At 45.3% G+C, this 133,251-nt stretch overlaps 1 protein-coding gene across 1 annotated transcript; it reads right to left on the reverse strand.

Annotated features, from left to right (window-relative positions):
• Nucleotides 1–27,378: 27,378 nt before the first annotated feature.
• On the reverse strand, nt 27,379–121,546 carry HIVEP3 (human immunodeficiency virus type I enhancer binding protein 3). The gene is made up of 6 exons (XM_024199798.2): nt 116,329–121,546; nt 111,751–111,896; nt 61,243–61,418; nt 51,185–51,283; nt 37,735–38,798; nt 27,379–32,259 (listed from the first exon to the last, which is right to left on the reverse strand). The coding sequence occupies exons 1-6, from the start codon at nt 121,438–121,440 to the stop codon at nt 31,363–31,365; spliced, it is 7,494 nt and encodes a 2,497-aa protein (XP_024055566.1). The 5' UTR covers nt 121,441–121,546; the 3' UTR covers nt 27,379–31,362.
• Nucleotides 121,547–133,251: the final 11,705 nt, after the last annotated feature.

The raw sequence follows: 133,251 nt of genomic DNA on the forward strand, positions 1-133,251 counted from the left end.
AAGCGGTAAGTGTCATGACCCTCCTTACAGATGGCAAAGAAGAGGAGCCATGAGATTAAAGGGCGAAGCCCTGGCCCTGTGGAAGCTAATGTGAGTGCAAGGCAAGGCAGTAGCAGAATCAGGACCAGGATCATCAGGAGAAATGTGGGGCCTTGGCACATCATGTCATTGGGGCCCCACCCACTCCCATTTATTTATTTGCCCAGACGTTATGGCAGGAGGGGGCTTGAGCTTGTAGCCCTGATATAATTGTCTCTCTTGTCAGCGCTGGTCAGGACTAGAATCCAGATCTCTGCACTCCCAAGCCTGTGCATCAACCGGTTCTCCATGCCTTCTCCCACATTGCCTTGTATCATATAGCTCCAGCATTGGCTCTGTTCAGGGTCCGACTGTGCTTACTGACCTGTACTGTGCACATGCCTTAGGTTTGCTGTGTCCACGGCTTTCCAATGGGAATGATAGCTGGCCCTTCCCCATTGCCTCCATATCCCTTCCAGGCCCACCAGCAGGCAGTGACCCGGGATGTGCAGTACCAATGGGATCGCCATATCATCACTGATCTTCAGCTCACTGAATCAGAGTAGGGGGGAATTCCTTTCAGGCTGATGAACAGAAGCAGCCCGAGCGTGACTCTGACTGGTGCTTGGGGTTGTGAGAAGCTGAGAACGGCAGCTGCAGCGAAGGAAGCGAAGGAAGATAAAGATCAGTCCCCAGGGGGACGTCTGGAGGGGGCAGGAGCCCAGTGGAGATTCAGAGCGCTGTGTCCATTTGATCCCTTAGAGCCATTTGCAGCACCCCTTTGGGAGCGGTTTCTGGAACACAGTCACATGTTGTTCCTCCAACAATGCGCCTTGTGGAGATACCGATCGGCACACTGTACACCCTGCTCGGGCCAGTCATGTGTGGACGTGTGAGCCACTGGGAAGGGCTGAAATGTGCGAGCTGCACCTGAAAACCAAAGTATTCCACCATTATCTGTGATGGGAAATTACTGGGAACAAGCCAAGGAGGGTAAAGTTCAACCCCAAGGCCCCTCCCAGCACTCCTTGGACTGGTTTCCAGCCTCACACCTTCTTTGGACATGTTTCAGCTCAGCCTTAAGCAACGCTTTGGCCTCCCCTCGCTCACCCCAGTTCTCCCCCTCAGTGGGTCAGCAGGAGAACTTTACTCAGCCATATGTTGGCTCACATTGAACTCAATCCCCAAGTAAGGCCATTAAGGTAAGTTACAGTGAGCACATGCCTACATCTGGAAATAAGGTGCCGTTTTTTTAACTGAGGGCTGTTAACCACCGCAACAGCCAACCAAGGGATATGGCAGATTCTCCGTCACTTGGAGTCTTTTCATCGAGAGTGGATGTCTTTCAGAAAGATACACTCTAGCTCAACCACAAGGCATTGGGCTAGCTGCAGGAATCACTGGGGGAAATTATGGGCTGGGGGAAAATTACTTTTCATGACCTGCCATGGTTCTCCTGCCTCACCAAGTTGGCATTGTACAGCCCCTTGTCGGCACTGCTCAGACTTCAACAGCACTTCTGGAGCCCCTTCTGTGTAGCGGTTTAAAGGGACAGACCTCAATTACCCCTGGGGGCTGCTTCACTGAAACTGGCTCATGGAGGTGTTAACAACAACTATAATAGGCCTCAATAAAGTCAGGGGAGTGCATCATTCAGAGATAGCTAGCACAGGGCTTCCCATCTCACAACTTACTCTGAGCCCAGGTCATGAAACCAATCCACATGTCTCTGGCAGAGGAAGGGCCCAAAAAGCGTCATTGCACGCCACATGTCTACAAATCTCCCTTCCACACTGCAAGAGCCAAAAGATTTAATCCAAGTCAAGGCTGCAACATCTTTGGAGGAAAGCTTGCGATCTATCTCGCCATCTGCCCCTCCTCATACACCCCCATCTCTTTTCATCTCTTGCTAAGGTACTTATGGGGCCTTCAACACCATAGTATCTGAGCACCTGACAGTCCTTACTGTATTTCCCCGCACACATCCCTGGGAAGCAGGACAGGGCTATCATCCCCACTGTACAGGTGCAGAACTGAAGCCCAGAGACACAGCTCCTAACTCCCATTTAAACCAAATAAGATGCCCAAGGTCACACCAGGAGTCTGTTGCCACCACTCCTCACTTCCTACCGCTTCATAGAATGCAGCCTTCCTAGCTGTAACTGTGCACGGCCGAAGCAAATATCCCCTTTGCTACCTTCCTGCCCCCATGAACCTATCACTGCCTCTGTCTGCAAAGCAGGGGTGAGGGAATCATAGAATCATAGAATCTCAGGGTTGGAAGGAACCTCAGGAGGTCATCTAGTCCCACCCCCTGCTCAAAGCAGGACCAATCCCCAACTAAATCATCCCAGCCAGGGCTTTGTCAAGCCTGACCTTAAAAACCTCTAAGGAAGGAGATTCCACCACCTCCCTAGGGAACCCATTCCAGTGCTTCACCACCCTCCTAGTGAAAAAGTTTTTCCTAATATCCAACCTAGACCTCCCCCACTGCAACTTGAGACCATTGCTCCTTGTTCTGCTTGTTGATGCTTCCCCTGGAGTCCCCCTCTCCTTGAAGCTGATCAGGGAAATGCCAGCATTGTTAAGGACTCTCTCTCTGGCCAATCCTCTGGGTCTTTCGTGTCTAGATCACCAGCTATAATTCTAGCCAGGTTACTAGGGACCAAAGGTCACTGCCATCTGGCTGCTGCTCCCTGATTGGCGGGTCTCATGCCAGTTGACCATGGGCAGCACAAATCCCACCACAACTATCACTAATTGGCCTCCTTTGTGCATCTTAGAAGCAAGGTCAAGGTCTGAACAGGCCATTGGAGACGGGACTCCCCCTCACCTGTTCAGAGGCTGTCTCTCCAGGTCAGGGTGAACTCCCTTTGGGAGGAGGGTGTGTGGGTTAAACTTGCACAGCCAATGAATGTGCCAGCTATGCAATGTACTCCTGTCTCTAGGGCTGTTGCTCAGGTGCCTTGCACCTACAACACACCAATTTAACAATATATGAATAAGTAAATAAATAAAAAATATTTATTCTGATATTGCAGGAAAACTACGTCCACACACAAGATGCCTGCAAAAGCCCAGGCTTTCTTATGAACCTGTTCCCACTTTTGACATGTGCATTGCTCTAATTGTTTAATTAACGGACAGATGGGTTCGGAGGGGGTCCACTTTTCATCAAACAAGGTGCAGGGTGGCCAGTTTTATTAGCATATGAAGCAGTGAAATCAAGGGCAACTGATGTTACCCCATGCCAAGTGCCTGCTCAGCATGAGTACTCTGGGTCGCAGGTATCAGGTGGAAGAGCAAACATGCCAGACTCTGATCTCGGTTACCCTGACGTAAATCTGGACTAATTCCATTGGCATCAATAGATTCACCCTCAGGAAACTGAGTTCAGACTCTAGCTCTAAGCATGTGCGACATTGGGTATTACAGGTGGCACTGGAGGCTCTGGTTTGGAGAAACTGACTCAGGTGGCAGCAAGCTGGCAGCTGGCCAAGGCAGCTTGCTTTTGGCATGTTTGTGGGAGGTGAAAATGAAGCGAATGGAAATGTTGAAGGTTTCCCCGTGCCAGTTATTAGTAATCTTATGTCTATATATAGCGCCTGCTTCATTTCCCCGCGGTGAGCAAATCGAGTGGCATGTGAATTATCGCTCCCGTCACGTTCACCTCTCTTTGAAATGCAATTTGTTTGCTTGCTCTATCACAGTGATGTAAGTCCCGCTGCGGGAGGGGCAGAACGCTGCCCAACTGAGCTCACTGTTCTGCAGCAGAGAGATGACCCTGACACGGGTGAAAAATCCTGGATATTGCAAGCAATTAGATGTCCCCCAAATCATTCCCAGCACAGCAGAGCTCCAAACAAGTCCTTGAGGGAGAGAAGATAGGTAGCCAACCTTCATCATTCATGTCAAGTTCTCTCTGGCTGGGTCTACACTACAGCGGGGTTCCGACCTAAGATACGCAACTTCAGCTACGTGAATACCGTAGCTGAAGTTGCGTATTTTAGGTCGGCTTACCTGGCGGTGAGGACGGGGGAAAGTCGACCGCTGCCGCCTCTTGCCGAGGTGGATTTCCGGAGTCGACGGCAGAGCGATCAGGGATCGATTTTACCGCGTCCTCACGAGACGCGGTAAGTCGATCCCCGATAGACCGATTGCTACCCGCCGGATCGGTGGGTAGTGAAGACATACCCTCTGTGTCTGTTTGTGTCTCGGGTGGGGTAACTGGCATGGTAAGAATTTAGGTTGGGCACAATGCATTGGATAAAATAACAACTGACCTGAACCTTTGTCCACACCTCAAATCAACCCCAAGCCTCTTACTGAAGTTCCCAGAGGTTTGGTTAAATTTTCCGGTTCTTTTCCATTGCGCTGCACTCTGCAGGCTGGGACCAGAAAAGGAAATACCAAAATACTACCACCAGCAGTTGGTCCAATAAACGATATCACCTCAGCCACCTTGTCTCGCTAATATCCTGGGACCAACAACACTGCACACAAAGTACTACACATGCTTATCACAACAGATGGTGTACCTCATCCAGTGCACTAAATGCCCCCAAATCAACGAGGTGGGTGAAACCAGACAATCACTGCACTCTCAAATGAACTCACCCAGGAAAAGGAAAAAGACAAAAACACCCCAGCACCTGTGGGTGAACACTTTTCACAAAGTGATCCCTCTATATTTCACCGCTCAGTTCTCAGCCTCAAAGGAAACCTGCACAACATTTATGGCTTATTACAACTATCTGTAACCCCAACTGCCTCTTTTTGTCCTATGACTGCAGAGGTGTTGCCACAGTCCTTTAGAATATGTGCTAGCTACGCATGCTAAACACTCCGTTCCATCTTGCATTTAGCTGTGATGCTCAGAGTACCTTTCTTGGATCTGAAGAAGAGCTCAGGGTAGCTCAAAAGCTTGTCTCGCTCACCAACAGAAGTTGGTCCACTAAACAATATTACCTCCCCCACCATGTTTCTCTAATCTCCAGGGACCCAACATGGCTACAGCTCCACTGCAGAATTCCCTTTGGCCAGCTGAAAAAGCTCCTTCCTGAACCAAGCAAGCCAGCGGGTCCATTTTCTCTTCTTTTCATTTAGTTCTGTGCTTTTTAGGGGCACGAAATGCAACAGAAGCTGGAACTTGAAGCAAGCGTATCGTGTGCAATAAATGCAGGTGAAGTCAAGACACACAGACACTCTGGGGCTGATGGCCCAGTCACTCACACCAGTGTCAGTTAAGAAGCATGCCACTGACGTGATTCCCCACTGCCTTGTGCTGTCATCTGCATCTGTGCAAAGGGCATGCCAAACACTCCCATGCGGCAGTGATGGCATTTTAAATCTCTTTTGCACTCACACAGTAAATTACAATGCAAGGGGAAAAGCAATGGGGTATAAAACAACTGTGAATGGCAAGTCAGACCCACTGATTTTAATACTCCCTCTTGGTAGATTTCATTTTCAGTCAAGGAGGTGGGGAGTGGGTTGGGGCCATTTCACACCCCGTTTTCCGTGGAGTGACTAGTCGTAGGAGAAGAGTCCCAGTGTGAAGGGGGATGCACATCATGTACATCCCTGTAGGGGCAAAGCAAACCAAGCCTTTGTTCTGATAACACCACATAGCAGCAGAACCAATCAGCACCCGAGTCATAGCCCTTAGCCTACAACCAATACCATGGCAAGGGAGTGCAACATGAGCAGAATGTGTGTGTGCGAGCGGGGGAGTCTGATTCAGATCCCTGGGTCTGGATCATTAACAGATTTGACTCTGGGCCTCTTTTGATTCCAGCTTGGCTGTGAGCAAAAATCTCTGAAGAACAGGCTGAAATACACTTCAGAAGAACAACATGCCAAGTGCTGGTACTGTCCAATCTGGACCTGCCCAGTAGCCTGATTCAGCCTCAAATCCGAATCCAACCTATCCCTAACCTCCATCTCTTCAGCCCAGCTAGCCTAGGGAGACAAGCATGGGCCATTTGAATGGCTAAGCCCCCTCCCCTCCCCATGGTGAGAGAGCCCCAGAGGCATTTCTCACCTCCGTGCCCCTGCTGCTGTCTTTGGCAGGGGTGACGATAGTTTACCCTAAATGCCTTTATTGGTGTGTTGGTGGCATCAGGCTCCCATGTCATGTCAAGTCTGTGTTTTAAGAGCAGGCACAATAATCCCAGGTGACAGCCTTTTAAGGCATGGTTGGCGAGACCAAAACAATGGCTGTGATTGGCTGGTGGTGAGTCACACCTGGAGTATGTGGCTAGCTTCTCCCTACCTGCACAAGTTAATGGTATCATTAACACCGGCTTCATTGAGAAGAGGAGCTCAGGTGGAATGAATTAGACTCTTAAAAGCACTGCTCCTTTCTTCCCGTAAAAGGGAACAGCCAGCAGGAGTTGCTTGTGCAAAGTTACAAGCTGGCCAAGAGAGTAAACACGTCAGCTGGACCCGCTGGGAGGATTTTCCAGAACCAAATCACCATCTAGGGATGCAATACAGCAAATGAGATCAAGATCAAAACTGGGCTAGATTTTTCAAGGCCCAGGTCATCCCTTTTGGGTGAGAATAATCCTTGCCCTCAAGCAGGAGCTGAACCCCAGACTGGGTCTGAGATGCCCTAAGGTTTGAAGGAAGTGTTTATTTTGTTCCTTTTTTTTTTTTAATTTGTGCTGCCCAGGGAGATTCTGGACAGAAGGCAAAATTGTGCAATGCAACGGGGGGGCAATTGCCATGGGACTCCCAGGCCAGCTGAAATCAGGAAGCATCAGAAAGCCCCTTTTTAGGAGATTATTAATCCCAGTTTGAACAATGAAAAGGTTCGCTGCCTCCAAAACTAAGCTATTTAGCTAGATGGACCCCAGGCCTTCACCCTTTGCAAAGAACTAACATTAAGAACCATTTCAAGACACAAGCTGCTGTTTAGGCTGACAGATATTGCCACACAGCCATACTACATGTCTGATGCTGCAAACACTACAGGGTGTATTTAGGGTTGTCAACCCTCCAGGATTGTCCTGGAGTCTCTAAGAATTAAAGTTTAATCTTTACTTAAAGATTGTGTTATGTGATGAAACCTCCAGGAATTCGTCCAACCAAAATTGGCAACCCTAGGTGTATTTATGATCGGGTGAGGTTCCACTGAGATGGCTTGGCGATGGGTATGGTAAGAAGACTAGGTAGATAGGATAGATCAAATCCTCAATGTTTTACTCAGACCTACCTTGGGCAAAATTCCTATTGATTTCAGTGGGTGTTGGTTTGTGTGAGGAATGAGTAAATTCTGAGTAAGGCCCCCTGGGATTTGGCAGGCTGACAGATTTCACTGGAGCGATAATGGGTAGCAGATGTTAAACCCCCTAGTATCTGAGGATTGAGCCCCAACTATAATTTTTTCCATTTTTTAATTAAATTTCCAAAACTTGGGTTCAACTCCATTTTTTAAATCCTTCTGCCAGACAGAAACTAGCATTATCACAAAACTCCCACTTTGGAGAGCTTCCGATGGCTTGTCAGCTAGCTCCACACCAAGGGCTCACTTTCAATACGCACAGAGCGACAGCTCTTTATCCAGCATATGTTAGTCACAGTGGCATCAACTCCTTTCACTTAAAAATAAAAGCCCTACCTCTAACATACCATCTTAATTTGCTAAAGTATCTCCCAACCAGAAAACTGTTCTATTGTGCTACTTGGGAGATAGTGTATGATTCGATTAAAGGCTGCATTGTAACAGATACACACAGGAGGTTGTGCATGCAATACTCGTGTGTTGTCAGGTTTGATTTATTAATGCTTTAAACACTTTGAGATCCTTTGATGAAAGGTATGATATCCCTTGAGTCAGCTCTCAATTTTCCCAATCAGTGACTCAACTGAACCAGCTGATAATCTGGCCTCTTCAATGCAAATTGTCATTGGTATCACTTTGCTTCATTATCTAAAGAGGATTTTATTCCAATTCAGTGAAAACAGATGTAGGTGTTCATGTCTTGAAAGGGGAATAATAGAGATTTGGCAGAGGTGGATTCATCTATCTGCATAGCTAAGTTGTTTAACTCCCGGGCTCTGGTTGGTGCTGATGGTGCATATAACTCAGGGAAAGGATGTGCCCTGCGGTCAGTAACATGGTATGTGTGTGACTGCATTCTCTCAGTTTGAGTCATTCTATAGATTGGGCCACCTGCAGTTTGCCTTGTAGAGACTAGTAAAGAAGAAATTTCAGTAGATTGACGAGAACACTACTTTGCAACTGCTTTCACACCTAAAGGTGCTGAGTTCCATTAGCTGTGACTTGTACCAAGTCTCATTTGTTAGTCACGAGGCTTTGGGCACCCAGGAAAACTCTCCCAAATCCAGAAAGCATCAGACATTTTAGCATGAATCATCTGAAAATTCATCCTGGAAAGTGCCTCACTCTCACAAGGTATTTGCCCATTGAAACACGTCAGCCAGGGAGCAGAAGCAATCCCTGGTGACTGAGGAGACCAGTCACACAACACCAACAGCAAACAGTCAAGCCATTTGTGAATGCCCCCAAGGCTAGAAATGACTGGATCAACTGAGCTCCTGACTGGAAGGATGTGCTACCTTCATGGGCCGCTAATGCTGGAAAGTCCCAGCACCGGTCCATCTTGAGGCCAGCTCACCTAAGGGATCCGATCTTGCGCTGGGAGGAGCATGCTGAAGAAAGGATCTCTCATTTGTGGTCACTCTCCAGCACTGCCCTCTAGCCAGTTGAAGGAACATCCCCTGACTATCCACCTTGGTCACCAGAGAGCAGCGAATCCAAGATGCAAATTTAGGTACAGGTTTGAAACCACCCCAGCAATGGGAAGTGTTGGGCTGTAGGTGGCTGGTTCAGAAAGATGGACACAATGAGCCATGGCCTAGGAAGGAGTGTGGGTGAGTGGCCAAGTCAGGGGGTGAGGCGTTTAAAGGAGGCCAGGGCAGGAATCGCTGTGAAACCCTGAAAATAACACTATTTGGCTTCCATGCTGATGAATGAAGGAGCTGAATGGAGAGGGCTCTCCCCCACCTTTCAACCTGTCTCCATGTTGGGATCCCCACAGGCTTGCTCTATCCATCTCTGACTCCCAGGTGCTTGATCACTTCCTTCCCCTGAAATATTCCAACCGTGCCTTTGCTAAGCAGATTCCATCAGCAACGTTCTCCCCACACTCAGGATGGGGACTCCCAGGAGAGCCTGGGAACACTACACTATAACAGCCACTGCCCTGGCTCTGAAAGGAACCACATTTCCAGGAAGGCAGCAGCACATCACCCCTGAGGACAGACGTCTGCTGTGCTGGTTGCACATGTCTCTTGGGCTTGATGCTGGCGAGGCTGAGAATGGGTGGAAGGAACTGAAACTTCCCATGGAATGAAGGACAGAGTCTTCCCTTTCCTTGGACTGGGAGTTCCACATGGAATGAGGGAACACACACAGTTACATCCATGTGTGCACACACACCAAGCATTCACACTCATTCAAGTGCACACATGCAGACACTCATACACACCCCCTCACATACGCTGACATAATCCTGTCTACACACACCCTCACACACAGCCATGCATTCCTGTGCACACCCATCCACCCACACACATTCACACACCATGTCTAAGCCTATATTCATAGGCATGTCAATAGTTCTCATCACCGTGGTATCTAAGCGCTGTAGTATATATTTGGTGTCTCTATAGCACCATTGACATGCATGGGCCTTTACAGACAAGTGAAGGGACAAGGTCCCTGCCCTCAGGTGCTCCCCGTCGGAATCAGACAGAGAAGCATCAGTGGATTATGCAAGGACAGAGTGGAAAGGGGTGTCTCGGAGATTACTGATTCAACAGCACTCACGTTATTTATTTTGTTCTCTCACTCTTACATACACAGCGTGCAGAGATGCACAAGGTATTGTGCCTGTTTAAAAACATACTGTACGTTGACTTTAGAGAAATCGGAACAGTAAAATAAATCACCACTAGATGGCGATCCATAGACACCCATCACTCTGAGCAGCATCAGGTGTTCCCACATCTTAGCAGTCCATCACATAGGAAGCAGGACAAGCCACAGGGAATTCAGGGCTCTAGTGTCATGGAGGGGAGCTGGTGATGGCGCACTCCCCAAGGGCAAAGGCCAGTTGTCAGCACTCTGCTCGGAAGTTTTGCTGTCACAGAACACCAAGTCTGGTCCCAGATAAATAAACTGGCGATTCACTCCCAGCTACTGCTGGCGATACCAACACTTTGCCCTTCTGTGGCACCTCCCCTCGCCACGGGTCATGTGGTGCTTTCGAACCATCCGAAGGAACAATCAACAGGTCAGTGGTATCATCACCTTCAATTAGCGCAGGGAAGCCAAGGCCCAGAGACCGGAAGTGAGGTGTCCAAGTGAGGCATTCAGGAAGAACAGGAGTAAAGACCAAGGAAGCCTGACTCCCACGTCACTGCCTTAACCATTGGCCCATCTGAATTATAAGGGCCATCTGGACTGGGCCGCTGAGACGGCAGAGATGTGGCCCATCTTGCCATGTGTTTAACATTATTGCACTAATCCAAAGACCGGGGTGAGCACAACCCCCTTGAATCCTTGGGAGACTAGTTAATTCGGAGGTGGCTGTCCTTTGGGAACTGCCTGGATCCCAGGGGCTAGACACACATGGACACAGGCTGTTTCAGGGAGGGGCCCTAGCAGAACCGGACTGGAGCTACAGGATCTCGCCTTCTCTCCCAACGCATCATGCGTCTCTCCATTCAAGGAACTCCTCCATCCACTGGCCTGTTCTCCCAGTATGACCTGCTGGTTCCCGGGCTGTCCATCATCAGGGGAGAGTGACTCGTGAGCAGGTCTGGCCAAGGCTGAGTCAGAGCTGGCATGGAGTGGTGGGAGGGTGGCATAGGAGGTTGGCACATATGGAAGGGGCTGCGGTTGCTCATGGGGAATGGAAGGACCAGGTGGGGGGAGTTTTGGCGGAGGGTTTTCAGGAGTAATATTGCTCGGTACCAGATGCAGCACAGTCACACTAAGGGGGGAGGAAGGAATTGATGCACCAGAAATGCCTGTCTCCTCATCAAACCCTGCGCATGGCTGGGTGAATGGATTTGAGCCAAATAAGAACCAGCCTAATTTTTCATCCCAAATCTTAACCAGACACTAGGACCTTTATGCAAACCCATCGCTGAACCCCTTGCGTGCCTTGCTCTCCAGTGGATCAGGAACGGGGGAACACCCCTTTTCATGACAGTCCTATGTCACCGGTGTGCCACTTCTGTGTTACTAGTGATCACAGCAGGGGACTGCAAATGAGGCCTCCTAGGATCTAGTGCCGTCTCTGGGAGGCAGTGGAACCTGGGGTTAAGGATTCCTGTGTTCTTTCCCAGCTCTGACATTGATGCACCATGACACTTTGGGCCCATCCCTGTGCCTCTCTCTGCCTCAGTTTCCCCATCTGCAATGCAGAGATGATGACAATCATGATGCTGACTGAGCTCACAAGTACCTGTGTGAAATGGTCGTTTGACCACACGGCAGCTTTGGTGGCAGGAGTGTAACTTCCATAGCTTGACTGAGAGCTTCCTGAGGAAATTCAATTAAAGAGACAAGAGTCCCAGAGAACTATCATTAATTTCTCTTAACACTAACTCACAGGGCGACGCATCTGCCTGCTGCCGCGCTGCGAGGAGCAGGGCCGCACTCCAGCGGGAACTGGCGCCACACTGTAGTGTTTAGATGTTGCTTGTAATTATTAGAACTGGGAGCACTGGCTGTTGGGAGTCTGAAAGGACGGGAAACAGGAAGGAGGGGGAGGAGTTGAGGAGGCAGAGTGAGAGTTACAGGCAGCAGCAGCTTGGTAAAGAGGTTTCCACTTTAAAAATAAAGTCCTGTTGAAGTTTGTTAGTACCTTGCCTGGTTGATACAACACACACCCACACACCCGCTAAGCCAATCTTTTCATGGTTCAGTCTTGCAAGCTCATGTTAATACCACCCATCAGCAAGCCGCTCCCCACTTCTCAGCGCTGTAATCCCGTCCGTGCATCAGGCAGGCAGCGACGGAAAAGCCAGAGCCACCTTCCGCAGGCAGCACACACAGTGCAGAGCAGTGCTGCGCGCGCCAGCAAGGAATCGTTCCGCGGGAGGGCGGGGCAGAGGTGAAAGTAAGCCGGTATCGTCTGCAAGAGCCAGTACGCCTTGCCGGACCAGACTGGCTTCCCCAGGCTGATGATTTAAAGGGCCCGGGGCTCCCTGCAGCGGCCGGAGCCCCGGGCCCTTTAAATCGACTCCCGAGCCCCGGTGTCGGAGCCCCGGCGTAGCGGCGGCAGGGCTCCGGCGGTGATTTAAAGGGCCAAGAGCTCTGCTGCGGTAGTGTGGCTGGAGCCCTGGGCCCTTTAAATCATCCCTGGGCCTTTAAATCTTGATTTAAAGGGCCCGGCTATTTAAAGGCCCCGCCTCTTCCGGTCGAAGCCATGCCCCCTGCTCAGGACAGTATGTCTGGCCAGGGAGCCGTCGAGGCCCAGGTGGTGGTAGCCACTCCCCTTTGACGGGAGGAGCAGGGGGGTGTAGGGGTCGAGACCTCAAGGTCACCTTTCAGCGCTAGGCCTCCCTTCCTTTAAGGGCTGACAAAGGAGCAGAGGGTGGAGGCTGGGTTGCCAGGGATCGGCGGAGAGTCAGGGACCAAGGGGGCAAGGTGGGCAGCTGAACTGGCGCCATGAGGAAACTCTCCTCATGGCTCCCCCAGCGAGTGGCGTCCCAGGCCAATCTCCAGCAAGATGGCAGCTGCTGCCAGCAGGAAGCTCGCAGACCTCAGCTGGAATGAGATGCAGAGTGAGCCGCCCGCCTGCGCTCTGGCAGGGAGCGTGCACCGCTGCACCGCTGCACACTGGGAACCACAGGAGTGACTGAACCCTGGGCTGGGAGGGGCATGCACCCAGCCAGTGGCTTATGGGAAACGAGGTGGCCAGTTCCAGTGGGCAGCGTCCATGTCAGCAAAATCCCACCCCAGCTAGCAACATTCTTGGCCCCCGCAGCGAGAGGCCAAGGACCAATGGTGGAAAGGAAGACGGATGTTCAGTAGCTCTGACATCAGCCTACACCAGGGGAGTCAAACCCCTGCTCTGCTACAAGCTTCCAGTGTGACCTTGGGCAAGTCACTTAGTGCTAGAGCCATGAGGGATTTCGATTTCTAAGGCCCGGATTTCCAAAGCTATTTCAGCGTTGCTGTGCTCACCTAACTGATTTAGGAGCCTAAATCTCATTTTCAACGAGATCTAAGCACTTCAGAATCTAAATACCATCACCTGTCCATGAGATTTTGGCTCCTCAGTGCCTAAATCCCTTTTGAAAATGAGATTTAGGCTCTTATATCAGTTAGGCATTAATGCTGAATGCAGCAATGCCAAAATGCCTTCAAAAATCTGGGGCAAAGTCCAAAATTTAGAGCCTCAAAGCTCCTGCTAGCCTGTCGCTTAACCCAGTAGGCACCTAAATTTCGACCTGTGGACATGAGCAAAGCAGACTGAGTCCAGACGTGCTCTGATCCTCAGACCAGTCATTCCTCTCCCTCTACTGGCTAATGCGATAGATGTGCTCTCAGCACACCAACTAGAGTGAGCCTCACGCCAAACTACGTCACAGCAGGCGTAGCCCCCCATTAGCTCTTTAGCTCACAGGTTAGAGCAGTCACCAGGGTGTGGGAGACTCCCCTTAAATACCCACTCTCCCTGATTTGAACTCAGAACTCTCCCCTCTCCAGCGAGTACCTTTAACTCCTGGGACATAGAATCAGTCTCATGTGCTGTTTCTGGCCCAGGGACAATGAATTGTGCAAAGTGGAGCAGCTCCAACAGGAGACTTGGAGAGAAACCTGAGCCAGGGCACGCCCCAGGAGATGGGAGACCCGGGTTCTAATCCCTGCTCCATATCAGGTAGAGTCGGGGCTTGAACCTGCATATTCCAGGGGAGTGTTCTAACTACAGAGCTATGGTTGGGGGGGGGGGCATCAGCTCCTGCTTAGCTTTCTGAACAAAAGGATTTAGGCACCTAACTCCAGGAGCAGGTTCACAGCTTTGAGTCCCGAGCAGAGGGGTGAGCTTAGGCCTGGCCATTCTCCTTGGCATCTCCCACTGGCTAACTTAGGTGGGTTGCTGCCTTTGTGAGTCCCATTCTTAGGTGCCTCTCTCTCTCTCTCTCCAGGCATTGTACTGGGTGCGAACTCGGGACTATGGATTTCACAACGTGGCAGGGCACCTGAAAGTTAGGCTATGCACTGCAACTGCGAAGTCCTCTTTGTGGATCTGGGCCTCAGTTTCCCTCATGTAAAATGTGGACAATAGCACTGCCCCCCTGGGGGGCTCCTGACTCGCTCAGAACCTACAGTAATGGGGGCCCATACAAGTATCTTAGATGGATTGACGTCCCCACGAGGTGCCTCCAGAACACAGTTGTGGCACAACAGGGGGCTGTTTATCTTGCCCTGCTACGGCCCCCCTGCTGTGTCCGTACAGGGGGCTTTGCTCTCTAGGTCTCTGGATGCTGTACTTCCAACCAGCCCTACACTCACTACTCCAACCCATGGGATGATACAGTAACACAAGGCTGGGCCCACTTGTCCCTCTCACCCACTGGACGTGACAACAAAACAAGCCCAAGAGAAGAAGGAACCCACACCAAATAAACCCTCCAGCATAACCCTCCTGGGGTTCCTTTCCCTCCTGGCTTTTTGGGGGGGGAAACGGTCAGCTCATGTGCTAGGATCAGGAAGTGGAATATGGGAGAGACGTGCCTCCCTCATACCACACGTGTCTCTGATTGTGTCATTCACTCTGTAACATACAGTGGCACGTGGCATGCTGATGATGTCATGGGCTCTCATTATACAGCATCATCACAGTGGTGGTACAGAAGAGCTCTGTACAAGCTTCCGAGCGTGTCTCTTTCACCGGCAGAAGTTGGTCCAGTAAAAGATCTTACCTCGCCCTCCTTGTCTCTAACATCATTTAAGTGAGACTGTTAAGTTGACGGGCAGTCCCACTCCGCCCCACTCATCTGCTCTGTGTGGGACAGAGGGATGAGTATTCGCCCCCCGGAGGAGAAACTCCATGTCACCATGTCTGTGGCCCCTTAGGTTGGAGTCAGCCTTGTGCTCAATCAAAAGATATGAGCGGAGATTTGAAGGAGGTGGCAAATGAGCAGGATCTTTAAGGCTACCCCTGGGCAAATGTCTTGGGGAAAACACTGCTGTTATTTATCAGCTGATTTCCCAGCAAACAGCTGTTACGGAGCTACAGTTCCCATGGACATTTAATTTGGTCAGCATGACTGCAGAGCTCCAGCAGGTGGCGCTCACTGACTGAGCTGAGCTGTCAGGATGGAGCTTTGCTGCATCTCAGTCATCAAGAGCCCACAGTTCCTATGTGCTAGCGAGATGTGTGGGCATGCCAGGCAGCGAGCGCTAACACAAACACTCCCTGCTGGTGTGTGGGGAGCAGGCTTGCCCTGCCTGTGCTCTACCTGCTCTGTCGATTAGCAGAGGGTGGCACCTGGGCACCTGGCCATAAGGCTGGACGTATTGAACTAGCTACCGACTGCTGAAAGGCAAATGAACCCTCCATCTGGTGAGGATACACCACCTGCCCCCGAACCAAGAGACACGTGCACATACCCACAGAGCTGTGTGTACACACACACACACACAACTGTGCACACCCAGCTGCACATGCACACGCAGGCACATCCATACTCATGCCTAAACGGAAGCATCTTCTCAGTTGTTACCAGTAACAGAACTTGTAACAGAACAAGGAGCAATGGTCTGAAGTTGCAGTGGGGGAGGTCTAGGTTGGCTATTAGGAAACACTATTTCACTAAGAGGGTGGTGAAGCACTGGAATGGGTTCCCTAGGGAGGTGGTGGAATCTCCTTCCTTAGAGGTTTTTAAGGCCTGGCTTGACAAAGCCCTGGCTGGGATGATTTTGTTGGTCCTGCTTTGAGCAGGGGGTGGGACTAGATGACCTCCTGAGGTCTTTTCCAACCCCGATCTTCTATGATTCTATGATTAAGCTGCATATTATGGATTCAAGCATGGTCAACGGCAGCAAGGAGTTAGCTAGAGCCCAACAGGCTCTACTGTGATCGGGCCAGTGAGAGTGGCTAACGGAAACACATTCTTCCGGCACCCCTGCAGGGGTCACAGAGTCTGTGAGAAACAAGCTGGATGGCCTCACATAGCCCTGCTTGAAACAGGGTCAACGTTGTTGCTGTGGTCACTGAGGATATCTAGATTGGAAAAAACCCACCGCAGCAGCGATTCTCAGAGCCTGGCTCAACTGGCTTGGCTTCGTGAGGCTCACGCTACGAAGCTGACAATATCAGCATAGATGTTCAGGCTCGAGCTGGAGCCCAAGCTCTGAGACCCCCCCTCCCACCGGGTTTCAGAGCCCTGGCTCCAGCCCGAGTATCTAGACTGCTACCTTTAGCCCCACAGCACAAGCCCTGTGAGCCCAAGTCAGGTGACCCCGGCTAAGAGACTCCCTGCCCTGGATCTTTTGGGTCTTTTCTCTTTGCAGTGGAGATGTTCCCTGAGATACTCAAACTTTCTTCTGCGTTTACCAGCAGTTGACACATGGGAGCGTCACAGACTGTAAAGCCAGAAAGGAGCATTTTAACACCTAGTCTGACCTGCATAGGAAAGGCCAGAATATTTCACCCTGTAGTTCCAGCATCGAGCCCAGATCTGCTCTAGCTCAGCCAGAAGTTCTTTTAGAGAGTGACATCCAACCGTCAAGACTCTGAGTGATGGAGAAGCCACTGCCGCCCTTGGCAAGTTGCTCCAAGGGTTAATTACTCTCACTGTTAAAAATTTGCACCTTCTTTTCAGGCTGAATTTCTCTATCTGCAACTTCCAGCCATTGGATCTCATTCTGCCTCAGTCTGCAAGATTGCAGAGCCCTGTACCATCAGAAATCTTCCCCGCATCGAGGTATAAACGAGGACAGGTGACAGGGCCAGGCAATACAGTTTAACATGACAGGGACCAGGATCCACTGACTCTGCTGGTTACGGTTACAAAACTGACGACGGTGGGAGCATCCAGTCATTCAAAGAAAAGAGGAACAATGGGGATGCATTAGAAGGCAAGGTGGTCTAATGGTTAGAGCAAGGCAATGCCAATGCTACTAATTCCTAACACACACGGCCCCTGGTCCTATTCCAGCCCTCATACATATTTCTGCGGCGGCAAGTCAGGATTGCCGGGCATCCCCCTGCTGTTCCAGTCCTGCATTTCCCCTGCCCACAACTCTGACAATGCCCCTCAGTCCTGATCTGCTATTCCAGTCCTGGACTCCCCCCACAGAACTCCGCTGAAGATCCTGACTGTTGGCCTGCAGCACCCCGTGGTGTTCCAGCCCTGGGTTCTCACGCTCAGAGCTCTGCTTCCATGTGCCAGTCCTGGTCCATTGCTGGCCTTGCCAGCAATGGGATTCTGGGGAGTGGAGAAGGACTTGACATGGGTGAGATGAGACTCAGCCAAACTGATTCCCGACTCTAGCCTTTGGAAGAGGTTTAGATGCAAGAGGAGCTCTCTCCTGCCCCCTGTTCTATACACAGGCTGCCTCCCCTGCGTGGGACTGGAGTTGCCCATGGAGAAGACACTTCCTTGTATGGTGATGCGGACAGAGGCTGCTTGCCCACTCTCAGCAGCAGCAGGATGGATTCAGGCACAGGGGCTGGTGCAAGCAGTAACAGAGTCATCTGGGGACTCTGCATACACCACGGTTAAGGAGGGGCTGAGAGCCACCATCAGCAGAGTTCACAGACAGAACTGAGCCCCTTGGTGTCCCACCAAGCCGTGATGTCCCACCAAGCCAGGTCCCTCTTGATGCCTGGCCCATTTTCTCCTGCCCCATTGCTAACACCAAAGCAGCTTGACACGTTTCTTGCTTAATAGCTCCCTTGTGGCATGAGGGGTGGGACTGGAAAAAGCAGGCCAAGCATTGGGCGGACCTGGCTTGGTGGGACATCACGAGTCTCAGCCATGCAAGTTTCTGGCAAGGCTGCTACCAGACACACACAGGCCTCTCTGCATATAACTCTGGGCTTTCTGCATGCTCTGCAAGGATCTCTTTCCTACAATTCTGTCTGCCTGCTGCGTCTCTCCGTGCTGATGAAACATGGATATCGTTTTCTGAGGAGATTCCAAGTCTGATTGATAAAAGTAACAGTGCTGAGGTAGTTAGAGTTCTGTAAGGCTTTCGACTTGGTACCACATGACGTTCTGATTAAAATAACTAGAGCAATACAATGTTAATATGGCAATACTAAATGCATATAAAAACTGGCTAACTGATAGGTCTCAAAATGTAACTGTGAACAGGGAATCATCATTGAGCAGGTGTGTTTCCATTGGGGTCCTGCAGGGATCAATTCTTGGCCTTACACTATTTAACATTTTATCAATGACCTGAAAGAAAACATAATTTTATCACTGATAAAGTTTGTGGACAACACAAAGAGTAGGGGAGGAGTAAATAATGAAGAGGACAGGTCCCTGATACAGAGTGATCTGGATTGCTTGGTAAGCTGGACACAAACTGTTTGAATATAGTTAAATGTAAATGTATACATCGAGGAACAAAGAATGTAGCCATACTTACCAGGTGGAGGGCTCTATCATGGGAAGCAATGTCTCTGGAAAAGATTTGGGAGTCATGGTGGATAATCAGCTGAACATGAGCTCCCAGTGCGACGCTGTGGTCAAAAGGGCTAATGTGATCCTTGGATGCATAAGCAGGGGAATATCAAGTAGGAGTAGAGAGGCTATTTTACCTCTGTATTTGGCACTGGTGTGACCGCTGCTAGAATCCCGTGTTCAGTTCTGGTGTCTACAACTCAAGAGGATGTTGATAAACTGGAGAGGGGTCAGAGAAGAGCCACGAGAATGATTAAAGGGTTAGAAAACCTGCCTTACAGTGATAGTCTCAAGGAGCTCAATCTAACTTAAGAAAGAGAAGGTTAAGGGGTGATTTGATTACTGTCTATAGGTACCTACAGGGGGAACAAATATTTGATAAAGGGCTATTCAATCCAGCATAGAAAGGTGTAACATGATCCAATGGCTGGAAGCTGAAGCTAGATAAATTCAGACGGGAAATAAGGCATACGTTTTAACAGTGAGAGAAATGAGTCATTTGAACAACTTACCGAGGGTGGTAGATTCTCCATCACTCCATCTTTAAATCCAGATTGGATGTTTTTCTCCAAGCTCTGCTCTAGGGGTTGTTTTGGGGCAGTTCTCTGGCCTGTGCTATACAGGAGATCAGACGAGATGATCAGAATGGTCCTTTGTGGCCTTGAAATCTGAGTCCTCTTCAGCCCCGATTGACATCTCTGTATACAAGCCTAGGAGATACTCCATCCCTTTCCTCTCATATCCTCACAAATTCCCTCCTTCATCTGCCTCAGATCTCAGCTTTGTCACCCATAGGGTCAATATCAGGGTCCAAGTCAGGTTTCAGAGTCTGGATCAGAAGGCGAAATCCAAACCAAGCCAAGGAGGAAGCCAGCCGTTCAAGAGCAGGAACGGCCATAACAATGACAGAAGATGCACACTACTTCCCAGACACTTCACGGAATGCCCTTGGGTTTATATAGGAAGGGGAGCCAATCAGGAGCCATGAGGCTGCTGCCCGTCAGACCCCTTGAGGTGGGACTTCCCATGGGCTGGGTCCACAGCTCCATTCTGATTATAAAGGTGCCTAGCAGCTGTCACTAAAACTCATTCATTTTCCCGATTGTAATATGGTCAGCTGGTGAGTCTCACGATATTTGGTGTTTTTTTTAAAGCCCCAGCTCCTGGAGTCAGGTGACTATGTGAGAATCTCAGCTTTTGTTAAAAAATAGTCAATGTCTAGCTCTTGTTGTTGTGGAAAAAAAACTGGAAAATGTCAGGACACTAAAGGCAAGTACAAAGAACCCCACACATTGTTAATCTCCTGGTTTTTAAGCCAATCTCATGATTTTGGGGGGTCTGACATGACTTAAAGGGTTTGAACTGGCAATACTGCATTGCAACATGTGACCTACTACTCCACACTGGACCCTATGTGGGATATAATTAAACAATTACAGACCTGGACACACCAACTCAAAGGGGCACCAGATGCTGCCAGAACAACAGATTCAAACCCTGCAGGCATATCTCCACTGCTATGATGACCAGTATTCCCCAGAACACACAAGACCCATGGGTCCTACATGTGTCTAGCACAACACAGTGCATCAAATAGCAACTGTGTGGGTGAAACGGGACAATCACTACGTTCTTGAGTGAACTCACATAGGAAAATAGTGAGAGACAAAAACTACCTGTGAGCAAACACTTTTCACAGAGCGATCACTCCACATCTGATCTTTCAATACTTGTCCTCAAATGAAACCTGCACAACACCTTCAAAAGGCAAGCCTGGGAACTTAAATTCATAACTCAACTAGACACCAAAGACCATGGACTCCACAGGGACATTGGTGTTTATGGCTCATTACAACACTTCGTAATACACGTACACTACACTGCCTGCTACCCTTAATTGCCCACTTCAACCCCCTTATGCATAAACCATCTAACCCTCACCTGTCCACCCACATCATGCATTACCTTTGTGGTTAACCATCTGCCCCAACTTCTATTTAGCTCAGACAATGCTTTCCTTCCGCACCTGAAGAAGAACTCTGTGTAGCTCGAAAGCTTGTAGACGCTGATCCAATAAAAGATATTACCTCACCTACCTTGTCTCTTGCTACATTTGTCATTCTCAATTTGTGCCTTGAAAATGTCCAGATGTGCAAGGAGATGGGTACTATTTCTTGAACATTGTAGTATGAAACCAGGCATGAAGGGGGCTAGGGGCAATGCTAGGCAGAACTATACGGTAAAGCAGACACACACATGGTTGATTTAGGGATTATACTCTTTTTCTTATTCTAATAAAATTCTTGGGAAGTCAGTGATAGAACAAGGCATGTAACCAAGAATTCCTAGGTCAGCACCTTAACCACAATATCTTCCTTCTTCTCCCCACTGCTTGTCTCCCGCACTGCTTGCACGGTGGAAGTGTTGCTAAGCAGACATGCTTACCTCAGGCACATACCCACCAAAGATGGGAAGAGTCTCCACGGACTAGCTGCATGGTCAACCTGAAGCATTCAAAAACCACGAGTCAGGCCCCTGCCCCAAAAAACCATGAGATTGGCTTAACGATCATGTGATGATGGGTTTCTTTTTAAATACGTTTTCCATTCTGTTGCTTGGCCTTCTGGTTCCTGAGCCTTTAGGATGCACTCAGGTCACGCTGCCAAGTTTTTCACTGCAACCAAGAGGATTAGCTCTACACACATTTCTTCAAGCACCTTCTTGCACTCCTTCATGTGTCGGGCAGCCCGCATTTTCACACTGAGCGAGCCATGAATGGTCTTTGCTAGCGGTAGCCAGTGGCACCAATCAGGGAGGCCAGGGAACGGGCGAGAAGGGGGGGGCGCGGAGGACAGGGGGCGAAATGCTCTCTCCAAGGTCTTTACACTTGCTCCAAGTCTCATAGGCCGTGGCACTGGTGAGGAGGGCAGCCTGGCCCAGACACTTTTAAGTGGGCGGGGATGTATGCAAGTACATCCCTACATGGCTGTCTGCTCGCCGAAGCCGAGCTTCCCTGTCCTGGAAAGACGCGGCAGCGGGGAGAGGCTCTGCCAGCTCCCCCTTGCTAGAGAAGGACTCTGGCAGCGGGACGCTGCAGAATCCTTTCCCTGCTGCCGCCCCAATGCCAGAGGCTTTCACTGACATGTGTAGCCACATGCCGCAGTGTGACCGCAGCCTACATGTCACTGCAGCGAGGCGCCACATGTTCATTACACGCCCCCGCCAGCGCTGTGTCGGGGAGACGTAGCCCCAGTGTCTCTCTCTGTCAGAGGCTCAGCTGCAGCCACTGCTGCTGGGTTATCCCCTTTCTTCGAGGTTGGGGTCTTTAGCAGTTCACAGTCTGTTTGAGCCTAGGCTCGGACCTGGGGAAAGTGACCCTGCCAGCCTGGCTGGGGCAAGGCAGATGAGCATTTCCCATTTAATAGCCCCCCTCCATTGCTCTCTTAAGGACCCTGTCATGCTGGGTATTTTCGCTGGAGGGACCTGATCGCTGTCGTCGTTTCATTTCCTGTTTGTTTCTCCCTTCTCGGAGCCTCCTTTGACGTAACTTACAACATACTATCAAGCAGGAAAACTGAGCGACATACAATATTCATAGAGAAGAATGTCGCCCACATTCCCCACACAGAGACTCAACGGGCGTCTCCTAGCAGCACCACGGAGCTGGGCCTTCAGCTAGGATGACGCTGAGAAGAGCTATTGAGGACAGTGCTCACTGAGGGTTTTATGATAAATAGCTTCCCTGCGGGGGGATGCGAGAGCAGGACGACGTATGGGACTTTAGAGCACTCCACCTTCAGGAGGTGCGTGATGCGAGAGAACAGTAGGTATGCCGGAAAGAAGAAAGCTCGAATGTTGCCCTGTCTTGGCTTTCGCTCCCTTTTCTTACGCTTGAACACTGGCTGGAGCGGCTCATTCAGTACTGTGGCCACAAAGCACGCCAGGTTTCAGGCCTCATTTCACCTACAGTTTGCTGAGGCTGTGTTTTGGTTGCAGTGTCTACGATACGGGAGCTCCTTGTTCTGCAGAATTGAGGGGTCAGCAGCTAGGTGGCTGTAGGAGGTACAGTAATCGTTAGGGGGAGAAAGCCACCAAGTCACCTTAATACTTGAGTGATTGAAAAGGCCCAAGGAAATGTTAGAGTCTCAGCGAGCAGCGTTGATTTAGAACTTCCTACGGTGTCATAACAGCCGTTCCTTCTCATGCTGATTGGTAACCAAGTTTCCCAAGAGGCCCTGGGCTGTAATATTAGCCAGGAGTCTTCATATTTTGATGGTACATTTGGCTTCACAGGGGAGGAAATGTCTAGTTTCTGTGTCTAGAAATTAAAGACTGAGGGGTCAGGCATGTTGTGGGACACCCGATTAATTTGAGCCACTCTGGAGATTCATGTAAACCAAATTGGTTCCAGGTTTGAGAGATTACCAGGATTTAGCTGCAGCTTTCTCCAGACAGCCCTGGCTGCCTTTAGCGTCTCTGTTTTTAAGCACTGGTGAAACTGAAGGGGAAAATGACTTCTCCATCCACTGAGCTGGCAGGGTAGCCAGACAAACTCTCCAACCTGCACTACCACAAAGGAAAATAACAGGTGTCAGTGGGCTAACGGAGGGTTCAATCCTCCTGCAATCCCGACTGACACATATAAACTTGGATCCTCAAAGATATTTAGGTGCCTAAGTCCCATTGGCAGTGATCTAGCTAAATACCTCTGAGGATCTGCACCATAGCCCTAGCTCTCCCCAGACTCCCTGGAGTCAGTGGGACTACATGGGGAAGGGGGGACCAGACTGAATCACTGGACCCACATGTACTGCCGGCTGTGGCATGGATCCTGCATGGGGCTGTGCAGGTGAGCTGGGCATGGGGAGAGCACAGCGAGCATCCAGATGCTGAAGCTGAGGTACGTTCCTGCGTAAGCCCCATAAACCCCAGGCTGTTGGAGCCCAGAAATGATTCCCAAACACACGTGAACCCTGCACTTACCTGCTGCCTCTGCGCTCATGAAGCCAAGCGTCTTCTCTGCAGTAATAATGATCCCTAGCTCTTACATGGCGCTTTTTGTCAGTAGAGCTCAAAGCACTTTACCAAGGAGGTCAGTATTATCCCTATTTTACAGCTGGGGAAACGGAACGACTTGTCCAAGGTCACCCAGCAAGCCCATGGCAGAGCCTGGAACATGGCTCCTGAGTCCCAGGACAGTGCGCTATCTACTAGGCAAAACTGCCTGCCTATAAATCGAACTCACAGGGCAGAATCTGCAGTAGAACCAACCTGTTCTCCCCCCCCACAAACAGGCCCAGTCATCACTCCGTGCCCCCAAAATACACAGCACGCGAGCCATCTGGGTTAATGCTGGAGTGCAGAACAGATGGGGAATACATGGAAGCAGGAGTACTTGCAGAGAAGTGGGGCAGGCTTCCAAGGAGAGGAGTGAGGCGTGAGAAACCCCCTTCCCTCCCCCTCCCAAATAAATTACTTGCATACAAGAATCCAACCCAAGAACAGCCAAGCCCTCCCACCCCATCCCTCAGCTCTTTTGTCCAGAGAAGCCAACATTAGGGCCAATGCATTCATGCATTCAGAAAGCAATGATCTGGGAAGCCAATCATTCCTGAAATGGACTCTTACAGTTAGATAAGCATCTGGCTTCCCTGGCGGATACCCCCTGGGTTGCATGGCCTTGGGCAAAAAAAGATCTAGATCTCTATAAACATACCATCCTGTCTCCTAGCTCCTCTTGCACTAACCTGCAAATTGGCCCCATCAGAATTTTCATGCATGACTGGGGGAGACCAAAGTGCAGCCTGATTCCTCTTATCTAGCCAGGCAGCCAGCCTCCCAGCAGGGCAGACAGACTAAAAATACCAGTGTGGCCCTGGCGCTGGGTGGTGGCTTGGGCGACTCCTCCCCCACTGGCAGTTTGACTAGACAGAGGGGTTGATGTTCAGGCCCCAAAGGCCTCTCTTAATCTCCCTGGCTGACAGCTGTGTCTGGCACTCCGCCTCGCAGGCCAATTACAGCTGGATCGAACCCTAAAGCTTTGTAACTTGGCTACCCTACAGCTAAGGGGGAGGGGCGGGCTCCGATACACGCCTTCAATAGCAGAAGGGCAGCAAAGCCCAGGAGGGGGAAAGCCTGTCTGGGGTGGTCTGAGGAGCGATGACTCCATGTGACATCATAAAAATGAGCAATGGGACATCAAGGAGGGTTTCTGAAGCAAACAGTCGATCTGACTGTGAAACAGTTTCCCACAGATGGGTTACACGGAGGCTTAAACAAAGCCTTTGGCAATGATCTGTGGGAATCGAGCCTGCCTTGGCCCTTGGCAAGGGGGAACTTGGTGATTTTCTGTGTGCCTGACTGTGTGCTGTGCACAGTCTCACCAGCAACATACTGGGGGGGGGGGGGGGCGGAAGCAGGCCTCCATACTCTGGTTGGGTGCTCTGTAGAGCCCTCAGCAACAGAGCCAACAAAGGGCCAAGCAGGCCATGGCCTTAGGGTGACCAGATGTCCTGATTTTATAGGGACAGTCCCGATTTTGGGGTCTTTTTCTTATATAGGCTCCTATTACCCCCCATCCCCTGTCCCGATTTTTCACACTTGCTGTCTGGTCACCCTACATGGCCTGCACATATATGTACATATGAAGTCAGTAGGACCAGGCATTGGGTTCTAGTAGATGCAGCCCCCTGCTTAAATTACCCCTAGTGGGAACAGACTTCACCTGAGGGCTGTGCACAGACAAGTTACAGGCTTTTTTTTTTGAAGAAGGAAATATTGGGTGGGTGGGTGGGTGAGAAACTTGTGGCTGATTAATGGGTTCCGAACAACGTGTATGTTTTTGGAAGGGAGAAATAATGTACTTAAGTTAAAAAAAAATCTGTTCTATTTCCAAAGGCCCCTAGAGCATTGGATGGACATATTTGAAAAATCAAAGCCAATAAATATTCATGCAGAGTTCATCCTGTTCAGACTACTGCTGCCACTGAAATAGGGTGGAATCCTGGCTCCATTGAATTTGCCATTAACTTCAATAGGGATTTCACCCTAGCATTTAACACACTGCAGCATGTTCACTTTGCTGCAGCATTTCCTACATTTTGAGTGGGAAATACTGAAAAAGACGACTGTGAAGTTGCTCTACTGCAGTGTGCTAGCTGCTGTGGGGTGTTTCAATGGCAATCTCTTTGTCCTGTGTGTATGTCTATGCAAGGCCCTTTATCCAGAATTTGGCTCAGTGATTCTGGAGCCCAAGTCTATGAATGTATAAAATAAGAGTAAAAAATTAAGAACTGCCAGTCACATAAGTAGTGATATGTTGGGACTTTAAAATTTATTCCAACATGCTATTTTTTTAAAAATATGCTCAGACTGAGCAGACAGTCTTGAGCTGTAGTAAAGGCAATATTATACTTGTAAAAACTTCTCATTCACAGTACAGATGTCATTTACAATAAGGGTCACAAACATCAAATACTGAGTATTTTTTTCCTTTTTTTTTTTTTCTTGTTTTTTTACATCAGACTCTGTGCTTTTTACCTGCATTTTTTTTTCCTTTTTTTTTTTTTTGCACTGATATAACCATACAGACATTGCAAGATGCAAATGTAGAAACTGGAGTTAAAATAAAATTACAGGCAAAACTACCAAATTACATTGTACACTGTACATATATTTACAGTACCTTTTTTGGAATGTATTGCCATTTTTAAGAACATATAGAAACTTTCTACAGACTATTCCACTTACAGAATACATACATCTTTTAGAAAAAAAGGCAAATATGTATCTTACATGAGACCATGTATATTAAATTTGCGTACACATTATTATTATTTTTTACATTACATTTACTAAAGTGATCTTAAGTGCCATCATAGTTCAGTAATGAAAACAAATTGGTTTTATGCCATCAGGACTGATTTGTGTGTGTGTGAATAATTTACAATGTTTTTATTTGTAAATACTGTGCGATAGATGGAATTCTTTTAAAAAAAGAAGACCCGCATGATGAAACCAAGTCAGGAAACGAGAAAGACTGGTGTAAGAACAAGTAAAAGGGCTAGATCAAATTGTACACACACCTTGAGTAAAAATAGTTATAATTACACAGTTTTGTGTGTCAATGTATTTTGTTTAGATGCTGTTTTTGAGGATTTAAAAGAAAAACAAATTAGAAGGGACAAAAGGAATTTAATTAAAACAGGGTTTTTTTGCGGCTTTTCAAGAAGGGGTCGAGGGAAATTAAATACAAAAATATGATTAAATTATAGAGTCTCGATGCCTAAAATTTGGCTCCTTTGGGAGGTCATTCAAAGGCAAGTAGGGCTCTGAGATGCTGAAATACCTTTGAGGCTCTGGGTCAAACTCTCATTGAATTAAATGGGAGTTAGGCCCCAAAATACCTTTGAGGATCAGGGCCTTTACTCCCATTAACTTTTACTGGGCGTTACGAGGCCGAACTGCTATTTGGGTCTGTGACAATCTTCCCCTACACCCAGATTTGGCACCGCAGTAAAGGTGGTCTGATTACTAGAGCTGCTGAGTACCTGCAACTCCTGTCGATTTCAGCAGGATTTGTGAGCACTTAGCATCGCTGAATAGCAGATCCCTTTTGTCTAGGTGTCTAACTATGGCTTTAGGAGCCTAACTTCAGAGACCTATGTCTGAAAACGTTGCCCTGTAAGAACAGGTGATGAACACACATCCCCCAGTTGTAAGCAATAAAGCCACAGCTACTGCATCACTAGGTTTAAGAGTTTCCTGTTGTATTTCTTGGGTATCTAGCAATAAACTGACCATTTATAAATAATTTGGGCTGACAATGATCTGCTGCGAGGTTGCAGGATGTGTCTGGGAGCAGACACCGATAGGGCTCAATCCTGAAAGATGTTGAGCACTCCAGCCCTGATCCAGGAAAGAAGTTCAATATGTGCTTTACCTTTAAGTACATTGAAGTAAATGTGACTATTTGCATGCTTAATGTTAAGCACATGCTTAAGTGCTTTGCTTTATTGGACCAAGGCAGAGTGCTCAACACATTGCATGACTGAGTCCATTGAGAGCAGGGAGAGTCAAATTATTTCATAAGATGGGTCTTTCACTGACAGATTCTCTCATGGACACAGCCAGACCCATTTGCCATTGAGTAGCACCCCAAGCAATGGCTTCCATGGAAAGGGAACATTAGGGGAACATTCAGCAGCTAGATAAAAGGATAACTGGAGCCACGTGAAAAGCCAGCTCTCTGTGGGTCAACATCCAGTACTCCACAGATCACTGGTGCTTCCTGGACCACAGCCAGGAACCTCGGGCATAGATGAAATTCAGGGACTTTAAAAAAAATACTTTTCCACCTGTTTTTTAATTTGTTATTTGTATTATTCATCTCGTTTGTAGCATGGGATACAAAGTGCTTGTGCACATATTAACTGATTCCTCCCCTCCAAAGGTAAATCAGGATTGATGCTCCTCTATTTACTGATGGAGGAATAGACACAAAGCCATAGTAAGAGTTCAAGCCTGCAAACACTTCCCAGCGAGCACAGCACTTACTCCTGGGAGTGCACAAGGTGGAGAGTACGATGCTCGGTAATTGGGACCTGATGTAAACAGGTGCAACTCCACTTAAATCAATGGTGTTGCACCTGTTTACACCTTCTCAGAATATGATCCAGAGGAGTTGAGTGTTTTGCTCAAGGTCACCCTATGATTTACTGGCAGAGCTGGGTTCAGAGTTTGGGTATTTCTGTCCTCTAAACCTGTGCTCAAACCAAGAGACCATCATGCTTTGGTGGGGGGCACTGTTTCCCTTGGAGTTTTGGAGCCAAACTAACATGAGCATTTTGCTCACACATATCGATGTTGTTTTTCTTTTTCTGATCCTAGGTGGCTAATTCTGACCTGCCATAGGCACCTGCTGCACCCAGTAGAGGGAGCATGAGGCAGAATTCCACCCCAATCCTAGCTTCTCCCCGAAAACTACAGGAGATGTGCCACACTGGGAATCCAGGGCAGGCCTGCGGTCTGGGAATTTCTGCCTGTACTCCCCTAGAATTTACAATGGTGCCTGTGTTCACAGATGTACATACATGCATAGAGAGTACAGATTACTCCTGCACACGACCAAAAGAAGAAAAACAACAAAAGCAACAAGCTAAGATATTGAGGGAATTGTGTTTTTCCCTCAGAAGTGACAGAAAAAAAAAAAACAAGCTCTTTCCAATGTGCTGACAGGTCAAGGGTTAAAATATGGTTAAAAAATAAAGCCAAGCAAATTTGATCTAGCCCAAAGTGAACGTCTCATGCACTCAATGTAACTAGATGCTGTGTACAACCACTGCATTATTTCTCTTTATGTACAATTTCAATTATAAAAAAAACAATTCAATACATAAAGCTACCTTGAAATAATGTTAAGAATGTGACAAGGGGAAAGAAAGGAGAGAAGCAGCCATAGCCAGGAAACTCAAAGCTGTATCATTGTGGAGGGAAGGGATGGGTTCAAATGATGCTCATGCACGGGCCCTGATGCCACAGTCCATCCCTGCTCATCACAGCATTTAAACATGTGCTTAATTCCCACTAAGATGAATGGGACGTAACCATGTTTTCCTGAACAGAGATGGTTTGCTGAGTCGGGCCACGGGCCACAATCCTGCAGTGAGATGTGCTTGGGTCTGACTGGAGGATTGGGGGTCAGAGTTATGCAGTGGGGCGGTCGGGGAAAAGGAAAATGAGGTAAAAGTGCTAGTCAGGAATGGAGGGGTCCAGTGAACACTGGTTTAGTTGGTGTCACAATCTTAATGTTATGTCCATGGGATCTTCTTTTGAACTTAATTCCCTTTACACCAAAAGAAAAAATATCACAGAAGTTTATTAAAAACACCTCATATTATTCACCCGTCAGTCGGGAGCAGATTATAGCTCATCAAGTCTGGCAAGGTAATATGTCCTCATTCAGGATTATATTTGATTTATTATTATTTTAAAAAGTGTATTATGTACCCGATAAACTGGACCAGCTCCGAAAGAAGAAAGAACTGGCCCATTGGTTAAATATTTCTATCTTTTTGTTTGTTTGTTTTCTTTAAAAAAAAGTGTTTGTACAGATTCCATTGACTGGAAAGCCCTCTGAAGCAGTAAAGAGCCTGCTGTCTATTAGGGGAAATATGCATTGAACGTTTGTATTTTAAAAAGTGTGTTAACACAACAGAGCAGAATGGCTCCATCACGTCTCTCCGTATTTGGTATCACATCTATTGGCAGTAGAGGCCATCGCTCTGCTAGAGATGGTCATATTTAAAAATATGCTATGAAAAAAGTCACTATGCATGCATAACAGGCCAATTTTCATACATTATCCACTCAGTCATCCGAACCTCTGTCTATGAAATACCAAAAAGGCCCCTCCACACAATGTAGGCTAGGTGTCTGCAACACTTCATTTAAATAAGTAAATAAAATAAAATACGCCCTGGAGCCAGCTGTGGGTTACAAAGCCATAGGTGTGCAAATAAAAGAGCACATGAGCTATTTATTGCATCCCTATAACTTTTTCCTTAAAAAGGGCTCATTGGAATTATTTGGGAAGGCAGGGGCTGTAGAAATATAAATAAAAGTATGGCCAGAAATTGTTTGCAAGGCTGAGATTTTATTTTCATTTTGAACCCAGGAGAGAATGGTGACAGAGGGCTTCTATACCCCAGAAAACGGGGCTTCAGGGTGACACGGGCATGACTCTCACTCCTGCAGTGCAAGCGGCACCACTACCAGACTGAGCCCCAGAAGAGCAGCCAGCCCCGGAATGTCACTATTAAAGCAAGCCTACGAATGGCCCTTTTAAAAACCATTCAACGCCATTCCCAGAACTGGTTCTACATTCGATACATCCTTGTTTTCTTGCAGTTAAATCTTCGAAGAACCCTTTTGTCGCTTTTTTAAAAAGTGCTTTTATGGGTCCTGCAGAAGGGAGGTGCGTTTGAGATTTTTTCTTCTTTTTGGAGTGACCTTTGCATTCATTGCTAATGGGCCTCCCATTCTAAAATAAGTGCTAGTTTCATTTACAATTCAGGGTAAACACATTTTCAAATGTAAAGCAGTCGCAACTGTTTAAAGCACAAAGATAGGCAACCAGAGTGATGCAAGAAAAAAAAAAGCACTTTGCCAAGAATTAAATAAAGCAGGTAATAAATATGAATCATAAACATCTGTACACAGGAGAAAGGGTTTGTTTTTTTAATCATTTAATCAATATTAAAAAAGATTTTTTGTTTTTGTTTTCAGTGCATCTTCTTCCCGCTTAAAATGCTTAACTTTTTCCTTTCTGCATCTCTCGAGGATATATGAACACACACCTAAATGGCAAAAAAGACAAGGTCTAACAAACCCCTTTCCAAAAAACTCTAAAAAAATATTCACAGCCTCAAACATTTTTGTACATTTCAAGCAACAAAAGGTATAGAAAAAGGCACAAGTAACTGCATACATGTGGAGATAATACCAGACTGGGACAAAGAAAACCAAGAATCTTCCATGGGTTTGGTCATACACTAGGAGTGCTTCTTATAGCGATGATTATACTAAAGGAAATAGTGTTGAAAATGTCTGTTGATTTACATAGGAAGCCTAGAGGTGGAAGAGATGAATGGAGGCTTAAGTACTTCCTGTATTCTCATCCACCTGCCTTTGAGTTTGACTGAACCGTGTGCGTTCTAAGTGTGGGCTGCTCTTCCTATGGGTTCCCCCTTGGTGACTTGGCTCTCCCGAGAGGTTCCTTCTCCTAATGGAGAACTGGTGGGAGTGTGAATGGCTCAATGAGGGCTCCGACAAGCAGCCGGTGCTGCTGCTTCTGTCCAACGTCTGTGCGGGGAAATCTGAGATGAAAGTGCAGGATGATTCAAAGTAAGTGCTTGAGCTGCCACATTGCTTCTTGCCCGGTTTTTTCAAGGGTTCTTCCCCGCTTGTTGAAGGCTTTGGAGAGTGCTCATAATTTGTGCTCGGACAGTCGGTGGGAGCTGAGCAGCCTTCTTGCTCTGAGGGGCTGGGCTCAGCGTACTTTTTTACCCTGTATTCCTCCTGTTCTGTCTTTTGCTGATGCTCACTAGTCCTCATTTTCTCTTCTAAGTAGCCGCTGCCTTTAAGCTGTGGGGACAGTGTGTATTTAGAAACCTTCGCAGCTGGGGATACGGATGAAGATTCTTGTGGGACCTGTGGTTCCTTGCCCCTTTCCTCAGCCTGGCTGAATTCTGTAAAGCTGCTGCTGCCATTGCCACCAGGTGAAAAATATCCTGCTTGCAGTGACACAACTGAATTGGGCATCAAACTGGGATGGGTACTTGGCCTGGCCTGGACCATCTGGATGCCCCCAATTGGAATCATAGGATATGGAGTCCTTGTTAGCTGCTGTGAATGCAACGGAAGATGGCTGAAGACATTCTCTTCCCCTCGGCTCGGAGCATGGACATGTAGTTCATGGGATGCTTGCAAGGGTCTGGAGCAGATAGGCTGTGTGATGCCAGGTGAACATGCTGGACTTCGAGGTTCTATCTTCTGCATTTGAGAGAGAAAAAGAGCTGAGTCAGTGAGGGTTATAGCTTCTAAGATCAGCAGTCTACAGTACGAGCAACAACTGACTGGCTTTATCACCGTTCTGTTGGAACGTAAAGGGAATAGAGATGGGCCTGAGCCATGAAATTTGGTTCTGGACTCAACCATTCACAAAGGCTGGTGGGGTACAGATCTAGGGTTTTGATTCAGGCCCATCTCTATGTCAGAACCTTTCCCAAAGCTCCCCCATGAGTTTGAAACAGATCAAAAACATCACAAGAATCATAGACTATCAGGGTTGGAAGGGACCTCAGGAGGTCATCTAGTCCAAACCCCTGCTCAAAGCAGGACCAATTTCCAACTAAATCAGCCCAGCCAGGACTTTGTCAAGCCGGGCCTTAAAAACCTCCAAGGAAGGAGATTCCAGCACCTCCCTAGGTAACGCATTCCAGTGCTTCACCACCCTCCTAGTGAAATAGTGTTTCCTAATATCCAACCTAGACCTCCCACACTGCAACTTGAGACCATTGCTCCTTGTTCTGTCATCTGCCACCACTGAGAACAGCCGAGCTCCATCCTCTTTGGAATCCCCCTTCAGGTAGTTGAAAGCAGCTATCAAATCCCCTCTCATTCTTCTCTTCTGGAGACTAAATAATCCCAGTTCCCTCAGCCTCTCCTCATAAGTCATGTGCTCCAGACCCCTAATCATTTTTGTTGCCCTCTGCTGGACTCTTTCCAATTTTTCCACATCCTTCTTGTAGTGTGGGGCCCAAAACTGGACACAGTACTCCAGATGAGGCCTCACCAATGTCGAATAAAGGGGAACGATCACGTTCCTCGATCTGCTGGCAATGCCCCTACTTATACAGACCAAAATGCCGTTAGCCTTCTTGGCAACAAGAGCACTCTGTTGACTCATATCCAGCTTCTCGTCCACTGTGATCCCTAGGTCCTTTTCTGCAGAACTGCTACCTAGCCATTCGGTCCCTAGTCTGTAGCAGTGCATAGGATTCTTCCGTCCTAAGTGCAGGACTCTGCACTTGTCCTTGTTGAACCTCATCAGGTTTTTTTTGGCCCAATCCTCTAATTTGTCTAGGTCCCTCTGTATCCGATCCCTACCCTCCAGTGTATCTACCACGCCTCCCAGTTTAGTGTCATCTGCAAACTTGCTGAGAGTGCAGTCCACACCATCCTCCAGATCATTAATAAAGATATTAAACAAAACCGGCCTCAGGACTGACCCTTGGGGCACTCCACTTGATACTGGCTGCCAACTAGATATGAAGCCATTGATCACTACCCGTTGAGCCTGACGATCTAGCCAGCTTTCTATCCACCTTACAGTCTATTCATCCAGCCCATACTTCTTTAACTTGGCGGCAAGAATACTGTGGGAGACCGTATCAAAAGCTTTGCTAAAGTCAAGGAATAACACATCCACTGCTTTCCCCTCATCCACAGAGCCAGTTATCTCATCATAGAAGGCAATTAGGTTAGTCAGGCACGACTTCCCCTTGGTGAATCCATGCTGACTGTTCCTGATCACTTTCCTCTCCTCTAAGTGTTTCATAATTGATTCCTTGAGGACCTGCTTCATGATTTTTCCTATATTCTAGTTCTTCAGCTTTTGCCTGGCACTGTGAAGAGCAGTAGAGTGACATTTTTTTAAAAAGAAACCTTAAACCCTAACAATTTCTAAGTACAAAGCAGTGTTTTGGACTGAGTTTGAGTTCTGAGTGATGGACAGGGTCAGGTCTTGTTTTATAGGAACTAATTTGCATGTCCCTAATAATCAATGGTTAAAGACCCTATCATGTTATTTTTTGCCTGCTCATCACTCCATCTCTAGGTTTCACATAGTTTTCTGACCTATGTCATGTCCAGAAATGGGCTACACACAAATGGATTACCAAGGGGATTATTACAGCTAACCACACAGGGCCTCCAAGAGGAAGTGGTGGAATGCTCAACAGATGAGCCTTAAAATTGGGCTGAACGCAGAATTTGAGAATTTACTGCAGGGCACACGCTCCCAGTTATGGTCTGTAGAGAACCAGCTGCTCTCATGATGCTGGTTCTCTGAGAAGAGATTGGAGGCAAAAGGGAAAGTGATAGCAAAAGCAGTCAGTGTAAATAGACAAAATATTTACCATACTGCAGGCAGTTAAACCCCAAACACTTGCCTGAGATCCCTTCTCCAATGTAAGCTATTGCCAGAGTTGCACGGGTCATTTGGGGCCTGTTTACACAACACAGGAAAAACAGAGACGGGCTCTGGCTGGGACTCTTGAAGGGTCCTAGAGCCCGGGCTCCAGGCCGAGCCAGAATGTCTACACAGCAGTGAAACAGCCCCGCAGCCCAAGCCCCATGAGCATGAGTCAGCTGGCATCGACCAGCCAAGAGTTTTTCTTTGCTTGTAGACAGGGCCGGCTCCAGGCACCAGCTTAACAAGCAGGTGTTGGGGCGGCCAAGGGAGAGGGGCGACACCTGCGGCAATTCGGGGGCGGCAGGTCCCTCACTCCCTCTAGGAGCGAAGGACCTGCCTCTGAACTGCCGCCGCCGATCGCAATCATGATCGCGGCTTTTTTTTTTTTTTTTTTTTTTGCATGGGGCGGCAGAAATGCTGGAGCCGGCCCTGTGTGTAGACGTACCTTAGGAGAACACAAAGAGAAGGAGGAGGTGGTCTGTGCAACAGCCAAAGAGGGGAAGTGGTTTTCCACACCACTTATGATTAAATTAAGCCCTATTTGAAGGGTTTAAGTGGTGTGTAGGACCTTGTACCAAGCCTTGCACTGGGGAGAATTTCACCCTGTTTAAATAGGCTGATCTAATCCTGCAGTGGCTAGTCTAAAATGGTTTTTAGATCACTTCCTATGATTCTACGAATCCTTCCTTCCTTCCTTCCTAAAGACTAGAGCACTCACTGAACCTTCACTTCCCATTATTTCTAAGTGTCAGTCACACCAGGGATCTCAGACTATAGGTGACCTGAGAGGGGCAGCTCACTACTGAGGTCACCGACCACCAGGGGGATGATGTTTTCCTAACAAAGGCACGTTGAAATCAGGCCATGCTATACTGTGCTTTATATTGTGACCCTACAGGCTGGGTCAATGTATCTCACTGATTGCTTCCCTATTTAATAGCTCTGCCTGGTCGAACTGTCTTTCTGCAGCACTCTGCTGCTGCATACTCCAAGGCATGACCGTCCAAAAATCCAGATGGTGCAGGAAAGAGCACATAGTGCTAGCTGTAGGCAATGGAGAAATGCTCTGCTCTGTGGCTTTGTGCAGCATCTGTTCCCTCAGATCTATGGATGCTCCTGCCCTACAGCCTCCACTCTCACTTGCTTATCCCTAAAAATAAACATACCAAAGCAAGAGTATGGATATCAGACACCGGCAGACGACAATTCCAAACCAGTTGCTTTAGTATCTTGGCCCAGTCTGTGCGGCAAAAGGACTTAAGTGGAAGGGCCTTTTGCTTCGTGTTTCTTTACATCCACTCCTCATATCTGAAGTCCTACATATGGGGAAACTCTTTGGATTTCAGAGAAGGTTGAATGACATTAGGCAGCAATTCCAGCCTCTGCCTGCCCAGCAAACAGCAGGGAACTCGTAATGGAAGCCTTTCAGGGCAGGGACCACGGCTTGGTATATGGTTGTTCAGAACCTAACACAATGGACACTGATTGTTTCCAGGGCCTCTAGGTTGGACTCTAATAAAAAATATTGTAATCATAACCCTGGGAGAAATGACACAATAGAGCTCCCTGGTTACTCTCTCTCCAGGACTCCAGATCAAACGCCATTCCTTTATAAGTCAAGAATCTGTTTTTCTAATTGATGTCCCTGCAAACACCACTTTGGGTTGGAAAATCCAGCTCTGATCTTTCTGCCTCCTGCATCATCATCAGGAATAAAGATTCTGCCGTGAAAACTCAGCTGACAATCTCAGTGATGACAGGTAAAGCAGAATAGGCTCCCGCTCAATCTCTCATAGCTGCTCTGGTGCTGTAAGTCCAGCGGGAGTGAAAACTTCTGTGTCAGTAAAGCGAGCAGAGGAGACTGGGGGCTGCCCAAAGAGCAGACAAATGGACTAAGAAGGGGTCACTTTTCTGATTATAACCACTCTTCAACGGGACTGGATTATTTACCTCCTTGTTTGCCCAAAGCATCATGAATGACATAGTCAGTTATGTCATTACAGTCTGGGAATCAGGTTTGTCAATTTGCTTAGGCTCTCTGCTGGCTGGAGAGCTACCTCTGCTGTCCTGGATTCTAAGATTTCCAAGGGTGAGACAGGGAGGTTTAGAATCCAGTGTCCCATTCGGGGTCTGTGTGTATAAGTTATATAATAATTGTATGTCTGCTTTCTGCAGCATGAGGATCCATCACAGGAGATTATTTCACAGGGGACTGAAATAGCTGTAAGGTAGGTGAAAATCAGGGCCTAACCCAGTGTTTGAAGTTATAAAGGAAAAGAATAAAACAAACAAACCCCGAGGGAAATCAGTGCCACATCCCTGATAGGGAAAAACCACCGACAAGGAAAAACACGCACTGGGCTATATGGTTTCTATGAGGAATCCCAGGAGAGTTACTATGGCAGAAGTTCTGTAAGGGCTCTCTATCCCCAGAACACTCTCCTCAGGCTCACATCAGTTTCACAGCAACGTAGCTGCACTGATTGACTTCAGTGGGGTTATGCCTGATTTACACCAGTATAACTTAGGTCTTGTTCACACAAGGGCTTTTTTTGGGGGGGAGGGATAGCTCAGTGGTTTTGAGCATTAGCCTGCTAAACCCAGAGTTGTGAGTTCAATCCTTAAGGGGACCATTTAGGGATCTGGAGCAAAAATTGGGGATTGGTCCTGCTTTGAACAGGGGATTGGACTAGATGACCTCCTGAGGTCCCTTCCAACCCTGATATTCTATGCATTCACATCATACAGTTTCAAACTAGGACATTTTTAGTCTGAGCCAGCAGGGTCTACATGGCCTGTTAGTGTGCAACACACTACTGCACACTACAATTTACCCCTCTGCAGTTCAGACTAACACACCACGTAGACAAGCCCTTAGAGGAGATCCAGGCACTTACAGACTTTCTGTGGAGAGATGGCAGTTGCAGTGGAGGTGGGAGATTTCTCTACAAACCGCATGACCTAATTAATCTATATGTATGGGAGAAACACACTAACATCCTTTACATGTAGGATGTGATGTGTCCAGCAGAGGAAGAATTAATTGTTTTTTTGACCCAATGGGGAAAATACCTAGTTGGTCTGAGAAATCGAGTGAGATGAAAAGCCCAAATAAATGTTTCTCAACAGTTAACGTAACGGAGCTGGCTGGAAGTCTAGATGGGATTAGTAACAGCGACAAGACCTTTCACCTTTACTTTTCATGAAAGAAAATCAAAGGATTTACAAAGATGAATAGAAAATATGAACACAGAAGAAGAATTGGAGCTTACCAACTTGGACTCATATAGCTCTGCACTTTTGCCAAGGAACCTGTGAGGTAGAGGCATTGAAGCTAATATTCCATGCTGGACTTTTAATGAGCTTTGAACTTGGTCATCTGCAGCTGATTTGCTACTACAAGGCAAGTCCTCTTTCCCTGGGGATGGATATCTAGAAAGTGACTCTGAACAGACTGGAGGCAACATTTTCTTCAGTGATAAATATCTGACTGACAACATCTCTTTGCTGGGAGACAAATGCCTCACAGGGGAGACCCCCCGCTCTGGTGGGAGGTACGTTCTTGGGGATAACTCTCTTCTTGGGGAAGGGTGCCTTCCGGGTGACAGCTCAAGCCTTGGTGACACACATCTCAGCGGAGATGCCTCCCTTCTTGGCGACATGCGCTGACACGGTGACATCCCTCTTCCTGGAGACAGGCACCGTAGCGAAGACATTTCTCCAGTTGGCGAGAAACGTTTAGGTGAAGTTTCATTTTTGGTTAACAAGTGCTTTCTAGCTAGCATTGGCCTGCTGCCGCCGCCACCACCACCAGAGTCCTTGCCTGGAGACCATTTCTTTCTTGGGGAGGTGTCTTTTGAGGTTGACAGGTCCATAGCTAAGAACATGTGCTGCTTTGTGACAGATTCCCTTTCAGCAGAAGCCAAATGTTCACTGGAGGTCAAAGCTGGCCTATGGAGACTCAAGAAGCTGTGGCAAACAGCAACTTCACTACTGTCTGCTGACCATTGTGTTTCCAGCCCTGAGGAGGTGGTTTGGTGGCCCCTGCCTACTTGCTGGCTGCTGGAGACAATATCTTGTGTTAAAGACAATGCTGCCCCGGTGCATTCCTCTGGAGCAGATGGAGAGCTGCCCGAAGAGTGCATTGGAAGGGAGGTATGTTTCGCTTCTGAAAACTTTAAAGGTGGCTCATCTTGGCTCTCCTCTTCCTCCTCATCTTCATCATCTTCATTGTCATCGTCATCATCAGATTCCTCTAAGTCTGAAAACTGGTGCTCCTCAATAGGCTCGGATCCCTCCCTCCCTTCGGAATCTTGGAATAGGTCTTCACTGGTTCCTGGAAAAAAACAAAATGGGAAAAAATCCATCAAGCATGCAAAATAGACACAAATATATTGAAATAATCAACTTCTGTGTTAAACTCTGAGTGCTCAAAGGAGCTCTGAGTGGACTAGATGAAAAAGGGATATTTTTGCTGTCCAAACCCTTATTATCTTGTGTCTGATGCTTGCAACCTCTTCCTCTCTGACCTTGATGTCTGCAGTCCTCACCCCCCGTCGTTCATTCAAAAGGCTGCTGCTCAAATCACCTTTCTGGCTCATTGCTTGGACCAGCCTCCCATCATTTGCATTCCTCTGCTGGCTGATCCCCACCACCTCAAACACAACCCATTCGCTTTAAGGCCCCTTCACAATTTAGCCCCTCCATAGCTCAGTGACCTATTATTTTGGCATAACACTGACCCCAGCCTCTGCTCGGCCAGCAGCCATCACGTCTGCTGCTCCCTCAAACACCTCCAGGCATTCTCCCGTGCCTCCCATTAGGAATGGGAAAAGCTCGCTGATAAGAGCCACAAAGCCATGACTTTCTCTTCCTTTAAGTCCCTCTTCAAGACTTTTCTCTGCCATGATGCCTACAAAGTTCTAGCAGCTGGCAGTGGCTAGGCAGGTGGAAATCGGACACATCTCTACCAAATGCTGATCTCACTCATCTCCTCACTCCCAGCATTTGCCTGTGGACATAACTAGAGCTGGGTGGATTTTTTGTTTTTAATTCTGTCAACATTTCAAACATCCGAATTGCCCCTTCCCAAACAAACAAAAACCAGGGGAAAAACTGTAAAAAAAAGTCTGTGAATTTTCCCCTCCCCGTTTTTTGCCCAGTTCTAGTCATAACTTAGACGGTGAGCTGTCTGGCGGAGGCCGTTTCTACATCTCTGTCGAATGCCTAGCAGCATAAGGCTCTGGTCCTTAACCTGACACCTAGATGCTGCTGCCAATACCAATAAAATAACTACATGAATAGCACTGAGCCTGTGAGAGGTGCTGGATAAAGCGCACGTTCTAACTGCCATGGGGCTACGGTCACAAAGGAACTTAGACACCTAGAAAATCACCAGGATTCACAAAGCCTGAGTTAGGTGCTGAGGCTTCCTATACAAGGAAGGGAGGCAGATAGGTGCCTAAGACTAGGATCCACCAAAGCCAGCATGCTAGGCAGGGAGCCACCTAAGGGGGGAGGGATGGCTCAGTGGTTAGAGCATTGGCCTGCTAAACCCAGGGTTGTGAGTTCAATCCTTGAGGGGGCCACTTAGGGGACTTGGGTAAAAATCTGTCTGGGGATTGGTCCTGCTTTGAGTAGGGGGTTGGACTAGATGACCTCCTGAGGTCCCTTCCAACCCTGATATTCTATGATTCTAAGCTAGCCAATGAGAGGGGAGTTTGGCATCTAACTCTGGGCTGGAGGGAGGTGCATCCCTCTGCTCGGGATTCTCAACTGTAAGCCCTTGCCCCGAGTCAGGCACCTCAGGAATTTCTTGCAAGACTCTGGGGGGAAGAGGGGTAACACCTTCCTCATAACTTCCAGCCCAGTTGTTAGGGGGAGAAGGAACTGAGCAGGAATATTCACATGTGTGTCAGCCTCACTATCTTCTATTGAAGCGCAGGGCCGGCTCCAGCTTTTCTGCCACCCCAAGCGGCAAAAAAAAAAAAAAAAAAAAACGGTGGCACTTTGGCAGCGGGTCCTCTCTCTCTTCCTCTTTGGCGGCAGTTCGGCGGCAGCGCAAAGAGGAAGAGAGGGAATGAGGGACCCGCTGCCGAATTTCCGCCGAAGACCCGGACGTGCCACCCCGATACCGGATGGAGTGCCACCCCTTTGAATTGGCCGCCCCAAGCACCTGCTTGCTAAGCTGGTGCCTGGAGCCGGCCCTGTTGAAGCGGTTCCACTTTGAATACACAGAGAGTTATCTAAGCACTGGCTCCAGGTGAGAGTTCTACCCAGCAGGCTACAGAGTCATTCTCATGCCTGCTTTTGCTTTCTCTGATCCACACCAGCATATCCCACAGTCCAGTGGCTATGAGAGAGATGGCAGAACCCTCTTCAAATTCCTTTTCCTCATCGGGCAGAGGGGAGACTTGAACCAGGGGTCTCCCACATCCCAGCTGAGTACTCTAACCACTGGGCCTCTCCTCCCCCCCAAAGCCTGTCCCCCCATTTTGTGTGAAGTTAGGCATGCTCTGTGCATGTCTACCATAGTGGGCCGTGCAGGCAAGTTAGGCGCAGGAGCACCTATCTTCCTCGGGTCCATGCACCACACAGGAGCTTAGTGTCTGGGTGCCCAAAGTGAAGCAGCAATGCACATGTCCAGCGGCAGAGACACAGGCGCCTAGGGAACTTTCGCTGCAAAAACGTAGGCTCCAAGGAAGTTTAGGCACCTCCGGGGCTCGGTGGCAGCTAAGGGGGTCTTGTGAATACCACCGGTACCTAAATCTGGGACTTAGTGTCACTATGCTTCTAAATCCCTGCTGCCCTCTGCTAAGAATGTTTTCATCTCTGGGCCATGGCAGTAAAACACGTTGGCAGGAGACAGGAGCTGTTTTCGAAGAGATCCCTAGGAACAGCCACTGGATGTCACTATTGCTCAACCCAAATACAACCCATGCAGGACTTTCCTAGGACAAGCTCTAGGCTATGTGAATATTAACATTCTCAGTTTCTCAGGCTCTTTGTGTGCCAGGCTACGTGAAGAAAATCAGTGTCTCTTTGCTAGTCCATGTTTGCTGACTATCTTCAGTAGGTCTCTCTGTGGTTAGTTCCCAGACACCTGTGTGAACTGACTAACTGCAGGATTCCTGGACTCCTTTTCCACTAGGTTCAGATGAGGACACCCTGTTTCTCACCTGATCAAATCGATGTTAACTGAAACAGCATTTCATTTAATGCTGCCCTCCACCAACCAGTCAGAGCAGCTGGAGAGCTAAGCAGAGCGAAAGGTCAGGCCAGACCACTCCTGACCACACCAGGTGGGTTGTCACCGCTAGAGCTGGCCAAACAATAAGAAGCCGCTCTGATCCATGGATAAAAGACCCCAGTTCAGGTTACTGTGAGTTGTGGGCTCTGATCTGTTGTTTGTAAGTATTCAGCAACTCTCAGGTGCAGTGAAAAAGGGCACGCATTTTAGCACAGATGATTATTCATCCTAAAAAATCATACTGAAAAGTGCATCATTGGTTCTTCTGTTATTTAAAAAGTTTCAGCTGTCCAGTCAGAAAGCAGAAACATTACCATGTGACTTAGGTGACCCGTCACACAATATGTGTAGTGAATAGTCAAAGTGAACAGCTCACAACCATGAGGCTGGCCATTACACGGTGAGACACGAGGGGTAATGAACGTGTTAGCTGAAATCAGGATCTGGCTGTGGATTATTTGCTAATCCTGAAAGGAGCTAAATTCATTACAAGTATTATTCTAAATGAATAGTTCAACCAGCTCCAGTCAGAACCATGTGTATTTCTTGCCCTGAAAGGGAAAACATTTCACAGCCAGATCTAGGAGTTAGTTACTTCCTCTACTCTAACGACTTTATGTTACGGGCAAGCTTAGAACTGGCAGACAGTGGTGGCCAAAGTGCACCCCGCTGTTAGCTTCCAGTCCCTAGGAATCTTCGCGCTGGGCTGTTTGGTTTCCTGGCAGACACAGAATAATAGACAGACACTGACAGTATCCGGTGAGCACAGCACGCTCAGCAGTACAAAGCTAGGGGAAAGCTAATCCATTTCCATGTGGTGGAGTAGTCCACATTTGCCACACAGGAACTATCTGAATGAGTGAAATTTGGAGGAGCCCAAGTGGATTTTGCTGCGCCCTCCTGACATGTTCCCACTGTGCAGAAAGAAAGCTTCAAACTCAGCCAAAGGCCAGAGCATTTCACAAGAGAAATCTGATCCTCCGAACTCAGCGGGCCAGAGAATGGCAGAGGGAAAAGCTGGAAGGGCATTTTATGACAATGTGTCTGGGCAGTGACACATATCAGTGGATGCCTAGAGCATATGGGCTTGATTCTCCACTCTGTATTGCTCGTCGAATTACACCAGGGTAAAATTCATGTGAAAGAGCAGAGGATCGGACCCAGAGTCTCCTTTTATGTAATGGGAAAAGTCCTCTATTTCTCCTGTCCCTTAAATAGAAATAAACCCACAGAACAGAAATAAACACAGCCAGTTTTAGGAATGGATGGCAAAGAGAGTGCAGAGAGTCTTCCTAGAATAGCTCATTGCAAGTGGAAATGGATGGGCAATTGGATGGGCCAGCCCTTGAATGGTTCTGTACTGATCTCCCTCTAAAAGAAGAGGAAGACAGTCTCTGACTACACAGAAAAATGCTCTTTCCGACTCACTGCCCTGCCAGCAATGGAAGCTATGTGATCGTGAGAAAATCTGGGATGTGGGATAGAGCTATGATCTTTAAATTTCATGTGGAGGCAAGTGTTAAGACTTCTCTGCATCCTTCCTCCTCTTCCATCCATCTGTCCATCCCCCAGCACTTACAGGATCGTCCATGATTTTCTAGCCCTTTGCAAGGATGCTAGATTCTGCATTTCTGAGCCTCAGGTCTCTTTAGTCATGACGCAGAATGCGTTAAACTTGGGCAAAAGCCCAGGAATCGTTTGCTTTTACCAAAGAAAAAAACCCCTGAGTTGCTCTGACACCAAGCCTTCCCATTTTCACCTTTACACATTCTTTCCCTGTCCCTTTTACACAAACACAAATGGGAGGAAGCGGAGACTGTATATTTTTTGTAATTCTAAAATTACATGGATTGTCTGCATAATGCAATAACGTCCAGACAGCTCCACATTCCAGCCAGCAGCCGTGCAGCCAACATCAACAAATGGAGGAGGATTCCATTCGGAAAGCTAATGGATTCCTACCCCTGTGCTTTCCTGAGTCTAGGCAGGTCCTTTCCCTCGCCGAGCTTAGCAGGTGTCCAGGAACTGTGTGCTCATTCACAAACAGGCATGGACACATGATTTAATGAGGGGAGAAGAGGCTCGCAGCTGACACTCACTCCAAACGTCTGCTAAGCATTCTCCCAGGTGACCTCTGGGGGAAAGGCCGATTTTTAGCAGGGTTTTTGGTTTAATGGTATTTTTTCAAAATGAGACGAAAGGCGGAGACAAATGCAGCCTTCTCGTCTGCTTAGTGCGTTCCTTTTCCTAAGCAGAATAGTCCTTTCAGCTTGCAGCCTTGAATGGCTTTAGAACAGCTCACACACTGTGCGGCTCACAATACATTACTATTAACCCTCTATGATCGGAGCAATGAATGACTGAATGAAATAATTACTGAAAGCATTCCCTTGAATGACTGAATTGAGCTCTCGCAGTTCTGGCCTTTGCAGCCTACAATTATCTGCTGCACAAATAGGATTTCTGATTTGCAGGTTTTTAAAAGCTTCACACAATTAATATGATTCATTAGTTCTAATTTACTATAATGAAAAGGTTTAAAATAATCCTTGTGCTTTCAGAGTGTCGTGCAACCAAAATTTCAGTAGTAACTGTCTCCTCTGCGATCAAGCTTTGATCTGAGTAAGAATCACCTACAGGTAGTATAACAGCAGGGGGAGATTTTAAGAAGCCATCAGTTAATCAATTATTCTAAGTGAGTTAACAGACTGAAGGAAACCTCCAGCAATCTGACACTGGAGCAGACTTCCGCAGGCTAACAGCGCACTAACACTTTTCCCCTGGGACTATCACTGGCAAATCCTAGACTGGGGTTTTTTTCCTGGACCTGCTCCCCCCACTCTGAACTCTGGCACTGCCCCCGCCAAACAAAGAATGCCTCGGCATGAACGAAAGGCTGCTTTTAAGAGCAGGACAAAAGCCTAAAGCCTAGTCAGATTTAAAGGAAAGAAAAGCATCCGTTTCGGCAATGTAACCTGCACCAGCAGCAAGGGGATAAAAAGCCATTGTGCTTCCTCTGCCTATAGACCACCTTGGTACGGGGGGAAACCAGCAACTTCCCTCCTTAGGAGTAACGGGGCTGTGTTTCACTTTAAACCGCATTAACAAACCTCATCACATTTATTAAAACGATTCTCTCAAAAAACCTCTTAAAATGCTCCCTCCCCCCACTGCTTGCCACTTGTCTGCCTGCCCGTGGGTCTCCTATCACAGGTGAAACCGGTGATCCCTGGGGAATTGAGTCCTCTGTGTATATAGAGAGACCGACTCTGATCCTTGGTACCCCTGTGTCAACCCACTGAAACTAGTGGACTTACAATGGATTTACACCTGTGTAACTGGGATCAGAGTCTGGCACACAAGGTGTAGAGTGGTTGAGTGCCTTGCGCATGGGATGCGGAGCTAGGAACTCCTAATCCTAATTGTGATGCTTTCTTTCTGTGTGGCCTCGTGAAGGTCATGGACACCCTCAAGGGTGCTGTGATTCACGAAGGTCTGTGCAGAGCTTTCAGCCACGTCCTACAGAGCTAGACTCAGGGCCGGCTCTGGCTTTTTTGCCGCCCCAGGCAAAAAAGCCTCCGGCCGCCCCGCCCCAGCAGGGGGGGGGGAGGGCGGCTGGAGCCCTGCGAGGAGGGCGGCGAGCCCCAGCGGGGGCTCCACTCTCCCCCCGGCGGCCGGGGGGAGGGCGCCGGGGGGGAGGGCGGCCAGAGCGCCGGGGGGAGGGCGGCGAGCCTGGCCGTGGCCCCGCTCTCCCCAGCGGCCGGAGCGCCGCGCCGCCCCCCTCCAGGTGCCGCCCCAAGCACAAGCTTGCTGGGCTGGTGCCTGGAGCCGGCCCTGGCTAGACTCTTTTGCACTAAACCTTTGCCCCATGAAAATATCTGTACAGTGACAATTTAACAAAGTCAACCAGTTCCCCATGAACATACAGAGATGTGAATGTGGTATCCTGAGTGCTAGTTTAAAAATGAGCAGACACGAATTTAAACCGTTGTACAGTATGTATTATCACCATTGTTAGCAGATTCCTCAGGATGGGCCTACTTCTGCTCTAAAACATCATGGGAACCAGTGGAATTCACACTGGTGTAAATTCAACCCAGGGCCGTATTAAAACGGTATCTTCACCAAACACAGAAGACTTCAGCCCACATCCCCGCAAGGGTGAGGGTGGCCTGGTGCCCAGACACTCAAAATCCAGTTACTGCAGGTGGGGAGGTGACGGGTCATCACTTGCGCCAGCCCCTACTCAGCCGGGGCTGCCCCCTACCTGCGTCGGGCGGCTGCAGCTCACAGCCCTGGCAAAGCAGGTGAGTCCCTCCTGACCTGGGCGGGGGGCAGGGTGGGAGGAAAAAAACAGCGAGTGACGGGGGAGAGGGGAAAAGAGGAGTGGATGGGGCGGAGCCTTGGGGGAGGAGGCGGGGCAGGGCCTCGGGGGGGAGCAGGCAGGTTCTGGCACGCCTGCTGGAGTGTCTGGTTTTTAAATATTACCAAGTTGGCAACCCTAATTAACATTCATGTGGTGCCTTTGTGAAGACTGGGCTCCCCAGCGGGCTCAATTTCTAGATCTTCCAATGACAGCTTCTGCCTTTGAGTAAATTTCCAAGCCGGACAGTAAAGTAAAGTATTGGCCACCATGAGCCTGCTGCAAACCGAACTCTGCTGGTTTAGGGAAGTGACTCAGCAAGCTGTAAAGGGGGTGTAAAGAGGCTGCGGGGGTCGGCCTGCAGGTTGCCGTGAGGGCAGCAGTCAGGGAGCCTTCGGCGGCATGCCTGAGTGAGGTCTGCCAGTCCTGCGGCTTCGGCGGCAATTCGGCGGCGGGGACGCCGAAGCCGTGGGACCGGCGGACCTCCCGCAGGCATGCCACCAAATCCGCCTTACCAGCGGACCTCCCGCAGGCATGCCGCCGAAAGCCTCCTGACTGCCGTGCTTGGGGTGGCAAAATACATAGAGCCGCCCCTGCTTGCAGGGTACCTGGGGAAGGGCACCTGGATAGTCTGGTGACTGGCATTCTAGAAATACATGGAGGGAGGGATGTGTGGCAGGAGGAGGAGGATTAAGTTACAGCCAGCTAGGGCCACTTTACTCCTGAATGGGGTTTTAATGGTCTTTAACTTACACGCCTTGAGTTGATTCACTAACTAATGAGTTGATGAACTTTCCTGAGTGTCCCTGTGTAGACATGGCCTAAGGACAAACTCTGCAAGGGTTACCTCCCTAGGTTACCTAAAGGAGAGCTTTAGCCTGCACAGGGGTAGACTGCAAGGCTCTATCTTCAGGGAACAACTCCTGTTTCCAACACAGGCTTGTGGAGAAATGTGCTCAGTGCCTGTTCATTACCTACGAAATTACCTATGAAATGGGAAGCATCGCCTGTGACGCTCTCTGTGCCCCGGGAACCCACCCTCTTCCCAATAAAGCTTCTGAGGGACCTCATTTCTGGGGAGCTCAGTGAGAATAAGCACTATTTGTTGTTCCTGCTGAGTTAACATTCCACTGGCTCACAGCAACGTCTCCAGAGCTTGTTCAGTTGACCAGGGCTTAGTAAAAATAACAGTAGCACCATGTGTTTTATAAGGCTCATGTTAAGCCATTGTCAAAAACCCTTGTGGGCTGTGGCTAGGCCGGGGGAATCAGACTGGCTCAGGCTGGGAGGGGGCATTAGAAGGGGAAGGAGAAATGCTAAACGCAGTTGCAAGAGCTGCTCTGGTGATGGAGGTTAGTGGGTGGGCAGCAGGAAGAGGTCAGCGGTGTCCCATCAGCTCTGCAAAGCCTTGTGAACGGAGAACGTCATGCTAACCTAGCAGACTGTACTGAAGCTCTGTGCTCCATCGGGGCAAACCCCACAGTGGAAGGGAGATGCGTATGATTTCTCCCCCTCTGTATTTAAACTATATTTACTGTCTATACAAATGACCCACTGACAACAATCCCAAAATCCCACCGGCACTCCGAGACATCTGCCTTCCCTGAAGGCTTCTTCACACTCATCCCTGCACTGAGCCTCCAGCCCAGGCTACCGAGAGCCTCACTAAAGGAAACAGAAAAACAATCATAAAAACATCTAACGGCTCCCAAAGAGCTCGTAATCTAACCCTCAGCAGCTGTCGGAGCTCAGCCTCCAATCACTTGGGTAAAATATCCTTCTGTAGCTCACACGGCTAAGTGTACGTTAGACTTTCCCTAGTTCTTTCTGCTCCCCTCTTGGAGATCTCTCACCTTGCCCTCGACATTTCAGAGCTGTCACAGTAAATGTAGTAAAAGGGTTTAGGGGGAAACGATGTGTAAAGCCATGGGAGTGTCATTTCCCTCTGCCCCTGAGGGGTTGGAGTCCCGAGGGGATGGGGGAATTGGGTCCTGCCCCCCGGGGATGGGAGGCCCTGGTGAGGTGGGTCCTATCTCTGGGGGGCCTGGATGGATGGGTCCTACCCTAGGCCGGTCCTCAGGAGGGGTTGGGTGCTGCCCCCAGAGGGGGTGATGGAGAATGAGCCCACACTCACCTGCAGCTGTGGCTCCTGTCCCTCAGTCTGGACCCAGCTCCCTCTCCAGGACACTCAGGTTTGGCACATACACCCCCCTGTCATGACAGAGGGGTGTCCAGGCCGAATTTGAATGAGCGGCATTGTGACCCCAGGTGCTAAGTCACAACACCCAGAGCCGGGAGCTGGGCCCAGTCGCCGGAACAGAAGCTGCTGCTGCGAGGTGAGTTTATTAAAATCAGGGACACAAAGAGAAGTCCTGGGCAAACCTCACAGTATCTGTGACATTTTCACCACCACGACAAATCTGCAGCCCTACTCATGCTTCAAACAGAAGGCCGTAGTTTTCAGGGCTGCAGCCCGCTGCTCTGATGCTCCTCAGACACACAGGGAAGAAACCTGCTTATTGGGCCGATGTCAGTGAAACTCAGCTACAGACACCATGGAGCAAGGGAGACACTGCTGTACTAAAGAAGCTTAGGTGGTTCAGAGGAACATGAGAGGCTCTTGAATTCACAGGCCCTTTACACAGGGTGTGTGTGCGCGTAGGGGAAAGAACTAAGCACAGGATTGAGGGTAAATAGATTTTTTAAATATACAGAGTAACCCGGCTAATATCTGACAACACCATGAAGTTTTAAGTCTGCTTCACTGCTGAGAGATGCCCTAGATACTGTCATTAGTGGCCCAGATTGTGCCCCCTGGATACACACATGGAAAGGACCTTCTCTCTGCATGCAAATCTCCACCTCCCCTGCGATAAGGGCACTCACCCCCTCCCACCCTGACCTTGCCACACAGGAGAACAGGGTCGACTGTGGGTGGGATCAGGAGATGCTCATCATGCTTTCTCCAGCACCCTGGGGATCCACCTGGAAACAAAGCCCTAGGCTGTATTTTTGCCTTGGAGGCTCATGGGGGTAGTCACAAGGAGGCTGTGGGAACCATGCTACACGGGGGCCACCAGGGGTCACAGCCAGCATGAATCCCGGGGGGACTTCAGATTTGGAGGTAGGCCACACATGCTTTCCCACTGGAGCAAAATCAATGCCCCTGATGGGATGATGTGGGCAAGGGGCTCCTCATGGACATTTCCTTCCCCTGGAGCCCCTTCCACGAGGAAGGGATAATCTGGATCGTATGATCGGATATTTAAAGAGTGCATCTCACAAAGGCTCTCACATCAGGCTTCACATGCTATATTCACAGGGGTCACTTCACCCAGCAGCACAATGCAGCTACAGGAGGTCACACTTTGATCTGGGCAAACCTTCTGGCCTTGCACTCCACAGCCCACGAGCAGAGCAGCGTCTGTTTAGCAGTGCAGAATGCTCTAGCCAGCTGAAGCTGTGAGGGGAATTTAAGGTTGTGACACCCTGGCACCCCCTTATTCACTATTGTCATATAATTAGGATATGTTTTGTACAAAGTGCGCCTTGTGAGGTAACATTCTAAAAGTCCTGATCTGCTAGACATTAATATCTCATTGGATTGTATGTGCTATCATTGTATGTGAAGTTATGAAGTTTGGCTACGTATGTGTTACTGAAACATGTTGTGAGATTGAAAACACCCACAAGTAGCCTTTCAGGTACGACAGTAAAAAGACCAAACAATGTTAATGGCGTACTGAGGAAATGCACACAAGAACGGGGATTACCTCAGGAACTGTGTACAATAGAAACCTCTCAGAGACAGCACTACACAATGGGAACTGTTTGGCCCAGGTCACAGCAAAAGAGCTTTCCAGCAAGTGAGAAGAAGATATAAAAGGGGGAAATAACATCATGATGGTACCTCACTCTCCCTCCAGCAACACACCTGGAAACACCTGAGGAACAAAGACTGAACTGGGGGAAGTGATGGTCCCAGGCTAAAGGGATTTGTAGCCTGTGTATGAAAACCTGGGAAACCCAAGCTGCAAAGCAAAGGCAGCTTGTGCCTTAAGAATCTGCCAGCCCGTTTATCACTCAAGGTGAGAATTTGCTAATTCATATCCTACCTATCTAGTATGTTAAGATCATTTTGCTTATTTACTAGGTAATCTGCTTTGATCTGTTTGCTATCCCTTATAATCACTTAAAATCTATCCTTTGGAAGTTAAGAAACTTATTTTATGTTTTAATCCAAACCAGTGTGCGTTTGACTAAGGTGTCTGGGGAAAATCTCAGCTTGGTTACCACAAGCGTGCACGGTCCTCTTCACATTGAGGGAGCAGCGGACCGGGTGTTAAACCCATATACTGGCCAGATTTGACCAGGGCAGGATGGTACTGCTCTGGGGTCCTAGGCTGGGAGGCTGGTGGTTAGAGAGCCTGCATGTAACTGCAGCTGGGTGTGTCCCTACCTGTGTGAATGCTGGTGAAAGTGCAAGCTTGGAGGGCTTTGCAGCTTGTCACAGCAGTACAGTGTGAGAGGGAGCCAGGCTGGTGGGCCAAGGGCTCAGTGGTACCCCAGTTCCAGGTGGCATCTGGGGGAACCCATCACAAGTCAGCCAGACTACTGCTCCTTAACACCTCTGCTCTTCTGAAAAGCATTGGAGGATCTTACATGGCCAGAGAGCAGGACATTTATTTATGTCTCATCCAAGAGACTGACCTTGCAGCAGCCAAGTGCCCCCTTGCACTATCTCACTTGTATAGCCCCACAGTGTGCACAGACACTGTCCTGCGGCACTCACTCAGTACTCACTTCCAATGAGCATAGGAAGCACCACACTGAATCAGTGGTTCATCTATGCCTGTGCCCTGTCTCTGACTGTGGCCAGCAACACATAGTTCCAAGGAAGGCACAACCCCCACCCCCAGAGGCAGATGTGGGACAATCTATGCAAACTGCAGCCAAATCAGGTCTGGTCAGCCAAAGCTCCCTTCCAGCAGTGCCCAGGGTACCTGGAGCACCTGGACGTGCCATTCATGTGACTGGACATTCTGCTATCTAAATACCATGCACTTTCCAAGCAGCAGTGGGAGAGCCCCACAGTTTAGAGAATCTGTACCTTCTTCAGCTTCCAGCTCCACCAGTGAAGACACCAACACGCCCATCTCCTGACATTTTTTGCTGTGGGCCTTTGACTTCATATGTTTAGTCAGATTCCCTGAAAGGAAACAGAACACACACCTTGATCAATAGTCTTTCTTTCCCCTGGCAAGGGGATGAGTAACAAGTTGACAACTTCACTTAGACCTAGCTGCGGTTTCAGTTTAAGGTGCTCTCTCTGCAGAAGCCTTTATCCCAGGCAGTCAGCCAGCCTGCAGCATAGGGATAGTTTTTCTGTTTAATTGCTTCACTGCTGGCTGGGATGAGAGAGAGGAGGTGCCAAACCTGAGACTTCAGAGTAACTGGGCCATCATGCAACCTAGAACACCTGGAGGGCACATCCTTTGCACGGATACTCCCCAGCATGCGCACTGCTGCAATGTTACAGCGCCAAAATGGAGCAGGAAAAATAGGAAAAGACAGGTGACCCCTTGGCATAACAGCTCAGCCCAGCAATCCATCCGAGCTGGTCCCAGAACATAGGAGGCAGCACTTTGTCTCCAGACAGGAGACACACCGTTAACAGTGACCAAGGAGGGGTGGAGACAAGAAAACAAGGGTCCAGGGAGGAAGCTGAAGGAAAAAACCAAGAGTAAAAAAATCCAGCTGAACTATGTTGGGCTTTGTCTGCCTGTGATTTAACATTTGGATACAACTGTAAATAATAGCAGAGCTGCCTGGGAAACAGAATTTCCATTCAGGAAAAAACAAAATGTCAAGAGGGGTTGCTGGAAGCAAGGGATCCCAGGGAGCTGGCAGGAAATGCCTAGCTGCTGCTTTCCATTGAAAATTTCGACAAATCAACCTGTTCGCGTGGAACATTTCGCTTCCATCCAGTCAGCATTTTCCAATGGAAAACTGCGTTGTCAGAAGATTTTCCATCAGCTCGAGTAATTAGCCCAGGTAACCGATTAACTCCCACTGAGTATGAGAACTGTAAATCAGAGAGATGCTCATGTGCTGAAACTGCCTGAGAAGAATCTGAGCAGTAAAGAAAGGTGAACACTTGTTAAATGACCCCCAGGTGTCTCAGCTGGGGGGGCTGCTGGGATGTTCTGGCATGTGCTGAGCGGCCAAGCAAGGAGGACACTTACCCCAAAACATGACACTTCACAGACTAAAGCTCTAAACCATTTTTGCACTGGTACTTAGTGGTGAGAAATATGATTAAGAAAAAGTATATTGAGGCTGAGTATCAGGAGAAGTGAACAGTGAGATCTGTTAGGCTGTGGGGTATCCTCTGCAGGTGCATGGTCACACTGCAACATTTATAACAAGCCTGAAGAAAGTGCTACAAGATATGATGTAGGCACAGCTACAAAAGAATGGCAAAGGAATGGAGTAGAGGGCCTTATAGGTCTTTTCTGTCACTATTTTCTATAATTCTGCAAAAACCACAACTGTCTCTCCCAGCAGGCTAATGGAACAGTTTTTATTCCTACTTATAGAAAAGGGAAACCCAGGAGAAGGGAGCCTAGGGGTGTGTGGAACATGCATCTGGGAAAGAGGAGAAGAGCAAGAGAAATGATGGGAGGAGTAAAGAAGAAAATTGCCCCTCTTTTCTCTTCTTTACGCTTCTCCCTTCACCTCTCTCCTCCATGGACTGAGCCGACTAGTAAGGAGAAGAAATGTATGCCCTTGCTGCAAGTCCTTCAAGGGTCGGTGAGTTCCCAGCATGACTCAAGCGTATCTAGCTGAGCTCTCCAACTTCATCATAACAAGATGACATGGCACAGGCTTTCCTGTTGGCCAGAGCCTGCAATGCCAACGCCTCGGAGTTCAGGATAAGAAGGGATTGTGTAATTTGGCCCATTCTAACTAATTATAACAAAATGTCAGCAGTGACAACACTCCTCAGTAAATGAAACCCTGCTGCTACCTTCAGTAAATTATTGCACCTCACTCCAGCTGACACAAATGACCCATCTATGCTCAATTACCATCGCAATAACCCTAATCTGATTCCTTCTGGTGAGACTTTACACAGGAAATGAATCAGCTTAAATGTACTGTGTGTTCAGAGGTTTGTGAGTTATGCTGCAGCGTGCGGTACCCCGGGAATTCTACTGCAACGCTAACTGTGGGCTGGGAGGAAGAGCTAGACTAACAAAGTCTGCCGAGCATTTCCCTCCTACCATGCTCCCCACACTGGCTCACAAAATGATTCCCTGTGGTGCATACACTGTACTACAGGGACACCGACCTTTGCCCAACCAAGAGTCGCAATGACTGTTAGCCAGGAGCCTGAAAGCTGCACTTCATTCGCATCAAATAGAGCAGAATGCAGCCTTTCTAGCTTTAATACGGAGGTGCAGCCAAGGGAGACAGGGTCCACGGAGAGAAACCACTTCTCAGATTGAAATCCGGTCTGTAGGCTGCACTCTGCCTACCCCTGCGTTGGTCTCATAGGTGGTCATTTAGCCAGATCCTCAATAACTTCACTGTGAGTGCAGGTGCTCATCACATTTGAAAATCACCCTTGAAAGTGTTGGCATAGATACATAGCTATTCATAGTTCAGTCAGAGACGTTTCTCTTTGCTGTTTTTAGGGGATAAAAGCAAATACGATATCACACAGAACCTAATGTGTCTCTTCTACAGCCTGCAGCATTGGCCCCACCACCTTATTTTACCTGTTTTTAACCCAGTTCCACCCCAGGCAACATACTTCTAGCTGAAGAGGACTGCAGAAGCCCTCTTCCTTGATCGGCTGGAGGCAATTGCCTTGGAGCAATGTGAAAGCCATATCCCCACTCAGCCACGCACACTACGATGACAAGCCAGCGGTGCGACTAAGGCCTCGTCTACATTACAAACGCTTTGCTGGCAGAGCTAGGACAGCAGATGCAACCTATTCTGACAGAGGGAGATCTTCTGCCAGCACAGTAACACCTCCGGGAACGTTAGATGTGCTGACAGAAGCGCTCTTCTGTGAGCATAGCTGTGTCTACACTAGAGATTTTGCTGGCGTAGGTATGTCAGCTAGGAGGTGTATTTTTCTCATACACCCTGACTGACACAGCTAGGCTGCCAAAGCTTTAGAGTGTGAGCTGACCTTAGACCGGGAGGTGCACTAAGCACCAGGACCCTCTCTGGCCAGTGCTAAGACTGTTTTTATACCGACAAAAAAAAAAATCAACGTCACATCAAATAGAAATGAACCAAAGTAGCGTTTTACATGCTGTGTTTCCTTCTTCTTTTCTTCTTCCCTTTCTTTTCAGTCTCTCCATCCTTCTTTTGTCAGACAGGACCATATTTTCACACACTGGTGCTGAAGCTGCGCCTGCAAAGATGTGGGTGCAAATCCCACATTTGTGCAAGAAATGGGCAATGTGTGTGCACAGTTATGTGGCTTCCACTTGCAATTGAGGTGTGTGCGCAGCTTGGGCAGGTGCAATTCCAGCATCAATTTCTGAACACGTAGCCCATGGAGGGAAGGTCAAAAGGGCCTCATCTAATTGACTTGCTTTTGAATATGTTGAGGCCGGATAGCATGCGGAATCCCGTCCCTGTTCAGTAGCAGGTTTGGTACGGCAGTTCTTCCTGTTTGGCTTATCAGACGTTAGTAGGTACAATGTTGCCCTATCATAACGGTGGTACTTCATTCCTTGAAAAATACCTTCTTATCGCTAGAAGTCTGAACTAGTAGCCTGGAGAGAGGATGGGGAACAGAAGAGAAAGATTTCTCCTGTCATCTGACAAAATGTGGATGCCCCTCACTGGCCCAGCTGGTGTAAATTAGCATGGCTCCATGCATGTCAACAGAGCTACGCCGATTTACACCAATAAGAAACTGGACCATTATTTTTAGAGCAATTGGCAGAATAATATGACTTTGTTTTTCAAAGTTCTTCTGGAAATTTGTTGGTGTTTTTAGACCCCCTGAACTAATGCTAAAAGAATCAAATTCTGAGGTCCTTACGCAGGCAAATTCCCACTGAAATCAACAGGTGATTGCCTGAGTAATGAGTAAGTAAAAGCTGAGAAAGAACCGCAGGAGGAGGGATTCATAGCTATTTGGTGCCCAGCCAAGCACTGGCTACTAACTGAATCAACTTACCATGGCTTCCTTGGAAAGACCGAAAAAATAAATATGAAGGCGTGGGCATGAGATAGAGAGTGATAGAGAAAGATATTTATATTGGATAGTATAACGATTACACTGAAAATTAGGCAGGTAAGTTGTCCGCAGTGAGGAGTTTTCTCAAGAGTATTCTTAGGTTGGAAATAAATTGGCCAACTCCAAATAAAATAATGAACCACTGAAAACGTTGAAGCAGCAAAAGCTTGCTAAATCTGAGTCTGACAGAGCAATCCCAACACAGAGATATTCTGCACTTGTGCTTTCAGAAATGCCTAATTGTCATTGTATATTCTTAGCTCTTGTGCTGTTATAGGGTCTTATTTAGGACCTAAAGCAACTTAAGTGCTTGTGTTGCCTTAAGACAGAACACTTGTGCCTCCTTAAGTCCTTAAAGCAGTTTAGAGGGGTTGGAAGCCATTTCTTCTTTAAAATCCATCAGGGAAATTAAATTCAGTAAACTTCATTAATGCCCCAGTCAGGTTGCAGAATTAAAACAAAAAGTAGGTAATGGAAAAGTTAAGAGTCCTAGAGCAACTTTCACTTGGTCACACTGCACCTATGTCACATTTTCTCCTTCTTTTGTTAAATGTGCACCATGAAAAATGCTGAGTGTGCAAAGCCAAGGTGCAACTGCGACAGGGATTATAACCATTTCCCTTGGACTTTACATTATTTTAACATTACTGAAGAGAGTGTACAAGGAATATCACAACAACTCTGCTACAGCCAGCAGGACTCCCTTTTTACAGACAAAGAATGAGATCCACCTCTATGCAGAGGATCATCAATAAGCAATAAGTATACCACCTAAACCCCATGTAAGCCCTCAGAAAAGGACTTTAGTGGCACTTATGTGAAGAATTGGCCTTGATCTAGTCTCTGCAGAGAGAAGAATTTCACTCACTTGGAATACAAGAAAAGGAACAGTCTTGTCCACTGTGTCTAGACAAGAATTTCATTTTAAAAAAACATTGTTATTATTAAAAAAACGAACGAGGAGTACTTGTGGCATTTTAGAGACTAACAAATTGTACATATTCATAGATTTTCAGGCCAGAAGGGACCATTGGATTATCTAGACTGGCCTTGTATATAACACAGGCTATAGAATTTCATACAGTTACTCCTGTACTGAGCCCAATAACTTGTTTTTGACTAAAGCATATGTTCCAGGGAGGCATTCAGTCTTGATCTGAAGACTTCAAGAGATGGAGAATCCATCACTTGCCTGGGTAGCTTGTTCCAATGGTTAAATACCCTTATGGTTAAAAACATGTGCCTTGTCTCTAATTTGAATGTATCTGGCTTTAACTTATTTCTTGTTCTGCTATTCTCCTTAATACCAGTGTTTTCTCCCCATTTCTCAGTCTACAAAACAGTCTCTCACTGATGACATGCTACTGAAATTCATTCATGGACTGTCGGGATATTTTCTGATTTCCAATGCCATTGACACATCCAATTGCACTAGAAATTATAGAGACATTTCCTGAAGATTATCTTTATCTTCACAACAACGGAACTTGGTGCATTACTGCGGGGGGAAGAGGGGTAGGTGCTGCAACTAGGGTGCTGGGGGTGCTGCTGCACCTCTGGCTTGAAGTAGTAATAACGACCCAAATACATGGTTTCCGCCTTCAGTACCCCCACCCTAAAAATTGTTTCAGCACCACTGGTATTGAAGGGTTGCCTGAGAACATTCTGAAATGGCTCAGTCACTTTCTAAACTTTTTTCCAAATGTTTAGAAAATGCCTCAGCACATAAAGGTGTTATGACATCTTTTAAATCTATATATCTCTTATAATACCAGTTAATTCTTCCTGAGCTTTTAGCCAGGAATAATAAACTGTACAACCATAAATTGCATTTTTTTTTTTGCATTTAATATATTAATATGTTCAATAACTTCAATAACTGTCACACTCTGATTTAAGGAATTGCAGTCTAATGAATTAAAGGAATAATATGTCTCAGGACATGAAGTAGTCTAGTGTCTGGAAACTGTGACTGGACTAGACTATCAAATTAATATCTTCCATCAACAGGTCCGTTACCTGAGCATATTTTACTTTAATAGAAATTTCTTTGTCCCTTGTAACCACCATAAAAGTAGGCAAATGTAGTGGCATGGACCACAGTAAGTTGTTCAATGTGGTTTATTCAGACAGTTTAGGAAGCTCAGCCAATCAGAATGTGAGAGGCTAATGTGACTGGTGAACAAGAGCAAAAAACGGGCATGGAATGGAATTCTATCTGTACTGGGCAAAAATAAAAGATCCAACACTAATCTATGGCCTAGAAAAGGTCAAAAGGTGAACAAAGGGGCAGTTTCAAAGATGGGGTTTTTGATACGGTGACAAGAAGAAAACAGTTGTAGCTCCCCCATCCTCCAAATCCATCAGGAAACCAGTAGTCAGAGGAAAAGGCTTTACCTCACCCTCCCAAGACAGACAATCATTTGAGAGCAATTTCTTCTCATCGGCTGCCTGGCAAGAAGCCTGTTAACCTCCACAAAGGCCTGGCAATGCTTTTGTTTGGGGATTGTTAATACAGTGATACTAACTGCCCATAAGACTGTAGGTAAAGGCACCATATTAAAAGGCACACATTTAAACCTGATCCAGAAGTTTGGCTTTCTGAAATAAACCTTTACAGTCCATATTTTCAAACAAAATGTTTCCATGAATTAAAAAATAAAACCTCCAAGATTATTGTCTTAAACTAATAAACATTTCTCTGAAGGTTGCAACATTGTGGTATTTTATAGGAGCTACCCCGCCACCAGTAGCCCCATCACATTGCCACCAGGCCCTCCAGTCAGATGCAGTTTACGATCACACCCAGAACCAACCTTCAGAGTAAGGTGACTATAGGGTGCCTTTCAAAACCCTAGCCCCCACTGCCCTGTGGCTATTCCTTGGTTGGAGTAAGACTAAGGGACATCACCCTGACAGAAACGCACCCTCCCTGAGGCGTTAGGCAGTCAGCAGTAGCTCTAAGCTGTTGTTCTCTGGCAGAAGCTACAACCATTGAGGCACTGAATGTCTGGACTCGGTCTGGCCTTCGGACTCTGTCTCAATGTTCTAAAAGGGGATGGTAGATCTAGGGCAGCCTCCACTACTCCATATTCTTGCCTAGGCGTACATGTTGAAGGTCTTGGTGTGTTTATCAGGCACCTGATTAGACCTCATACGTGTATACCAGGATCCAGTTTGGATCGACGATTGCCAAAAAAACATTTCCCTGCAGCTTTTGCCACCCAAATATTACAGCATTGTCCACACTGAAAGAAATGCAAAAGGTAAACAAATGTGATAAATAGTGAAAAGCATATTAAGAAATGTTCCACTCTGAATAATGGCTACTAATTTCTGTAACACAGATAAAGCTTTTTTTTTTAAATAGGATTTTTAGCAAGCCAGTGATCCTTATAAAAATAAGTAAACTTGAAATGCCTTCAGCCTACTTGAATGTTTAGAGCATTGGATCATGCTGAGAAGACCTACAATAGCTGAACTGAAGACAGCTCTATAGATACCCCTCTTGTGTTTTATACTGAAGGTTAAAAGTACACCTAGAGAACTGATTTTTAAAAGGGCTTCTACTCAGCCTGCATTTTTGCAGGTGCACCCAGGTAGCTTGCACTCTGCAATTAATTGCAGTTACAAAACCACATCAAAGAACAGAGAGGTTATTTGTGAAATCAGGACCCAAATGCACTCAGTTTAGAAGTATTAAAGATGAGCTTTGTAACCACCAGTCCTGGAAACTCCCTCTGGGATCTGAGAGTCAAGCTGGGTACTTTGTGCCTTGGACTTGTCACCAGTCGCAAAGATTCCTCAAATGGAGTTTAGCCAATGATCATGTTGCTGGTCCATGTTCAGGCTCTCCTGTAATTGTGTTGAATCCTGCATGTCTGCATCAGTAAAGCAAGCAGCTGTGACTCAGAGATGCATAGGGAGCAGTTATACTGAGTAAAAAGATGTCCATTTTACATACCCAGCTTTCTCACTCTAACCCCACTTCCAGCAAGGAATCAATTTTCAAGCAATTTTGAGGTTATCAACACAAACTACATTTCACAAGCCTGCAGATCCACAAGAGTTCTGACCACCCCAATTTATGATCTATGCATTCATGTAACTGAAGGGAGATACAATAGTTTTGCCTTTAAACCCTAGCATTTGTTTTCCTCCATGCTGACTTCCTCCCTCTGAATGGTTTCTTGCTGAAGCTGAAGAGGTTTTTTTGAAGGGGGAAAGACCTTTTAGGCGACAGCCCCTTTCAAAAAGGCTACTGTCATAATGTATACTGAAGGCTTCTATGTTTCAGGATGGCATAGTTGTGGGAAGAGAAAGCAGCTGGAGAGATGGTAAGAACGATGGTTTGATTCCAGCATACCAAAGAAAAGCCTGACAGAAATTAAGTAGGAGGCAAGAAAGGAAAGCAGCTAAAGAGACTTCTCCCATCTCCAGGGAAAACCTCAGAGGAGAGGAACAAAGCAAGAGGAAAAGAGAAAGAAGGCAATGAATAAGTAGAAAAAGAAAGGAGAAATGAGTCTGAAGATAAACCTAGGAGCTCCAGGGGCATGGGGAAAGCAGGAACTTAGATCTGCTATGTGCATTGAAAGGAGGATTTAGGTTCAAATTCATTATTTCCCCAGTGCTGCCACATTTCCAGTGATTACCAACCTACTATCTTCAGCTGAGTGGACAAGCAAAGCCACCAGCACTGGGTATTGTCCACTCAGCCTATTTCAATATTCGAGGACTTGATGAATCAAGTGCCCCCTGGAGCAGAGAGCCCATTTGCATAATCAGTTAACTGTGCTTGATTGTGTCCCAAACATTGCTTGGTTGACCAAGTGTGGGGATTTCTTAGAAGTGTGGTCCAGCTTTCTGGGTTATTTACAATGTGATTATACAGTTATTTACGATGGCTTTCAAAGGTCACGGATTGTTCTCTCGTGCCACAATTAAAGAAACAGAACCCATGCAACATTTACAATCTCTCTCAGAAGAGGTGGCTATGTGTAAAATGTTCAAAAGCATTTAAATGATACAAGTGCCTACAACCCATTGGCATTTCATGGTATTTAAGCACCTAAGTCACTTAGGCCCATTGAGAATTTTACTCTGTGTGCTTGCATTGCTTCCAGTCACACGGTGAAGCTGTTGAGCTGGGGATTTTTACACATCTGGCGGAACATTCCTGTGCTGTCACTTTCCCAGAGCACACATGATGGATTACAGTTGATGGTGTGAATTAAGACATTGATGGGTGTGTTTGCTGGGGAAGGTTAGCGATGGGTGTGTTAGGGGCGGGAAATGTTGCAAATCCTCATGTGCATCAATAGCAAGCTTCCTGTTAGAAAGCATGATCTTCTGGGAAGAACTGATTTGAGATGATGCATATTCTGCTGCAGCCACATGCAAGGGGGAAAGAGGATAATACACAGCACAAATATTGTCTTTGAGAGCACTAGCATGAAGAGCCACCCAGAGATTATCAACCAAGTGAGGAGACTGTGTTTGAACCCCAAATCGAAGGTGTTTCCCTACACAGCCAGATGCTGTTCAATTAAATCATTTGCAATGGTCGCCAGCCAGTCACTACTGGAACATGCTTCAGGACCTTTTTCTTTAGAAACACAGACTGGCTCATAGCACAGCTGCTATGCTGCAGGTGAACTCTTCAGTGAGGCTATTGCTTTCTGCAGTGACTCAGCAGGATGCATTCGAGCATAACACAGCATTGTTCAGTTCATACAATTTCAGCCAATTGCAGATTTCTCTTGCCACCGCCCCACCAAATCCTAGGGTTTTCCAGAATCAAGGAAGGCCCTTCCTTCCCTGTTACTAGTGCCCCCACGTAGGTCTGATCAGTAAGTCAATACACTAAGAAGAGGAGCTAAGAGCTGACTGTCTCTTACCTTTGGTTTTAAATGCAAAGTTACAGTACTTGCAGACGTATGGCCTGACGTCTGTGTGCGTGCGAATGTGTTTCTTCAGCATGCTGGGTTTCTTGCAGCGAATTCCACATTCCTCACATACATACTTCCCTCTTCCGCGGCCTCGCACATACACATACTCTTCGTTTGATTTGTACCTATGAGCAACAGGTGTCATGATAAAAAAAAAAAGATTCCCACCTCAAAAGAAGTAATAACTTTCCTAAAGTAATTCAGCACGTTATTGACACCAGAGGTGAAAGGCTGAACTAGCAATTTACCCAGAGTCACCAGCTATGAATAATTAGGCTAAACACAAAATATGTTCCAGCTCTTAAGCCCATTTGAGTCAAACGCCTCTCCCTCTGGAATAAGGTTTAATAATCTACAGCTGCCCTTCCCTCATGTCCATTGAGGCAATTAGCAAAATATCTGATAGAGCTACAGGGTGATCTGAACTTCCTAGTGCCCTCCCCACTCACAAACCCAGGCAAACTGGGGGAGTTGACCATAATCCAATTATTTGCCTCACAATCTATCTCATCTTCCCGAAAACTGTGAGCTGTATCGCTGTCAGCCGCTTCTTCAGACATATCCAAAAATATGCATGACTTGCTACTATACCATCTAAAATAGCTTCTCTTCGATGATCACCTATATCCCAGATAAACCACAGTTAAATTTTCAAAGGGATAACTTTAAAATCCAACTTGAAAGTTACCAAGATGCCACTCTGAAACCTGTGGCCCGTGCGCAGAATTCTAGCTGGGATTTGGGGACAAAACTTATCCAAAATATATCAGAGACAAGAAAAATTGAATTCTTTAACACATTGTGCTAGCACAGAAAATTAGGCTTCAAGGCCCCAGGTTCCTTCCCCACTGGCTCAGAGTGAGGAACAATGTTTGCCTGAAAGTATTAGACTGTAGATCCTTCCTTCTTATTATAAAGTCATGTACCTTCAGTCCACCCATTAGCACAATGGGACAGTTATTGTGAGGTGGGTATGAGTAATATTTGTGAGAGTCACAGAAGTCACCTGCCTCTTGCAGTTCAGCAAATGGAAGACGAACAGAGAAACATCAAATTGATCTCATCAGATAAATACAATAATAATAGACCAAGATTTTAAAAGTGACTAGTGATTTTGGGTGCCTCAATTTTTGGGTGTCCTATTGAGGCACCTTGAAAAGGTCTGATTTTCAGAAAATGCAGAGCATCCACTCTCTGAAAACCAGGGCTCCTTAAAGAGTCTCAAGTGGGGAACCCACAGATTGAATCACCCCAAACCACTACTCACTTTTTAACATCTTGGTCAACAAAGACTAACGTCAAAACTACAAAGGGGAAAATGTCATCAGCATTGAAGAGGAATGGAGCAGGAATGGCAGCATGGAGCTACTTTGTCACGAGTAGCTTGGGTGCTTAGATAAATGAAGGTGTGATTAACCTTACAAAATATTTGTACTATAGAAACCCAGAGGAATTCAAAGCTGAGTACTGAAGCGGTCTGACAATGTTGGTTCAGTGGCTAGGGTGCTATCTTTGAAATCACGAGACCTAGGTTTAATTCCCTGCACTGCTATAGACTTCCTGTGAGATCTTGGATAAATCACGTAGTCTTTCCTGACTCAGTTTTTCACCTGTAAAATGGGGATAACAATACTTCCCTACCTCATAGGAGTGTTCTGAACATAAATATGTTTAAAAGATAGTGAGATGCTCAGATACATCAATGAGTGGCCATAGAAGTAATTTAGGGCTTGTCTACATGGGGAGGTTCAGGAAAATTAATCCAAATTAACTAAAGGAGTGACCTTAGAAGTAGATCAGCTAAACCACTTCAAATGCCTGTGTGAATGCTGTTATTCGGAATTAAAGTGGCCTTAATTTGGTTTAGTTTAATTCACTTTGAAATTAACCAAATTAAGGCCACTTTAATTCTGAATGAGTGTATTCACACAATGCAGTTTAACTAATCCACTTCGAATTCACACCTTTATTTAATTTGAATTAACTTTCCTGGATGTCCCCATGTAGACAAGCACTTAGGGACAGGTTTACACTAAAAAGTTAGGTTGACTGAGCTATGTCGCTCAGGGAATGTGAAAAATCACACCTCTGAGACACATAGTAAAGCCAATATAACCCTCCATGTACACAGCACTAGGGTGACAGAAGAATTCTTCTCTCAATCCAGCTACCGCCTGTTGTAGAAGTGGATTAACTACAGTGAAAGGAGAACCCCCTCCTGTTGCCATTGTGAATATCTACGCTGAAGCGCTACAACGGTGTAAATGCAGCTCTGCAGCTGTGTTGCTGTAGCAATTTCAGTGTAGACATAGCCTTAGGTAGATCCAGGGAACAAAAACAGAGGAAGCAAGAGAAAAAATGGGTGTCCACAGAAAATCCAGTCTAGCCTCGAATATTGAGAATACCAGTACTCCCAGGCACAGTCATCTAAAAGTTACCAGTAAAAAAATGGTAAGCAGTGACATTTCTCAACATAAAGCAGAATTTCTTTTCAGGTCACGACAGAGTAATTCTGTCAGTCCCGCATCCTTTCTCCTTAGAAGGAGCTGTGCAGTACACTGAAACATTGTCAAACACATGCTTTCATGATAATCGATGATCTCCTTTTTTTTTTTTTTTTTACAGGAAGTGGGGAAGATTGGGGATACTTGGAAATGTCACGGTTGCTTATTCAAAACAGGGCTGAGGAGGGGTTGCCATCTGACATGCTTTGAAATAGCAGCACCTTATGAACATCTACTGATATTCTCACTACCTCCCTGTGACACAGGCACATAACGTGCCACTACATCTTTACAGATTCTTTGATAAGCAATGAATGATACCATGATATTAGAGGTCTATTTGAGATACCGCTAGCATAAGGACTACTGGGGTAATGCCATCTACTTACAAAGGCAACGCTGAAGATATTAGGGCAATCAGTATACTTTAGCTATTTTGCGAGGGGTACCGAGCATTGGCCTACGTGAAGCCAGTATCTGGAGAGTATCTACTAATTTTGGGTGCCCAGCATACCTAAGTGTCTCCAGTTAGATACCTAAAACTAACAACATGCTGAGACAGCGAGGGTCCGTCGCGCCAAATGTCAATGGCCAAATTGTACGACTTTATTTCAGACATCTAAAAGCTGCACAGGATTATTACTGACCTGGTGCAGTCAAATTAATCCCGGATGACCATGTGAACACGGCCTGTCTGTGGCTGGGCAATGTCTCCTCCTGACCTCAAGTCTGATCTTCAGAGCTTCAGGTGAGGGGACTTGATCTGTGAAGGGGACTACATGACCAAAAAGTGCCAGCCAGCGATGACTGATGACGACTTCAAGCCTCTCAAGACCAGTTCTCAATAACACATCCCTCTTGCTGATAAAATCAAACCATCTTATGCCCAGTAGTCGCTGCTGACAATGCATATGAAATGTCTCCAGCCTCCTGTTTAAGCAACGTCCATGTTTCAGATCCGTATAAGAGGTTTGATAAATCTGTACTTTTACATAACCCCAAACTCAGGCATCCAAAAACAACAGACAAAGCTGTCCAATGGCTCTTGTTCATTCACTCAGTGATTCAGTGGAAGAGCTGGGAGTCCGGATTCCCCGTCCCCTGCTTTAACCATTTTCCATGCCCCCTCCTGCTATTCAATTCTTTTTGTCATTATTCTGTGTAATATTGTGTAATAATCATATTGCCATTTCAAAAACAAAATTGCTCCTTTATCAGCCATGTACTTGTGCTATCCTTAATCACGCTCTCACATAGAGCTGTTTGAGTAACTCCTTTGTGTCCATGCCTCTGACGAAGTGGGCATTCACCCACGAAAGCTTATATGCTCCAATACATCTGTTAGTCTTAAAGCTGCCACAGGACTCTCTGTTCCTTTGTGTCCAGCAGCCCCTTCGTTAGCCTCGTGAATGATATCAGTGGCTGACTTCTCCTGGACAAAGTGACACACAATTTGATCTGAAATTAGACATTGCAGCATATCTGACACTCACTGAGGCTGAGTCCGCCTAGAAGGAAGGGCTTCCTGTCCCACTCATTTAGTACATCTTGACGGGGGCCAGAGAAACAGAGAACCCTAAACAAAACCCAAACCAACCAATCCAAATGAAGTGTGCCATAAAAGCGGAGATGGCTGCTGAAAATGCCCTGTAACTGCTACCGAGAGAGTGACATGTTTGTGGAGGTAATTACCACACTAGGAGGCTACCGCTGCCTTTCTTTGTGGGTCTATGTTCACATAATTTGCATCAGACAGACAAATCAATGACAGGCCACTTCACTGAAGGGTTTACCCTCAACAAGGGACCTTCCTGCTCCGTAGCATTTACTGTAACCAGACTCCTCCACTACTCACAGTGTAAGTTTGTGTCAGCAAGTTTGTGCTTCTTTTCCAGAGCGCTTTGGAACTCATAATCCCACCGTAAGCCACTGAAATCTCCGATGGTGCCATGGTTTCCACACCATGTTGAAAGGGTTTGAAACCTGTGAGGCTAAATGACCATTGTTTGGTCAGTCTAAGCTTGGAAAGGGCCCCTTTAAAGCAACAAAATGGAAGATGAAGGATGAGCTTATTATTGCATTTTAGAAAGTAACCCTGGCTTGAGAAACATGCCCATGTTAGACTTCACGTGGCTACTACAGATATGATTCCGAACACAGGAATTGCCATAGCTGGGACACCTAGGCCAGGATCCTTTCAGCAGTAGTGGCAAGTGCCAGACTCATAGATTTTAACACCAGAAGGACCATTAAGACCATCTCCTCTGACCTCCAGCATAACACAGGCCCGAGATGTTTCAAGGAAGGCTGCTAGAAACCCTGCAATGGGCAGTTATGGGACAATCTGCTCGCAGAGAAAGTTTCCTCCTAACGCTCTTGGAGATTGGCTGCTACCTTAAAGCATGAGGATTTATATCCCTGTTGCAATTCTTGTTTAATTTGTAATATTGACTATTATAGCTCTGGATGTGTGTGTTAGCCATGTAAATGTGTAATTCCTTTTTTAATACTGCTAAGCTTTTTGGTCTTCATGATGTTTTGTGGCAATGAGTTCCACAGATTAATTGTGCACTGGGTGAAATAGTATTTCCTTTATCAGTTTTGAATTTGTTGCCTTTCATTTTGTTTGTTTTTTGAATATTACTGTAGACTGAGCAGAGATCATCACTGAGTTGCCCACAATGATGCTCAGGTAACCCAGTAAGGTGAATGAGTAGTTCAAATTATTGCCTCCAATATGCACTACTTAGCATTTATCAGCACTACATTCCACCTGTCATCATGCTGCCCATTAACCTGACTTTTGCTCCTCTGAAGTTGCTCACAGTTTTCTCTGGTCTTGACTAACCTATTTAATGTTGTGCCATCTGCAAATTTTGCCTCCTGATTAACCCCATTTCCAGATCTTTAATAAATGCATTGCTAAGTATTATTATAGTACAAAACATTAAGAAATATATTTCATGGCATTTCCAGACAGCTGTCAACTAGGAGCTCAAATCAGTTCATAACCAAGTAAGCCTCACTATCTCCTTTTATAATCCCAGTTTTACAAGGTGGGAAATTGGGCACAGCAAGTCAGTGGCTGAGCTGGGTATGGGAACTTGGACTCCTGACTCACAGTTCCCTCCTATAATATTGAAATATGTGTGTTGTAGACACTACTCCCTGATCTCCAATCAAACCTCAAGGGGCAAATATCTCAGATGAACAGGACTGAAGTCAGACAAATTGGACCTAGCCCAAAAAGAAAGTCTATTATAAATGTATTATTACAAATTTTCACTGGGTCCTGAATCAAGCACTAGCCACTGAAAAAGCATGCAACACCAAAACAATCCCATCATCCCATCTGGGCCACTCACCAGCAAACCTCAAGTCCATCTGTAAAGTGGGAACAGTATTTCCTTTCGCCCACCCTTTTCCTGTCTTGTCTATTTAGACTGTAAGCTCTTTGGGGCAGGAATTGTCTTCTATTATGTGTTAATGTAGCGCCAAGAACAACTGCAGCCTGATTGCAGTTAGGCCCTCTAAGGATCACAAGGCTGGTTTTAGCTAAGGGGATTCCCACAGGGATTGAGGGAAATTAAATTTCCCCACAGGTGGTATCACAGACACTAGTGCAGCTTCAATGTTCAGGAGCGTCTGCAAAAATTGTATGCACACACACACATTATGGGGGTGGGGGTGGGGGAGGCTGGTGTATCCACTGAATTCCATGCTCCTACCCCTAGCCACAGCACACTGCACTGCTATCACTGTATCTGGGGCTCTCTGTAGAAGCAAAGGACAGGGAAGGATTTGCCCTTTAATTTGATGTCAGACCGGGTTACAACATTAAAAATACAGCTTGCTCTCTGGAGCACTACAGTGATCAGGTTCCTTATACGTTTCAGTCCCATCTGCCCACCAAGACAGAATGGAGAGATGGCAAGACGGGCGCACATGTATCTGCAGACCACATAAAATCGGACAGGTCTAATTTTAGACCTTGCTGCCCTTGATGGTGCCTCTTCTGCACAAATGACAATGTAATCACTTGGAGAAACAACACGCGTCTCTCAATTCTGCAGTGGCCGTTCTATGAGCTTTTTATGTACTGAGAATACATAGAACTGCATTCTCAAAGTCTATGTAACTTCATCTTCCTTTGGTAACATATAACAGGTGCTGGTCTCTGGCGTTATTCAGTGCTTAATTCATTCCAAATACAGTGTTTGGTTTATCTATTTAAAGGGGGTAGCCTGGACTGGGAGATGGAGTACGCGACTGGGAGTCAGGAGACCTGGGTTAAAATTAGATCCATTCGGTTGCAAATATGGGCTCTGAAGGGAAGTGGTGGAAGCACCACAGCTCAGGATATTTAAGATAGACAAGTCAAGACACTAGTGAATATCCAACAGGGAACAATTATGCATTGAGCGAGTAGATGGACTGGATGATATAAAAGGTCTCTGCCATCTCTAACTTCTATGATTCCATGAAATGAAACATAGCTGCAAACTGCAGTAGATTAAGATGGTCTGACCATATCTTCAGATGAATTTACTTTCTACTTCAGCTGCCATGGGTCAGGTTTTACACTATTAACTGCTACTAAGAGGGCATTTAGAGATACGGTTAGTACTGGCTAGGCTAAATATGCCATCACAAGTGTTGCTCAGACTTTGAGGCTCAGCTCCCTGGGGGGGAACTCTAACCTTTTTCAGGACAGGCACTAGCCAGCTCAGGAGAAATAAAAAAGAGAAGGGTTTATTGTGTTCCCTTGGTAGAGAGTTCTGTAGTCGCTAAGGCCCAAGTGAAAACAATCTATTGCACACTGAATATTTCATTGATGATCCTGCTTTAGCTGAGTCCTGTTAGAAAACAACTATGAGATCATTAAACATAGCTGCTGCCTTTGACCAGAGTGGCCCACATGGGTGCACCTCACCCCCCAAAAACACGATTGCCAGGAAGATAAACCCATTCTAGACCATGTAGCCTCACGTGGAGAGGCTTAAAGAATGGCCTGTATCTTAGGAGAAGTCATCCCAGAACCCCTGTGCTGGCAGAGAAAAGAATCTTCATGACTGGCAAACTGGCGTTTATTGAAAGCTAATTTATTTGATTTCCACTTGGGCCTCTTGATCAAGCTTCCCTGACCATCCCTCCCCACCCTGACTGCTTGATCAGGCCCAGGGCCGGCTCTGGCTTTTTTGCCGCCCCAGGCAAAAAAGCCTCCCGCCGCCCCCCGCCTCGGCGGGGAGCGCGGCAGGGGAGGGCGGCGAGCCCGCCGCGGCTCCGCTGGCGGCTGGAGCGCCGGGAGGAGGGCAGAGAGCCCGGCCGGGGCCCCACTCTCCCCGACCGGCTGGAGTGCCGGGAGGAGGGCGGAGAGCCCGCCGCGGCTCCGCTCTCCCCGGCGGCCAGAGCGCCGGGGGGAGGGCAGCGAGCACAGCTGGGGCTCCGCTCTCCCCGGTGGCCAGAGCGCCGGGGGGAGGGCAGCGAGCCCGCCGCGGCCCCGGTCTCGGGCCGGAGCGCCGCGCTGCCCCCCTCCAGGTGCCGCCCCAAGCACATGCTTAGTGGGCTGGTGCCTGGAGCCGGCCCTGATCAGGCCTTACTGTTGTTTCAGACACCTGGTAAAAAGTGAAGACACAGAGGGAGGGGGAAAAAAGCTATTCCCCAGGTTTTGCAGCAGAATTCTAACTGGGATGACATCACCACACAGGGCTACCTGTGACGGTCTGACACCGTCATATAAAAGACGAGGTCCTGCTGACCTCACCCGTGAGTCATGCCACAGAAGTAGTAGGATTACTTCATCGAGTGAGGCATGCAGGACTGGGCCCTGTCTTCATTCATTACTGAACATGGTGTTAGCACATTAAAGATGTCAACGGCTATTTACATATGGCAATGATGGTTATTGCTATATCTGATACTACGCCATCCATGAAGATGTCAGGCCAAGCCCAGGAAAGAAAACCTTTCCACATGCATACAACTGCTTTTGAGGCCCTTAACCCTCTAAAACATTTCTCATGCAAACAACTAAGACTGGAGAGAAAGACACAGTATAATCACTAGTGCTATTAGTATTAATTTCACAACATTATTTAGGAGCTTCTCAGCTAATGGCCCTTAGCAAACAGTATTGTTTTCTATGCGTTGCTATCTTTTTGATGCATTGACATTTCACATTAATTTGCTATTCATGACAGGGGAAAGCATGTAAATACATTTTAAAAGAAGATCCTGTCCTTATATTAGGCTGCCACAATAAATATTACACTGGCACTGTTTGAAAGCATTAAAAAGTAATAGCAGGATAGTACTAACAAATGGAAACAACAATTACATTACAGCAGAAGAGCTACCCAGCTAAAGACACAGTTATTAGTATTTAAAATCAGCTAATAGTGACTAATCAATGTATGCTCAGAGATTTGAAGATGTTAAGTGCTATATACGTGCCAGATATTATTATTTCTACACTCAGTGATATTAATTGTAGATTGCATTTTCATCCTGAAGGCTCCCAAAGCACTCTACAGAGGAATTGCTTTATTCACCATTGAAATGCAGCCACCTCTAAGGTTGAAGGTAATCGCTGTTTAATAGGGCAGAACAACTCTATGCAACAATTTAGGAGGAGAAGTGTACTGAAAGCAGGGAAATGTTAGAATTTCTGTAGAATCCTTGACTTCTGGGCCTCCTCTATGCTTCCATGTAATGGGATTCTCATTAATTAGTCAGCAGCATTGTTAGCCAGTCACACTGCTCCTGACATAGTGAAAACACATGAAGTCATTTCTACCAGTTTAGAAACTGGCATTAGTTGACAGTTATGGTTGCTGATGGACTAATAGCTCCCATTAAACAGAATTCGCTCTAGATTTCTCATCTTTGTCGTCTACTGCAGCGGTTCTTAAACTGGGGTCTATGGACCCCTGGGGGTCCACGAGGGTAATTCAGGGGGTTCATGAGCATGCCTGGGACCACTGGACCCACTGATCAACTCCTTCTCCTCCCTCCCAGCGCCTTCTGCACGCCGCAGAATAGCTGTTCAGTGGCATGCAGGAGGTGCTGAGAGGGAGGGGGAGGAGTAGGGAGGGGGCGTGCTTGGGGGAGGGGCGGAAAGAGGAGGGTCAGGGGTGGGAAGGGGGGGGGCGGGGGGGAGGCCTTGGGGGAAGGAGTGGAGTGGGGGTGGGGCCTAGGGCTGAGTGGTGGTTGAGCACCCCCGAGGAAAATTACAAGCTGGCTTCGGGGTCCACAAAATTTTTAAAATCAAAATGGGGTCCTTGGGTTGCTAAAGTTTGAGAACAGCTGGTCTACCATATTGCAAAACATGAGTTTGAAAATCTCTAAAGACAACTTTAAAAAGAAATGTAAGCAGCTCATTTTCTCTTGGGCTTGAGCAGAGTAGAAAGGGTCGGAGTTTGAGGGCACTGCAAAGAAACTGCTGTGGAAGATGGCTGTGAGATAAGGAAAAGCTACTGCCTGCAGTTTACAATAGCCTTGATTTGTGTCCCACAGGCAGATCACCTGCAGTAATGTCCCTCCTTTCTTTGGATGTGAAATGGCAGGCGGATGAGAGCATCACTACACTGCAGTCTACATGGTCACAGACTCCTTCAGCTGCTGTCAGAATGCCGCTGGCACCGCTGACTGGCTAAGTGGGTGTAGGCCAGAACTGATACTAGCAGTGGTTAGGACACTGTTCTAAAAGCAGATTAATGCTTGCCCAGCACGCCAGCAAAAATAAACAAATTAGCGATGACACTAGCTGCGGCTGTGTTTGCTTCAAAAAGCCACAGCAGCAGCTTGAGCCAGTGAGCAATGTGATAGGGCACCAAGACCAGTGTGATTTGGGGGTGTATGCACCAAAACCAGTGTGATTTGGGGGTGTATGCACCAAGACCAGTGTGATTTGGGGGTGTATGCACCAAGACACCACATCCAGGAGCAGGTAGTCTCTCTCGGTCTAATCACACCTGCGATTCTGTGTTTAGCTCTTTGCACTTCATGGCCAGAACAACGTAGACAAACTGGAGGAAGTTCAGAGAAAAATATTTATTGGGGGTAGTGGGGACTGAGCGGTGAGGAAAGATTAACACAACTAGATCTGCTTAGCATGGCTCAATGCCAGCAAGATGGGTGGGCAGATGTTAACTGTCTCAAAATATTTCATGGATGCTAACGATGGAGAGAAGTTATTTGGGGAGGGGGGAGCTTTGAAATTATGGGGTGAAACTACGAAAGGGAAAATTTAGGCTGAATAACAGCAAAAACTCCGGGCAGTGACAGCTACTTGGTGAGTTCTACACAGTTTTTGTACTGATTTAAGTAGTCCAGCCCTTAGTGTGGGCACAGTCACAATGGTATAAAGGTGCCTTATACAGGTATAGCTCATTCCTGTACATTTATGGAAATAAGCTTTACTAGTAGAAGCACCTTCATGCCAGTCTAGCTGCATCCACACTAGGGGCTTGTACCACGTATCGATACTGGTTTCAAACTGAAAAGTGTATAAAGAAGCCCTTAGGCAGGGTCTGCACTGGAAATATTTGCCAGTAGAGTAACGTTGGTTGGGGAGTGATTTTTTTGCAACGTTTCTACACCAGCAAAAGCCCTGGTGTAGATGAAGTTATAATGGCATAAAAGTGCTTTTGCAAGTATCGCTTATTTCACTTGGGGAACTAGTATAAGCGATACTGGCAATAGATGCAGTATAAGCCGCATCAACACTAGGAAGGTTCATTGGTAGCTATACCATTATACTACATTTTTGAGAGTAGGCCAGGCCTTAGAATTTTATGTAATCTCTCCAGAAAAGGTAGTGACGCCCCACTGCCTAAGTTAATATGAGCCGGAGTGGACAAACCACTAGCAAACAGACTATAGGGCAGTTTCCCAAATGGGACAGCAGGAATGGACTAGATTTACCTTACAGCTCTTTTCCACCTCTGACTATTATGCTTCAGTGAACATTCCTTGATCCTCAGTGTAATTCTGGCACCTGACCCTTTTGTGATGCTTGCTATAGCTGTTTTGTTTGCTGTTATTACTACATCACTGACAGACCCTCAAATAGCCTATGACTCAGTAAGTTGCTCCTTCCCATGTCTGGGATATGCATCAGATCAAACAGGAAAAAGAAACAGATAAAGCTGAAATGCTGTTTGGGAAACCTTCATGGGCATTTGAAAGAGGACAAGAGGTTACGCTGCTACCCTATTAGCCCTGGACAAGAGAGGTTCCCATGAATAATATCAGTCATAAGAATCTTTTCCACTTATACTCTATCCAAAGATCTCAAAGCACTTAATAAACAGCAATGGGATTGCCCAGATTCTCCCCTGACGACACCCAATGCAACTCCATTAAAAGCAATGATCTTCAAGTCAGGGCATAGTGTTACTCAGTGAATCTGGCTTCAGAGCCCAGGGTGAGGTAGGTTCTATTATCTTCCTTTTACAGATTGGGAAACTGGAACACAGAAAGTGATTTGCCCAACGTCTCACAGTGAGTCAGTGGCAGTGCCTGAAAGAGAACCCAGGAGTCCTGACTCCCAGTCTGCTACCTTGACCACAAAACTATCCAACACTAACGGACGGCACAGCAAGCAAAGTCTGAGATAAAGATATTTTCCTTCTATAAGGTGAACTGTCCATCCTAGGGACCGCATCTTGGGGACATATTTCAGCAGAGGTACCAGGTCTGGTCTCTGTCACCACTGATGTCACTTAATTGTCATCACAAGCAACGCAGTCCAGTTCAGCATAGCTTCAGTGGCACTATGCCAATTTACACCAGATGAGGATCTGGCCCTATGGTATAAAAACTTCCTCAGAGCTGAAACCACACTGCAAACTTGACATTATACTCACTACAAGGCAGCTCCAGCTTCAGTCTCCTGCACAGAGCACGCTGCAGCTGAGAAGGACTGAATACTGCTTTTGTGCACAGGTTAAACAGTCTCCCTCTGGACCTCCTTTCAGTTAAACACCACTGCAAGAGCAGAGACGTACTACAGTACTACTTTGTCCCACTACTGTCTTTTGTTCTCTTTTTGGAGAAACAGTCTATCCCTATGTCCAAAAGACGATAGACAGAAATGCAACAACTACTGCAGAATACACGTGATCTGAACACCGACGCAACCCAAGTTGGCACTGAGGTCTATAAATAATAACAAGGAAAATGATGTAATTTGGAGATCCTAGAGTGACACACAGACACCACTGCTCCCCCTGCCCTCCCAATACACTCCTTTACTTTGAGGATTCATTGTACTAAATGGATGCTGCACAAAAGCTAGCTGAGAATTTAACTTTATTTCCTGGCACCAATCAGCTGACTTGGGTCAGTGTTACAGAAGTGTGACAGTGTCAGTATCCACCGATTCCAGGAGTGCTGTTACAGCTTCACCTTTCCTTTTTGCAAAATCAAACACAAATAAAATAAAATATTAGACAAAAATAACCACCACAAACTAGCACAACCAACTGATAAACTGTACATAGAGACAGTCTAGGATGGAGGCCAGGACAGGTGGGGTGACATCCCCCACCCACAAGAGATGAGATGATCCTCAGTATCTGACCCTCGGTGGCTTTTGACTGACAAGGAAAACCATTTGATACTTCCTGTCTTGAAAACAGTTCCTTTTGCAGTAGGTTCTTCAGCTGCTGAGATTGATCCACTGTCTGGAGCTTGTGGATGTCTTCATTCAGGAGCCTTTTATCCCTCCTATAGGGTTGAATGTCATGGGATAGCACTTCTGTTTGATGGCCTTATTCAAATCTTCTGGATCTGTACCAATCCTTAGCACGTTTGGTTGTATTATAGTAACCATGCTGTTAGCCCACTCATTCAGGTTCTGAATTCTCTCAATAACATCTAATTTTATCATTCACGTTTTGATTTCTCTTTCTGTGCTAATGGCATTTTACGTGTGCCTGTAGTTTGGGAGACACTCTGAGTCAATATTAATGTGATGTACCATATCCTGACTGAATCCCAGTCCATTAAACACCACATCAAATTCTTTCAGAAAATGTTTTGGATCCTGGTCAATTACAAGTTGTGCACCCATTTGGTCATCTGCAGACTGCTCTTCCATTCAAGCATACATGGGACTTCCTGTTTTGCTATTTCATACTCTACTGAATGGCATGTCACATAATCTCGTATGTGTCTACTATATAAAACAACCTTAAGTTTCTACATTAACATCTTCTGCCACTAAACCTCCGACTATGCTTGCTGTGATTACATGATAAATAGCTCCAGTGTCTTTTGAAATTCACTTTTTTCCCTTTTATTTCCAGTCTCACAATCTCATAGACTCATAGACTTTAAGGTCAGAAGGGACCATTATGATCATCTAGTCTGACCTCCTGCACAATGCAGGCCACAGAATCTCACCCACCCACTCCTGTAACAAACCTCTAACCTATGCCTGAGTTATTGAAGTCCTCAAATCGTGGTTTAAAGACCTCAAGGTGCAGAGAATCTTCCAGCAAGTGACCCGTGCTCCACGCTGCAGAGGAAGGCAAAAAACCTCCAGGGCCTCTGCCAATCTGCTCTGGAGGAAAATTCCTTCCCAACCCCAAATATGGCGATCAGTTAAACCCTGAGCATGTGGGCAAGACTCACCAGCCAGAACCCAGGAAAGAATTCTCTGTAGTAACTCAGATCCCACCCCATCTAACATCCCATCACAGACCACTGGGCATATTTACAATCTGTTGTAGAACCCTGTGTTTCTGTATCACTGTCATAGTTTGGACCATGAACTTAATGTCCATGACTGTGTTTGGTTTTGTATTTCTTTGCTATTTGTGCCAAGAGCAATACACTTTTGCTAAATGGTTGCTTTTACTGCATACACAACACTAAACCCTTTGTGTTGAACATCCTCATGTTATAATGATCTCCACATTTATTTCAAACAAATATTGTCTCTGCTGTTTATTGACTCTTGGGTTCAGTCTTTACACACTCCTAATTAGTTCTTTCACTGCTTGCTAATGTTTTCATTTGGGAAGCAAAACTTTCACTAGCCCTTAAAAAATTCATTGTTCTTCATAGATTCCAACAGATCATTGTGATCATTTACTTTGACCTCCTGTATAGCACAGATCATAGAACTTCCCCCAAATAGTTCCTGGAACAGATCTTTCAGAATAACATCCACCACGATCCACGGTAAATTGTTACAATGATTAATTACTCTCACAGTTGACTCTTTCACCAACAGAAGTTGGTCCAATAAAAGATATTCCCTCACCCACCTTGTCTCTCTAATATCCTTGGACCAACACAACAAAACTAAGCAAAAATTTATGCCTTCCTTCCAGTTTGAATTTATCTAACTTCAACTTCCAGCCATTGGATTGTGTTATACCTTTCTCTGCTAGACTGAAAAGCCCATTATTAAATATCTGTTCCCATGTAGGTACTTATAGACTGTAATCAAGTCACCCCTTAACCTTCTTTTTGTTAAGCTAAACAGATTGAGCTCCTGGAGTTTATCACTACAAGGCAGGTTTTCTAACACTTGAATCATTCTCATGGCTCTTCTCTGAACCCTCTCCAATTTATCATCATCCTTTGTGAATTGTGGGCTCCACAACTGTACACAGTATTCCAGCAGCAGCCACCGCAGTGCCAAATACAGAAATCGAATAATTGCTCTACTCTTACTCAAGATTCCCCGTTTATGCATCCCAGGATCGCATGTGCTCTTTTGGCCACAGCATCACACTGGGAGCTCATGTTCAGCTGATTATCCACCATGACCCCCAAGTCTTTTTCAGAGTCCCTGGATAGAGTCCCATATCCTGTAACTATGGCCGACATTCTTTGTTCCCACATGTACACATTTACCTTTAGACATCTTAAAATGCATATTGTTTGCTTGCGTCAAGTTTACCAGGTGATCTAGAAGATCACTGTGAATCAGTGACCTGCCCTCTTCATTATTTACCACTCCCGCAATTTTTATGTCATCTGCAAACTTTATCAGTGATTTTATGTTTTCTTCCAGTTAATTAATAAGATGTTAAATAGCATAGAGCCAAGAACCATTTCCTGTGGGACCCCACTGGAAACTGACCCGCTAGATGACAAATCCCTATTTACAGTTACATTTTGAGACCTATCAGTTAGCTAGTTTATGATCCATTTAACGTGTGCCATGTTAATTTTATATCATTCTAGTTTTTTAATCAAAATACTGTGTTGCACTAAGTCAAATACCTTACAGAAGTCTAAGTAGATTATGTCAACACTATTACTTTTACCATCAAACTTGTAACCTTATGAAATGAAGTTAATTTCTCATAGTAACCTTGCTTTGAGATAGTTATTTCTTACATGGGTATCACAAACAATCCAGTTACCTAGCGTGAATCAAGGTTCTAAAAGTTTAATGTTTCTTTCATGGGACAACATCAGTAACCATTGACTCCAGAGGCTGCTGTCATAGTAATGTATGCTAAAGTCCAGCACCACACCTGATACACAGCTTCCTGTGCTTCAACTCACTACAAATAAATCAATCTTAGATCAGGCCTGGTAAGTGAATTTCACTTCTGTGAAAAAAGTCAAGGTTTCTGGGGAAAAAATTGTACTGAATCAGGACAAAAAAGCCAAATCTCTACAATTTTTGCAATTTTGAAATTTTACAATTTCACAAAATTTCATTTCAGAAACATCAAACAATCCCTTTGCAGGAACCTTTCAGTATTTCTGAAACTAAATATACTCCCCTGCCTCCCAGGAGGTTGACCGGTGGGCAGCTGAGCTGGCAGGAAAAACATTTCCAGTTTCCTTCAAAAGATTTGTCAAATGTGACACATTTCTGTGGAACGCACTGCATTCGATGATTCTGACGAAAACATTCCCTTGGAAGATTTCCCACCTGCTCTCTCATACTCTTCACGTTTACAATCTACACGTCAATAGATGACACAAATGGCTCTTCAGGTACAAAGAAAAGATGACAAAACAGCTACAATGTGAACAGAGATTAAGTAAACGAAATAAAGATGCCTAATAATATTAAGAACCATTAAGTCAACAGAGCCAAATAATTTAACCTCTGCTGATTCCCAAATGCATGTAATACTTAGAAACTCCTCTGGTGCTTTTCAGCCATAGATCTCAAAGCACTTTACAAAGCTAAGGAAGCAACAATATCAGCACCTTCTGTCAGATGAAGGCACTGAGACATGGAGAGTGGAAATTACTTGCCCAAAATTACACTGAATCACTGGCAGAATTGGAAATAAAATCCAGGAGTCTTGACTCCAAGTTCTGTGCTCTATTTACAAGCCTTAATATATATAACACATACAAATACCATGTTAGAATAACTTTATTTAGGTTGCAAATTCAAGCATTCAAAGGTTAGGAAATGCTAGATTTAAGGTTGCCTGTGCAGCCTTAATTTTCATCTGCTTGATTTTGCATTCTAAATAATGTCCTTTCACCATACTTTTTGTATGCAATTTCCTAAGATTTTTTTTTAAAGAAAAAGGGTAAAAACAAATTCCCTTATGCCACAACTGTAACGGCCCCCCTAAATCATACACCATCAGCAACGGGTGAACGCTGAACCTTCAGCACTGCCGCCAGGGCTACGGCTTCTGCTACTTGCACTACAGAACGACATTAACTGGCTGAAGGAGAAGCTATTTATTCCCATAGGCCCCAACTCAGAGCCGCCTGCTGCTGCTGCTGCTTGGATGCAGTTTGCAGCTGGCCTGTTAGAACGTTCGTGTTTAGTTATTGTTTTGGCAAGGTGCCAAAATGTCACCGAGCAATGGAACTGAGAGAAGAAAAATGGTGATTTTCAGAAGTTCGTATTTCAGCAAAACCTCCATGTCATTTCATGGGACAAAGAAAAGGCACTTTTCCAACCCCTGGGCTTTCCCTTTGCAAACTTCAAAGGCCTGCTGCAAACAATGGAGGTGTAAGAATTTCTCAGAAAAAGGTTGCAAGAATCCTTTATAATGGAAAGTATTAGGCAACTGAAACCAGCTCCACCCACAATATTAAGCAACAGGGTTGGAATGGTGTCCCTAGCCTGCGTTTGCCAGAAGCTGGGATTGGGTGACGGGATGGATCACGTGATGATAACCTGTCTGTTCATTCGCTTTGGGGCACCCGCCATTGGCCACTGTCAGAGGACAGGGTACTGGGCTTGATGGACGTTTGGTCTGACCCAGTATGGCCGTCTTAGGGTTAATGATAATTTTGTTGCCATACAAATGTCCGTAGGTGAAATACGAGGAAATTGACACCCCCCACAGAAATTAGACACAATAAATGCTGCAAACCAACCCCCTTCCACTGGTGAATCAGTCTGCTTTGTCAGGTCTGTCTTCCTCTCCCAGCCTCCTGAACTCTGGTCCTTCTTCCCAACCACATAAGCTTTGAAAGGCTGTGCGTGTAGGGAGGGGGTTAGCATGATCTCCAAACCCCTCACTCCTGCCTCCCAATCAGAAATTGATTTCGGAATGACATCGGCGGAACCCAGGAAGACAAGAGCATTGTCTGATGAAAAGAATGCTTCCCTTTCCCTTTGTCCACCTCCTCCCTAGGGATTATTATCTGACTGAGATGATTACCCTTTGGGGAAATACAGGCCACTTTCTCTCCCTTTTTAGTCTGGATTAAAGTGGGTTGTTTAGCCCAACTGATTATGTAGGTGTGTGGGCTTGGGAGGAAGATGACATTCACTAGATGTTTTTTGGCACGCCGCTAAGCCAGTGATTTCCAGCCATATGTTACTTAGCAATAGAAACCCAAACACGCTTTCCCATAGTGCGGAAGGCTCCAGCAAGGGTCCTGTGGGGAAATATTGAATTTCATTTGGTCCTGCAAACCAGTGACATGAATACGCATCCATAAACTATTGGCACTATACACATGAAGTATCAGACTGATTGCCATTAACAATAATGTAAACCCCATTCAAATGGAGACCCAGTTACATTTGAAGAAACAGGAAGCACCTTAATTGTAAAGAATTTTGGAAGTGAACCCGATATGCTGCACATTATGGAATAACTTCTTCAAGACAAATATTTGACTTCCAAACGTCCTCACAGCAGAGTCCAGACAACCCTCTTGCCAACCCCACTCAGAAAGGAAGCAGAAGTCAGGGAACTGTTTAGAGAACAATGGTGTATTTTTTGGGGAAATGGCCCTGTACCTAGGGGACAGCAGTTTGCAGCTATTTTAGGAAGAGCTGAGATAGATGGAGGTGTGAATGGAACTGGAATCACCGGACTTTGAGTAAAAATATAAGAATGGCCATAATACTGTGTCAGACCAATGGTCCATCTAGCCCAGTATCCTGTCTCTGACAGTGGCCAATACCAGATGCTTCAGAGGGAAATAACAGACCAAAGTAATTCATCAAGTGATCCATCCCGTCACCCATTCCCAGCTTCTGTCAGTCAGAGGTTTAAGGACAGTATTCTTGCAAGCAAGTTAAAGAAATATGGGCTGGATGAATGGACTATAAGGTGGATAGAAAGCTGGCTAGATCATCAGGCTCAATGGGTAGTGATCAATGGCTCCATGTCTAGCTGGCAGCTGGTATCAAGCGGAGTGCCCCAAGGGTCGGTCCTGGGGCTGGTTTTGTTACAGTGGATGAGAAGCTGGATATGAGTCAACAGTGTGCCCTTGTTGCCAAGAAGGCTAACGGCATTTGGGGCTGTATAAGTACGAGCATTGCCAGCAGATCGAGGGACATGATCATTCCCCTCTATTCGGCATTGGTGAGGCCTGATCTGGAGTACTGTGTCCAGTTTTGGGCCCCACACTACAAGAAGGATGTGGAAAAATTGGAAAGAGTCCAGTGGAGGGCAACAAAAATTATTAGGGGGCTGGAGCACATGACTTATGAGGAGAAGTTGAGGGAACTGGGATTATTTAGTCTGCAGAAGAGAAGAATGAGGGGGGATTTGATTGCTGCTTTCAACTAACTGAAAGGGGGTTCCAAAGAGGATGGATCTAGACTGTTCTCAGTGGTAGCAGATGACAAAACAAGGAGTAATGGTCTCAAGTTGCAGTGGGGGAGGTTTAGGTTGAATATTAGGAAAAACTTTTTCACTAGGAGGATAGTGAAGCACTGGAATGGGTTACCTAGGGAGGTGTTGGAATCTCCTTCCTTAGAGGTTTTTAAGGTCAGGCTTGACAAAGCCCTGGCTGGGATGATTTAGTTGGGGATTGGTCCTGCTTTGAGCAGGGTTTGGACTAGATGACCTCCTGAGGTCCCTTCCAACCCTGATATTCTATGATTCTTGTGGTGTTTTTGATCTGTTTCAAACTCATGGGGGAGCTTTGGGAAAGATTCTGATATTCTATGATTCTATGAAACCCAAAACACAGGGTTACGAACCTGACCATCTTGGCTAATAGCCAATGATAGACCTATCCTCCATGAAGTTATCTAACTCTTTTTTGAACACAGTTATACTTTTGGCCTTCCATTTGGCCTTCCAGGCAATGCATTCCACAGCTTGACTGTTCGTTGTGTGAAGAAGTACTTCCTTATGTTTGTTTTAAACCTGCTGCCTATTAATTTCATTGGGTGACTCCTGGTTCTTGTGTTATGTGAAGAGGTAAATAACACTTCCTTATTCATTTTCTCCACAACATTCATAATTTAATAGATCTCTATCATATCCCCCCTTAGACGTCTCTTTTCTAAAATGAACAGTCCCAGTATTTTTAATCTCTCCTCATGTGGAAGCTGTTCCATACCCCTAAGCATTTTTCTTGCCTTTCTCTGCACTTTTTCCAATTCCAATATATCTTTTTTGAGACGGAGCAACCGAAACTGCATGCAGTATTCAAGGTGTGGGCATACCATGCATTTATATGGAGGCATTATTATATTTTCTGTTTCATTATATATTCTTTTCCTAGTGGTTCCTAACATTCTGTTTGCTTTTTTGACTGTGCTGCACATTGAGCGGATGTTTTCAGATAACTATCCCTTTCTTGAGTGGTAACAGCTAATTTATACCCCATCATTTTGTATTTATATTTGGAATTATGTTTTCCAAAGTGCCTTTCTTTACACTTATCAACATTGAATTTCATCTCCATTTTGTTGACCAGTCATCCCGTTTTGTGAGATCCCTTTGTAATTCTTCGCAGTCAGCTTTGGACTTAATTATCTTGTGTCATTTTGTATCATCTTCAAACTTTGCCATCTCACTGTTTACCCTTTTTTTCCAAATCATTTATGAATATGTTGAACTGCACTGGTACCAGTACTGATCCTTGGGAACCCCACTATTTACCTCTCCACTGTGAAAACTGATCATGTATTGCTACCCTTTGTTTCCTATCTTTTAACCAGTTACAGATCCATGAGAGAACCTTCCCTCTGATCCCATGACTGCCTATTTTGCTTCAGAGCCTTTGATTAGGCATCTTGTCAAAGGCTTTTTGAAAGTCCATGTACACTATAACCTCTGGATCACCCTTGTCTGCATGTTTGTTGACCCCCACAAAGAATTCTAATAGATTGGTGAGGCATGATTTCCCTATACAAAAGTTGTGTTGACTTTTCATCTAGCTTTCTTATCTTACACATTGTATCAATGCACCATGCATTTCCCTGGGCTAACCCACTACTGACCTCATGATGTTTCAATCCCTTTCCATGCTAGCATTATCGTGGGATTTTCTTGTCAGCTAACTCTTCTAAATTATACACCTTGGCTCTGTGGACTGTTGATTTTCGGAACATTGAGTGGAATATGCTTGTTCCACAGAATCTGATGCTTCCCTAAATGGGGCCCAACTCCATAATCAAAGCCCTTAATAAATAAAATAATAATTATATAATAGCCCAGCTTTATTTCTACAGTATCCCAAGCCAGAAAACTTCTGGGTGTATAAAAAATGTAAATAAGCACAAGGCTTAAAAACCCCAAAGATAATGTGCTAATATACAAATGCCATAGCAAGCCAAGCTGGAGAACAAGTTTTACCCTACACCCAAATGCACAATGAGTAGCACTGTCTATTCTATTCTATTCTATTCTAATACTGCACCTGTCAGCATAGGGTCTGCGTACCTGAGTGCTTTGCCCCTCCTCTCCAGCCCTGAATGTTACTGACAAAATACCCAAGGGTGTTCATGCTACCATGATGTCTTGAAGTCCTGGAAGGTCAAATAGCATGAGCTTTATTCTGGAGTTATCACATCAGACTTTCATTCCTTTTCACCCATCTTGAATTATACAAGTAATAATTGTAACCCCATGGGTGGCGGGTATAATGGGCCATGGGAGGCCAGTTATTTGCTATGCTCTAGTTATGAGTGGAAGGCAGAGTGTAAGCAATGGACAGATGCCACTAAATCTGCACACCCTGGAGTGTTATTAGAAAGTAGGCTGAGTTTTATACAAAGAGTTCAAAATGTGAGACTTATGGGGCATGGGCCAAATTAGGGACTGACCCACCTCTCCATGAAAGCACTCTCATTGACTTCATTGAGAGCGGAATTGAACCTTGAATTGAACTTGGTGTAATTCTAGATAAGTCACTGGAGCTGCACCAGCCATGAATTTGGCCCAGTAGGACATAACAAAGGCATCAACTGATCTAAATATTTATTTGCCAGCTAATAGCTTTCTCCTTTAGTCAAGATCATTTTATGAAGTTCATTAATTACCATTTTTTCATATGTATCAAGTGAAACGTGCCCTAAGAATCCCCTCCCATAGTCATCCTGTCTTAAGCAACCACTTTCAAGAAGGTCCAAGGTTTCCAGGACGTCTTTGTTTGACCTGTAGTTAGTGTGGTTCTACTCTGTGGAGTGACTATGTGAAAACGGCTCCTTCTCACTCAGCACATCTGCCTCCCCACGCATATTCAGAGTCAGAACTTCTGATTTGAGCTACTATGAAGGGTTATTACTGCCCTCTTTGCCTTACTCCTGCAAAGCAAGCACAACTCAGGGAGAGGGAGCTGGATTCTGTTTCTTCCTGCACATCAACGCAATTGCTCAGGAAGTTCCAGTCACTTGTGCAAACCTATTGAAGGCAATTGGACAGCACAAGTATTACAAAGGGCAGAGCATTTATTACAGGTGATGATATGTGAGAAGGAAAGCAGATCCCAGATTACGTTTGCTGGATGCTACAGTTCAAATCCTCATCTTTTTACTTGGAAACAGCATACACGACATAGCAGAAGGATAGTCCAGCGGGTAGCGCATGATCTTAGGCTATATGAGACCTGGGATCAACTCCCTGCTCTGCTTTGGGTTTCCCATATAACCTTAGGCAAGTTTCTTGGTCTCCCTGTTCTGCAACTGCAAAACAGGGATAGTAGCAATGCCCTACCTCCTAGCAGTGTGGTGCCGATAAATACAGTAAAGACTGTGCAGTGCTTTCAGATTCTCTGATGAAAAGTGCTATATAGGAAATGGCCATGATCATTATTTATTATCAGATACTGAAATTACTGAGAATAAACCTGGAAATCCTGTAATGACATTTTTTCAGTCACTTTTCTCCAACTGAACTTGAAAGGCCCTTCTCTTACTAGGCAACTACTTTCAGTCGGTGTCTTCTGTGGCTGCTGTAGAGAAGTTTCACTGTATAATAAATAATAATAAATAAAATAATAATAATAAATAATAATAAAGACACTGTAAAACACCTTCATGCAGCATAATGAGTTTCTGTGCATGTCCTAAGAAAGAGCTATTAAAAGTCCCAAAAGATTCTTTAGCCATAGGTATTTTAATTTACAGGCTGCTAATTTTAGAAACCAATTCCACAGATTTTAGTTTTATATTTAGTTTTAGTAGTTTTGTAACAACTTCAGACATGACATCAAAATGTTTTTGTAAACTCCAGTGCTACAGCTAATGGTTCTCACAAGATTGCTATTTAACACACATATCCCATGCAGGTCTCACCCATACAGATGGAAAAACCCCTCTTCTCTAAGATATGCTGACTACCCTCTCCCCAGGGCATTCCTGAGAGAGCCGCGGGATCACGCTTGTCTGTCAGTTCCCAGACACTATGCCACGCCCGCGGGTGAGATCAGAGACACAAGCCACAAAGCAGCTGGGAAGCTAACAAGGCAGGGATGCAATCCTAAAGCTCTTATGCAGAGGAACACCGGCAGCAGGAATTTGTCTCCAAAGAATGCTGAGTGGGTGGAAGGAGAAGAATGACTCCCTCATTACGAATGGAAAATGCTTTGGGTCTGGCTACCTCCCCTGTGGCTTGACAAGGACTGTGAAATGTTCCTCTTGGAAGGTTTCCCATGGAAATCTCATGGCGATAACACACAGAGAAAACGTTCCAGCTCTTCCAAGTGATGTAAGGTTGGGGGGGGGGGGGTTAACCAGAAAAAATGCCCTCGATGGCTCAGAGGTTTGATAATTGAATTCAGAGCCTTTCGCTTAGGTCCCTGATTCAAAATTCAGCCCAGGTTGGGAGTCACTGAAAGCTGCTACCCTCTGATGCCCTTGACTGTTCATAGGAAATGAGCTGGCAGTCTCAGTTCAGTTCTGAATGGTCAAGTATCATTATCACAAACCCACTACCATCACTGATGTGTGCTGACTGGACACCACTCTTCACCCCTATAGGTGTTCTCCTAGGTCACTGCTGATGAACATTGGCAGGGCAATGAGTGACTCCATGCCCCAGCGCTGTCAGTCCAGCAACTTTTATGCAAACTAAATTCTGTAAGATGGTGAGAGAAAAGAGCCTGGACAAGAGTTATGGCTGTGTGGCTGGAAAGGAAAGGCCATATCTTAGAGATGTTATACAGAAAGGATCTGCACAACTTAGACATAGCATAGCTGGGTGGACCTAGAGAGACATCTGATTCGAAGATGACAGGCAGGATGGTGGCATTGTCCACAGTGACTGAGAAAAGGAGAAGGTGGGGAGGGATTGGGGGAGGATAAGAGCTCTGGAACTGACAGTGTGACATCCACAAAGAGATGTCAGAGACACAGGCCAGGAGTTTAGTTTGGAAACCGTATTTTTCTAACCTCCATTTCACACCAATTTCCTGGTCACTTTAATCCTGAAGGCTTTTGGATCACTAGGACATTCACAATTTTCCTTCACTATTTGAGGGATGAAATGTATGGCTAAAATAAGGGCCTAATTCTTCCTTTGTATATGGGTGTAACTCAGGAGTAACTACTGAAATCAATGGAATTACACTGGTGTAAAACTATTGTAAGTGAAAGGAGAACCTGGAGCTACAAGTGTCAAGTCCTTTTTATTAAACACACACTTTAGCATGTGAAGTACAGTCTGACCAAAAGAGAGATTTTAATCTCACAGAGGCGCCTCACACTTGAGATTAGATGCACTCACTTGAAAGTTTCTCCCCTTTGCAAATAGGATTATTTTATATCTAGAATGGGCAACATTGCACATCTTAAGTAACATCCTTAACAAGATTGGCCTAGGGGTGAAGCTCTGATCTCCTACTACAGTTCTGAGCTTCCTCTTGAATAAAGTCTTCCTACCCCATCTCATCCTCCATCAGTTTTCACTGTCTAGAAAACCATTTTATAGAACTGATCCCAGCTTTGAGGAGAGGTGTTAGTTTCCTGGTTCACTGTGAACTGCAGTCTAATGACACAGCTACCGGCAATCAGGAGCACGTCCCTTAGTAAAGGCCATGTGCAGAGTCTATGAGAATTGCTTGCATGAAGAATATTTGTCAAGGAAAGTAAAGGCCATTTCCCATATCCTTAAAGAAATGTTCTTTGCATTAACACTTCAGGACAAAGTATTTTATTTTAAAATATATCTGCTGACTGAACATCTCTGAAAATCCCTGTTCTACAAATTGTCCCTCCATGTACTGTACATGTACCCAAGAGCCTGTCAAACATAACAGCACATCCTGCCACAAAAATCAGAAAGCATTTGAAATGGCTGAACATTAAGGACTTGATTTTTGAAAAGCAATCTCTGGTTTTGTAGGATAAAATTTTCACTCACAAATAATAAAATATATAAAAAAAATATAAAATTAATGGAGATATCCTATCTCCTAGAACTAGAAGGGACCTTGAAAGGTTATCGAGTCCAGTCCCCTGCCCTCACTAGCAGGACCAAGTACTGATTTTGCCCCAGATTCCTAAGTAGACCCCCTCAAGGATTGAGCTTACAACCCCGGGTTTACCAGGCCAATACTCAAACCACTGAGCTATCCCTCCCCCCGTCTGTACAGCTGTAATTAGCAGCACATTTGTGGGTATATCCAGAAATTATGTGTCCAAGTCCTATTCCAGATGAAGAATAATGTATTTTAAGAGCACTAGATTCAAAGTATTTTTCATTATTTTTACGGTCACATCCCCCATTATATTTTCTATAAGAACCCTGTGGCAGCTTGAAACTAAAATATGTTTGTTCTCCCCTTCCTTCACTACATCCAGGCCCTTGTTTGTTACTATGAAGTTGCTGGGTTTGATTAAAACAAAACTGTGCAGGGGAAATACTCGCATACCCAGACAGAAACAGGACCCTTACTGGGACTGTATAGTGAAAAAAATCTGATTTGAGAAGCCTCTGTGAGCACCATTGATGCGTTCATTTGGGTAAGGAGGTTCATGCCACTTCAGTCATTCTCTGATTCATCATACTGGATTTTGCTGAATCAAAAAAAAAAAATCTAAGACTTTTTCCCCTCTCCAGAAAAACAAACCATCCCAGGCCTTGCTATGACAGCGCACTTGAAGGGAAACCACATTGAAGCCCTTCTGCCAGGCCTGGGGGAAGTCAGAGAACTCCTCTCTGTGTCTGCAGTGTGTGCACATCTTAATTAGGGACACTTGGGCCTGCTTCTAAATGGGATTTTGTTGAAGATGTGCTATTGCCTGAAGACGAGGAGATGCTAATCCCACAAGACCACTCATCTTCCTTCCTCCGAGTCAAACATTCACTAGTAGAATGCTGCCAGCAACCAGAGATACTGGTGGCACTGCTCTCCAGCTGGGAATTCCCTTGACAGTGCTGTCTGCTGTGGACCTGGAAGCCACATGATTAAAGCCACTGTTCATGAACCCATCACGCCAGATGTGACCGTTGGCACTACAGCGATCTGATAGTCTAGACTCATGACTCATAGTTTTTAAGAGCAAGCAGGAAGGCCACAGAGAATGTCTGTGCAAAATCAACCAGCTGTTCTTCCTGCTGTTTCTCGTGTACTCCAGCATTTTGGGGATCATGCAGAAAAGGGAGGGCTGTGTCGTCTCTTTCCCAAGAATGGCGTCAGAAATTAGAAATTATTTTAAGTCACTCTTATACCAAGTGATAAACAATAGAACTCCCCAAAAGTAATAATCGTAATTCAGCTGAGGAGAATTTAAGCCTTTTTATATAAATATATGATGGATTTACAGCTGGAACTACACTAACGTGCCTATGTTTCTGCACCAGAAAAAAAGCATTTTCCACACGTGCATCCTGTAATTTTTTCACCATGATTTCCTCCCTGCCACATCACAGCTCTGACGGTTGCTCCAGTGCTGTATTAGGTCCTGACTCTGCGAACACTTATGCACATGCTTCAATTTTCCACTGTGAGTAATCCCATTGAAGTCAGTGGGTCTACTTGTGTGAGTAAAGTTAAGTATAATGCTGACATCTGGACCCCTTCAGGGCTGACCTTTATTCACAGGCTGTTCTCACCAGTATAGTACATTTACTGTAGTAGGTTTCAGAGTAGCAGCCGTATTAGTCTGTATCAGCAAAAACAACGAGGAGTCTTTGTGGCACCTTAGAGACGAACACATTTATTTGGGCATAAGCTTTTGTGGGCTAGAACCCACTTCATCAGATGCATGAAGTGAAAATTACAGGAGCAGGTATAAATACATGAAAGGATGGGGGTTGCTTTACCAAGTGTGTGGTCAGTCTAACGAGATAAATCAATTAACAGCAGGATAACAAGGGAGGGAAAATAACTTTTGAAGTGGTAAGAGAGTGGCCCATTACAGACAGTTGACAAGAAGGTGGAAATTAGTAGGGAGAGTAGGGAGAAATTAGTATTGGGGAAATTAAGTTTAGGAAAGAAAACACCATCCTAGCCACTATGGATGTAGAAGCCCTCTACACCAACATTCCACACAAAGATGGACTACAAGCCATCAGGAATAGCATACCATCACGGCAGACCTGGTGGCTGAACTTTGTGACTTTGTCCTCACCCACAACTATTTCAGATTTGGGGAAATTTATACCTTCAATTCAGCGGGACTGCTACGGGTACCCGCATGGCCCCACAGTATGCCAACATTATTATGGCTGACTTAGAACAATGCTTCCTCAGCTCTCGTCCCCTTATGCCCTTACTCTACTTGCGCTACATTGATGACATCTTCATCATCTGGACCCATGAGAAGGAGGCCCTTGAGGAATTCCACCAAGTTTTCAACGATTTCCACCCTACCATCAACCTCAGCCTGGACCAGTCCACACAAGAGGTCCACTTCCTAGACACTACAGTGCTAATAAGCGATGGTCACATAAACACCACCCTATACTGGAAACCTACTGACCGCTGTGCTTACCTACATGCCTCCAGCTTTCATCCAGACCACATAACACGATCCATTGTCTACAGCCAAGCTCTAAGATACAACCGCATTTGCTCCGATCCCTCAGACAGAGACAAACACCTACAGAATCTCTATCAAGCGTTCTTAAAACTGCAATATCCACCTGGTGAAGTGAAGAAACAGACTGGCAGAGCCAGAAGGGTACCGAGAAGTCACCTACTACAAGACAGGCCCAACAAAGAAAGTAACAGAACGCCAATAGTCGTCACCTACAGTCCCCAACTAAAACCTCTCCAGCGCATCATCAAGGATCTACAACCTATCCTGAAGGACAATCCCTCACTCTCACAGACCTTGGGAGACAGGCCAGTCCTTGCCTACAGACAGCCCCCCAACCTGAAGCAAATACTCACCAGCAACTATACACCACACAACAAAAACACCAACCCAGGAACCAAACCCTGCTACAAACCCCGGTGCCAACTCTGTCCACGTATCTATTTAAGGGACACCATCAAAGGACCTAACCACACCATCCGGGGCTCATTCACCTGCACATCTACCAATGTGATATATGCCATCATGTGCCAGCAATGCCCCTCTGCCATGTACATTGGCCAAACTGGACAGTCTCTATGCAAAAGAATAAATGGACACAAATCTGACATCAGGAATCATAACATTCAAAAACCAGTAGGAGAACACTTCAATCTCTCTGGTCACTCAATAACAGACCTAAAAGTGGCAATTCTTCAACAAAAAAACTTCAAAAACAGACTCCAATGTGAATCTGCAGAACTGGAATTAATTTGCAAACTGGATACCATCAGATTAGGCCTGAATAAAGACTGGGAGTGGTTGGGTCATTATAAAACCTAAACTTAATTTCCCCAATACTAATTTCTCCCTACTGTTACTCTCACCTTCTTGTCAACTGTCTGTAATGGGCTACTCTCTTACCACTTCAGAAATTATTTTTCCTCCCTTGTTATCCTGCTGTTAATTGATTTATCTTGTTAGACTGACCTCACACTTGGTAAAGCAATCCCCCCCCTTTCATGTATTTATACCTGCTCCTGTATTTTTCACTTCATGCATCCGATGAAGTGGGTTCTAGCCCACGAAAGTTTACGCCCAAATAAATCTGTTAGTCTCTAAGGTGCCACAAGGACTCCTCATTATTTTTACTGTAGTAAGCTTTTGTTTTAATACTTGCAGTGAGCCCTACCGTGATGCAGTTTATTTGCAGTGTATAAGCAATACCACATGCTGCCATGGATTTCAATGGCGGAACTGTGTAGTTAGGCCACCATTATCATTCTTGGGTGCCTAATCTGAGCAAACAGAATCTGCATGAAAGCACCTACATAGGAGACCTGATTTTCAAAGATGCCACGCACGCACATCTCTGACTGAGTTCCATGGGTGCTGCGGAACCTTACGTAAGTGCCCACCTGCGCACCCAAGAGTCAACATTTGAGTCTTACTCATAGTTAGCAACAAATTAGTAGTGGCAATAGCAGTAAGAGATACTTAGCAGTCACATAGTGTGTTTATCTATAGAACTCAAAGTGCTTTACAAATTGAGTAAATATCATTATTAGTTTTTATTTGTCTTGTGCTCACATACACAATAAAAACACATGGTAGTTTTGTGATGGTCTATACTGTTATGGTCACCATTTTCTTTGCAATCTTGAGCATTGTTCTCTTTTCTACAAGAAGGAAATTGGGCCTGGAGCAAGTCAATGGTAAAGGTGAGCATAAAACCACTAATATCTGCTCCAGTATTGAGGAAATGGGAGTTCATCAGTGAGTCACTAGCCAGAACACATTCTCCCCCCCCCCCCCCCCCAGCCCCCAGCCACCTTTATCCCTTCACAAATCTTGGGTAAAATCTGACATGCTCTTTCCAACCAATCACATTGCTTCTGGCAACAAAAGCCACACCTTTGAATTATGCGTATGAAGCTCCACTTTTGTTTATTTTTTCCAGCTTCCTAACTACGTTATTTCTAATGCCCCTGCCATCATGGTACCCAAAACAGTCACTAGTGCAGGTGATTGTGTCTGTCTCCCAATAATGGCTAATGCTAACAACCATACAGCCTGCTAATTTCTTACCACTAAAGCAGCTCTCCTACAGGTGGGTAGAGGCCTGTGTTTTTAGCACTGACAGCCCTGGTTCAAGTCACATTTTAGGCAAAGGTTTAGGGGACGGTTCCAAACCAAGTTATGGAAATGGGCGGCTCTGGCATCTTGCGGCCAAATGGCTTGGAAATCCCGCTCAAGCTTTCTAAGGGCTTGGAATCAATACAGCTGAACCTCAGAAGAGAGGCATAAGTGCTCAGTCTCTTGCAACCTTGAAAAACCACATGATCCCAGCCATTAAATAGTTTGTTTAAATAAGGATGGCAAGAAATTCACAAACATTGGAAACCGCCGGTTTAACAGCTGATCTGAACATCTGCAAGAAAGATCTGTGCTTTGAACACTCAGCTCCTGTGCTGTTAACCAAGCCAAAAGTCACACAAAGCAGGTCAATCATGTCAGAAAAAGCCAATCAGAAGAGTGTATGGAAACTGAGTAATTTACAGCAAAATGTTTGCCCACAGATTCTCGATGTAGTTGGGCAGTTTTAGGACTGTGCCTTGAGTAATGTTTTGAGAGGATGGCGCCAAGCTCTGCCTGGAAAGTTAGCAGCTGTCCTTGTTACATGCATAGACCTCCGTTTGTACCCGGTGACAGTGGTATGAGCAGACAACAGCTGACTCACCACTCTGGACACTTGGTAAGCGTCCTCTCATGGGGCAAATTATGGAGATAAATGGTTAAGGATTGAACGATTAACCAATTTACAGTGTGGCTCAGCTCATCTGCTGAGGACAGCTAAAGGAGAGACAGGAAAGGGAAGAGGGGTAGGTTGGAAGAAGGGCCACAGAAGCCCAGGATCTCAGGGAGGTGATCTCTCTCCTCCCTCTCCCACTGTGCCAAGGGAGAAGGTAAGAGCCTTGTGCTGTGGGGAATCTGTACTGTTATTGCACATTTTAAATAAAGCAAATGGTGTTGAACTTGCCAAAGGAATGCGTGAGGAGTGTTTGCACCAAGGAATCCAGGGTGAGGGAGCCCCGCCCTGTGGCATACACACAAAACTACAGCACCATGTGCAGAATTATGCATTTGCACACATAGTTATGTGCTGTCCTTCCAGAACCTGTCTATAAGATTAGATGAACTAGCCAGGGCACTGGCCTCCAACCTTCCACTGAAGCCTGATGACCTCCCCTCCTGCTGCCAGTTTGTGAAAGTGGCACAAAGTCTCATGGTCCTTCTGAACTTATCACTAACCCTGGATGATCAGGGCGGGAGAGCAGTAAGAATGCTTTCTTCCTAGGATACTTTACCCCATACGATACAATCCTGGGCACAATTATCCATGCATCTGTCATCTCTAGTCCCAATTAATGTATTTCATTGTATCTGCAGTCGAAGGTGAAACTAATGCACAACGTCCAACTGGACAGCCCACATCCTCAGTAGGACAAACCACTGCAAGCCCACTGCTGTGCTTTGATCCCTCTACTGCCTCCCAGACCACTTTCTCTGCCAATTCAAGGCCTTTGTTTGACTTGATGTTCAAAGTGATCAAATGACTCAGCTCCATCAGTGACTGCATCTCCATCCATGACCCACCAAACATCTGTGCCAGAGCACCATGCAACTAACCAAACCCAGGATGAGGCAAGTCTCAGTTGAGGGTTTGTCTGTGGAATGAAATACCAGGATAAATTAGACTAACACAAAGTGACCCATTTTAGAACATGATGCAAGATCCTCCTCACTGGTAAAGATTTCTCACCATAGACAGTGAGCACAGGATCTCTTGAGGTCGCTGTAGAAACATTGTCTTCAGCACAACACTGTGAACATGGCACCATTCCACTGCTGAGGAAAGAGGAATAATAATCCCCTCGGAGCAGATTCATAGAGTTTTAAGCCAGAAAGAACTATTAGATCATCTAGTCTGACCTTCTGTATATCACTGGCCATTACATTTCAGCCAGTTATCCCTGTAATGAGCTCTATAACTTGTGTTTGACTGAAGCATAACTTTTGTTTGGCTAAAGTGTATCATCCAGAAAGTGTATCAAATCCAGTCTGGATTTGAAGTCCTCAAGAAATGAAGAATCCACTACTTCCCTTGGCAGTTTGTTCCATTCTCGCTGTTAAAAATTTGTGCCTAATTTCTAAGTTGAATTGGACTGGCTTCATCTTACTGCCATTGGTTTTGGTTCTGTTTTTCTCTGCTAGACTACAGAGCCCTTTAGTACCCAGTATTTTCTCCCCTGAAGGTACTTACACGCTGTCATTTCTCAATCTTCTTTATGATAAGATAAACAGACTGATTTCTTTAAGTTTCTCACTGTAAGTTGTTCTCCCCAGTCCTTGAATAATTTTTGTGGCTCTTTTCTGGACCCTCTCCAATTTTTCAACAACCTTTTTGAAAAGCAGAAACCAGAACTGGACACCGTATTCCAGTATTGGTCTCAACAATGCCATATACTGAGGTAAAATTACCTCGCTACTCCCCATTAAATACATCCAAGGATCACATTACCCCTTTTTGCAATAGATCACAAAGGAAGCTCATATTGAGTTTCCTGTCCACTCTGACTCCTAAATCCTTCTCAGAGATGCTGCTTTCCAGGATACAGCCTCCTTCCCCTCCCATTACTAAAGGTTTGGCCTGCATTCCTTTTTCCTAGGTGTATAACTTTGCATTTGGTGGTCTTAAAATGCAATTTGCTTGAATGGTCCCAGGTTACCAAGTGATCCAGATCGCTCTCTACGACCGTCCTGTCATCATTTACCACTCCAACAATCAAGGACAGCCGCAAATTTTACCAGCAGTGATTTTAGATTTACTTCCACATCATTGATAAAAATATTGAATAGTGTTGGGAACCCCACTAAGCAATATTCCTGTTTGATGAAGGCTCCCCATTGATCAGTACTTCTTGAGATCTGTCAATTGGCTAGTTCTTAATCCATTTATCACGTTTTTAATCCATTTATCACATGCCCTGTTGATACTGTATAGTGCTAATTTCTGAATCAGAATATGGGTTGTCATCTACTGAGACGAATTTCTACAGAAAGCTATGGAAGAGCAGTGAGATGTAGTAAATGAAGACATTTCCCAAACAGAAACAGGAAAATAGAAAGTTAACCCATATCCAGAGTATTTCCCAAAGTTTTAAATTTAAAAAAATAAATAAAAAATGAGTAGACTCCTGTCTCTCTCAGTTCTTACTCCTTCAGGAAGTAATGGAGTTGCCTATAACTGTTCAGTCAATCTGCTCTTAGCCCTCCTCATTACAATTAGCATGTTCATTTCCCATGTTCTGCCACGGGAGTATATGAGTGCCTCTACCAGGAACGGAACTAATCAAAATGTGTAGCATTTTCAAAAGCACTGAAGTGAATTAGGAGCCAAAGTTTCATTGACTTTCTATTGGATTTAGGCTCCTATGTGCCTAAACCAATTTCTGAAAATGGCACGTAGGCTCCTAAATTACATTTTATCTCAGTCTCCTACTGCTTCAGTAATGCAGGATTGTTCCCCAGAATTTCACATCACATCTCATCACTGGGACTCTTCAATTTTCTTTACAGATTCTAAAATCAAGTATCAGATTTTGAAAGATTAAAAAAACAAGCAATCATGTTAACATTTGCCTTGAGAACAGATGGGTCATTTCATTAGTAATTTTTCCATTCTTATAAAGACCAAAGGCTAGAGGAAGAAGTCCCACAAAATCCAGTTCACAATTACATTTTCAAAGTCCTCTTCTTCCTATTTACCAGAGAATTTACTGGACTATGGATTGAGTAACAGCCGGTTGGGTCTGGGACTGTCTAATTGGATGTCAGGTTTCTAACTGATTGCACAGTACTCAGAATCTATTAAAGGGTTCCTATAAATTACACTTCTATATAGAACAGGCTGCCTAGATGTGCAGATGTTAGGAGTTGGCTAATCCTAAATAAACCTGGTAAAGACATTTGCCTTCTAAAATTTTCTGCTGAATTGATTGTAAAGATCATGTCATTGAATCGATAACGTGAAAAGCCTATAATCCCAATGTTTGCAATGAGTCCATGAAGCAGTCTGCAAACATGAAGACCTTGTCATTCCAGACACTTGGCTCTTATTGAATAGACTCAGAATAAGACACAATCTATCAAGTCTGTGAATCTAGAAATGTAGGAAGACAGCCTGAGTGATCACAGACATATTTAAGTATTTAATAAGGCTTTTTTTACATTTGTAGCTTTGGAAGACCTGACAAGGGAGAGTATCCAACTAGTCTATTAGTTTTTATTGAACTGGAAAGAACGTTTATTCTTACAAAGCTGAGGGCATGTACGGAATAGAAAATACCCCCCCCCCCCCCCCGTTAACTCAGCATTTGTAGGTGTCTGTTGGGTTGCCATTACTATGAACACACCATCATTCTATCTTGAGGTCATCTTTGACTCCTCGTTCTCCTTTTCCCTTCACATTCAGGCTGTCACTTCTCCTGCCACTTCTTCCTCCGTACTATAGCAAAACACACACACTTATTTTCTGTTCTTACAGCTAAAATGCTATTCCAAGGTGTGGTCATCTCCCACCTCGATTATTGCAACCTTTCTCTCCCCAGAATTCCCACATTTCTCTCCTTCAGTCCCTACAAAACATAGCTGCTAAAATGATCTGACGCATCTGAGTAGACCTCTTTTCTATTTGAATCCATCTACTGGCATCCTCTTACCCACATTAAATGAGTAAGTAAATCCATTTATCTGTGTTTGAATATTAGTGACATTGTAACAATTTTCTAAAGCCATCATGATCCATTGCTAACTTCAAGCACTCAGCAGCTGATCTTCAAATGATCTGCCGCACACCACCCATCCAACTCATTGCTGGTTCTCCCCTAATATGATGACTCCCCACCATTCCTTCCCAAATAAATTTCTCAGGATTATTTCTGTCTCTACACTGAATGTGACCAAAGTACATAAGTTTGCGTTTGTTGGTTTTCAACATCAGGGTCTACTTCTCTTCAATAATATTTCTAATATAGGTATTCATCTTTTTTTCTGTCCAGGAGATATGCAAGAGTCTTCGCCAGCAGCACATTTCAATTGCTTGTTTTTTTTCTTGTCAGCCACATTAACATCTCAGAATTCACATCCATAAATCACTATGGAACATATTAGGCTTTTCACCAGTTGCCCTTTGTACATTTTGAGATGCCACAGTTCTTCTATGCTTTCTTAAGGGAGGCATAGTGGCGTGAGTTATCCCTGGTCATATTCTGATTCCTTTGGAACAGCCTTCTTGGTTGGATATGTATGATCCCAGATAATTAAATTAATCTACTACCTCTACAGCTTGCCTGTTAATTGTGATGTCCACTCATATCACTCGTCTTGTTGCATTCAAGAATAGTCCATATTACTCACTCCCTGTTCTTACAGACACCAACATTTGTTGCACTGCATCAATGGTTGTATAAAGGGCGTTTCATCAGCAGCATATCTGAGGTCGATGAAGAGGTGTCCAATGAATGGAGAGCCTAGCTCCTTCCACTTTGTCGAAACCTTCCAAGGCTTGTCTCAGAATGAATTCTGCATATATGTTAAAGAGGTTTCGGGACAAAATACACCCTTGTTTCATACCCTGCCCAGTGGAAAACCACTCCCTGTCACCTACTGCTGTTTACATCATGGTCTGTTGGTGGTGGCAGAGACTTGCAATGAGTTCAATGAGAAACTTTGGAATCTCCATGTCTACGGATACTGGAACAATTTTTATAGTGGGGGTGCTGATGATGGAAACCACATATCTGGTGTTTGTTATTACTACTTCAAGCCAGGGGGTGCGGCAGCACTCCCAGCACCTCTGGTTCCAGCACCACTTCCCATGTCTGCCAGTATCCTCCAAAGACACTCATGTCAGATGGTATCAAATGCTTTTGAGTAGTCAATGAAGCACATGATCAATGTGTACTCTGCATTTTTCAATGCAGTACCAATGTACCGTATCAATTATAATTTTCTTGTGCTCACCTTCAAGGTGTTGTGCAATTGTGCTCCACCAACATTTTGGATCTCATTACTTGTCCTATTCCCCAATAGCCTCGTTTAAAATCAGAGAATGATAGAATATCAGGGTTGGAAGGGACCTCAGGAGGTCATCTAGTCCAAACCCCTGCTCAAAGCAGGACCAATCCCCAACTAAATCATCCCAGCCAGGGCTTTGTCAAGCCTGACCTTAAAAACCTCTAAGGAAGGAGATTCCAACACCTCCCTAGGTAACCCATTCCAGTGCTTCACCACCGTCCTAGTGAAATAGTGTTTCCTAATATCCAACCTAGATCTCCACCACTGCAACTTGAGACCATTGCTCCTTGTTCTGTCATCTGTCACTCCACTGATAATAGACTCAAAACAGCCCTTGGTTCTCTCTCTCTCTCTCTCCTCTCTCTGTTCCTTTTACCTTGTAGCCCAATTGGTCCTCTAGGATCAGCACATTCCAGACATTTTCCCCTCCTGTTCCAATTCCAATCCCTCCTGAAAACACTAATCCGCAACAATAAAAGAAATTCACCATTCTACGTTAACAACTCTGGGTCTCCTCTTGCCTCATCCATGTCAGTCTTGAAGACTGTAAACCCTTTGGGCAGAGCTAGCTTTTATCTTTGTTGCACACAGCACCATGCATACTGCCAGTCCTTAACGAATGATAAATAACAAACGTGTGTATACAGAGCGGCATCTTCCATCTTCATGGTGTTGGGAGGAAACCACCTGTTTCTTTTTAAGAGAGAGCATCGATTTTAAGCATTTGTTTGTCTGGTTGTTTTTTTTATTGCTATAGAACCTAATTAGGTAGAAGGTAAAAAACTAGGCAAAATCTTGGAGATTTTGATATTCCATTTTCTGTATAGTAATTCACTAATTTGTATTAAGGGTCAGTCCATTTAAGTTAAAGACAATTGGAGCATCTTATTGATCACCTCTAACTTATATGTTGTGTTCCCGCTAATTCACTTTGCATCTACTGCTCCTTTAAAAAAAAAAAGTATTTTGCAGTCATCTAAACAACAAAAAAAAAAAAAAAAGATTTGATGAGCTGCACATTTCAGACTATCGCTATCTTGCCTGAGTCCCTTTTGAAGAAAAGCTTATGTAATCTCAACTTGTCTTTCCTGGCAAAATGAGTAAAGAAACCTCTACAAGCAGCACAGACATCAGCTGTTCCCTTCTACTGAACTGCTCTCCTGCACCATACAAAGGACACAATCCAGTTAATTACATCGGCTAAAGTCCCCAAGAGTAGAAACTCAAACAAACAGCACAATCAGCTGCAAAGGGGATCCTGTGGTGAAGACTGCAGAAAACTGTACTGTTAAGTGGGATCGTTATGTCTACAGGCAGCCACCCAACTGGCCAGTGGTCTGGGGGCAGCAGCACAGGAGCCAGCAAACAAAGCAGTAAACAGGGGGATGGGGGTTGCACGGGAGTTCGTAAGGGCAGTTTGGGGGAGGGGGTATGTGGTGGGTTTTTTCTTTCTTGGCAGAGCTTAGGTGGATCAGTCAGAGGCATTCAGTGGAAGAGGCCAGGAAAGCATTAAGTGAGTGCGATGAGCAGAAGCAGGAGGTGATGCTGAGGCTAATGGGGGAGCAAACGGACATGATGAGGCGTCTGGTGGAACTGCAGGAAAGCCAACAAGAGCACAGACCCCCCCCCTGCATCCACTGTATAACCGCCTGCCCTCCTCCCCAAGTTCCATATCCTCCTCACCCAGACGCCCAAGAATGCGGGCGGGGGAGGCTCAGGGCACCCAGCCACTCCACTCCAGAGGATGGCCCAAGCAACAGAAGGCTGTCATTCAAACAGTTTTGATTTGTAGTGTGGCTACAATAAGCAATGTGGCCTTGTCCTTCCCTCCTCCCCCACCCCACCCCACCCGGGCTACCTTGTCAGTTATCTCACTTTTTTTTTTAATTAATAAAGAAAGAATGCATTGTTTCAAAACAATAGTTACTTTATTTCCTTTGCCAGCTGTGATCAAAGGGGGGAGGGTGGATGGCTTACAGGGAATTAAAATCAACAAAGGGGGCGGGTTTGCGTCAAGGAGAAACACACACAACTGTCACACTGTAGCCTGGCCAGTCATGAAACTGGTTTTCAAAGCCTCTCGGATGTGCAGCACGCCTAGCTGTGCTCTTCTAATCGCCCTGGTGTCTGGCTGTTCAAAATTGGCCGCCAGGCAATTTGCCTCAACCGCCCACCCCTCCATAAATGTCTCCCCCTTACTCTCACAGATATTATGGAGCCGTGGCCGTGGCCCCGCCCTGGTTCCTCCTCTCCCCGAAGCCGGCAGAGGCTCAGCTCAGGCCACGGTGGGGGATGGGGGCTCTTGTGAGAAAAAGGGGTGGAAGAGTTGGGGTATGGGTGGGCCTCGGGTGGAAAGGGTGGGGACGGGAGGCTAGCCTCCCTGAAAGGGGGGGTTCACGTGCTGCTCATGCATTGCAGTATACATAGGGAAGCACTTGCCCACCAACTTGAAGAAGGTGCTGGATAATGTTATGAAGATGGTAAACTTTATAAAAGCTCAACCCTTGAATTCCAGAATCTTTTCCACTCTATGTAATGAGATGGGAAGTGAGCACGTCAATCTATTGCTCCACACCGAAGTTCGATGGCTGTCATGGGACAAGGTCTTGGCACATTTCTCTGAACTTCATGCCAAGGTCAAGGTATTCTTTACAGGCTATCCATTCCCTCTCTTTCACTGTCTGCAGGACACAGACTGGCCCTCATGGCTGGGATACCTGTCAGATATATTCTCTCCCTTGAATGAGCTAAATCTAGGACTTCAAGGGCTGAATGTCCAGGACAAAAATGAGTCAATGATAAAAAATCTGGAATTCTGGGCTCACTGTGTGGAGGAAAACAACACTGACATTTTCCCAAACATGCATGAATTCCTGACACTGAATGAACTACAGTTGCAGGACAGTGTTAAAGGTGACATCAAGCAATATCTCACTGAACTGGCGAGGCAATTACGTGGTACTTTCCCTCAATGGGAAATGCAAACAGATGGGTCCGCTATACTTTCACAAAATTTTCTGCAGTACCCACATCACAAAATTTGTCAATAAAAGAACAAGAAAATCTCCTGGATCTCTCAACTGATGGCAGAATCAAGACTGAGTTCCAACAAAAGTTGAGTTGGCCGAGTTTTGAATACAAATGAGCAGTTTCCCAAATTGTCAGACAGGGCTGTCCAGGTTTTGACGCCGTTTGCTACAACTTACCTGTGTGAAAATGGATTTTCATCACTCACTGGAATGTAATCAAAGTATTGTCAGCACCTTTGTATAGAAAACAACTTATGACTCAAACGATCACCTATCACTCCAAACACTATGTGCCTGTGCATGGACAAACAACCTTCTCCGTCACATTAATTGTGAGTGGTACTATTAAGCTATTGTTTAAGTTGGTCAAAAGTAAGCGTACATTAAAACTAAAACCGTAAATGAGATGTATTATTATTATTGTAGTATTGTATGATTGTGTGTTTATGTGTACTATAATTTGTACGTTTTGTACAATACTTGGGCATTAAAAGGATTAAAATATAAAACCTGTATTCTGGTAGGGGTACGCTGGTAGATCTGAAAGGGGGTACACAGTAAGAAAAGTTGGGGAACCTTTGGACTAGATCATGATGGTCTTAAAGTCTATGAGTCTATTTAGCCAGCCGGCCAGCACTCATCACTGTGGTATCTGAGGTTTATGCTGTAAGGCTTTTCCTCATAAGTCCAGAGGCCCTGGGCTGTTTGGGTCCCCAAGTAAGCTCCCCTGCCCTCCAGGCTGACATTGGTTGTGAGGGTTAAAGTATATGGAAGACAGCTTGTGATGCCTTTGTGGACATTGTAATGGGTTGACCACCATTGTAAGAAGTTGAACACCTGTGCCGGAACCCAAACTTGATCTTTCATGCGTACCAGGGAGTGGTCCCAAACCTTTAGTATGAAAGCTTCAAGGCTTCTGATGTGTGATTGTGCCATGGAGTGATCCCTATGCATGACACAAGGACTCCTAGCAGTTGGAGGCGTCATCCTATGATAGGCCTCCAGAAAATAAATTCCTGGATGGCACCAGAGAATTCTTCTTGGCACTGATGATGAAGCCATGTGCCTGAGGAAATTCAACATCTGAGACATGGCCCTGTGTGCAGCTGATCACAACACAGCTCTGAACAGGATGTCATCCAGGAAGGAGCACAGGTAAATTCCCTGCTACCTCCGTCTGACTATTATCACTATCACTAACCCTCGGGACCGAGGACAGGTTGAACATGAGTATTCAGTACTGATAACATTTCCTGCTGGAGGTAAACCTCAGAAGTCTGTGACAGCACAGTCTGATAGGGATAGGGAGATATGCGTCTGCTACATCTACTGAAGTCAAGAAGTTCCCCGAGGACAGCAATGACACTGTAGAAGTCAGGGTCTCTATCCAAAACCTCATTTTCATATTCTACTGAGCCTTTTGAGGTCAAGAATGGCTCTGATAGCCCCTATGTACTTCTGTACTATGAAGATGGAGTAGAACCTTTCATGTGAGGGAACACTCTCTATCTTTCCCATATCCAGAAGATTAAATCTTTTGTTCTGGATCAGATTGTGTTTTGAGCAGTCCCTGGAGCTGAGTGACGGGATAAAGAATGGATGGGGTGGATCCCTCAGCTCGAGGGTGTATCTCTCAGCCCCCACTCCACTGCCCGGTTGGCAGCTCCTCACACAAACACTTGCATGCCCACTTTCTGACTCCATCGGCCTGGTGTGACCTTTGTGCAAGGCCTCTCTGTTGTCCATCTTGGGGCCTCCTTTGAAGACCCTCTCTGCCATGCTGCTTATAGTGAACTGAGCTGACCTGTATATTACATGAGAAGAAAGGAAAGAAGTATGCTGTTGTCCTACTCTCCCTCATCTCTGTCTCCCTGGCGATCTCTCTGTCCTTCAGCTGTGAGCACATGGGGCAGGGACTGCTCCTTCTTATCCACGTGGACTGCACTAGTACATAGGGGGTGTTACCATAAACACACACTGAGTAACTGGAACAACATATGCACACATTTTATTTGGACTGTTTTAATTAATTTAATTAACTTAGCGCTGGAGACAGGTGACTGACAGCCCCGGAGCCCAAGCCCTCTATTTATCCCCTGATCGGGAACACCAGAGCTGTTAGCAATGCAAGCTTACTGGCTCCATCCATCCATAGTGCCTGAACAATGACCTGGGGGCTCCCCCCGGCTCAATACTCATGGCCTGTTCAGTCTTTTATTTCCCCTCATTTTAACCCAAAGCAAATACCCCAGCTCACTTTTATGGGGCTTCTAAAGGGCAAAATCTCATGAGGAGCTGAGTGTAACCCTCCATGGACTGCCCTTATTAGACAGACTACTGCTTAGCCTCCTGTCCCACCACCAGTGGATCACCAGGAAATTCCCAGAAGCAGCCAGTATAGACTGCTGAAGTGACTGTGTCAGAGTCACCGCTCAGGAGGAGAGAAATCACTGCAGAGAAGGTGAGCTTCTCTCGCCAGGTTGGGCAGGAAACGGTACATGATATTTCTCAATAGATGCTTGTGGAAAATTAACAGTGAGCTGCACTTTGAAGTTTTTGCCAGAGGGGATGTGGCAGGCAGGCAGACTGGCCGTACAACGGAGACATTGTTACTGCATTAAAAAAAATAAAATCAGACAATAACCCAGTCTAAATTCTTCTGCATTTGTCTAATTTCCTGGGGAAACAGGAATACACAGCAGAGTGAATCCAATTTGACAAGTTAAGTGAGTGGATATTCAGAACAGAAAAGAGGGAGAAAACAGTCCTCATCAAAGAACATTAAGCCCTTTCAAAGACATTGAAGAATGAAGCCTCACAATGTAGGTAAGCATTATCACCCCCAGTTTACAGACAAGGAAATAGAAGTTCAGAGGGGAAAGTGACTTCCCAAGGTCACAGTGTGTCTTGGGCACAATCCAAGATTCCCAATACTTAGTTATCTGTTCTAGCCACTAGAGGTTTCAGAGTAGCAGCCGTGTTAGTCTGTATCCGCAAAAAGAACAGGAGTACTTGTGGCACCTTAGAGACTAACAAATTTATTAGAGCATGCTTGGGGGTCGCATAACTAGTACTCCTGTTCTTCTAGCCACTAGAGTGCACTGTCTCTAGAATATGCTTGTGCAGGAACTGCTCAGTGAAAACACAGGGGGTATTGAAGGAAAGCCTCCCTTGGCACTGTCAGCCATCAGCACATGAGGACATTATTCACTCTCATAGCCTGGAGGAGAAGATGGAGGAAGTGTCAGGCATCACAGCACTCAAGTCATGAATGACACTCCTGTGTATGTGTGTACTCATGCACACGTGTACTTGGGCATCCACCTGCTTTGATGCTAAGAAGCCTACTGAAAACAGTGTCAATTCCCAGCTGTTTAACGGCATTCACTTACAGAATGACTGGGAATGTCAATAATGCAAGGAAAATGCAGACTTCATTCCAGCTCCAAGCTCTGACAGAAAATTATAGGACTTTGGAGTATGGAAACACTTATGCAATGAAGTTACTGCCATCATATATTAACAACCTATTTTAAAAGCTAATAACCTGAGGTTACTTCTTACACAAGCGCTCGTGGCATGCAGACACCATCTGTTGAGTGGCAGGTTTGGTAAGCGGCACTGTGTTACAGCGAGAGCTATCCCACGCTCTTACTGGAAAGGGAAACCGTTAGCTCTCCAAGACAAAGTAATTCTCATCTGACAAATCCAGCCAGCTACTTACAACAAACAGACATACACGGAGATGTGCAGAGCTGGTTTCCAAACAAGTCACAGCTCTTCTCTTATTTCTCTGTACCCCTCCTCTCTTCCAGATCTCTTCTCTTCCTTTTCCTCTCGCACTTTACTTCCTGTCTTCTACCAGGCTGATTCCTATTCCTAGAAGAGTCTTCCTGAATTCATCCACCAAGTGCCTTCTCTCCCCACCTGCAAATCTACCTCTTGAAACAATCCTGCCTCCATTCTTCTCAGCATTAGTAACTCAGACTCTCCCCTCGCCAGAACCGTTGCCCCGTGTCTTGTCTTGTCTGGACTGGAAGCTCTTTGAGCAGAGAACATGCCTTGCTTATATTCGGTAAAGCATAGTGTAAATTTATGGTGCTCAGAAGAGGCCTTATCATTTCTGAATGAGTCTGAGCAATAATGTTTTGTCTCCTACCACCAAATGTAGCATACAGCTCTTCACCCTCCATCCCATCATTACTCATAGGGGAGGATCTGGGCACCATGATTCTTGAGAATACATCCAAACTTCAATTCATTGATTAAAAAGGGGGGTATGGGAGAATTCTTGCAACAGAGAAATGGAGGCTGTGCTAAGGTTGTTGCAGAGTTTCCAACATTTTGGACTGATATGATTTTTTGAAATTAGTAACAAAAACAAAACCCAACCCCCCCCAAAAACACTTACACATAATGGCTGGGGTTTTCATGGGCATTTTGATGCACATCCCCTATGAATTCCAGTAGGGATTTTGCAACTATGTCCCCTGCATCGTTTTGAAAATCTCACCCCTTCTAGCTCCAAAGATCAAAATGCTCCCACTCCCCACATTTTAAAGTAAATGCTTAATAGACAGAAATGTCCAGATTTTAGAGACTTGGGTCAAGCCCTGCCCCACCACATTTTTTCTTTTCTTTTCTCTTTTTAAGTGGCAAGCACAGCGCAAACTTCTTTTTTTAAAAAAAATGCCTTAAAAGAAGCAGGATTAATATCTGTGCACCAGCTATGTCTCAAGTGCCAACCTGAAACAGTTAGGGCCTGACTTTCACAGGTGCTGTGTTTCCACAGTTTCAGAGCTGTGCAGCTCTGCACCTCTGAAAGTCAGGGGTCCAGCACTCAACAACTGGAGGCACCCCAAATTAACGACACTGATCATTTTGGCTGTACAATGGCTAATTGAAAAGCTAACGTGATGTTCTGTTGAGCTCTCTGATCGCAGGGACCGCTCCCTTCCCTGGTGAAGTGCCCCCACAATGGTGAAAGCTAGGGAAGCCACTTCCTTTAATATTTGAAAAGCAAAATATTATAATAGGAATTCCTCCAGCTGTAATTGTAAAGAGTGTATGCACGACAAACACATTAACATTTAACACTATAAGTGCTTCAGAGAGATACCGTACCTCACCACAAAGCTGTGCTGAGAAGTGGTGCGTATGAGAGACTGAGCAGGTTTGCAGAGGAAGGAATGAGAATTAGCAACATTCTCTCCCATGCAGATATGAATTCCCCCCGCCACAATAGCATTTCTGTGTGTTATGCTGACGTCAGCCGTGTCAAAGTCCTCCTTAGCTGATACATGGCTCATTTTGTGCTCAAGCCAATGTCTCTGGGAAAATTTACTTTAAAAATAAAACTGGCGAATTCCTTGAGCTCACCTACGTAGCAAAGGAAACCTAGTGAATTGGGTTCCGTTTGGAGTTGCACGTTGCGAAACTTTGCTTGTTTAAAGAAGAGAGTTTCTCTGGGGTAGTGAAACATTTGCATTGTTGTGCCAGGGATTTTCCATGAGGAGTGTCAGCCAGTGTCTGGAACTGCAACTTCCGCAGCCTGTCATAGAAAGGGGATGAGATCATCAAGGAGAAGCCAACCACAGATTCTAGGTTGTCCACCAAGGTGAGAAATCACAGGGGAAAAAGCAGTTGGAGGCAGCTAATGTGCTCCAAAAAAGATTTTTTTTAAATGTATACATTAATTAGTAGTGATGTTGAAGAAACAGCCCCAAGGATTCTACATTTCCCCTAGACTGAAAGGAAACATTCTCAGATCAAGCAGGCTGTGTTAGGCAGATGTGTGAACCACTTTAGTTACAATCCCATCTACAAGCTTGCAGCATGGGGTCTGGAAAACAGCACTACAAGGCAGAGTATCTTGTAGCTCAAACCTAGATCTCATCTAGTCCTCTGATTATTTGTACTGTACTAGAAAGACAAGGCAATGGGTTTTGAATTCTTTCAATTAGACATTTAGTCTGCTCAAGGCAGCGCTGGGTGGGATGGTGTTTTTACATTGAAATCATAACCTTGATTCAAAGGACTTTAGGGTTGATGACACTACAGCCATCAGTGGCGAAGTTTTACTAAGGAGGCTGGATGAAGGAATTAGAACAAGAAGAAGAGTGATCCGAGTAAGGGCCTCAATATTGCTCTGACTCCCCCCAAATCAACCAGAAGTCTCTAATGCAAAACGAAACCAGACAACATTGCCCTTACAACCAAAGAGGTGCAAAAATGAAATGTGATTAGGGCGATTCTTCTTTCACTCACACCAGTGTAAATCAGAAGCAATTCAACTGAAGTCAATGAAATTACACTGGTGTAAAACCAGAGTAAATGAGACTAGAAACTGGTCAAACTGGTGGAGTTACACACACATGCTGGTGTAAATCTGGAGTAACTACAGTGGAGTCAATGGAGTTTTACTGTTTTAAAAGAGGCGTGAATGAGAGGAGAATTCAGCTCAAAGTCGTAACAAGCATCTCCTCCTACAAAGAAAAATGAAGTTTTACCATTAACAACAACGGACAAGCCAGGCCATTTGTGTCTGCTTTCTGGAGAATGCACCCCTGCCTTCCCCTTTTATGAAGTACCAATTGTACGGGATAGTCTTGTAGAAGCATAAGTGAAACTATCAGTGACAACCTGCTTAGATCTTAGCATTACCTTCCCCAGTGCAATGAACAAATTGATGCAGTATTGTGAAAGCGCAGAGGGGTTGGCCATGAAACAATAGAACATATATTGACTGTAACTACTCCCCAGAATATTAGATTTCATCTTGGAAACACTAATGCATAGTAAGCAGGCCAGGTTTCTTCTACCATGACAGACTCCCCTCTTTCAAACCTAGTCAATATCAATCTACAATTTCATGATGTAAGATTTCAAAATGGGGATGACACCCCTGAAACACTGAAGTATACTGATGAAGATGATACAGAATCACCGAGGAATCATGACACTGCTCCCAAACTAGCATTGGTCCACTTGACCTTTAAAGATCATTTTCATTGTTCAAAATCACTTCAATGTCCCTCAGTCAAACACCATGTGGGTGTTTTTATTATCTCTGGAAGAAGTATCAGCTGTGACATGGTCTTTTCATGCAATGACCACTCGAGAGACACTGTATTAAGAGAGCTAAATACACACAGTGGCAGTCTCTGAGCTAACAAAAATGAATGACACCAGTTGTTTTACAGTAAGGCCCTTCATAGGATAGGTTCGTGTGTGTTGGGTGAAAGTTTGGTGCAATTGCAGATTCATGGCTGTATATAAATTCTTAAGAATTTTCAGCATTAAGAGTGAAATCCAGCTGCTGAAACTACTGGCCAAATGGGTTTCGGTTTTGGGGTTTGTTCTCTGAAGTGGAATTAGTTCTGGTTTGAAAGTTCTGATTGACAGCTCTGGGGACAAGTCCTTTGTTCATCTCCAGGTAAAGTACAGGCAGAACCAGACAAGTTTCGCTCAGACTCCCAAATAGACCTGAACCCTGACATGGTGAAAACATAGACTGGGATTTCAAAGGAGCCTAAGGGAGTTAGATGCCTAAATCCCATAAAATTCAATGGGAGTTGGGCGCTTTGCTTCCTTAGGTTCATTTAAAAATCACTGCCATGGCCCAGACTCTGTGGCTCACTTAGTTCTTATCTTGTCTGCTGAGACAGCCAACAGGGGTCCAATTAATAGCCTTGTGGTGATATGAAGAGCTACTTATTAGGGGATGGGCCTGAGACCCAAAACATTTCACATAGGCACTTCTTGGTTACCACCATGCTGCTGTGATCCAGATGGGAACATTTCTGTCTCTTAACTCTGGATTTTGAATACAGTCATGAATGAAACCTTCAGGGCAATGTTCAGCATCAACAAAAATTGGGTTCTGAACCAGAACTTCTCGGTAGTTCAAGAGCATTTGGATCTGGAGCTCCAGGTCAGGACCATCTCTGTTTAAAAAGTCCCCTGAGGGTAAAACACAACAAAACCAGACATCAGCCTCTCAGAACTGCCAGAGAGATATTTTAAAGTATGGCTACAACACTACATGTTTTAAAATGAGTGACAGTGGGGCAGGTCTGACAGTCAAACGTGGGCACATCTGTAGACTCTCACAGATTCACTGTAAGGATCATCACTCTTGTTCTTTAAGATTGGCTAATGGGTGCAATGGGAATCTTGAGGTATAGCTCTTATTCCCGTTAGCAGGCTGGACAGCAGCTGGTATCGGCAGCATTGTAAATGAGGTACTTGCGGGAGAAGTTGAATGGTGAAGCCAAAGAGCAATAGCAGTATGGAGGGAGGTGAGTGCTGCTAGCAGCAGTGGGAATGAAAGAGGAGTCCGAAGAAAGAGCCGGAGAGAGAGAAAGAAGGAGCTGGAGTGAGAGAGATGCAGCAAGCTGAGCTTTTGCGGGAGTAGCATCTTGAATTGCTTTGCAGTGACTCTCTCTGGCTGACCCACAAGAAGCATTAAAAGGCTCCCAAAAGATCTGCGACCAACCATAGTTGGTTGGTAGGATGGGTCTGGCCAATACTACAGGACCAGGGTGAGTCAAAGAGACGAAGGGGAAAATAAGGGAAAGAGGGTATTGCCCCTATGAAAAAAACACAATTAGATAACTTCTTTGGGGGAGTGGGTAACCAAATTCTGAAAAATATTCCCAGCAGGCGGAGTATGAAACCACTTATAAAGTACTGTAGTCCCTGTGGAACCCTCTGAAGGCTGGTCACTTCACTGGTAGAAAGTGTCCTCAGAAGAGTCACTTTGCCAAGCAAGAATGTAAAGTGTGTTAGGGGCTAAATCGTTCCATATCAATAGCGGCATTGATATGATAAGACATTGACCACTGAGTGTTCCCATAGTATCTCTGGTGAACCACCTTCCCTGTGCTGACAATCAGAGCTCTGAGTGGAGCCTTTACTCTATAATTTGGAGGTAATATTTTAGCACCCATTTCTGATGTGCTGCATCAGTGATTATGCGTGGCAGTAAGCAGCTGTCATCTTCTCTTCTATATACAGAAGTATGGCTTTTTTTGGTCAATTCTACTGCTGTTTTGAAATAAAATGTAAGGTTATTTCAGGATGAGTAATACATTCATTGATGTTATGTTACACACAGAGCATGTTAAAAAGAGTTAAAGGGTGTAAAGTTTAATAAAATGTAGTTAAGAGACTGGATTTCGCTCAGTACTGGGGAACATAGGTTTTTGAGTTAAGCCCTGAGTGGGACACCTACAGTTCATTTCCCTACTGTTTAGAGCAGAATTCTCTTAAAATGGGCCACTCTGGGAGAGAGACTCCTGTGCTGATTTGTGTAAAGTAAGGTGAATTTCAGCCACATCAGATTGTCCTCCTACTTGATCACAGATGACAAGGTATCTAACTCCCAGAATATGAGTTTCCCTCTGAGATTCCTAGTCCAAGAGGAACCAATATGAGGGTAATGGAGGTGCTTCATGTGTTTAAAGACAATAAAATGCAAGGATCATTTGTCCATGGGAAATTCATTCGCTACACAGAAGTAACACCAACCTGCCTAAACAAGAGTATTTGCACAGTGTCTTCCAAGTGTGGCTTTGCTCCCATTCCCAAGCCTGCCTCCTAAATCCTGGGAACTCACTTATTCTGAAGGGTGCTAGCTAATAAATACTGAGTTGCTAGCCACAGAGTTCAAGATGAGATGTTGTTATTTGTTTGCTCTTCTATACTTCTCTGCATAGATCTAACTCTCAATGCCATTGCCTACATCTATGCAAGCGGAGTTGACTTGTAAATTTGAGGGCATACATCTAAGCAAGAGAGGGATTGCTTGGACTGAACCTAATGGCAGACTTTCATTAAGCCTTCTTTTGGTTTACATATTTTGATTGTATGCTAATTCAACATTTGAAAAGAAAAGCAACTTTACACAGGTAATAGAAAAGAGAAAACCACACCCCTGACACAACAAAGTCTTTTCCAACCAGACAAAACCAAGAGGACTCACCATCTCCCAGCAGGACCGACCTATCCTGCTACAAGCTTCTGAAGTTTTTTTTGCCCCCTTTGAAATACATAGGATGTAGGATTCTTAATTGTATCCCATTGATGTATTACTTGTTAACTGATTTTTATTTTTCAAAAGATAATCAGAAATATTAAGCGAGTGCAAGAGAGTGTGATGAATTACCATGAAGTAAGAACAGATTACAGAGCAAATGTAGAGCTTTTGGTTGGAACTACTTTGGTAGCTAAATCAGAGAATTGGGAGGGAGCCCAAACAAGTATATATAAAGCAATCCTACTGTTGGGCATTTGACCTGTGTAAAAACAATTGGTCAATTGGCCAGTCAAATATTGTGAAATAATGTGAAAAATTGTCAAATATTTTAAAGCATTAATTAGTACAGTATTATTAGTACAGTAACAAAAGTAACAAAAAAGAGCAAGATATTATGGTCGCCAGTAGACTTAGCATTAGATACTTATGCGTAATTACAAAAAGTAAGTCACTTAACTAAGGTACTTTAACTCAGAAAAATGCAAAACAATGAAGTTCTAAAAAAATTAAAGAATGACACCATACAAAAGGTAGGCTGCTGCTTATATCAGGACATTCTTGGAATATTTGACAACATTTCATGATGGCCAAATAATAAATAAGTTGTCAACTGACATTATTTGATGGGTCAATTGACCAGTTTGCTAAGCCTATGCAATCTATCCTTTCAACTCCCCAGCAAAAAAAACCCAGGATCAGAAAAGATCATTCCAATTCCTTCATCATACAGATAAAACAACTAATGAGAACTTTATTTTGAGCTGAAGACTCTGAAAAGAACTGGGAAATATGGTGCAGTCCATCATCTCCTCCACAGAGACAGCTGCAGGAAATATCTGCACTCTTCAGCTGTCTCAACTGAACCACCTGCAGAGCGGTGCTAATGAAGTGCTTGCTAACTTGAAGACCAACTCAGGAAAGAAACTGAATCCAGCCTGAATTATATATAAATCTCAAGGGTGTTTAGTTTAAGGTGGCTGTAGAAAAGTAAAAGGGAACTGCTCATGTCGATCTATACCTGGCCATCCCCTGCTGATATCCACCAGACACCTTTACTGACTTGACTTTGTTTTTACTGATAGCTCTTATGCAACAGGCTGTAATAAAAGTCTGAAAACAAAATGAGATACTTACCCTCCTTCAAAGATCTTGATCCTGGCTGGCTCCCCTCTTTTGGATATGGGAGCCTCTTCTTCTGATTTGCCTCTTTTATCCTCTTCCTTCTCAGCTCTAGTTAAATCTTTTCGACCTTCATTGGAAAGGAGTGAAGGCAAATGAACCTACCTCCCCAAAAGAGCAAAACAATCATTTATTACATTTCAAATGGCTCTAACAAACACACAGACCATATACACTGGGTTCCCTCAGATAGAGAAGGCAACCTACCACATGTGGTGCTGACTATGATGACTGTACCTAGTAAGTAGGACTTACATTTTCAAACATGATCTCTAATTCTGGATCTTGTCCTCTGTTTGATATGTCTTATTTAGACTGAACTTTTAAGGGTGGGGAATGTGTTAAAGCACCATGTAAATTAATAACAATTTACATATATTATTATAAAAACTATAATCATTAACAAATATTTAAGAATTACATCCCTCTTGTAAGGTGGGTCTATACAGTTATCTTCATTTTACAAATCTGAAAACTGAGGCATAGACAAGTGAAGTGTCTTGTCCAGGGTCACTCAGTGAGTCAGTGGCAGTCGGGAATAGAAACCAGGAGACCGGGTTCCCAGTGCATTGCTCCAGCGGTTAGAGATGATCTCCTATATATCCATACACTCTCTCTGATAGATTCAGACAGTGTATGAATTCCTAGAAAGGAAATAGTTTTAAAATGTAGGAGTTTGGCCTCAGCTTTGGTATCTTTCTTCAGAAATCTAGATTTTCGCCCTCTAAACTTTGTATGAACCGATGGTTACTGAACGCTCTTGGGTGACTTCCTTTCAGGAAGAACAAAGCTAGCCGGGGCTTAGCACCCCCACCGCCACAAATATAATGCCAACAAAAACTGTTTCTCCCTCTCCCCCGAGAGGTTCTAAAAGTGAAGTTTTCTCTTCCTCCCACTGCTAAGCATGAGGCTCTTTGCTTTGTCATAGACCCAATCATAAAGACAGTCACACAGTGACATGCCATCTAGCGTGACTGTAAATCATTATGTTCTGTGCTATGTGACTCAATCTATTCTAAGAAGAGCAAGACTTTGCATCTGGACCTCGTTATGCTCCTGCAAGAAGCTCTGCATGACATTACATTTGGTGACATTACAAAGTTACGAGTTAACAAAACATTTTCTTTCACATCATCCACAAAGGTTTGAAAGTGCAAGGCAAGGTTAGCTTTCACCTGAATTACATTTACTCTGTGTACACAGCAGTACAGAGTGATTTCATTTTGTAGATATTGCCATTAGATGCTCAATGTATCATCCATAGCATTAAACTGTGTCCCAGATGATCAACAGTTCACTTCTTGGGGGAAGGTTGGGAGTGGCTTGTGAGAAGTTTCACTACTGTATGTTATTGCAAACTACAATCTGATTACTAGAGGAAGGAAGATCTACCACAGATTAGTGATATGACACTTGGCAAATCACTTAGGGCAAAGTTTTCAAAATTTTCCACTAATTTTGGGAATCTGGCTTGAGACACTCAGCGTACGTCTACACAGCAAAAAAATCCCCACAGCAGTGAGTCTCAGAGCCTGTGTCAACAGACTTAGGTTCAGAGGGTCTGTGCTGTGGGGCTAAAAATAGCAATGTAGATGTTCAGGCTTGGGCTGGTGCCTGAGTTCTGAAAGCTGAGGGTCTCAGAGCCCAGGATCCAGTCCAAGCCCAAATGTCTACATTACTATTTTTAGACCCGCAGCACAAGCCCAAGTCAGTTAACCCAGGCTCTGAGACACACAGCTGTGGGGATTTTTTGCGGGGATTGTAGGCTGCTGAGAACCTACAACTCTGAATGAAGTCAGTGGGAGCACAGATGATCGGCACCCTTGAAAACCAAACCTTAGATGTCATGATTTGAACATCCAAAGTTAATGAAACTTTTCTGCAACTTTTCACCTTAACTTTTTCTATGCCCCAGTTTCACCATTTGTAAAAGAACAGTAATAATATATGCCATCACAGATGTAGGGTTAGGCTTAATATCTCAATGTTTTTGAAAGGGTCAGATATAAATGGACAGATGGAAGGCCCTAGACAGATGTAAAATAAATTATACAGTTGCTATTTTACTATTATACAATTGCATCATTTACCAAGTGTGCATGTTCACTAAGCAATTTAGTTAGCCAGGCAGCTATTTGCAGAGCAGTCTACTCTTGCTTCAAACTTTACCTGCTTGGTAAATCTCCCTGGGACTGAAAAATCAAGCCAAGTCTGAAGACTGTATGCAATGTACTACAGCTTACTGGTAACTGCCGGTATGGCCTATTGTATTAAAGACTATGGCTTATATTAACGTTTCTATTGTATTAACTGACAGTGTATAGTTATAGAAAGAGGATTTTTAAGGAAAATAATTACAAAGGTGCAGACTGAAGCCTGAACTTTCAGCCCCTTGACTGAGGCCATTGGAACCCAGCTATTGTTGACCACAGCTTCCTGGGTAGCCAGGAAACTGGCCCTGGGAATCTTTCTCAATAACATGTAAATGAGCAGGCTTTAGAATGTCACGCCTACTGAACATTTGACTAAAAATCACTTTTTTTCCTCCATTGAATGAAACATGATTTGTGCTAATACGATCCCATTTAAGCAGCAGTTACTAATATAAACTAAGGAAAACCATTTTCTTAGAAGACACATCAATAAAGCAGCCATCCCAATTTAGTGTGTCGCAGCTGAATACAGTCAACTTAAAACTATATTTTACACATACACAGCACCTTTCATCATGAAACATTTTTCAAATATATACATATACCACCAGTAAATGGTAGTGGCTTTGGGGTAGGAGACAGATATATAAGAGAAAGCACAACAGTGTGGGGAGGTGAATTTTGTAGATACACCAGGACAAATCCCCTACTCTTGCAAAATGCATCATGACCACTTTAATATCCACCGGGGCTTTCTTTTTAAGGTTTTGGCAAAAAGATCTTTAATCCATTTGGGGGAAACTGTATGTAATGAAATATCTCTGTCTTGAGGATTGAGAGTTGTGTCATCCCTGTCTAGATGCTAACCTATGATTACAGGGAAACCAGATATTTTAAACCTGATGTTTAGGTCATCTTCCCCAGCACAGCCTAAAAGCACTACTCTGTGTACGTGTGAGCACCCACAGCCCATGACAAAGTCAATTGGCGGGCGCGTGGCTCAGCATTTCTCAAAATGAGGCTCATAGTTGGTAATACACTTTGAGACTTTTGGGATGAAGGATGCAGCATAAGGGTAAAGTATTGTTATTATAACACACATAGTATGGGTCTCCTAGCTCCTTGAAATCATGTCTTGGGGGTTTCTGCAGGAGATTGATGGAACTGCTGAAGAGAAATATGGTAACTATGTGTATTTGTGTATGGTAACTATGTATATTTTAAGACATATTTATAAGCAGCAATTGCAGCTGACATGACAATAAATTCAATCTTCAGGGTTCATTTTGCGATTCAGAAATAAAATGAACAATCCGGCAATACAAATTGGGTTGAAATGAGTATCAAATTGCAAAAACTTCAGAGCAATTCTGTTTGCTAATCTGCATAATCATGACCTGGATTAGGGATTTGTATAGTTCCCTATGAACTGAAAACAGTATGTGCTATGCTCTGGAATCCTCCCTCCCCTCCCCACCACCAAAATGAAGGGGAAAGCACCGCGTGGTACCCAATAGCTTCTCCCAGACCCATAGGCCCACATGGCATCCCAGTGACTTTAGTGGAGCTCTGCAGTCACAGGGCTCTGCCTGTGTGAAGCAGCTTGCATGACTGTGGCATGGATGGTTAAGAATATAAAACAGGTTTGTCTTACTTCTTTTAACCCTTTTCGGGGTTCAGGGCCAATTTTACAAAAGTATTTAGGCCCTTAAAGATGCAGTTAGGCACCTAGTGGCATATAAGCTGCAAAGTGAGTTAAGTGCTTAACTCCCATTGATTTTTCAATGGGAGTTAAGTGCCCAAGCTGTTTAGGTGCTTTACTAAATCCCACAACCTGCCTATCTGCATCTTTAGGTTCCTAAATATCTTTGTAATCTGGCCCTGAGTACTTTTGACTGTTCAGATACCATGGTGATGACTCTGGGATAGGTAGGTAGACTTACAGATGGAATCCCATTACTTAAAACATCCCTACTAGTTTATTTTTTATTAACATTGCACAAAACAAAACAAAAATTATGAGAACTTTTATAATTTTTTTAAATTGAAATATCAAGGCAAATGTAAGTGTCATCTTTTGTGCTCAGTACTGGTAATTCAAAGTAAGGAGGCGATCACGTACTGCTCTGCTGATTACCAGACAAGTAGACCCTGAACTATATAATATCCTGCCATAAAGCAGATTGGCCAATGTCTTTTGGCCAATAGTGTCGTTTGTGTTCTTATGCACTCCCGCTGTCCCACTGAGGGTAAGCACTCACCAGCGTGAGAAAGGGATGCACAAGGAGCCCCTACTAAATTAACACCTCCCCTCCCTGCATTTCTGCCCCCCCCCCCCACCCCATACACACAGATAGGAGAAAAGCAACACTTTTCTTACCTCCGTCATTTTTGGCTTCCTGGAGCTGGACGGCACAAGCCTGCCTGTCTCTGGACGTGGAGCTGTAGCCATGGTATAGATTTCTTTGCACACCTTCTGCTTGGATCTCAGGAGTGAGAGGGCTGCTTTAGTGGATATACCTGGGAGGTTGGGATTATACAAGCTAATGCACCAGCTGGCATACACTGAGGACCTTCGGTCGACTTGCTGGATGTGATTTGGCTTTATGTAGTTTAAATAGCACCAACTGACATTAGTAGTTGTGTGGAGACTGGGGAACTGAAATACCTTCTTCAGATCTGTACCTTCTCGAGACTTCATTGCACTTTGTGTGACATCAGAATGAGGTGCTGGGCTCGGAGGATTTGGTAGGGGGTGTTCCGCCAGCTCTTTGGAGTCTTCCTTCTTTACTGTCTGCAAAGGTGTCTTGCTTCGGAACTGCTTGCCAGCTTGTGGTGTGTATTCCTCCAGTGCCTCAAAGCTCAAAGCACCTGAATATGGCAAGGCTGGTGGCATAGTACTTGGGATTTCCTTTGGCTCGGATTGCTCAGAGGACAAATTAGGTGGAGTTTCAACCTCAAGCCGGCCTTGGCTCTCTGCCAGAAAGTGAGATCTATCCTGCTTTTTCCCCTCCTCTATTGCACTGGGTGGCTTCACCACTTCCAACTTTTCTTCCACTTCAGAGACTTCCTCCTCTTTCACTCTTTTCTGCTGCTGTGTTTCCATCGTCAGCTCCAGGCTACCAGCTGGAGAGAGCATCCGCTTGCTTCCACCAACTGTTGATGAGCCCCCTTCCAATCCCAGGACACTTTCTGATGGGGAGGTGAGTGGCATATAGCCCTTCCTTTCTGGTAATGGCAATGGCACTCTCAGATACGGAGTCTGGAAGATGCTTCTTTGATCCTCTGTGATCATCTGTGCCAAATCGAAGCCTATTCCATGAACATCAGAGCTGCACACCAGGGCACCCTTGGGTTGGCGATCATCAAACTTTGGAAGGACAATAGAAGATGGACTACACTGGGACTGAGTGACTAGGATTTGAGAAAGAGTAGTATACATTGCACTCCCATAGGTTGGCATGTTAGTCTGAATGCGAACGGGGACTACAAGTGATACCATAGGATCCGGACATGTAGGAACCATCAGCTGAGATGTGGAGACTGAGGCTGAAGGGCTGGCTGTGCAGGTCAAAGGATGTAACCTGCTGTCGGAGCTGTATTCTGTGCATGGAGAAAGGCTGGAGGCCCCTGCTGGTGGAGAGACACTGGATTTGATCTGCGGTAAATGGCCACCAACCTCACCCGGCAACTGGAGAGCAAACGGAGACTGTAGAGGTAGAAAAAATGCAGAAGGGAGTGGTGAGGAGCCCGGGTAATGGACAGGTAAGAATGAAGAGTGCTGCCTGAATGGTACTTCTGCTGGATGTGACATTAACGGAGGGACAACGTGAAGCTGGCCTGGGTGGAGAAGAGCCTGCTGGAGAGGAAGTGGTGGTGTCTGAAATATAGAGGGAGGAATCTGTGGCATAGGAAATTGAGCAGAGAGGATGTCGGACATCGTATGAGTGGAGAAGAGCTCTGCAGACTGTCCCGGCTGCGGCAGAAGGTGCTGGAAAGGGAAGAGAGAGACTTGTGGGGACATACGCTGTTTTTCATGCAGGGCTAGTTGTGGCATTGGATGATGAAACGCCTGCAGAGCCTCAGAGTATGGCTGGCTGTACACATGCTGAGGGCTATCTTTTGGCTGACTCTTATCTCCATGTGAGGATGAGGACGACGAAGATGTAGGCTGATGGGGCAAACTGGTGACAGGAGATTTACTGGAAGAAGGCAATGGTTCTTCTGTCTCTTGCCTTCCTTTTGGGGCTGAGTCTGTCTCATGCTCTGGATGCCTGGTGAGAGATGCTTGCCTAACCAGAAAGCACTTCCTCCTCTCCTGTGGAGCCGAGGAAAGTGAAGGGCCAGGTGTTGAAGCAGAAGAGGACGACAAGCTCCCATAGTCAAATGATTTACTACGGGGCTCCGACATCTGAGAAGGATGAGACACATTAGGGGTCTGCTCAGAAGCAGATCTTCGCATTTCCCTGGAATGATGATGGTGGCTCGGTACCATTAACATATGTGAGCCAATGCCAAGGGGTTTAGTATGGGATTCGGAGGGCTGGCTGACAGCCTCAGATTTACTGTATTCTTCACGATCAAATGAAATGGAATGGCTGGAGCCATGGGATATACTACTTTCCTGACTTGGACTTCTCGTCAGGGAGACAGACTCAAAACTGGACTCTCCAGAAGACTGAGCCATTTCTGCCAGCCGCAGCCTTTTCTTTTTTGGTGGGAGTTTCTCAGCAGGAAGCTGGGAGAGAGTTTGGCTTCTCTGAGGCCACTGAAATTCCTCAGTTTTTTCTGGCTCTTTAGGAGGTGGCTCAGGCTCAGTTTCAGGTCTATCGGGCTCTTCAGTGACAAGAATCTCAGGGACCTGGATGTTGGGTTGGCGTACCAGCTTTGGCTGCAGGGAATGAGATGGCCTACTGTGCTGCATTGCTGGCTGAGATGAATACTGTGATATAGGTTTTTCTTCTGCTTCCAAGCCGCTCAGCTGTTCTATAGAGTCAGACTTCTCGAAGGAACTTGTATGCTGGATGACAGATATCTCTTTTGAAGTTTTTCTTCTCTCTTTGCTTTCTGTACTAGAAGCTGGCTTTGTAGTTCTGGAGTGAAAGCCAGCACTGACTTCGGTGAGCGGCATGGCTTTACCTGTATCGGCTGGTGACTTAATGGACTCACGGGGTAAGTTCAAAGCAACATCCGATGATGCTGGGTTAGTAAACTGACTTACTGGCCTCATGCTGGATGAGGGAGTTTCAGGCAACTCAAAAGCTGGAGGGTCCTCGTCATCACCAAGGCTCTTCTCTTTTCGTCTTTTTCTGAGTGGAGTAAGCTCTAAACCGGTCCCCAGCTTGTAATGCATCATCTGCGGCCATGTATCAGGATCCACAAGACTTTTCTCAGTGTCTGCAGAGGTATGGGAACTGGAAGAACGAGGCTTCGAGATCTGAAGTTCTGAACAGTAATATTTCTTATGCGCTTCATAATTATCCCTTTTCTTGTATCGAGCACCACAGATATTACACTCATAAATGAACCCTTTAACTTTTGGACCCTTCCTTGACTTTCTGGTCAGATCACTTTCCTTGATTTCTTGTTCTTCGGCAGGTTTGGAAACGGTTTCTTTGCTTACTGAGCTAACCTCCTCTGAACCATATTCCATTCCCAAAGGTAGCTCAATAGCTGGTTGTCGTTTTAGCATTCGAGGATGTGAAGAAAACACTTGACTGCGGCTTACGACATCAGATTCCATGATGTGGTCATCAAATGAATAACTACCTCTAAAGGTCTGAGGGGAGCTTATAGTGCAGGCAGCAGAAGGCATTGAGTGGCTTCTTAGGAGAGGCACTGTCTCTGTGGCACTGTGGGATTGCTGAAGTGATAACAATGATTGTTCAGGCTTAATTTTTTCACCGTGGGATGTCAATGATTTTGATGCATTCAACTGGCTACTGGAACCAGACTTGCTGTCAAACTGAAATGGTTCTCTATATACACCAGACTTTGGAGATTCAATGCTGCTACGTCTAGATAACGAACTTCTTCTAGGCTTCACGCTATCTATTTCACTGGTATCTACAACAGCTTCATTAATTGTAATTAGCTTAGTGATGTGTTCAATAACCTGTGTTCTAGGCACAGACAATGGTACCATGCTAGGTTTATCTTCAGTGGACACGTGCGGAAACCCCTGGGTTGTGGTTGCAGCTAACATTGCTGTCCTTTGCCCAATTCTCCCACATTTCCCAAAAATAATTTCTGCGTAAGATTTTGCATTTGTATTTGGCGGGCTGATCTGTTGTTCTGCACTTTCTGATCGTGAGAAGTAGCCTGACTCTGTACTTCCTTTACTGCCAGGGCTAAGGAATGCCTGCTCATCTATCACTTTCTTCCTTTCACTTAATCGGAGTGCAAGCTTCTGTTTTATAGTATGTGTATCTTCTGATTTGTGGCTCAAAGCATGATCAGATGAAGGCTCCACAAACTGCGTGTTGTCCTCAAGAGACTGAGACATACTGGAATGGGATAATGAACACCGGTCGTGGCTGGAACCTTGGCTTCCTAGACTATGCAAACTACTAGATAACAGGGTGTGCTTTCGCCTGGGTGATAGTTCTACTGAATGACCTGACATTGCACTTGTCTCCTCTTCTGAATCTGTGCTTTCTCCTTCAGTAGGTTCTTCAAATTCCTCCCCACCAATCCTTTCCATTTCCAAACTGGAAGGATACATCTCTGCTCCAATTCCTGAGGCCAGCCCCGCTTTTATTCTATGAGCATGAGACTTCCTGTGTTTATACAAATTGCTTTTAGTCTTAAAAGAAAAGCCACATGGAATGCAAGGGTATGGCCGCTCACCTGTGTGTGATCTGATATGTTTCTGGAGTACACTTGGCTTTGCACAAGGCCTACTGCAGTACTGACAAATGTATTTGCCTGGCTTCTGAGGTTTCTTCTCCTTCTTGTGCACTTCCTCAGTTTGTTTTAAGGAAACTTGGGAAGGTCGAGGGATATAGACTTTTTGAACGGATGGCATGTCCTCTCCAGGAAGGATTGGTGAATGGGAAGGTATGAGCTGGCTGTGATGAGAATGAAGCCCAGGTGATGAAAAAGAGCCAGAAGGACCCGGTCTTACTGGATCGACTAGCTGCCATGTGGGCCCTTCAAGGATCTGCTCTGGTTTTCCAGGAGACATAAATGCTGGTGATAATGGATGCTGCTGAAGCTGTGAAACGTGGGGAGAGTGCTCAAAAGAGGAATGCTTGGGTTGCTTCTGATGTCCAGTCTTCTCCTGAGATTCCTCTCTTGGAATTGGCAAGGAGCCAGAAAAGTGCTGCTGTGATATGATATCACGAAGAGGGGTTGCTTGCGAAGAAGCAGAGCTGCCCTGATACGCAGAGGCAGATGAAATACTGGATTGGAAAGCCTCTCCTTTGGTAAGCCTCTTTCTGGGACTTTCCTCAGCCTTTTTTGTGCTTTTCTGGCTTTGTTCAGGATCCATGACCTTAAAAGGGTCTTTGAATGCTATTTTGGGCAGGTTTTGGCAGGCTTCATTTATGAATAATAAAGGTCTCCTCTGTAGATTCCCTGCTTTGCCTGCATTTGCTATGAAGCTGGAGCTACCAAGAGATGGTTGTTGATATAAGATTTTACTAAAGTATCACTAGTTGCTATTTGATTCAAAAAAATGTTTCAGGGTCAATAAAGTTCACATTGGTAACGCATGACAAACTACTTCAAAGAGAGAAAACTTTCCAAAACTTTTAGTCCAAATGTTTTCCTTGTGAACTTGGTTAAGGCTTTAAATCTTGCCATTTTATTTCAGTTGACAGTGGCAAGCCTTCAAAGTCAAGAAGCAACCCACAATGTGTCTCTTGTTTGTTATGCAAACCTTTGAAAACTTGAGACTTTAGTGCTCATCTCATAATCATCGTTTTCCTTTGCAAGGAAAATAACACTGAATGGTGTGTGTTCCCCGTGTCTTCCTGCTCTTCCACTTTTGAGTTCAAAGGCCTTGAAAAAGTATTCTCCACATTTCTGTAATTACAACAACCAAGACACAAAAACAAACACACAAATTACTGCAGCATTCATATTTCACCAATTAAATACTGTTATATTTTTATAGAGGATAACAACATTCTATACAAAAGAAAATTCATAATAGTTCAACTAATTCTTACCATTTTAAACATTTTTAGTGAAAATGCAAACCTAAATATTACTGCTGTGAAAACTCAGGGATCTACTCTCTTTTCAATACATGCATACCCAGGCACTGTAACAATAACTAAAGCTAGAGGGACACAAACAACTTGAAATCTAGTCACAGTATTTAAAAAAAAATGAGTTAAAAGTAATTTCAGATCTTACACCTGCTTGACTTCTCCCTCACCCCATGCCAATTTTTATAGTTTTACAATCACATTTTCCTACCTAATTTAATGGACTATACAAAGAAAACCATGGAACTAAGTACATACAAAGTATTACCAAATGCACCAAGTAAACACACTGAAAAACAGAGAACAATCTCTCTCCTTCTAAGTCTCTTAATGCTGCAATAATCTTAGGTGTCACTAGTTAAAACAGTATGTAAAAAAAAAAATCATACAGAATATTTTCTTACATTGACTGTGTCCCTTTAAGTAAGCTCCCTGAGTTTATCATTTTCCCCCCCTAATAGATAATGACAGGGAGTCCTATTTTAGTGCTGCTCCTGTCGGATGCCCATATCTCAAATATGGGGTTGCTCACGTTGGCACTGTGTGCGTAAATGCTAGATTTATGGGCCTACCATTTTAACCAGGGCCGGCTCCAGCTTTTTTGCCGCCCCAAGCGGCGAAGAGAAAAAAAAAAAAAAGACGCAATCGGCATCTGCTCTCCCGCACCGCTTCATTCTTCGGCGGCAATTCGGCGGCCAGTCTGTCCCTCCAAGAGGGACTGAGGGACCCGCCGCCGAAGACCCGAACGTGCCGCCTCCTTCCATTGGGCCGCCCCAAGCACCCGCTTGCTGCGCTGGTGCCTGGAACCAGCCCTGATTTTAACAACCCAGTGTGGGCTTGCGATGTCCTGTTTACATGACCACATTTGAAAAAAGAACAGGAGTACTTGTGGCACCTTAGAGACTAACATTTGAAAACTGACCCCTTGACTGGTATACCCCATTCTCAGATCAGTATACATTATCATAACTGTCATTCACACTTAATCTTTGAGAACTACAGTGAGATTAAAATTCAGAATAGTGGGGACACCTCACTTGTTTTTTTGTCATTACTCTAGGCACCTAAACAATATAATTGCAATGCTTTTCATATTCCTAGACATCTCGCATATTCATCAGACTCCAATATTTAGCTTCCTCTGTTGCTGAAGGGCCATTGCCACTGCTCTCAGCCTCTCCATTCCTCTTATAACCTGGCTGTAATTCACAAGTTTTTGATTTCTAAGTGCATGGACTTGTCTGCCAGGTGTGGGGGCACGTGGCAACGGTGAACGGCAACTCCCAGAATCTTTGGAATTCCACCACCCTGCAATCAGGGCCGGCTCTGGCTTTTTTGCCGTCCCAAGCAAAAAAAAAAAATTAAAAAAAAATTGGGGCAGCCAGAACAGCAAAGCAAAAAAACCACAACAAAAAAAACCTGTGGCGCGGCTGGAGCCAGGGTGCAGGGGGACTCCCTGCACTGCAGACGTGCCCCGGCTAGCAGGGGGGAGGGGGAGGGAGCGGGGGGAGAGAGAGAAGGGAGGCGGCCAGGGCTTCAGCGGGGCGCTCGCCACGCAGCCCCGACTGCTTCGCCGCCTGCCGGGAGGGCTCCGCGCCGCTCCGGTAGGCGGGGAGGGAAGGACACAGGCTGCCCTGCCGGGCTTGCTACAGACCTGGCACTGGCTGGGGCAATCGGAGCGCGCAGCCCGCTCCAAGCAGGGCGCTCCCCTCCTCCGCGCCGCTGCCCCCTACAGGGCGGCCGGATCGGCGAACAAAACAAAACAAACAAACAAACAAAAGCAGCCGTGCCGCCCTAGGATTGGCCAGAATGCCGCCCCGTAGAATCTGCCACCCCAAGCACGAGCTTGCTCGGCTGGTGCCTGGAGCCGGCCCTGCCTGCAATGGATACCTGTACATGTCAGTATAAGAGAGGAACTTAGCTCCGTGAGCTTTCAGCATGTTAAAGAACTTTAAGGAATAATACAGCTGTTTTGGAGCATGTCCCTGAGACTCTCTCCAGTCACTGGAGTTAACTACATTAACGGTATTATATCACATTTTTTTTAAACATATGCATAGAGGTTACAGTTCTCTCCCATCTGCAATATCCTTATCTAGAGCATATTCTGAATATGTAGGCTGCAATTTTCAAACCTGAGTGCCTAAATTTAGTCACCTAAATAAAAAGTCTGATTTTCAGAGGTGCTGAGCACCCATAACTCCAAATGAAGTAAATCAGGTAAATTGCGTATATAGGGCAATCCACTTACAGTGAACTTGGATATGAGACGCTGTTAACCTACTGTCAGTCAACAAACCAAAAGCTTTTAAAGAGAATGTTTGGGAAGACATATTCAGTCTTTATTGAAATAGGAGAGCTTCTCAGAGAGATGGAATGGAAGATGGCCAGTGTCTTGTGAGAAACAGGGATTGTGTCTCTTAAGTAGGAACAATTGGCAAGTACAATGTTGTGACACACTGTACCTCAAAATAATACCCATAACCCCCACATTCACCACTTTTATATGGCATTATGATATATTTTGTACAAAGTATGCCTTGTGAGGTATCATTTGAAAAGTCATAATTTGCTGAACATCGTTGTCCTGTTAAAATCTGTGCATCAACATTGTCTATGGAAATATGAGATTTTGCTATAGGTTTGTTACTGAAACATATTGTGAGTCTGGGAAAGACCCACAGACTAGCCCCTCAGAGGTAACTAAGGACAATAAACAAAGGCCTTGAATGTCAAGCTGCAAATACATAGGAGGTGCAAGCAAGAATTTGCAATTCATATGAAGGACTGTTTGTAAGGCACGTAGGCAATAGGACTGCCTAACCCCATGATACAGCAAGGATTTTTCCAATACGAGGAGTTGGGATATAAAAAGGGAGAATACATTTACACACAAATTACCTCTCCTCCCCTCACCTCTACTCACAGAGCAAGATCGTTTGAAAGACAAAGAAGCATCATTGAACTAGAGGAATGGTCCCAGGCTGTAAGGGGATCCAGCCTGCAAACTAAGAACTATGAACTGTAAACTGCCTGCAGCATCTGGTGTGGTGAGAAAGTCGCTTGCTTCAAATTTTACTTATCTTGGTAAAGTTTAGGCATTAGATTGTGATTCTATCATTTTATTTCCTTTTGTAACCAATTCTGACTTTTTATGCCTGTATCACTTATAATCACGTAAAATCTATCTTTCCATATGTGACATTATCTGATTGGAATATGATCATGCAAATCATTGTTGCTACCACTGTCATATAATTGCAACGAATCTTACACAAAGTGTGACGCATGGCCAGAAAGGGTTAAGCATCCTGCAGGGTAAATAACCCCGAGCCAACCTTTAGAGACATGTTAGAAAAGTATGCAAATGGTAATTAGAGCCATTCCATGGCAGATAGGCTAGAACTTTGAAATGCAAACCTATATTGTTAGAAGTTAGAGGTGATACTAATTGTATGTGTGTACTCATATCTTGTTAGAGGTTAACAATGTAGTCAAACAGTCCCTGTCTATGCTGTATTCTGTTAATTCAGAGATCAAAAGGAAATATTAACATTTAAATGAACTGTAGACAGAGTGATATCAATGTATTCATCTCTCTTTGAAATGTATAGCAAATCACCTGTGAATGGTGGAAAATAGGTAATTGCCTTATGTTAATCCCTATAGCTAATTACTGGTGATGCTTAGGAAATAGGTCTACTTCAGAGTCTCCATGATTGCCTATTGTTCGCCTAAGGACTTCAAGCTGTCAAAAGAAGGCCTGAAACTGTATAAAAACCTTTGGGTCCTCATCCTTTTTAGCTCAGATCTGCTTGATGCTTCATGTAGTGAAGCTTAAGTCATAAGACTGAGATCTCCATTCCTATCTGCATCACCATGAATATGAACATTGGACTATAACCCTGCTCTGGGGTCATTTCTAGACTTACACCAGTGCATTGTAGTTTCGACACATCTGCCCCTCTGTGGTGCCCTCATGCCAGCAGTAGTCTGTGGAACAGAACATTAATTTAGCCACCAGCTTCTAGTCATATTTACATTTACAGTGCACAGATGGATCATGGGAGTGTGAAAGGAGAATGTGGGATGTGACAGACCCAAGTCCCCAGATTCCAATGGAGAGAATCAACTTCAGCATCATTTCTCTGATTTAGTGAACATTCTGCATCATGAACATGGTGCTGCTACAAGATTTCAAAATGTCCTGTAAATGAAGTGATAGTGTTACTTTTTGTTTAAAATCAGTGCTCTTTGCTCAGCACACCAGTAAGATAAGACAGAAGCAGTCTGGCATTTCTTTTCTTACTACTTTAGTTTGCTGGAAATGGATCTAAGCAGAGACTTTTTAAGAAAGCTGTGAGCTCTCTCTCTCTCTCTCCCACAAGCTCAACCCCATGCATTAAAAACTGCCAGCTACAGCACTTTGCAACAGGCCAAAAAGAAGTCTGCATTTTGCTTTCTCCTATGGCCTCCATGATTACAACTCTGTGTGGGAGGGATAGGTCAGTCGTTTGAGCATTGGCCTGCTAAACCCAGGGTTGTGAGCTCAATCCTTGAGGGGGCCACTTAGGGAGCTGGGGCAAAATCAGTACTTGGTCCTGCTAGTGAAGGCAGGGGGCTGGACTCAATGACTTTTCAAGGTCCCTTCCAGTTTTAGGAGATGGGATAACTCCATTAATTTATTTATTATTTATTGACAATGACACCTTTGTGATTTGGGGGAGGGGTTTTGAGATGATTCGTTGTGTCAGCTCAAACAAAATCTCTAGCCTCCTCCAATGAAGTAGAGCCCAGCTGTTTCCGCTGGGATCTTTGCATGGCAGTTAACATGTAAAAAAACCAATCAATGGACAATTCATCACGTGTGGGCATTCTGGAGAAATTAAAGATACTTTCTACCTTTTTCTTCAGTTACTGAATGACTGTATCCAAAGTAGTTGGCAATGTTAACAGAACAAAAAAGCTCTAAAACCAATCCCCATGCCCTAGAATTATAATTCTCCAGGGAAAGAACAATAAATAAAGGAGCAAGAATAAATTAAACAAATTTCATTAACCTAAAAGTAGGGGGCAAGGTTTTCCCCGTGTCTGAACTCTGCTTGGCACAAGATAAAGTAGTGTGTGGGGTGCCTCTCAGGAACTGGTTTTGGTTGTCTGACCCTCCACTCCCTAGCTCTGAGATAAGTTAGAGCAGCCGAGGAGCTGCTCTCCATTATGCCAGTAGAGAAGAAATGTAGCAGAGTTCTGTTCCCTCATGTTCTCTTCTTCTGCCAACATGGCACTTATGCTGGAGGAGAAAAGGAGGTGGCTGGTGCAGGAGGTGGATATTCTGACTCTGACGACTTAACACCAGCAGAGAATTCCCATACACAAGGGAAATTCTCCACTGGCCACTTCCAGACAGAATTTGGCTGCTTTGTACCCCAGTGGCCACAGTGGAAGGGGGAATCAGGTCAGATTTATTTTCTTGATTAGTCCCTTCTTCAAATTGCTGTCACAAACTCTTTCCATTCTCCAACATATACTGTCCATCACTATGCCATTTTCTTTTTTATCCTGATCTTGCTATACTATTCAATCTGTTTTGTATTAATTTTCTCCCCTCTTTTCCTCTCAGTCTTTTCTATTCGCCCCAAACTCTCTGTTCACCCCTCTGCTTTCTCCCGTGGTACATGGTCTATTTCCCTTCACTCCCTTTGTGATTTCCCAACACTACTGCAAAGCAGAACACTGTATTGCCACTACATCAACAGATCTTGAAGAAGACTTTGATCTGATGACACCTACATCTTAGCTACTTTTGAATGTCTCTGGGGAAATACGAAACACAGACATTCAAGCTAGGGGTTTTGGTTGTTATTTTTATTCATTTTCCGTATCTGAAAAATGCCTGGCTGCATTAGAACTTTGTATCTCCCTAGATAGGTTTATTCGAAGTAAGAACAGGTATATTTGAAGAGAAATCGGCTGCTTCATTAGCAGTGGCAAACACAAAGAGTGACGTTCTGTCCTCGCTGAAGTCAGTAACAAAATTCCCACTGACTTCAATGGTACCAGAATTCCACTCAGAATATTTTACGAAATACAGTACTTATAAATGCTTTTTTAAACAGTCTCATGTATTGTTTGCATCCTACATTCCTGCATGTGGCTGGAACTCACCCCTGTGCAGAGGGCCAGTCACAAGGTCCATAAACCACTAAAAACTCATCCAAGCCTTCAAAATAGGGCTTAAGCAGGACTTGAGTAGTGCCTATACCCGGTGCTTGCCCCCAGCACAGGGGAGAATGTCATCTTATGTGTGTACTCCAATACACAGACAAGGTGCACTTGGGGTGAGACCCACAGCATGAGGAGTGCCACAGGCTGTAACTCACAGCTGACTTATGATCGGGATGGGAATTTCATTAAAAGTACCTTTAAAGGAGCCAGACCATTTTCTGCTGAGTTTGAGGATTTTTGTTTTGTTTTATTTTTGGTTGGTTGGTTTGTTTTGGGAGGGTTTTTTTTTTTTTGTCCCCAATTTTATTTTGAAAAAGTGATTCTTGAAAACTTGCAACCTGTGTTGTTTTATAAATTGTTTTCAGTTTAAACAGAAAGCCCTAATGAAACCTGTTCTTCAAAACGCTGTAGGTGACAAAACTCTGCTGTCAGGAACACCCCTACAGAAGGAATTATTTTCTCATATATTAGGGTGTGTTTCAACTAGAGCAAGATCCATCCTGCTTAGTCTGAAGTTCTTCCAGTGGAAACTCTGCCTCTGCTATATGTATTCCCACTGAGGAATCATAACAAACAATCTTTGCTTCTGAATGAAGTTCACAGAAGGTCAATGAGTGCTTTCCCCGTATATAACAAAATATACTGCAAGGGGATCTTGTCTCTTTTTTCCCTGTGAAACATGGTAAGATATTTCCACACAAAAGCAATACACAAGCTATGAATAAAGCATATGGAGTCGTAAGTACAGTACTCTCTGCTTCCTGTATTGTATGTTCCTGATAACTAGTTCTTGCACATGAGTTTGAGTGACAGAAGATGTGCTGCCATAGACTTTCAAAGAGAAATATTTGTGACCAAGAGGGAATTATAATGTTACCAGTGATCCTGAGCATTAGCACAGCTTCTGTCATTATTTTTTGTAACTGGACTCACTAATATAAATTAAACAAGCTAGCGTGATGTTGAATTAGTTACATTCTTGGTAAGCTTATCTGGCAAATGTCTCTAGAAATATTGGAGCAAAGAGCTAAAGCAACCAACCAAACAGAAACACAAGTCCTACTGTTTCAGTATGAAGGGCCGAATATATATTCTACTTATACCCACTTTAAATAATTAAAACAAAACAGAGATTACTTACAGTGGAACTGATTTTCTTTAATTGTGATGGGCTGCCTCCTTTTTTTGCTCAGGGTTTAATTCAGTCTGAAAAAGAACAACACACTGTGATTATTAAATGAATATATTAAAATGCCATCTCAGCAGTGTTAGCACAGGACTGACCCCGGGTGCCCTGATGGAGCAGTTTGCCTGGTAACAGAAATAGTACACAAACCCAGTCCCAACGGGTGGAGAAGTCCTTAGTGGCTTGGTTAACCTCACTCGGCAGGTTCACTAAGATGGTGACATGCATGTTCGTGATGAAGGTTCTCCCTTCTGCCTGTGTGACGGCATGCAGGAAATCACAGGCTTCTTTACGTCAGCCACGCAGGCATCAGGGAGAGCACAGTTCTAGGTGGGTGCAGCAGAGCTGAGAGGAGCCTCACAGTTCAGATCTGGATTTCCACAATTCAAATCAAAGGTTCAAATTCCACAGCTCTTCCCCTAAACTGCTTAGATTGGGGTAGGAGGGCTTGTTTGAGCCCTTCTCTGGCTCTGAGTAAATTAAGCGGAGTCCATTTCCAGGTGCCAAATGTGCTCTGCATTCAAATATAGAGATGTTTTCTTCCTAACTACCAGCACTAAAAATTCCCTCTGGAATTTGAGGTTCATTTCAGTCCTCACCAATAATATGAATATCTGCAGGCTAAATTCTGACCTCACAGACACCTGAGCAAACCCACTGCCATGAGTGGCAGGTGAATCGCCGGCTCGGGGAGGCCAGCTGGGCCCGCCCCTTCCACCAGAGGCCCCTCCGCTCCCACCCCCTTCTCCTGCCGGAGCCCAGAGCCCCCTCCCTCCCCACGGCCGCCAGCCCCCCTCCCCAGCCCCCGAGCGCCAGGCAGGTGGGCAGCGTGCAGCCCCCCGAATGCGACACAGGCAGGTGGGTGGTGTGCGCCCCCCCCCAAGCACCGGGCAGGCAGTGTGGCCCTCAGCCCCAGTGCCCTCAGCCCCCCCGAGCACAGGGTGGGCAGCCCCAGCACTGGCAGCCCACCCCCCAGTGCCAGCCAGTGTGGCTCCAGCACCCAGGGGGCCCCCCCAGTGTTGGGTGACCCCAGCCACCCCAAGTCCTGGCCACAGGCCTGCTGCAGACGCCCTAGCCCCAGCCCGCTTCCCAGCTGGAAGACGAGCAGCCTTCCTGGGCCGGGGTCAAGGGGGAATGGCAAGCAGGAGGGGGCCTGGGGCAGAGCGTGGGCAGGGCCATGCCGGGCTGTTTGGGGAGGCATAGCCTCCCTAGCCCACAATACGTACTTCCCATGCCCACTGCCCTCAAATTGTGCAGTCAGTTGTACTGCACAACCAATTGTCTTCAAGAAAGTGGAATTTCATCCTGCAACTGGAGTTTCGTTTATACAATTATAAACTATGCCCGAGTCAAAATGGAATACAGGGCCCTCTCCCATAGTTGTGTTGGTTCTGTTAATAACATTTTTTTCTGGCAATCAGCATACAGCACTCACACAGCTCTGAGAACTGATTTTTCACTTCGCTGGCAGTGTAGTGACAAAATGTCATCCGATAACACTGCAGTTGTATGTGATACTGGGCCACCATGAGGCAGTTGTCCCTAGCCTACAATATAGCACAACTCGCTGTGCTGTTGAGTAGAATGTCTGAGGATAGGAACTCAGTTTATTTATTTATTTATATTTTAATTTAAAGCTAAATTACAATAGATGCTAATGAAGGCAGTGAATGATAACTAAGTCTTGAATAAGGATCAATGCATACAAGTGCTGCACTGGCTTCTCCCACATTGTTCTACCAATGCACATTAATCTGGACCTCCAGATATTCCAGATATGTGGGCGAAATTTGCACTTACAAAATTTGCAATCACATTTTTGCACTCTTGAACAAACTGTGGGAGTAAGCCAGAGGACTTTGCACCTGCAGTTCGGTAGTTAGGCTTGTGAGTAGTTAGGGAGTAAGCGCTCACCAAAGGGAGGCCACTCTAGAAATTTGGCCCTAAAGATGCTTTGGATCTGTGGATCTGGGTTAGGAGCCTAGTTCCACACAAAATAGCCAGGGAGGTCCCAAGGATACTCTGAAACCCCTAACAGTATGAGATAAAATCAAACAGACCAACTTCAAAAGTGATTTATAAAATCAACACATAGCTGTATGAAACGGGTTCTCATTTGGCAGCTCAGAACTGCAGCACTGGCATTTCAGTTATAACACAAGTAAAAATGAGTTTGGTGGGTTACATCGTCCTCTTTTAAACACACACTAAAATCAACACAAAATCTGTCCTGATCAGCACTCTACAGACATGAGTTGCAGTGCCTCAACATTGCTCCTGGCTGAGCGGCATCTGCAGCACTGGCAGGCGGGGTGTGTGTGTGTGTGTGTGTGTGTGTGTGTGTGCTGGACTGAAATAGCAGGGTGTGTCTGATCAGGTTGACAGTCTCCCAGCATTTACTCTCATATTGGAAATCCCCAAAAAGAGAGGCTGAACAATCAAATGATGTCAGCACAGGAAATAAATTCCTCCAAGTTACAAATTAATTTAAACAATTTTTTGTTAACGCATGATTCTAGTCGACAAAGGGTTGCTTTTTTTTAAAGTCAAAATGTAAAGACAGCATCAACTGTTGCTACAAGTGCACCTTCAAGGAGCTCCCACATTTTTATAAAGAAATAAAACTTTATACCACATTTTAATTCTTAAATAATGGCCCACAAACAATACCGCACAGAGATTGTGACTTGCATCTACTGTGCCTCAGTTTGCCAAATCCTGAAAATAATATCACAGATCTAGTCTCTCCCTCACATACTGTGCCATAGCAAAGGAATGCCGTTTACTTCCTTTCATAGCGGCTCTTCTACTAAAGATTTCAAAGCACCTGATAAATATGAAAGACGCTCCACGGCAGCCTCTCTCACGCAGGGAACTATCCTTGTCTCTATTTTACAGAGACAGAATGATTGGGCCCACGGTCACACAGCGAGTCAGCACTTAGAACTCACCACACTGTGCTTTAATCATGAGACCTTGCTCCCTCCATGTCTGACTGCTAACGACAATGCTACTTGCATAGCACAAGCCACTGGGTTTTAACTTGCGTTCTCAGTCTATCCTAATGCTTGCCCTTCTTAATGGAGCTGCACACATTTATACAAGAGTATCTACTACTCACAGGCAGCTATTCACTTAAAAGTCCAGAGGCGAGTTATTATGTACACTAAATTGAATGCCATACTGAGCCAAGTGGCTGAAGGTTGAGGTCACAGGCCACAGGAGAAAGGTATTTTTTCCACCTTCACCCTTTGCTTTCTAGTTTTACTATAAAATTGAAAATAGGCAAACTGAAGACTCGTGGGAGCCCTGAGCAGAGGAAGTTTGCAGCAGGAACAGGTGTGGTGCTACAGTGGCTGAGTGCGTTAGTCTTTTACCTTTGGAAATCCAAGTCCAACCCTTGGTTATATCACAAGTAAAAATGAGTTTGATGGGTCACCCCAAAATCATCACCAAATCTGGCCCAGATCAGCACTCCGTGGACATGACTTGCAGTGCCTCAGGCTATGTCTACACTTGCGGCGTTTTTGCGCTGTCAGTTTCAATGGTGATAGTGAACCGGTGAAAGAAAAGGGCTGGTTTGTGTATTCACTTACTTCCACAGGCATCAGGGAGTGTTCACATGCACACTGAGGGCAGCTATCCCACACAGTGCAGCTCTCTCCATTTTGACGAC

This window comes from Terrapene carolina, unplaced genomic scaffold (genome assembly GCF_002925995.2).
Source record: "Terrapene carolina triunguis isolate 2854851 unplaced genomic scaffold, T_m_triunguis-2.0 Scaffold236, whole genome shotgun sequence".
In the NCBI taxonomy this organism is placed as follows: domain Eukaryota; kingdom Metazoa; phylum Chordata; order Testudines; family Emydidae; genus Terrapene; species Terrapene triunguis.

Excerpts from the sequence above, each read along its gene's own strand:
- HIVEP3 (XM_024199798.2), bottom strand. The coding sequence starts at position 121,440 with ATGGATCCTGAACAAAGCCAGAAAAGCACAAAAAAGGCTGAGGAAAGT. Across the intron at positions 61,419-111,750 it reads ATCAAGATCTTTGAAGGAGG|GTACAAATCAAACGAAGAGT; the intron begins GTAAGTATCTCA and ends TGTTGCTCATAG. Across the intron at positions 51,284-61,242 it reads CTTTGCATTTAAAACCAAAG|GGAATCTGACTAAACATATG; the intron begins GTAAGAGACAGT and ends GTTTCCTTTCAG.